This window comes from Oryzias latipes, chromosome 18, assembly GCF_053564925.1.
Source record: "Oryzias latipes strain Hd-rR chromosome 18, Olatipes_Hd-rR_3.1".
Classification (NCBI taxonomy): domain Eukaryota; kingdom Metazoa; phylum Chordata; class Actinopteri; order Beloniformes; family Adrianichthyidae; genus Oryzias; species Oryzias latipes.
The window spans coordinates 30130934-30254983 of NC_136254.1; the positions used below are offsets into that span (position 1 = coordinate 30130934).

Here is a 124050-nt window from a genome sequence, read left to right on the forward strand (position 1 = left end):
CTATAGAGCCATAATGTCCTTAAAGGTCAGATGTGCCCAACCGCGGCGTGGAGGTTGTTTTGCTTTTTTATAGTGGGATGGTTGTTATAGTTTGGAGAAGATGGCTGCCTGTGATCCGGAAGGGATGCATCCTTGCCATTTCATGTTAGCAGTATAAAAAGGCAGAATCGTTTTTTAACTAGCAAAGCATTTCTGGAATGAAGTCAGACTTTTCTGTGTTGAAAGAATAAATGAACAGGAAAGGATTTATGTCAATGCTGTTCATTTACATACATGCATTTTCCAGGATCCATTTAAGTTTTTTAAGACAATCTGTTATTTTGTAGTCAAATAAACTCTTAACCTCTTAACCCTAATATTGTGTTCGGGTCAAATGAGTTTCTGGTTACTGGTTTCAAAAATTGACCCGTTTTCAAGTTTGAAAACGGGTCAATTTTTGAAACCAGTAATTGTTGGGGGCACTCCACTTCTGTTCACCTCCCCCTGATTTGGGTTTTATTGCACATTTGCTTACCTGCTCCGGTGGGGCTTTCTGGGAATGCTTCTCCTTTCTTCACCTGTCCCTGAGGGGTTACCGGGGACCCTCTTCTTCCGTTTATCTATTACCGGTGTGGGGTGGGGGTTTCCAAGGATGCTCCTCCTCTGTCTGGTTTTAGTTTTTGCTCTCAACAAAACTCCTACCATAAAGTTCACAGAGTCATCAAGAAAAAAAAGTGCAAAAAAAATAAATAAAAAACACAACTCATATTGTGGATATAATTTGATCTTCAAATATTCTTCTTGTTCCCCAAAAATGTTTTCTTTAAAAAAAGACTTCCTCCAGTCACATCTTCACTCATCTTAAAAAATTCAAAGCTAGAGCATGTTTCCAAAAGCGAATCATTTTTGCAAGCCCCTAGGCTGTACAAAGTTTAAACCTCACACAGCGGAGTGGATTTTATCCACAAAGAGAAGAGTTCAGGTCCAGATGGCGTCCTGCCTTCCAGCAGCACAGTATCAACTCTGTACTTATTTATGCATGCAAAACTCGCTCAAGGCTCATCTTTGGTGAAGCAAACACATCTTCTCGAGATAAGAGCAAATACCCTTATGGTAATGTTTATTTACATTTTTCTCCTTAACATATTCATTGTTTTTCACCTATAACCATACAAATGTCCCACTTTTTTGTTTTAAATGTATACATGGAAACAGTGTAATACATCAAACGCAGGATATTTACTGTAAAAAAAAGTTATTCTATTTTAAACACAATTTTAATCTGTTTATTTGTGTGTCTGGTGTTTTATAAAGAAAAACAAACAAACCATAATTCATTTTTAGGTTCATAAAATGTTTGTAATTGTTGTTTATTTAATACAAAGTGTAAAAAAATGTCTTGTTTTGTCGTAAAACCACCAGATCGTTTTTTCCCCTGGAAAGATTGATGTCTTTCTTAAACTTTAGCAAAAATATTAATAATGAAATTGAAGCATTGAGGCAAAAAGTAGATTATTAGTGTAATTTGGCTCTCCATCTTTCAGAAATCTCCTCTTCTTCTCCTTCACCACTCTTCTTTTTCTTCTGTCTTTGAGAGACCAGATGTTGTTGGCAGTTTCCCCTCTGCAGACTTATTTACATGCCTGTAGTCACCAGAATGCATAAAAATTTGGCACTACTTTCTTACTCGCTGTCACAGCCTGCTTGTGTTTGCAGGTTGTGTGATTTCACATTTGAACTTGACTCATTAGATTCACAGTTTTTGCATAAAGCTGTTTTGTCATCAAGTACTAAAAGTTTTTATCTTTTTTTTTCTGTACTCTGTTGCTCTACTGTTTATACTATTTAACGAGGATGATGTGAGTCTTCATCAAAAGAAAATAAAAAGCTAAACAATATTTCATAAGCACTTTCGATGTGCACAATCAATTTTCTTCCCCATGAGTATTGTTTAAAATCACATCTTTGCCGAAAAAGAAGTTTTACATTTTGAAAATCAGTTTGTAAAGTTTCAACCAGACAAACCAGACAATATTTCACTGCAACCAACTAAACTACCCAACCAGACAACGTTTAACTGCAACCCACCAACCAGACAACATTTAACTGCAACCAACCAACCAGACACGTTTAACTGCAACCAACTAAACTACCCAACCAGACACGTTTAACTGCAACCAACTAATCTACCCAACCAGACAACATTTCACTGCAACCAACTAAACTACCCAACCAGACAACAATTAACTGCAACCAAGTAATCAACCCAACCAGACAACGATTAACTGCAACCAACTAAACTACCCAACCAGACAACGATTAACTGCAACCAACTAATCAACCCAACCAGACAACGATTAACTGCAACCAACTAATCTACCCAACCAGACAACATTTCACTGCAACCAACTAAACTACCCAACCAGACAACGTTTAACTGCAACCAACTAAACTACCCAACCAGACAACATTTAACTGCAACCAACTAATCTACCCAACCAGACAACATTTAACTGCAACCAACCAACCAGACAACATTTAACTGCAACCAACTAAACTACCCAACCAGACAACGTTTAACTGCAACCAACTAATCAACCCAACCAGACAACATTTAACTGCAACCAACCAACCAACCAGACATATTTCTCTGCAACCAACTAATCTACCCAACCAGACAACGATTAACTGCAACCAACTAATCTACCCAACCACACAACGTTTAACTGCAACCAACCAACCAGACAACATTTAACTGCAACCAACTAAACTACCCAACCAGACAACGTTTAACTGCAACCAACTAATCTACCCAACCAGACAACATTTAACTGCAACCAACTAATCTACCCAACCAGACAATATTTCACTGCAACCAACTAAACTACCCAACCAGACAACGTTTATCTGCAACCAACTACTCTACCCAACCAGACAACATTTAACTGCAACCAAGTAATCTACCCAACCAGACAACATTTCACTGCAACCAACTAAACTACCCAACCAGACAACGATTAACTGCAACCAACTAATCAACCCAACCAGACAACATTTAACTGCAACCAACCAACCAACCAGACAACATTTCTCTGCAACCAACTAATCAACCCAACCAGACAACGTTTAACTGCAACCAACTAATCTACCCAACCAGACAACATTTAACTGCAACCAACCAACCAGACAACGATTAACCGCAACCAACTAAACTACCCAACCAGACAACGATTAACTGCAACCAAACAACCAGACAACGTTTAACTGCCAACAAACAAACTAACAAACCCACCCACCAATCAACCAACCCAACCAAACACCAAACCAGAGATTGGTTTGTACAACCAACCAACCAACTAATCAGACACAGTTTCACTAAAATACTTTCTACCGTTTACCTTGAAAGCTATGTCAGTTAATAGGCTTTCAGCTACTTTTTTTTTTATTCAGTTTAACCTCTTCGGCTAGGCGTTCTTTTGAGCTTGTAGCATAGAAATTGTAGCAGCATTTCATGCGTTAAACTTTCTTTTAATGTTTAAAGACCAACTCTGATGAAAAAAGTGTTTTTAACATGTTCTTTTGGCATATTTCTGATGATGGAGGACGCATACAAATCGCTGTGAATCAGGAGCAGATAAAAAAAAAAGAAGTTTGAAAAATATTGTAATTGTACTGTAAAAAATACGGTAGGTGTACCAAAAGGTCTCTGCTCAGAGCTCTTAGCAGTGGGAGGGGAAGAGAAGTGGAGTTGCTTTGTGCCAACAATTTTGCCCACAAATCAGGGGTGAATTTCTAATGAACTCCTGCCGCTCTGCAGAAACTATGTCCTTGAAAATGACAGTTTTTTTAATTTGGGCTAAAAACGTCATAATCCTAATTAAAGACAACTGGGAACACTTTGAAAATGAATCAAAAGAGGATTGGAGTGGGGCTTTAAGCAACTAGAAATGATTTAGTTTCTTTAAAGAGCTGAAACTCCCTGAAAGAATAAAATAATGACTGTTGTCATTGTGTCTTTGTTTACTTTCGGCTGTCCCTAATGAGGCTAATTTGTTATTGTCTAACTCCAAGCAAAGGTTAAAGACTCTGCCTACAAGTGTCTCTATATCTCATGAGGTAAGAGTGCTGACTTTGCACATGAAGGTGGAGTACAGAAGAAGAAAAAAACTTAGTGCCATTACCCGCCTATGACTGCATGAGCGTAACGCATTCACACATGCAAACCCTGCACAATGACATGCAAGGACTACAAGATTTAGTGCGATGTTGATTTTTTGCTCTGCCTTTCCCTTTGCAGGACACCAACCCGTTATGACATGATGTAAAGATCATTGCTACCTAGTTTTTTATTCAAATCCCCCTAGAACAGTGAATAAGTCAGGGTTTGGCAATGACAACAAATGGTAAATGTCATATAGTAATAATAAAAATAATAATAATTGATGCTTTATTGATCCCACAATGGGGAAATTCTTGTCCGCATTTGACCCATCCCCTGGGGGAGCGATGAGTTGCAGCCTAACCGCGCCTTTGGAGGCAGTAGCTTAAAGGGTCTTGCCTAAGGGCCCTCACTGGGTGGTGTTAATTGCTCGCCACTGATATGGTAATTGACCCAGTACCATCGTTTATTCCCTTCCGCGAATCTAACCCTGGATTCCTGCGTGGTAGCCTCTCCCTTACCAACCGAGCTACCCAGCCGCTAAATACTTGTTTAGTGCTTTTTTTTTAAAAATCTTCCTCGAAAGCCCAAGGCACTTTACAGTCACAGTCCCATTCACACACTGATGGTGGCTCCGCTGTCGAACACTGGCGCCAACCCATGCCCACCAAAGGCAAGGTGGGGTTCAGTGTCTTAACCAAGGACACTTCGACACATGGCACAACAGGAGTTGACATCGTCACCTTGAAATCTCGTCTTTAACAAGGATCAGGTTGACACAGACCTTTAATTTGGTTTTATTTTAATTTTCCAATCATTCACTCACATGATGCAGTTGGCCAGTAATTTGGCATTTGAAACTCTTAAGAAAATCTTAAGCTAAGGCCAAATCCAAATTGCTTCCCTGCCCCTCTGGTTCCTCCCTTTTGCTCCAATTGTAGGGGAGTCCAAATGCGTTTGAGAGATTTTGTTTAGCTCGCTTTAAGTGGCAGGGCTGTAGACTTCAGACAGGCTCACTCCTGATTGACTCAGACCGACTAGGACCAATCACTGCTTACTGTCGATGTCTGGATCCAACATGGCGGTGTCTGTATCTTGAAAAATGTTGACTGAACTGAACCGACTTCATTTGTTTGGGGCTGGAAGCAAGCCATTTTCTATGGATGATGTCACACTCACTCAGTCCAGTGCTCCTATACAGTCAGTGGTTGTGTAATCCTTGGTGCTAATTGCTAAACTGATGCTTCACCACTCACTGGGTTGATGCCGTCAAAGCGGTTCTCGCGTACCGGGCCGGCACGATGAGCCAGTCTTTATAAAACGGCACTTGAAGAAGGTCAAAGCCGGCGAGGGTTCTCATCTAGACTCGCCATTTTCAACTGTTAAGAAGTCAGTATGGGGGGAAACGCCACAACACTCCGATAATTCCTTTGGAGGTTTAATTTACCCACAAGGTTAAGGTGGGAGGTGTAGCTGCCATGTTGAGGTAACTTAGAGGAGAGAAGATTTGGATAGGTGAAAGGATGAGATGGTGGAGTTTATAGAGGCCAGTAAATGTGTGCTGCAGTGTGGCTGCCGTCCTCCCTCTGTAGCATAAGCAAAGTCGAGATGCAGCTAAAGTTGCTGAAAACAGACTTAGATCCACCCTCTCAGGATCCTCTTAAACACGCCCCTCCCTGTTAATGCTCTTTCCCACCACTTCCCGCCCCGTCCCGGGCTTCCTCCTCCATCCTCCCTTTGTCCTGCACGGATCATAGCGGACTAATCTCAATCTGTTTCACTGCGATATCACACACCAGCTCCATAGCTGCAGCCGTGCCAGCCTGTTGGGCTGGCCGCTCTGCCAGCCAGCATGAGCGCTGGTGAACAACACATGCTTAAGGTTTAGTGGGCTTTCTGTTCGCCTGAAGCCCTGCAGCTATCAGAATGTTGCCACCATTGGGCCTCTTGTGTCTCTTTGTGAGGCAGTGCGATGTGGTTTTCTATCACTGTTATTCAAGGTTGTTTTTATGTTTTTATGACTACAATGAACTTTTCGATAGTCTGTTGGCTCACATACAGCTTATGGCCACAGGAACCAAACAAGGAACTTGTTCCTCTTTTGTTTCTATTTGTTGCGCAATTTCATAGAAATAAAAAAAAAAAAAAAAACTTTAGCTACTGTTTGGTAATTGTTTCAAAAAAAAAGAAAAAGGGACCCTACCCATTCGTCACTACCAAATCCTAGTCCCCGGTTGGTAAAATTCACCCTGGTTTATCTTCTAATGCATGTTCAATAGCTGTAAGTTTTGTATATAGAGAAAACGGACGTAAAAATGTGCATAGCTACGAGTTTTCAACGCAGAAGCATCAAGCTTACATGTACGCCCATTTACACAGACTTTTCTTTGAAAGTGGTCGCTTGAATGTGCATTACTGAGGGCGGCGTGAACGTAGCTTTAGGCGCATTGAACCAGCCAAATGAGTCGAAGATAAGACCGTCAGTCAGACTTTAACTGCGTTTACAGTAACTCCTGAACTTGCATGTAAAATTCGGTGAGGTTCACGGCTGGTGAGGCACTGATGTCATCAGTCAGATTTACAAACATATGAACTCTACAGAGAAGCTTATTCACCATTTGATTGGCAGCGGTTAAAAAAAAAACAAGCAAAGAAAATTCCTAAGTTTAGACACGTAATCGTCCATTTAGAAAAGGATGCTAAACAATATTAAAGAATAACTGGACAGCTGTCCTTGACGTGCTACTACTACTTTTTAGCCGCTGCGTCACATTCTTCGGGATCACCAGCGCCCTCTGCCTTGAGGTAGGCGTACTGCGTCGCTCTCCTAGTGTATTTGAGTCACAAACTGGCAATGTAATCAGTTGACAAGGAATAGATAAATGAAGTAATTAAAGATAAAGCGTCTTTTATCATGAAAGAAAGACTGAAACAGTCCAGCGCATGTGTCAGCTGCAGCTCAGTCAGCGTGTCACTGATGTTAGCCGCATTGGCATTTTCACGATACCTGTAACTCCCAACACATAAAAAAACAGACTGATACAGCTAGACCAAACATTACTGTAACTACACGAACTCCCAACCTTCTTAGTGAATCTTAAAAAAATTGTCCACATTAACCATGTTAGCGTATTTACAGTAACGCCCGACCTTGTTTGTAACGCATAGAAAAAACTAACTGACATTTTAACAGAGTGCTGTTTAGCTCTCAAAATCACTTCACCGTCAGGAAACACAACCAGAAACAATCCATGAGTCACTTTTACATACAAATCAGGGCTTTTAATTGTGCGGAAAATCTGGTAATCAATTCTCAAATGCTAAAGTAAAGAGAAAAGAGAGTTTTTGTTTTTGTCTAAAAGGCATTACTGGACAGTCAAACAGCCATTTTGAATGACGGGTTACAGGTCCAAGTTGATTCTCCAGTTGTCAGTCCTGAGATAAAGTTGAATTTTTACCCATAATTCACAGTCAGATTACCAGCCCTCAGACATCTTTGTTTGTTAGGATGACCTGATTTCATCAGACTGCTGAAGTCTTTGCTCTTCTCGTCATGACAGGCGGTTTAGTTCACTTCATTTCCAAACTCCTCAGTCTGCTGCGACTTCAAAACCGTTTAAAGCTGCCTGTCGTGTCTTTCTCTCCTCCTTGTCCCTGTTTTTTTCCCCTCTTCATCTCTTTCTTTCATTTCCTCTCAAGCCGAATCCCCTTCCCTGTCAGATTTCTGTCTGTGGACATAATGTCAGCGTCTCCCCGTGCCCTCCTCGCCGTTGTTCTTCTCCCATCACCTGAACCTAACCTTCCGAGTCTGCTCCACCTTTTTCCGTGCGCTGTCTCCTGGTTTTTACCCCCGGAGATCCGTCCCTGCGGTAAACCTCTGTGATTCGCCGCACACATGAATATTCATGCTGGGGTTTTTAAAGGAGACACAAAGTGACACTGTGTGCGATACTGGGCTTGTGTGTTTTACAGATGGAGGAACTGCTGCTCAGTCAGATGTTCCGTCAGCAGCCGGGGTTCAAACACAACACAGGGAAGGTCTGTTCTTTGATCTGTGGATTGTTTTACAGATTTAGCGCTCAGACGTCTCCTTCTTGGCTGTAAAGAGAGAAGCAGCGGCTGAGACCGTTTTAATTGGCTGGACACTTTGATAAGGAAACTATGGAAGCAGTAAAGATCTGGAAATGTGGCTTTTAAAGCAGCTCTGAGCATTGTAAGGGTAGCAGAGAGGTACATTTTCCTTAAAGTCCCACTACAGTCCTCTTGATCTATTATAAAAGTGTTCCTTTTTATTATGATTATGCCATTTTGACCCAAAACTTAAATAAACGGTTGTTTTCTAGGACATAGTTTCTTTGTGGTGGTTGTGGGCGTAACTGTAACTATCCCTAGAATTAAGAATTAAGAATAGAATTAGAATTAAGGGGTCAAAAACCAGAAAGTCAGCTGAGCAAACAAATTTTACTGTTACAATAGGGGGTAATGAATTTTCTGACACACAAAGTTTATATTTAAATAAACCCCTTTTGTATTTGAGGCCAAACTTTATTTATAGTAATTATGTTTGTAAAAAGGAGAGGGAAAAAATTATAAGCATTTCCTAGTTTTGTTAAATCGACTGTTTTATATTCATCAGAACAGAAATTTGTTTAATAGTATTTGATTTTGAAGTGGGTGGAACTTTTACTTTGTCCTGTGGAGCTCTCGTTGGTGGACAGGAAAATGGCGTACGTTCTTTGATCTACCACAACCAGGCCAGGGGTGCTCATTATGTAGATCGCCATCGACCGGTCGATCTTCAAGGACATGTGGGTAGATCGCAGGCCAGCAAAGATAAATAACCAAGAAAATGAAAACATATTCCTAAAAAATCTGTCAGCGTGAATTACGGGACTTGATTGACATGCAGAACGGCCAATCGAACATCCTCTGAGACATACGTCACTGCACATGCGTGTTTAAATACACTGAGCGCAAACTCTGTCTGTCATCAGAAAGTCGCTACTTGCGTAGCAAGTCTCTGGCAGAAGACCACCCCGGCCCACTGGAGTGTTTATTGAGGCCCGGATCGCCCCGCGTGCCTCCGCGGTTCCGGCCCGATGGGTCCAAACTCAATGAGGCTGCAGTGTTTTCCGTGGCACGCGCTTCTGGAGCGCTTCCCACGGAGCCAGCCGCGCTTTAAAAATGCATGAAACACGATAGTCACTGCTTTCTGTGTTTGTAATAAAACGCCTCATCTGTGACTAGAAAAGTATTTCCTCACATAGATTTGTGTACTCTTACTGTGTTTTTTAATTATCAGTACATAAATAATTTTATGTACTGATAGTTAAAAATATTATCTTTATTAAACAGTAATTTAGTCTCCAAATACTCTCTCTCTCTATCTCTCTCTATCGATCGATCGATAGAGACATTGCACCCCTGGTTTATGCAATTAATGTAATTTCAACAGATTCTGACCCGAAGAGAAAAGTAGCTTTGCACCAATATGCAAAACTTTTGGTGTTTTTGGTGCATATCAGTGCAAAGCCAGTTCTTTGTCCGACAGATTCCATTGGAATTACATTATTTTTTGAACGGTCAAAGCGGTACGGCAATTCATAGAAGGTCAACACTGGAGCTAAAGCTAGAGCGCTAAAGGGTTAATCTCTTGTTTTTGTAACATTAGTGAGGTGGGCGGAGCTTACTCCAGTCATTCAGCCCATACCATTCCAGGCTTTATCGTCATCATTCAGAATCCTTCAAGTGACGAAAGATTATCGGTGAAGTTTATGTGTCCACGAGTCAAACAGGTTTGAAAATCTGCCAACAGAGGGTGCTGTTTCTCAAATGTCAGGAACTTGTGGATTTGAAAAAGCACAAAGGCAGAGAACTGAGGCTCTAGTCTTTCTACTTCAGTGGAGGTTCTTTGAGAACAAGTTAAGTTAGTCTTGTTTATTTTTAGGAAAATGTCTTTTTGTCATTTGGCATCTCCTTTGTTTTGTCACTAGGGAACGTCTGAACTTCTGCAAACACTCAATTCCAGCAGATAAATAGTCCAAACCGTTCTTTTCTTTTTCACCGTCGTTCCAAATTCTCCATAGATCAACTGTTAGACGAAAGAGGCGAGCAGCGTTCATCTGTCAGTAAATATAGAGTTACCCACACAAGGTCTGGCGTTGGTAATGACTGCAGACGGGAGTGCAACATTTATGAGCGGAAAACAAATGGTGTCACACCTCAGTGCTGATGAAACTTCTCTGACTGAATGTCTGTGTCGCTGCTGAGGGACTGGAACGGGCGCAGAAAAGCTGCCACACTTCGTAGACGCTAGATTTCTTTGGTATTTTTCGCTAAATGGAAGTAAAAGTGAAGTTAATGAGGGCGACAACGACTGGTAACAAGTATCCAGTAATAGTTAAACAAATGACTCCGTCACGCCTCGCGTCTTTCCATTTAGCCGAGGCTGGAAGTACCTTTACTTACAATGATTGTCATTTTGTTTCCGGTCGCCTGCAGCGCGCCACGGCGATCTGTCGTCCGATCACTAATGGGTTCTGTTCGCTTTGGTCGCTTTTGTCTTTCAGTGCAGACAAGAGCGATGCTTTCCTGCACTCGCGTCATCAATTTGCGGGAAAACTGTTTGCTTGTGCCCTCAAAGATTGAAACAAATACCATCAGATTGGTTTATTTAAACTCAACCACATGGTTCTTTGTTTATGTTTGCTTTTAATCGATTAGATGATGGGATGTAATTTGATCAATTCTGTTCTGGTACGATAGTATGGATCTGTTCAGGCTGCTTCTCAATTTTGAAATATCTCGAAGCAAGAGAGGAAATTTCATTGGTTTTGTTCCAAATATTGAATCATTTCACTGACATTTTCTAGTGGTGTTGTTCCAGACTTGTTATAATTAGCCGAGGGGATTCTGAATTATAAAAATGGCAGTAAGGAAACTGCCTCAAATTACAGACCAATTTCACTACTACAACAGAATTCTGAAATAATGGAAATGCTGTTAACAATTAGACTTGATCCCTATTTAAGTGAATATCATTTATTAAATGTGTCAATACAGATTTTAGATTTTTCTTCATCTGTTATCTGATTTTATTAAGATGCCAATTTTTTCTATTGTGTTTATAACATTTTGTTAAAGTTATTTTATTGTGTTTTACTTTTGAATCTGTACAGTGTCCTTAACTGTTTTGAAAGGCGCTTTTAAATAAAAGGCACTATTATTATTATTACTTTTAGTATAACCGTTATGGAGCTGATGGAAAATGTCGCAACTGCCATTGATCAAAGATCAAGCTGTTTTTGTTGATTTACTCAAGGCGTTTGATACCATTGATAATTCCCATAAATATGAATATTATGGTCTTCAAGGTCAAATAAATCAGTGGCTGAGAAGTTACTTGGATATCTGTAACCATTAATACTGTAGATTCAAATTTAGATCAAATTTTATATGAACTGCCACAAGGCTCAGTCCTGGGACCAAAACTAAATAGATATTTTTAATCAGGGACGGTGAGATCAATAAAAAGATGTTGATATAGTTGAACGAGAATTTCATATACATATAAATATATATATATTCTTCACGTCGCTCAAACAAGCTTCTCTGAAAAATCAAAACACATAGGAAAATCATCTGCAGCGTCAGAAGAAATACAACCACCACAAAATTGCAAAGACATGCTGAAGCCATACAAGAAAATCTACATTTTAAGTTATAAACTAAGTGTCCAATGGCACCAACCTCATTCATGACTATCTTTGGAATTAAACCCAAAAAAATCCCCAAATCTTAGTTCTAATTGTACAAAAATCTAAGAATTATGTTTCCAAGACCGTCTTACCTTTTTCTCCTTTTTTCTTTGGAATTTTATGACACATTCCCAACAGAATCTGCAGAAAACCTGCTGGACTTTTGTTATTTCTCTCCTACATTTGCATTCCAGTCTCATTAGATGAGAGTTTTCTTTCTGCCAGGAAGGCGAGCCGGGTACCTCCACTTTATGATCATTTAAAATCCCCTGCAGGAGACCTCCTCACTTCCATCCCAATCTGAGACCAATATGGCCAATTAGCCGCCACCGACAGACACGAAAAGGGCGTCATTGCATATTTTTGGAAGTCCACGCTCGGAGATTTGGAGTAAGGAGAAAGCAGCAAAGAGTATCCCAAAGAGCAAAAGACAGACAGACACAGACAGTTCATAAAGCACACACAGTTGAACCCCTCGACACGCTTCCATTTGTGCTTTTATAGATGCTCCGCGCACGTTTTCTATCTTTATTGGTATTATTTATCAGTGACACCGAAGATGCACCCGAACGTGGGCTGAAATATGAAGTCATAATGCATTAGCGCCCTCAGCTATCTCCATGCAATAGCTGATGTCGGGATGACAAATCCTGAGTAAAAAGCTGCAAAGGCCGGATTTTTTTTCCCTCCACCGTGTGCAGATGCTTGAACAGCAGATAAATTGAAAGAAAGGCAAGAAACGGCATGTAAGTGACTTGGAAAAAGGCCAAGACACCACACGTCAATTTTACAAATAAAATCAACTTTAACTCAGATGGAGTGTCTCTGTGAACCACATAAACATTAGGTCACTGCTGAGCCCCCTGTTCGGCATCTGTTTACATTAAACAAGGTATATGCATGAGTCAGGATGGGTGTTCTTGACCACCGTAGACATTGGTACTGGTAGCAGTACCGGTACATTAGTACCAGTATTCTTCACTACTAGACGCAGATGTAGTCTTGAGTACGTCCGGTAGTCAAGAGTATCGTACGTAGTCGCAATAAGGGCCCAAGTCTGGGTTTCCCTGTGCCTGTCCCCAGCCTGGTTAAACTAAAGGGCTGTATCAGGAAGGGTATTTACCCTAAAGATCCCTGCCAAACCACCTATGGAAATCTGTGACCGCTAATTAATACTGTTTTTTTTTCCCCTTTACAATCCTCCAATGTTTTTTAGAATGTCTGCGTGGTTTTCCCACTGCAGCAACTACTAAAGTATCCTTTTTGTCTTCTAACATCTATAAAACAAGAAATTCCTTCTGCACAGTATCTTAGCTGTTCCTAGCACTGTTCTTTTCTGGACTGAGAGGTCTGAGGTCTTTCCAGGTATCTGTTGTAGCCACTCATCCAGCTTGGGGGTTACTGCCCAGAGTGCTCCAATTACCACAGGCACCACTGTCACCTTCATTTTCCAGGCTTTCTCCAGTTCTTCTCTTAGTCTGTGGTATTTCTCCAGTTTCTGATGTTCCTTCTTCCTGATGTTCCCATGGCTTGGTTTTGCCTCATTCACCACCATCCTATTAGTCTGGATCTGGAAGTTCCACAGGATCTTTGCACTCTCATTCTCTACCACTTCATAGGTTTTTCCCACTTGACCTTGGGGTTTTCGGGTCCATATTCTGCACACATGTGCTGGATTGTTTCAGCGCCTCTTTGCACAGCCTCCACCTTGGGTCTTGTCTGGTGTGGTAGCCCTTTCTAGATCCCATTTTGGCTCTACGGCCTAAAAAAGCGGTCTACAGTATCGATATTTCGTGCGTTCTTCCTGCGTTTCTCATACAGGTTTGACTATTTTCCCCCAGCAGACAGTCTTTATCCACCCGTAAGGGCAGTTTTGCGACTAACATTTAAGGCACCTGCTGTATCTAATAAAATGTACTATAAAATATATACTTTTTAACGTATTGGAAAACAAAAGCTACTCTGTGTTGTTCTGAGATCAGTGTGGGGTTTCTGATGAGTCCCAAATAACTTTGATAAGCAAAAGAAAACCCTTTAACCTCTTTGACCTTCAACTTAAACTGCTTGTTTGCGGCATTTTGTCGTTGCAACAAAACAACAGTGATGAGAGGAAGTCCTCCATAACTAAACTCCTTCTGTGGATGGAGCATTTCCTCAGATGTCACTGCCGTTTTGGACCGTTGTTGGCTCGCCTGGTTTGAGAGGTTGCAGGAGTGTTTGCCTCTAAAGCAACTTCCCGCGTTGACCTGAACTCGGACGGACGTGTGGACAGAACTGGGGAAACGTGATTGGTGGAAGGGTTGATCAGAACAGACGGAGAGAGGCTGGAAGGGGGAACGGTGAGCAGATAAACAGCATTAAAAAAAAAAAGCCAGGCTCTCCCTTTGGCAGTGGCAGCCCGATCAGTGTCACCCTCAGTGGCGTTTACTGATGAAAAGTGACTGGTGCAGAACCACTCACCCACAGATGGCCTTTGTTGACCAAATGTGCCCATGCTGCACTCCTCGCCGGCGTGGCCTCACGTCTGTTGTGTCTTGGTTGGCTTTTGTCTTCTCTGTTTTCCTCCTGTAGCGACTGAACGACTTCATTCTCATGCTTGGCCCCCCCTACACTCCCCGAAATCAAATTCCACGAATGTTCCGACTCTGTCCTTAAAAGCAGTAGAGTGAAAGCCGGTGGGTAACTCCCTTAATGCTTGTGGGGGATGAGGCACAAAAGGTGGGGCAGTAAAAGAGCGAAAGGGAGTGAAATGGTTTCTTTACGCAACGGCCCGGGAAACTGCGATCCGGCACTGATGGGTGTGTTTCTGCCAGCGGAGGGGGAATCCTGCAGGGTTTTCCCTCGCGTTGTCACTTTACTGGCCTGTCGGGAACAGGAAATGGATCCTCGCTGCTTTTCTTTTTTTTTTTTTTTTACATTTACCTCTGGGGGGGGAACAGCAGCTGCTGTGCAGCACTTTGCTGTTGGTGCAGTTAAAATGGATTTGTCTCTCTGATGACTCTCCGTGGATTACCATTAAACTTCCGATGAGGCTGATGTTAATACTGATAAAATCGTACTTATCATCCGCTACAAATAGCAATTTAAAAATATATATTTTTGGACAATCAAAGCATTGAAATGTTCATGTTAGATTCACAACTTTCAGCTTGTGTAAACAAAAGAACACAAAGTTCACTTCAGCAGCTAGCCACTAGGGGGCGTGTCACGAAGTTGAATAGGCAAACTTCACAATATTACTACAGCCACCTTTTTTTTTTTTTTTTTTTTTTAAAGTGGTTGAATTTCGTTAAGACCCACTCTAATGAAAATGGTGTTTTTTACACGTTCTTCTTGTATTTTTCTGATGATGAAGGACAGTTATAGAGAAAATTAAGCCTAAAACTGCATTTCTGAGTATTTTCAATATTGCTGACCCTTTTTTTGGCTCACATAATGTTAGTATGGGCGTGTCTGGTGGTGTAAGCTAGCGGGAGAGAGTGTAAACAGAGAGCTCTCATTAACAGGAAGGAAAAGAGGGGCGGGGTTACTCCACTGTAACAACTGGAAGTAAGAGGTGATTTTCTAAAGAAATCGTGCCGCTCTACATTTACTATGTCTTCGAAAACGACAAAGGATTTCGGGTTTTTGTTAAAAACAGCATAATCATCATTGAAAGACCACTGGGAACAATTTGAAAATACATCCAAAAGTAGACAAGTGGGAAAAATTGACAAAATTTGAATCCGTAGGTTCTTCGGGGTTAAAATATGTATTTTTATTTATAATTCATTAAAAGAATTTTGTAGTTTCGCCTTCTATTAGCTTCAAATTTGCAACTTTTGACAATGATTATCATCAAGTCAATCTCTCCTCTGGGTGGATTCATTTCAGTATGAATAATTGCCATCCATGTATCTTTTAAACCCACTAATGTCAGTTCTGAGTCGTTGGGTTGCTGGAGCCTAAATAATGTATATGTGCAAATTTGAAACTCACCACCTTCAATTTTAAAGGAATAATGGGGGGGAAAAAGATAATTTGGACAAAAATTACAATTAAATCCGCTTTTTTGGAGCCACTGTTATATAAAAAGAATTAGAGCAACAAGAGTTTTATTTATTTATTACAAAGTTAGAGAAGCAAAAAGTAAAATATCACCAAAATGGTATACGTGTGCAAAGATGAAATAGAAATAAAAAGATATGAGTAAAATAGTACAATAAATGTAGCTAAGAAAGAGTAAAATAAGTATTTATTCATTATTTTCCTCATCACTGTTTGCTGTAAAGTAAATGTTTGTTTTAATTGTATTTTTCTTAAATGGTCCTTTCTGTTGTGGACCTTCACCTTCAACCAGAACGTCGGAGAAGAGAAAGTTTGGAGAAGGCCTTCACGTCTTCATGTGGAGCGTCCTGCCAGCACGCGCCGGGTGGGTGTGTGCCCCCCCCCCCCCCCCCCGACTCAGAGGAGCGCTTGTGTTCACACATCTGACAGCAAGTGTGCGTGGAAGCGTCCGTGTGTGAGTGTCGATGAGGCTGCTGCGTCTCCACGCCCTTGTCAAAGCTGGCAGCCGCGCTCCGTTTGTCGCTTTAAGCCAACGCCACAGGGGAGGGGGAGGAGGAGGAGGAGGAGGAAGTGGGGAAAGTGAGGTGCCCCATCCCACTTCGGTCCGGGCCGGCTTGGACCAGCAGAGGTGATGGAACCAGAAGAAGAGGAGGGGAGTGAGGAGCAAAGAGGGGAGGGGTTAAGGGTAGTAATTTAGGAGAGAGGAGGGGACACACATGCCCACACATTGACACACGCACACACACAAATGCACCCAGACACGACTACACAAGGACACACACATGCAGACACGTACACAAATGCGCACAGACAAAAAACACAGACAGACACACATTTAGGCGCCTTCACCTTGTGGCGCGGCTTCACGCACACGTGCGCAGACTTTCTCACATGGGTGAGAGAGGCGCCCAGTTCCTCAGACCCCCCCCCCCTCCTCCCCCCAGTACCTTGGACACACTCACATCTGGACTCGGCAGAACCCGGACCGGACAGTCCGTCTCCCGCCAGCAGAGCGCCACCTCTCGTAGGGCACAGCGAGTTCCCATCACTCTGCGCTCCTCCCTCGCGTCCTCTCCATTCATTCATCCCTCCATCAACCCCCCTCCCCTCCCCTCCCCAGCTGTGAAGCGGCGTGCCGGCTGAAGGACACGGCGCTGCGCTCCGCTGTGGCGCGGCGCTCTGCTGGGAGAGAGTTGGAGAGCTCGATCAGATAGGGGGGACGGCGCTCCTCCTCTCACTCCTCTCTCCGTCTTTCTCTCCACCCCGTGCTCCCTCGTTCATGAATGTCACCTCTGTCTGTGGGAAATGCCGGATCCATCAAGCTGTCCGTCCTTCTTCGCTGTCTTCTTTCTTGAGGGTGAGAGGATGGTGACAGGATGGTGACGAGCCGCGCTCCGTCCAGCGGCGTCCCTCCATCAGCCTGTGGACCTGATGCCTCAGACCGGACAGTCCCCACTTCTTCTTCTTCTTCTTCTTCTTCTTCTTCTTCTTGTGTGACACAGCTGCAGATGGAGAGGTTTTGCTGGTGAAGGACAAAAAAGGGGAAAGGAGTCATCCCTGCACTATCACTACATCCACTTTTGGAAGGTTTTTTATGCAGACACTGTTGGTTTGGGACCTATCTTATTGTCTCCTGTTTGTGTAGTTTTTTTTTTAATTTTTTTAATGAGGCCAATGTTTCAGTTTCCTTTCAGGCTATTTGAGCTGAACCCCACTGGGGGCTGAGAGCTCAGTTGTGGATTTTCAGAGGACAGAGATGGCTCGTCGCAGTCGAAAGATGGTAAAGAATCAGAGTTTTTTCCAAGCCTGAGTCCCAAAAACAGGAAAAGCAAAGAAAAGGACAGTTAAGGGGATCAATCATTCCCAAAAGTCCCTGTAAGTCTACGCACTTTCTTTTTTGCCGTCTTTTTTCCTGCTCTTCTGAAGTCTGCCCCTCTGCACCATCACCTCAGCAAGTGCTTCGTCACCCTGGGTGAACGGGCGGAGGGGTGGCCCACGGTACCCCTCCACACCTGGGCGCCTCCGCCAAGCCGCCGAGGGCCGGTGAGGCGGCTGCAGGGTCAGCCCCGGGAAGATGGCGGCACTCGCCAGCTCCCTCATCCGCCAGCGCAGGGAGGTCAAGGACCCCCAAGCCAACCGGCAGATCGCCAGCAAGCGCAAGCCTTGCCCGAAGAGCAACAAGTCCCTGTGCCAGAAGCAAATCCTCATCTTGATATCCAAGGTTCGACTATGTGGCAGTCGAGGGAGGAAAATGGAAAAAAGACCGGGTAAGACCTCGTCTTTACGGCTTTCTTTTGGTCAGATGGCGGTGCCCAATCACCAGATTAATCCCAAACTGTAAATCTAAATCTTAATCTGAATCTGGAAAGCATTTCAGTTAATCTGAACATCCTGCACCAGCTGAGGTAGTACAGGTCTTTCGCTAGGGTTTGGGTTGTTGAAACGACTTCTGTTGGGGAACATGTCAACACATTTGGCTTTAAGACAAATGTTTCTCTTATTTTTTTCGTTGTCGCATATTTACCGTCTCAAAGAAAACCATTTGCCAAATATGGTCCATGAATTTAAAAAAATGTCATGCATAGACAACCGTGCCTGATGACCCAACATACTGCTGATGCATCTTTTGTTTGCACTATTTTTGGGCGTTTAGACATCACTTTGCCTTCCTCCAACTGGCAGAAGTTTGTACTTTATTAGCCACGTGGAAGATGTAGAAAACTCCATTTGAGACCACTTACTCCAAAATGCAGTCCATGAATCATTGATAAAAGTATTGATTATCATCCTGGGAGGGTTCTTTCTTCTCCTTCAGTCGTGCATATAAAGTAAAATAGTGCCAGGAAGGTGCGGAACGTCTTCATTGAAAGTTTCCTGAGACTTTCACCTATTCAGGTCCATTGGAAGGAATCCAGAGATTTTCCGACTTGGATCCAGATGTCCTATCTGTCTGCACTTCCATGGACGTGTAGACCTTGCATAAGTGCAACTGTGTGCTCGTTCTGTGACGGCCATTACCACAAAGTGCCAGGTTCATCATGATCATTATGGAGGGAAGCTCAGGCGTGGATGCAGCAGCTGCCACACAAGTGCTCGGTATTGTAATTGCGGCTGTAAAATATGTCGGACGGGCCGAGGTGGCGACTCCTCTTTGGGGAAAAGGCCAAGCCGGCCTTAAAACCCATTGTTTGAAGTCATTTCCCCTAATAGCGTCGCTGCTTTTCTCACTCCTATGGATTTATTATGGTAATGGTGCGGGCGGTATGGAAGCTGTGGTTACAGATGCATTACCTGCGCCGCCATTTCCCGCTGTGATTTACGGCAGACGACGTTCAGGGCGGTTGTGGAGGGCGTATGTGAGAAGCCCATGCAGGACCCTTCTGATCTGTCATTTTAGAGGGGTCTCCTGGGTTTTTAGTCAACTTTGACTTGTGGTTTGTTATTGTTTGACTTCCTGTTTTCTTGTTTTAAGCCCTGCCTCTTCAGCTCAGCAATACATTTAGCTGATTTTATAACAATTTTAATTTAAAAGTACAAATCAATGGGCTGCACGGTGGCGCAGTGGTTAGCGCTCAAGTCCTGGCTGGGGGACCTGGAACAGAACATCAACGGGGACCTTTCTGTGTGGAGTTTGCATGTTCCCCCCGTGCATACGTGGGTTTTCTCCGGGATCTCCGGCTTCCTCCCACCATCCAAAAACATGCTTCATAAGTTAATTGGCAACTCTAAATTGTCCTTAGGTGTGAGAGTGAATGGGTGTGTGTTTGTGGACATTCTGCCCTGCGACAGACTGGCGACCTGTCCAGGGCGTCCCCTGCCTTCGCCCACAAGTGGCCGGGATAGGCTCCAGCAGCCCCGTGACTCCGATAAAAGGACAAAATGGAATAGAAAATGAATGAATGAGTACAAATCAAGCAATTTGCAGATGATTGATAACAAAAAAACAAAAAACAGTTTAGCAAGATTTTTTGAATCAGATTTTGAATTGCAATAAAAAACAAACGTTGCGGGTTCATTAATCTTTTCCACCCAAATGTAAGAACAGAAAAGCAAAGACAGGCTTTAGATTTGGACTATATCCATTACCACTACAAGAGATTGGTTGTAATAAGTGAAGCTCTGTCTGTACTGTGGTAGTGGGGGTGTGAGGGGGGTGTCCTTAAGCTCCTGATCTATGGGTCGGTCTGGGGGGGGGCTCAGATTGGCGACACTGTCAGGTGTGGATCCTGAGTTGGGGCTTCACGGCTTTTGTTCCACACTCATTAACCCTTGTGCTATCCTAGGCACTTTAACATTGGGAGTTGGGTCATCTAGACCCACTAGACAGTGCTCTGAACCTTTTTTCTTCAATGATTCGTGATCTTCACTGGTGTCCATGGATTACATGAAATCTTTCCACCTTTATCCACCTTTGTCATGGTAGGGAGAACACGCCAATGTAAGGGTGGGGTCATCTAAGATAGCACAAGGGTTAAAGGTTTTAGTGAAGCCACACTCACCTGAACACATCTGCCTGAATATGTGCATCAGTGTGTACCGTTTTGTTCAGACAAGCCTATTTGTATACTTATTTGTATTTGTGTAGATATGCTGTGTAGGTGTAGGCGGTACTGTGAACAGTTATTCATTAAATTAACCCTTGAGCTTTAGCTCCAGTGTTGACGTTCTTCAAACTATCGTAACCCTTCAACCATTGCCAAATTCCATCAGACTCTCAAGCTGATGACAGCAGCTCTACGCTGAGACAGTGTCACTTTGATCCAACGTAAATCAGTGCCTCAGAATTCGTTAAAATACTGTCAATTGTGTAAACGGTTGAATAGTTACGTGGTGAACTATTTCCTGCCACCAGCGACAACTTTGGTATTAAAAGGTCAACAATCTTAACCTTCAGGCAAATTTCATTGACTATTTGTTTGGTTTTTATGACTTCCCTGTTATGAAGTCCAACTTTTTTACCAAAAGTATTCGCAGCCTGAAGTGAAAAACCTTTTTCCCATTTCTTTATTTTTTTATGACAAATAATGGTGTGTGTGTGGGGGCGGGTCTTAACTGATCTCACAATTGCTCAAATTTCTAATTTTTTAATATTTTTTTAATCAGCAGATAGATAAATCGACTGATAAACACTTAAATGTTGCTTAGCTCCACCCCATTTTTGGGTGGAGTAGCCAATATGGCTGGCCGAGGATCAATTTCATGTTTGCCATTTAGAATCCTATTATGCCACAAATGTGCTATCCAGTGTAAATATTCCCATTTCTGCCATCCATCCATCCATCCATCCATCCATCCATCCATCCATCCATCCATCCATCCATCCATCCATCCATCCATCCATCCATCCATCCATCCATCCATCCATCCAACCATGGAGAAAAAAACACAACCGACATTTATACATTACATTTTTTTGTGTGACTTTGAATGAAGTTTTTATTTTAGAAACTACTAGACTCTCCCCACAGCATCCGACTCATTCCTGAAGTTGCTCGGTCACATGTAGAAAATCTGTCTGCCACTTTCTTTAACCAACCGCTAAATTCAAACACCCAAGCTAGCAAAAGCTAACAAAAACACAATAATAAAAATAATAATAATAATAATAATAATAATAATAATAATAATAATAATAATAATTAGCAACAGGCTAACTAACGTCACGAGTAGGCTGCTAATAAAATTGCCCAAGTAGTGGATTCACATTTAGCATTATACTTAGATAAAACAAATTTTAGTGACATTTTGGCATTTATCCGTCAAACCTAAGAGTTTGCGTCCGATCTTTAGTTTTCACTTTGAGAGTGAAGGTTTAAGAGGAGATCTATATCACATTCTAATGGTTCCAACAAGTCTGGGTCTCCCTCTGCCAATTCTCAGCCTGGATTTAAATACAGGGATGTGTCAGGAAGGGCATCCCGTGTAAAAATCTCTGCCAAACTACCTGTGCGAATCAGTGAAAGCTGATTCGCTGTGGCAACGCCTGCCCGGATGTGCCGACAGGTGAACAACAAAAAGATCAACTTTACCATTAAAAGTTAATGGGAACTGGAAGCCAAAAAATTGAACACCAACTTCCGCTGTGAAAATATTGTCTGGCGTTATACTGGCCTCAAAAAGGTTGAGGACCACTGGGTAATAGGGTCATGGGGTTGCTGGATCCTATCCCATTTACCATTGGATGAATGCACAACAGTCCCCAGCCTGTCGCATATTTCTTGTCTGAACTGTTTATGAAGATAATACAAGTGTGACCAGATTCCAAAACCATCCTCCCATAAGGGGAAGGAGGTAACAAATAAGTTGTTAAAAGCCTTTTACTTTGTGTCCTTTAGTGTGGAGATGTTATACCTGCCTGCTAATGCGTCACCATAAACTGTTTAGCCCCCCTCCTTGCTGGTGAAGGCCATTTGAGGCCATTACAGGAGAGAATGAAGTGTCCAAAAAAAAAGTGCTTGTGTGTGTGTGTGTGTCCGCAAACATTTGTTGCCTCCTCGCCTTTAGGTGAGAGATGGTGGCAGTTAAAGTATTTGTGTCCCTGCTTGACCCGCATCCCTCCTTCCTTTACCTTCTCCCTCATGCCCCCCCTCCGTCCCCCACCTCCACACACAGCTCTAACCCTCGCCTAACCCATACAAATGATACCCCGCCACTACAGCCCACTCATCTTATAACAAGGTCATCTCGCCCTGCAAAACAACCGCACACAAACCCAAGTACAGATATCAAGAATTATCAACCCTTGCAGCACTTGAAATACACACACACACACACACACACACACCCACACCAACCCAGCTGATAAATCAGCCAACAAACAAACGATGAGATTTCATGATAATTTCGCTGGAGAGGAGGGGAAAGATAATTCCAGCCAGCTGTGTGTGTTTGTGTTTGATGTGCTGATATGAGCTAATGAGGATGTTAAGCCGCCTATTGGATATCAAAGCGGAAATGGCTTGTCCTCTAGAGCTGCGGCGACAGCCCTCCTCTTTTCTGTTAACAGGAGTTGCAGAAAAAAGTAAAAAAAACAACAAGACAAACATCAGAGATCTGGTCGTACGAAATCATCAGCCGCCCTCATTAATGTGTACAGATTTGTCATTAATGGACGACGGCGTTCAGAGAGCATCCAGCCGGGCCCATTTACTGGTTGGTGGGACGAGCCGCACCGGAGACGACTGCAGCCGTGGTTTGTCTCTTTATCATCCCTCCTCCTTCTTCTCAGTCCATCATCTTCCTCCTCCTAGCCTTGACTTCCCCCTCCGCTCCACAAACACTTATCTTTTCAAGGACATCTTGAGTAGAACTAACCTGTCTGGTTCCCTATTAGTGGGTGAATAATCCAACGCTTCGTGGATTCTGCTTCACGATGATGGGAAGAGCCGACATCGAAGGATCAGAAAGCGACGTAGCTGTGAACGCTTGGCCGCCACAAGCCAGTGTCTCTCATTGTCTCCTGTCTCTCTTCGCTCACTGTATTTCCCCAATTGTGTTGAATCAACAAAAAAATGACAGAAAGTCACATGCATGTTGGTAACAAACACGCCACAGATTCGCCAAAACATCTACCGTAACCTCCTAACCATGGAGACATGTAAATAACACGTTCTTTAACACATTTTATGCATTTTCCATGTATGACGTTTTGGTATTTCGTGTTTATTGTCGTAGAGTAACTTTAAGTGTTTTTTGCGTTCGTCATTCGTCGATGTAAACAGATGTCCGTTTAGGGTTTCGGCAGACAGGTCTTTCCGTGAATTTGAGTTTGAGCTGTTCAAACCTTTGGGTCTGCGTGATTTTTGCAAGATACGTACGCAAATTTGTGGCTTTCCACAACGTTCCACGTATATCCACTCTCTTACATGAGTCCGGCCTATCAGCGACCAGTGTCTAAAGTAAAGAGCACGTGTTAGACCCTGCTTTATGGGAGATCAGCCTCTATTGGAGACCGGCCACTAGTGGTATATTCACGTATGACCAATTTCCATTTGTGGAATATACATGTAGTGGCTATGTGACATAGCCTTCAGTCCTTTCAGACCTTTCACGCGATCAACATAAATCAGCTGATTCTGATGCATATGAAAGCGCCTTTTCGTATTAGCAACGTATTAGTTAACGTGAAGTGTTCCATATCGGCGCCAAAAGAATTTTCTGTCATGGTTTGGGTTTCTTTCTATTGGTTTTTGGTTTCTCTCATGTTTGAGTTCTGTTTCCTGTTTTATTTTGTAAGGTTTCCTGTTTTGTCATGCTTTTGAGTTTTACTTCCTTGGTCTCAATCTCTCCTGATCATGTTCACCTGTGTCTTGTCTGTCCTGTCTGTATATAAGTCTTGTCTCTGCCTTCCTCTTGTGCTGGTCCATTAACGTCTCTCCCCTTACCGTCTTCTGCCATGTTTTCATGTTTTACCACAGTGAGTTTTGTTTAAATTTCCCTGCTCTGCAGCGCTTTTTGTTAAATTAATAAACCCCTTGCCCTGGAACCGTGTGCCTCCGTCTCTGCATTTTGGGTCCTTCACGCTCACCAGCCCTCCCTACCTGACATTTTCTTTGTATCTGAATTTGCTAATTTGTGATGATTAACACTTCTCTACTGTAATGTGTTGCATATCACAAAGCGGCTTTTCCCAGCTTTAGAATCCGATGGATTTACGTTGATTGCGTAATCGGTTGAAGAGTTACGGTAGTCCTAAGAAGGTCAACTCTGGAGATCAACAAACTAACAACTGCATACCATGTAAATGGCATTAATCTACCAAACTTCATTCTTACTAAATTCTTGATGTCAAATGTAGGCTGGCCGTGGAGCAGCAGTAGGGCGGTCGACCCATGATCGTAAGATTGCAGGTTCGATCCCGCAGGTCCCGCCTTGCATGCCCATATGTCGAAGTGTCCTTGGGCAAGACACTAAACCCCACCTGGTTGGCAGTGGAGCCGCCACCAGTGTGTGAATGTGTGTGTGCATGGGTGTGACTGTAAAGCCTATATAGGTATACTCCATTAGAATTACAAATGATTCATACAAGCATAAAGGTGTGTTCACACCAAAACGCCTGTTGCGTGGCAGAGGCGTCTAGTTTTAATGTTAGGTTAGACGTCATCAGGTGCGATTCTCCACAGGCAGCGCATTTTGGGCGTCGCAATGTTTCCAGAGTTCAAATATTTGAACATTGGCCAAGCTTCCCGTCAGGAGAACCAACCTAGAAACTTAGCTTTGGCAGTGATGTGTTGATGATGTAATCAGTGGGTTGAGTCCAAAACCAACATGGAGGAGAATCTGATTTTTCTCCTGCTGAACTTATAGATCTCTCCAAAATAAATGAAAGTGATCTCTCAACGTCATCCGTGTCTTCCAAAACAATGATCCTGTTTGGTTTAAGGGTTCAGTTTAGTTCCTTTTTCAACGCTAGAGTTTCCAACAGGCTCCGCCCTCCTTCCTCTCCCAGTGCGGCAGATATTGTCTGTGAGATGGCGCCCAGAATAAACGATGTGGAGGTGTTAACACTTGGCCCGCGCGATCATGATCAATGCGGGCCCCTCCTAGACAATTGATTTATGGAGCCCACCGCCGTTTGTTTTGCCGCAGAGCTGTTTTGGATCAACATCAATCACCATTATCAGACAAAATGGAATATTTCTGGAGGACATGCTCTTGTGCGTGAATGAGCGGTTGAATCTTAAGTTGCCTCTGTCTGAACTGTGTGGGAGTGAAGGCTGGCTTTTTAGCTTAACGTGGGGCAGCATGGCTCTAAAGGTCATGTGACACAGCCGCTACCTACATTTTGCGCATATTGCTCAGATATAAATTGGTCATACGTGAATATACGTGGAAAAAGTGAGAAAAGTTGTGGGCTTTATATGAAATTTTCGCTTATGTATCACGAATGAAAACCATGGAAGAAGTACAAATTAACAGAAAAAAAAAGCCATATCTGGCCCAAAATGTGTGCGTCACCTACATAATTTGATATGTGTGCCGTATATATGATACCAAAGTTATACATTGGTGGTACATGTGTGAAAGTCCATTAGACATACGTGGAACAGTCGTGAAAAGCCACAAATTGGCGTATCCATCGTGCAAAAATCACACACAATTGCCTAAGGTTTGCCTAACTATTGCAGATAAACCACACAGAATATGCATAAACGGTGTAACCATCCATCAGCCAAAAATTGTATTCACATAAAAACCTGTCGACTGAAATCCTTCATGGACATCTGCGCACAGCGACGAATGATGAACACAAGAAACACGAAATACCATGTGTGTATCACGAGAGACTTGAATTTTATCCGTGGAAAATGCACAACATGTGCTTAGTGGCTGCGTGACAATGCCTCATAAAGCGCCAATGTGTGGCTATAGTGAAGCGGCCGTCAGAAGGGCTTGACATCTGCTAACTTTACTCTTGAAATGACCCCCAGCTGAAATCACGGTGCACACAAAACACGCCCTGCCATAACGCTCAACACCTTCTTGTGGTTTTTGCCGTTTTCTAGTCTGTTGGGAATTTACCATCTTGAAAAACTGTTGACGCTCAGCCCTTCGTCAATGTCACAAAACCCTCAGAGAGATCTCCTTTTAATCAATAACTCATCATTTTGATGGCAATATTAACATACTGGAGACAGTCGAGCCGCCATTTGCATTTTATGAGCAAATCAATTTCCCGTGTGGGTTAAGCATCGGCACCTCTTCGTTGACGCCAAAAGCATCCCATGGGCACGGGTCAGGGCGTGATCTCTCTCAGCTCCACCACAGTGTCCCTGACCAAAGTGGCACTGTCCCCAAAGACGGCTCATTAAATAACAGCCTCCCCTTCTGTGGGTTTCTAACCTCCGAGCTGCACCTCAAAGGCTGCATGCTTCTCTGGATCTGATTACATGTTAATACCCTTTGATCATATACACAAGGCGCCCAAGGGTGGTGTAAGATCCACTGACAGGTGCTCGGGACCGCAACAGGGCAGCATTCAGAACAAACCTCCGTCCCAGGGAGAAAAACAAGCCTTTAAATAGAACCTTTGTGCATCGGCCATGGGACTTTAAAGCTGCAACAACTTTAATGTCAGCTGTTTAAATAAAAGGAAAACACGTTATGTCAAGAATAATGTGGATGGTCCGCCCTGCAAGATTCTCCTTTGGCAATAAGTTAGTTTTTGAGTAAAAAAATAATAATTCTAATAGATGTTTCTTTAAAGATTAAATATGATGAGATGGATTTAACAGTTTTCCAAACCCATTCTGACCTTTTCCCATTTTACATCCACTTGTTAAAAAACGCAAACAGTTGTTAAGAATTGTGGGTGGGGCTAATCAGACCACTGGAGCTAAACAATCAGAAAAGACCATATGATGTCAAGAACAGGTAGAAAACAGTTATGCTGGTAAAATGTTGTTTCGTTCTGTTTTTCATCAGTTCACTTCCCAAAAATAGTGCTAGCCTTAAAAGTCGGAAGAGAGAAATGCTAACCTACCAAACTATTGCTAAAAAAAAGTACGCTAAATTTCAAGAAAGTTGATGTTTAGCTAGAAAACATTCGTACTCTTTATATCCTGTCCACTGATTCAAAGAGATTGTTTAAAGTTATACTTTGAACAAGTAATTAGGTATGTCTAGTTCTTGTTCCAAAAAGTAACCTAGTACTTTTTAATTAAAATAAATAGTCACTAACATACGTACTGTGCGTTGCTGTAAAAACGGTAGGCTAAAGTTTATGAAAAAATATATTTTTCACATTTTTTTTTGTCAAACCTAATAGAACAAGTAAAATAAACATGTACTTGTGTTAACTTAAGTATTTATTACATAGTAATTTCAATAACCTAATTTTATTTGCTTTATTAGTGAGAAAGTTGGTAATTACCTAGAAAACAATAATACTTTTCGAGTCATGTCCACCAATTCAAACGTGTTTGTGATAGTGTTTGCCTCAAAAGTCAGAAGTAAGAAATGCTAGCCTGGCAAGCTTTGGCTATGTAAGCTATGCCAATTTATAAGAAAGTGGATGTTTAGCTAGAAAAACAATCGTACTCTTGGAATCGTGTCCACTGATTCTAGCAGTTTCCGGAACCATCATTTCATAAAGTGACCAGTTATATTTCCTTTTTGATTCAAAAAGTAATTAAGTAGCTTTCTGGTCAAAGTAACTAGCTACTAGGAAAAGTCATAATTGTGTTACTGTAAGAAAAAAAGGTAAGCTACTGTTTGTCAAAATTGAGATTTTCCTATAATTTTATTTCCAAAAATGTTAAAATGGGTAGAACAACAATCTACTTGTGCGTAACCATCAACATTTACTACATAGTCATTTGCATAGCCTAATAGTGTTAGCGAAAAAAGTCAGAACCGAGAAATGCTATCCTTACAACTCTATCCTAAATAAATGACACTTATTTGTGAGAAAGTTGGTAATTGGCTAGAAAAATGTGCACTCTTAAAATCGTTTAAACTGATTCAAAGTGTTGGGAACAGTACTTTGAAAAAGTAAGTCGTTATAATTAGATACTTCGTGATCCAAAAAGTAATATAGCAACTGGATTATTTTATAGTAAAAGTAACGACTTACTAGGACAAAAAAAAATTGTATTACTGTAAAAAATAAAAAAATAAAAAAAGGCTTTGCAGTTGTAGCTTCAGTTTTTGAATTCTGCTAAACAGTTCATGCAATTAATCTAATTCCAACTGATTCTGAAGCGGAGAGAAGCAGCTTTGCAAAACTGTCATAACAATTCTAAAGTTTTTCTCCCCCAAAGAATCCATTGGATGTCAATTGTGTAAACTGAGTTACATTCTTTGAGTTACAAAGAATTTTTGTCATTAAGGTGTCGCCGGGAACAGCTCCAGGTGTTAAAGAGTTAAAAGCCACAAAATTGGGCTTTGCTTTAAATGACCTGAGCAAAAAGCAGGAGTTTCAATCAATGAGAAATAATACACACAAAACCCCCCAGCCGACTTTCCACAATAAAATACTTTTATTCGTAAAAATATAATGCTGATTTGAAAACAGAGCCCTAAAATGTCATGGCCTCGACAATAAACAAAAAAAAGAATGCTTTTGTTTTATTTTAAGGTTCAATTTTGTCACATTGTCATCGTCCAAACAGAAATCCACGTCCAAAACAGCTCTGATGCAAAAGGCAATTACTACTCTGCAGAAGACTGATTGGTCCCTGAATATCAGGCATACATTGGGACACACAGAGGGGGCCTTCCCCAAATACAGCTGACTCATTCTGTCTTCATAAAAACAACAAAGAAAGGCAGCATTTAGGATAATAGAACCATCTCCAGGGTGTTTATAGAAATGTATTGTCTTGCAGTGAAATGTGACGTTTCCACAGATCTGATCTATAATGTACTTACCCCCCCCCACCCCGAAGGCGTGATTGGTTCTTACCGAGGGGCATTTGCAGGTAATGAACAGACTCTGGCCTGGGTTCAAAAACTTTGAGGTGTTTATGGTGGTTTATAAAGAGACTGTAGCGCCCAGGAGTCTGTTTGTGGTTTGCATGTCTACCCCGTGTGCTGCTCCTGCACGCTACACCAGCACAGGCGCGTGACGTGTCCTTCACTTTAACGTGCCATCAATCTGGAAAACTGGATTGGGGCCAGCTCAACCTCCTTCAAATGCGCACCGGCACAGGAAACAGTGAAAATGTCTGGACTCTAAATGATCTGTCAGCTTCCAGCCCCAGACAGTCAGATTATTTCAGACTCGCAGCAAATTTTCCTCTTAAAAAGGTGTATTTCCTTTAAAACCCATTGTCTGAATTATCCATGATTTATACTTTGTTTCTTTTCAAACCTCGAAGCCGTGCCCCACAGCCATGGCGTACATTTTGTGCATATTGAAAATGGGTCATACGTGAATCTACGTGAAAATTTGAGATAAGTTGTGGTTCTTTATGTAAAATTTTCACAAATGAACCTCGTTACAACCACACAAGTACTAATAAACCACAACAAGATACTGGTTTTTTTTAAATTTTATTTCTTTTACTTGTCCTGTCCAACAGCTGAGCAGACAGATGAGAGCTGAAAGCCTCTTCTGTTTGACATATTTTACTGACTTTATGTCCTTCACAAGGATAGAACAACATAGAACACGAACCGCGTGTGATTATTGGGCTGTTTATATGCAATTAATTTGTGATTTGTGCTTCAATTACATAATTTCATCGTATGGGCGCCGTATTCGGTGTGTAGGTTATAAATCCGTGGAACATGCGTGAGAAGTCGGTTTGACATACCTGAAACGGTCGTGGAAAGCCACAACTTTGCGTATCCATCTCGCCAAAATTACGCACAATTGCCAAAGGTTTACACAAAAGTTGCATATAAACTATGTAAAATACGCGTAAACTGCGTAATTCTCAAGAAATTTGAACAGCTCAAAACAGTATATCCGCAAAGAAACTCTTATGGACATCTGTGCACATCGACGAACGACGGACACTAGACAACACAATTATGAGTGACGAAAGACTGTAATGTCATACATGGAAAAGGTGCAACGTGAACGTATAGTGCCTGTGTGACACGGGATTCAGAAAACCCTCCAACTGCAGCTGTCGTGGCTTCCAGCTTGTTGTTTTTTTTCATTAAGCTCTTTTTCTGGCAGCAAGCAGATGTTCCAGGCAGAAAACAGGCAAATATTCAGTGGTGTGTGTGGAGCCTGCAGAATCAACACACTCATTCCTAATTCCTCTCACACTTGGTCAAGAACCCTTTGTGTTTGTTCTGGATGCTTCCTTTATGATCCCTCCCTTTCTACTGAACTGTTCTAGAACTTCGTCATTTTAATCACAATTATTCTGTTATTTGTCAGAAAATGCCATCACATTGAAATACTACACAACAAAAGAAAAAATACTGTTGTATATATTTGGTATAAACAGCACAGTTGTTCTGTTTCAGATGTCAAAGAGGCAAAAGTATAAAACTATTTAATAACAAATACAAAATGTCATCTTTTTGAAACAAATGCCTCCATTACCCTCCCCGACTACCACATTACAAATATGCTCGTTACCCGTACATAAACCGTTATGGGGGTTGAACTGTGTAGATGTTTGGTGTTTCCGGGTCTGTGGGGCCTTATAGAGAGCTCCTTGGACCCCCTTAAGATACTACGCGATAATGGAAAATACGATTGTTGCGTTTGTGGAACCCCTGATTATCGGCTGTTTATATAGCTATTCAATAGTGATTCATGTGTCAGTTACGTACTTTTAGCGTTATATTATCATACTTATGGGTTATACAGTGGTGGTACATATGTTAAAATTCCATTCGACAAAGCCACAAATCTGCATAACCGTCTTGCAAAAATGCGTAATCTTTACGTAATAATTGCGTATAAACTATGTAAAATATATGAAAACCCCATAATTCTCATCCAACCAAAAACTTTTAACAAAACTGGATTCTTATAAAGACTCAACGGCCGAAACCCTTGACGGACATCTGCACACATCGACGAATGACAAACACAAGAAACACTTATGAATTACGTGTACCACACATGTATCACGAAAGACCAAAATTTCATGGGTGGAAAATGCGTAAAATACACATAGTGGCTGTGATCCTTAAGTGAATAGTTATCTATTTGATAAGCCAACCTCCGATTCTCTTACATGTTTTTTTAAAGCTCGATTCTTTCTTTTTTCTTAATGTTTCCATTTTTCAGACGTCTTCTACTTTAAAAGACAAAATCGGTTGTGGAACTTGGATTTCCCTTTCACCAAGGTCAAAAGACAGTTGGAATGTGACTCATGCACGACATATGTCTCCAATAATTTATGTCCGATGCATAAATGAATGAATTCATATGTTTATTCATGCCAGAAGTATTCATCCTTTCTAATAAAACCAGAAGCAGAACGCTGGAAATGAGCTGTGCTGTAATATTTCCTGCTCCATGGAAAGCGGACAGGTAATTATGGGACTAGAAGAGGATTTTCTGGAAGAAGTCGTGCATTGAGGAGACGTGGCTGAAAATTAGACGGGTCATTCCGGGTTTTACATGTTTGATCTGTGTTATTCCCTCCGTGACCCCCCCCCCCCTTTGTCCCACACCAGCTGACGTTCCGCCGCTGTGAACAAACTGTCCGTTCTCACATCGGGCAGCCGCCGACCTCTGCCAGACTTTCTTGGCTGCTGGCTTGCGAGAACATGGGCCGTGTGGCAGGACGCCATTTTAACACCCTGGCAGAGAAAGAGGGGGAGAGATGAATGATGCTTGTATCCATCAGTCTGTGTCACTTTGAGTTATTCGACCGGACATTTATAGATTATTGTTGCAATGCTGCTTTTTTCATTTAAACATTTCACTGCAAACACATAGCAAAGGGCGACTAATGACAATAAGAGGGAAAACTGGCTTTATTGTGATTTGTTGAAGAAATTCTATTTCTTTTGCTGCCAAATTTCAAAAAACAAGTTCATTTATGTGATGCAGTTTATTTCTAAATGTCAACTGTGTGCAACTATGTGATATTAAGCTGAACACTAGACAGTTTCTACATTTATTTGTCTCTTTTAAACAAAATATGTCTGCAAAAACTAACCTAAAAGACTGTTTTAAAATATTAGTACTGTGAATTATCAGTGTTTTTTTAAATTTACTTTTAATTTGAGACTTTTTGATTGGATGCAGACATCAACTGTATTCTTAAGGTCAGGAGGCTGTACTGTCAAGTGAGTTAATAATAGTAGAACATGGAAAACTTTATTCAGGTACTTCACAGCGGATACATAATAGAATGAAATGGCCTTTATCATGCAAAATCAACTTTTATGTCCTTGTAAGTGTATATAATTATAACGATGATTCTTCACGAAAAACAAGCCCAAAGTGGTATTTTGATCCATTTACGCGTTCTTTATACATAAACATTACTTTTTAAAATAAAGCGGCAGCTCCTCCCAATTCACGAAAATGCGTGGGTTCGCACATTGTGATGTCACAAAGTGAGGAACAGCCCCTTCCAAGAAGAGTCAGCCCCGCCCCATAGTAACACACCCACTATCTCCATGGAACTAAGCGGCGATCGGCTTAACAAATTCTTTTTATATGCACAAATACACATCCTTCTTTGTTGTTTATTTTCGTGGATGAAACGCAGGCACGCTTCCGAGGCCGGCTCTAGGTTGACGTCATGAAAGGACGCTGTACGACAGCATCACCTGTAGGTTAGAAATCCCTGAAACTTCCATTAGTCTTACGAATACTTCCCAGTGTACTTATCACACAGATGACAATTGTATGTTCCATTTTCATGATTTTCCTTGAGGTTGTAGTACTAATCACATCTTTACTCCATGTATAGACCGTGTCACACAGCCACAATATACAGTTTGCGCATTTTCCACGCATGAAGTTTTCGTCTTTTGTGATACTTGCGTGATCTTCACAAGTGTTTCTTTCATTTGTCGATCATCAATGTGCGTAGATATCCGTCTAGGGTTTTGGCCAACAGGTTTTTACATATATTCGGTTTTGAGCTGTTCAAAAATTTTGGTTAGTTGAGCTTTACGCAGTTTGCGCGCATTTTACGTAGTTTATACACAATTATTATGTAAATCTTATGTAATCATGCAAGATTTTTGCAAGATGCTGAATTGTGGCTTCCACCACCATTCCACTTATGTCTAATGGTCTTTTCACGCATGTTCCACTGATGTATAACTTTCATATTACATATCCGGCGCAAATATTACGTTCAAATTATGTAATTAATGCACAAATTTTGGACCAGATTTTACTTTTATGTTGATTATGTTGGTTTGTCCGTAGGTCTTCCATGGTTTTAACCTGGTTAATTTGTGATTCATCTGTGAAAAATTTCAAGTATAGAACACAAATGTTCTCACTTTTTCCACATATATTCACGTATGACCAATTTTCATCCATGCATATGTGTAAATATCAGTAGTGGTTGTGTGACTCGGCCTTAAGATACGCCCACCTCTCTCTACGACCCTCCATTGGGCCCAGACATCCCAAAACCCCCCCCATTGCGGTGCATGTGACTAAGGCCTTATGTAACATCAGACTGTTGCTTTGGTATTGTTTATGTCCAGAATTCCCCCTGGACACAACTAACTTTGTTTCAGGTTACAGAGTTTGCTCAAACGTTCCAGTGGTTGAGTTGACCCCCGTGGCATGGGGGTGTCCCGTTTTAGGAACATAGCTCCCAGGCCTTGATGATTATGTAAAGAGGTTTGGCGGAGACCTGTGATCCCACAGCCCATTGGAGATAGGAAAGACGAGCCGTTGGATCTGTTTATATCCGATGCTGTCACTTTCGCCTTTGTCAGTTTGTCATTCACCTGTTTTGTCTTTTTTTATTTAACTGGTCAACATAGGGACTTTTATATGACAATAAACCAAGAAATCAACCAAATAATTACAGGTAAGCTATATTTAAGACACTATGCAGTTTTGTTTAATTTTTATTTTACTTTGAAAACAGTTCAGTGAGTCACTTTTTGTCTAAAAGTGGTATTTCTAATCACTGTCTTATTGGAATGTATTGAAATCAACTCAATGGAAACCCAACAAACACCAAACTTAAATACGAGAAAACAAGAATTCTGTTTTATAAATTCAAGTCTTCTTTGTGGAGTAAAGTCTGAGATGCAGAAACCTATCCTATTTTCCACCAGCACCTTGATATATGGGTTGAACTTCCTCCTTGTTGTCTCTCAGACTGAAGTCCAGGGGGGAAATCTTTGAAGCAAAGAGGTAAAGATTTTATTCTGACTCTAAACTTGGTGAGTATTGACTTTTTGTCAACTCCTGTTGAACCGTAGAGGTTTGGAAAGCACTAAACCTAAATCAACTTTGACGTGAACATATATATTTAGTTTGTTGGACATTTGAATGCACAAAGTGTGTGGAAGTGGTCTCAATCATCCAGTCTTCTCGGAATTGAGTATTTCGGCTTTTGACAAAATTCCAATTCTTAAAGAAAAACACTAACTACAATTATAACACTCATAACCTTTTATTTAATTTAAACATTTTCATTTGTTTGGGTATTTTTATTTTTATTTAGTAATATTTTTGCAGTAGTGGTTCATCTTAGTAGGTTTGCAAAAACTCCAAGAGGTTTGTATTCATGCGAATAATCTCCTTAAGAATTTGTGTGGATCGGAGTTTAAACTGCAGTCTGACGGCTGCTTGAAGGCTTGAGGAAAAGATAAGCAGACATAATTAGAAGGTCATTAATAAACTTGTTGATGAGCACTTCATGCACCAGAAAAAGGCAGATCGAGGGCTCCCCCGCTCTCACATTCCATATCAGGCGGATCTGTAGGCTGTGATGAGTTATTATTATGAGATGTGTCCTGCCTGTGACACGTACACACTGTCATCTCCGCTCCATTTGCATGAAGAGGGCTTTTAGTAATGTCCTTGTATCCTCAAGCATACGTCAATGAATGCACACGCTCGCATTGTGTGTAAGGATTTATATCCAGTTCATGCATATGCATTGTGTCTTAATTGGTTAATGTCTGGTCGTGCTTCAGTCAGCCCATTTACATGGAGAGCAGTTCCTGCATTCATCTCACTCACATGAATCTCAATCACATTAAAAACCACGTGGAGTGTTTTTTGCCAAAGATGGAGGAGGTCTCCAACATGTAGCGGCTTTAATCCCAACATTGAGTGTCTCGTTGGTCTACACTAAAATAGGGCTATGACGATTTGTTGACATAATCAACACAATCGACAATAAAACTGTGTCCACAAAGACTTGTTTTTATTGATGTGTTATATTACATAAGCTTGTCAGGTTGATGCAGTAAAAACACGCCCCTTTTTTAGTGGCCCACTCTAGTCTGGTACAGGTCACTGTTTCTCTAGAAGTCAGGAAAAGTTCCCCTCCTGTGGTTGCCGTATGGAGTGGGCCCCCCCTCTTTCGGTTTTATTTGCACCTTAGACATGTAGGGCCCTTGGTAGGGGGGGTGCTTGGACATCACTGCCAGCAAGCAGCGGATGTCCTCCTAGCACCCTACCCGCCAATTTTAACCGCACCTTAGACATTTAGGGCCCCTTGGTGGGGAGGGTGAGGGGACGTCACTGTGAGTAATCAGGAGACGTCCCCTTAGTGCCCTACCCGCCAATTTTAACCGCACCCCCCTTAGTACACACACCCCTCCCCCCTCAATATATACATCCCAACATAAACACACACACATGCACACACACACTCTCTCAAACACACATACACGCACACACATTTTGCAAGGAAGGTGGGACCTAGGACCATCTGTCCCCTGCCTCTTCCCTGGTGGGGGGTACGGGCCCCTTTGCAACGGCGGCTGTGTCCCCGGGGTGCTGGCTTCCTGGGCCCGGCGGTGCTCTCTCCGCGCGGTGGGGGGGTTCACATTACATCTGAGCCGGGGGTGTTCGTGTCCCTGGGGGGTGGGTTCTGGTCCTTGCTCCTGAGTGCTGGGCCCCGCCAAATTTCCAACTGTGGCCGAGCCTGGTCGGGCCATATTTACAACACCCCTTGTGGGCCCTCTTTTTTCCCCGGGGTTCCCCCCTCCTGGGCGGGGGCGGCGGGCCCCTGCCTCGCTCCTCCCTGGACCAACCGTTGGCCGGGCGGATGGCTGCCTGGAGTGCGGAGTGGGTCTCCCTTGGGGGGTCCTGGCCCGTACCTGGGGTTGGGGCGGGGGGATGCCCGGAACTCCTGGGTGGTGGTGGGGTGCTCGTCTGGGGCTGTGGGCGTCCTTCTCCGGTGGGGCCCTGCGTTGGGTTCTCCCGGCGCGGCGGGGGGGCTGCTCTCCTGGTTGGGCTGGGGCGGCGCCCTCTTTCCCTCCGTGCCTCCCTGCTCTCTGGCTCTGGGGGCCTTGCGGCGGCCCTGCTGGCCCTGGCCTGGGTGGCGGGCTTGGTCGCCCGGGCGGCGGTTGTTCCCTGCCGGTTCCCGTGTGGTGTTGGGGGGAATCCGGCTGCCGCTGCTGGTGCGGTGGGGGTCTTGGGGTGGGGATGGCTGGGCACTCTCCCTCCTTCTTTTCACGTTCCACCATCCATTTTAGAAGAACATAAACACTCACCTGAGCACAGGTGTCAGCTCAACAGACTGAATGACTGAAATATTTCACACTAGTTGGTTTTAAGGCATAAGTATGCGTGTGAACACTATCTGTTTTGTGTACATGTCGACAGGTGGACATTTTTGCAACTAACAAGTGTGTTTATAACATTTGAGTGTGTGTGTGGACAGGCTCCGCCCTTTTTTTTTTTGTTTTTTTTTTTACATTTGAACCTTACCATAATGATTAACAACCAGTAAACTTGTTGCTTTATGCTGCTTCATGGTCTTATCCCCTTTCCCCTCCTATTATCACCCCCTACCCCCCCTCTCTCTAACGTCCCTCTTTCTTCTTCCCCTCTTTCCTTTTCCGTCCGGTCCAACACCAAAGATTTTCAGACATGTTTGAAATTAATAAAGTTTGGCCTCAATTACAAAAGGGGTTTATTCAGACATACCTTTGGTTTGTCTGAAGATTAATAACCCCTCTTGTTAAAGTAAAATATGTCCAACCCAAGAGGCCCTCAGCTCTCATCTGTCTGCCTAGCTGTTGGACAGGACAAGTTGGAAAAAAAAAAAAAAAAAAAAAAAAAAAAAAGAAGTCAGGAAAAGTTGATAAAGTTTTTAGCTTTAACCAAACTAATTTGACAGCTACTTGTTAAAATCTGAACCTCTTTGGTATAGAAGCGATTCTGTAGCATATTAAAAATGAAAAATCCATCCACCAAAATGCTTTTTCATTTTCTTCTTCAACACCACTTATTTTGTCACTTCATTAAAATGATAATGAAAATGGTATTTGACATTTCATTTCCAAAAAGTTCTCTGGTAAATGTGTAGCAAAATTCATTTAGAAATGTCTAATTTGACATTTATAATGGATTACAGTGATCCCTCGCTATATCGCATTTCATCTTTCATCGTCGAACCCCCCCCCCCCCCCCCGACAAGCAGCTGCCTTCACATAGCGGAGCGCGAAACCCCGCGACCCCAAGCTCCCGATCGCCGAAGGCGGAAGTGCTGAGAAACCATCATATGAATTTGCGTTTCCAGTGTTGTCCAGACAAAATAAAGGATGATGTCATTCCCACATATTTACATCCAAGATACTCGTTGAACGTTCAAAGTTTAAGAACCTTCACGGCTAATGTTTTAAGCACATATTAGCTTAATGCTAACCCGTCTTTCGAGTCCTACTTTCTAAACGTTCTTTTATGGAATACAGAATTTTGAAAGAAATTCTTCATACGTCAGAAGATGTCCATGAGGATTGAAAAGTTGTCCAATTAAAACAATATCATTTTCACACTATCTAAGAAAAAATAGTGATTTATTCTTGTATTGTACATTACTGTTATTCCAAATAAAACAAGTTGTTGGAGCATGTGTCTGTTAGCAGCCGGATAGCACTGACGTCATTAGCGCTGGAAATGCTAATGCTAATTCGAATTGAATAATGCGGCAATGTTCACAGGGTGGATGTTGAAATGAAAATGCAATCCCCTCTTTGCATTTTAGTTTTAATTATGACACAGAATAAGCGGTTTTTAAGTAGAAATGAAAAAGTATCTTGAAATATTGATTTTTCATATTAATTTTGAGTCATTTGATGCGTTTACATTTTGACAATGAAAAAGCATTTCTGGTTTTGACTTTTATTTTTAATTATGCTACAGAATCGCTTCCATACTTTGGGGAGGTCAACAACCGTTGTAGCGTTAGCACATTCTTGTTAACAGTACCATTAGTTGGGTGTTAATGGTTCAAATACTCTACATTTCCTTCTCCTGCGGCTCAGGAAAATCTCAGACCATTCTATTTCAAACATCAGCCACTTTACACACCCTCAGGCTTGTGTGTGTTATATATAGCTGCAGCTGAAGCATAAATGTTAGACAAATGTCAGTCAGGCGGCTGGGGAGAAATCCTAAGTCACAGACCGAGAGGTGAGATAGGAGCAGGAGGAGATCCCAGTTTGCATTTGGAATAAAAGTGCTTGCAAGCACAGAGTTGCTCTGGGAAACACTGACTGGGTGGTGGCAAAGAACAAGAGCAGTGTTTACTGCCGCGTGTGTATTCACTGTCCACGAAGAGTGATTAATCATAAGTGTGTTTCTGGGTTTGTGGTTCGTGCACCGTGTGAACTGCGGCTGTTTTATGTGCAGCTTCTCCTTCCTAACTTCTGGAATCGAAAATATTTATAAGATCTTGACCGCTATTCAAACTCAGACAAGTGAGATTAAAACCAGCGATAAAACACAGTCTGTGTTTTGTCCAGTAAATAAAAAGTAGCCGGTGTTCATTGTCAGAAACGTCGTAGTTCGCACTTACAGCTTTGGACGTTTGGACAGCTAATTTCTTCAATCCTGCAGCTACAGCACTGATTAAAATCTGTATTGTCAGCATGATCTACGGTCTAAAAGATGTCCGCTGACAATGACCATGTATTCAGGCTAATATTGCCTGAACCCATCCATCCATCTATTTTCTATATCCTAGATGGCTTTGGAAGGCTGAGGCCAATCCCAGTGAATGTGTGTGTTTGTGTGTGTGAATCTGCAACTCAGGCTGAAACTACTTGTCAATTCAACGCGGCTTTTGCTCTGATACTGTAATATATTCTAAAGTACCTCACATCGTCTAGTAAACCAGTATACAGACTATTTCTGATCTTGACAAACTACCGTCTAAATTCTGTATTTATTCCTCTAAAGGAATTGGCTTTTATATATTATTTACATACTCCTATAGTCTATAGGAGGTATAAGCATCGAACCCTTAGGCTTTGTCACACAGCTATTACATGTTGTTCATATTGCACTGATGAAAACATGAAAAAAGTGGGAAAGGTTGTGGTCTTTACGGGAAATTTGAAAAACCTCACAAAGAACATGTAAACCGGCGGTTAATTAGACTATTCACTTTGACATTCAGAGCACTGCGCAGAAATCACGTGGCGTCACATCGCTGTGGGCCCTCGCCATGCTTCGTTTTAATGAACCAGTCGGAGATCTCCGGGTCTCGCAGCAGTTCTGAGTCAGCTGCTAGCTGCCGACAGTCTTGGGTTGTTGGGTCGTCAAGTCCTGTGGAGGGTCTTAGAGAAGACCATCAAATTTAGGTTTTTGTCTTTAATTGTCTGCTCTAAGAAAAAAAGGTTAAATGAATGCGACTTGGAAGAATTTATTTATATATATATATATATATATATATATACATGTATATATATATATATATATACATGTATATATATTATTTCCCATCTGAATATATTTTCTATCTGCAATTATAGTTTTATGTGCCGTAATTGTGGTTTATCGTTCAAATCTGTGTAATTTGTATTAAGAAGATGCTAAAACTCCCACAATACAAATTCATTTACCTGCAAAATTCCACAAAAAATTGTTTTTTTCATGTGTTGATTAGACTTTGAGGTGCATAAAGATAAGTTTGCAGATTTGACTGCATCCATCATCGGCAGTGCATCAACGCTTCCGCAGTTGTTTCCAAGATAAGCGCTTTTGTTCCACTTTGAACTTGAGCGTTTAATATCCTTCTCATTTCCACATTTCTCAGCCTCTCTGCAGCCTAAAGGAGGTTTGTCCTAAACATGATTACTGAAGCTGCACTCCCACGCCAGCAGCAATTAGATAGACAGAACGACTATGGATTCCCTCAGTCGCCACCACCGCCTCGTTATCTCCTCACCTTCCCTCCGATTAAACCAAAACGAGGAGTAAAGCAACACGGGGAACCTTCTCACCTCATTGAAGCCCTCTACATCTGCCCCCCTTCCACTTTAGACCTGAACTCCATTTATGTACACGGCAGATCTCCAAGGACCTTAGAAGGTAACGATTAGTTCACTTTGGCTTTCTTGTTTCATGGCAGCAATGAACAGGCAGAGAATAAGTCATTACTGGGTCCCGTGTTTGTGTGACGCCTCAAGGTTCCACAAATAAACTCACTATAGGAACGATTAGAGAATTTTATTGTAGTCTTGAAGCCCAGGAAGATCCAGTTTGGTGACTTTGCAGTTCTCAATCTATGGAGAAAAATTAGACTCAGTCGGATTTGTGCGTGCGTTATTCTTGATTTGTGCGTAAATTAGGATTTGTGTATGCATATTCTTGCTTTGTGCGTGCGTAAATTAGATTTGTGCATAAATTTGGATTTGTGCGTGATTTGTTACTCACATAATCCAAATTTATAGCTCACTATGACTGCCAGACAAAACCCTCACCTGCACACTGTCACCTAATTTAATACTTCCTCCCATCCACCCACCTGGTAGGGTAGACTCACATTTTCTCTATACTGCCACCTGCAGCTGTGGAGTTCATCCTACCTGGAGCAAACCTCCAACTCAATCCTCAGGAGCAAAAATAAAGAAAAGAAAAAAAAGGAGAATAGATTAATCTTAACAGCCTATGTCATGCTTTTCTCAAGCCTTTCAGAGTAAACTATATCCATATATATGATAACATATTACCTTTGGTCCACTTTTCCCTGTGGGTGCCGCCCATTTCATGATGTCAACGTAAAGCCGGCCTCTGCAGTGTGTCTGTGTTTTTGCCAAAAACCGCTAGCTCCATGGTGTGTGTGCGTTAGCCTGGGGGCGGGGCTCACAGCACAGACTCGTCCTAGAAGGGATCGTCTATGTTCGTGGTTTGGGAGGGTATAGGCCCTTTGAGGTAAGCACAGATTTATTTATTATTTATTTATTTTCTTTTCCATAAAACAAAAAACACACAAAAAAATGTATCTGGGAAAATAAAACGGAACAGAAAAAATGATGTTTTTTTTCCATTTTATATGCTTAGAAAAATAATGGAAAAAAAAAATGTGTTTTAATATTGTGTATCTAAACATTATGAGCTTAATATGCATGATGGTGATATGAAGTGTTTTAGTTTGCCTAATCTGACCCTGAAGAAGCATGTACAGGTAAAACAGTAGAGGATCAACAACTGAACCCTGAGGAACTCCACATATTATGGTAAATGAATGCAGATTTTTGATTGATAATGAAAATGTTGAAAACGGTTCTGAGCCAAATGTCAATAAAACCTGACGATCCCAAACACATTTTTAGTATGTAAAAAGAATTTCAGGGTTCAGATTTTCTTTGTTGTCTTGTGTTCACATTTATTGTTCTGAGGAATGTCAAATGGAAGTTGTTAAATTGTTAAAAGTAATCAAAACCCATTTAAGAGACACAAACTAAAAGACGTGTTAAATCAGGTTAAAAGCCGCTTGTGACGGTCGTCCCTTTTTCTTTTGTTGGTTGTCTTGTAAAACTTCAAGCGAAAAAGCTCTGTAGCGTGTGCAGCAGCTGTGTCGAACTGCCACAGCTGTCAGAGAGTGTGATGATGTCTCTCGATTGGGAGGACAAACCCAATCACACAAACTATGGCAGGAAATGCTTTCATTTCCTTAATGATGTGTCGTCCTATCCAAGCTGATACTAATGCTGAGTATAATGGATTAGACTGAGGACTGTTAACTTCAGCACACACTTTGCAATGTGTGAGATCCTTACATCTCTGACATCATGACAATAGCATAGATGTCTTACGGACAGTAAGGTCAGCAAATGAATGACAGATACGCAGATGGGCAGATGTAGGTTACCGTCTCCAGGAAAGCTGGAGATAACAGGGATGCAGGGATGGACTTTACTTTTTATCTTTTTGGGATAAAGGACATTATCTCCTTTCAGTTCAATAAAACAGCATGCATAATTACAGTGTAGTTTCCTAACTGCAGGGAAACGGGGTCCCGTGCAACGATGGCACGGACAATGATGTAGAATAGAAGAGAGGAAGCAGGCAGGACTTATGTTTCATCGTTCTTTTGTCCAAACACAAACACTTGAGGCACAAAAGCAGCAGATTTGCAAGGTTTATTGTGTTGTTGTTTTTCAGTTGTTGCCTTAGTTGCAATTTTTAGACAATAAAACCCAATGATTAATGTCCTCCAAGCATCCAGAGCTGCCGGCAAGACTACAAGGAAAGTGAAGGTCTTGTGTCTTTTTGTAAAAAGTCCCACTTTGTTTTTTTTCTAACAATATGTGAACGCAGTCCATTGAAAGTTTCTGGATCTAATGGTTGTGTACAACGGGGCTCTTTCTTTCCCTGTTGTTATTACTCTAACGGTCTGTGGAGCTAACGTCACTTATACCGTATTCCAGATGGAGACTTGATTTGGATTAAAAAGTGATGGTGGACACCTAAAAAAGAAGTTCCTGTTACATAGCCCAAATCTTTTATACCACTGTGCCAGTTGGTACTCCAATTATTGACATTTACTGTTTTAAACAAACAAAAACAAAAAAACATCTAAACATCTACATTCCTCCATCGAACTCCAAAACCTACATAAACATAAACACACATGTACAGCTGCAACATACCCCACAAAACAACTGATTAAGATAATAAAAATAATAAAAAAAATTCAATTGCACCATGACCTCTAAAGTTCCGTTTTGGTGAAGATTCAGTAGGAAAAGAAACTGCTGAAAAAGTATGTCGTCCCCCTGAGATTTCTCTGTCATCAAACTGAAGCTCTGATTATAGAAAAAAGAAAAAAGAAAAACCTCACTTCAGCAAAAAATCAGAAAATCCTGCAGACTGCCCAAGGGACCCGTAAGGGGCCAGTAGTCGCACCTTACTGACCACAAAAGTGTGACATAAGGACTTGGTACAACAACCTCCCTTTATGTTATAAGCGCGTTTACCTTGCATTAGCGTTGTAACATCTTACCGCATGTATCAGTGAGCCTTTCCGGAACTGCAAGATATACCTGCGTTCCCCTTAAGATGCCCCTGGAACTATCCACTCCCGTCTATGACCCTCCACGGACTTGGACGATCCACAGCAATCACATGGGTCAACCCCGTACAGTAGGATTTGACTCTACCTTAAGAGGTTACAGTTTACAACAATGAGAAAAGGCACTGAGTTGTCCCACTCAGTAAAACTTCAGCGTTCATAGGTGATGGGTGCCAGTGAGTTCCTAAAGTCTTCTGAGGAGTACCACAGGGCTCTGTCTTTGTTCTTCTGGTATTTTTATTTTGTACAGGTCCTTGAGCAAATAATACAATGCTATGGAGTTTGGTTTAAATGTTATGCAGACGACCTGATCCTTTTGTTGCTTTTTGCACCTAGCCATTAATAAATTGAAGCCAGGCTTAAAGAGAGGTACTGAACAAACTGCAACAGGCAGAACCCACTGAAATCACAGAAGTGTGTTCTTTTTTTCGTTTTCTGTAGTTTTTCAGGTGTAATTACTAAAACTCGCCACTGCAGTTGACAAATGATCCATGCCGTTAAGGGTTTATCATCGCTGTCGTTTTGAGGGTTGGGGTCGGCTGTCTAGCAGCAAATAGCTGCTCGGTGTCCCCCATTTAAGAGCCTTTTTTACCAGATAAATAATAGCTGTTACAATTTGAATCGGGATATAATTAGAAGTAGCATTTTGAGAACCCGCGTGGCCTTTCAGCTGATTGCGGAACTGCCATTGAAAACAGAGGAATGAGGATGTCCTGTGGTGCGTTTGTATTTTTTTTCTGCACTTAGCCATTAATGAATTGAGGACAGACTAAAGGAGAGTCTCTGCATATCAGTTTAATTAAAGAGTACTGATGCATGAGATTGGTCTGGGAGCCTATGGTGTAAAGGATATGATTACACAGTGCAAAAAAACACGGTTTGCAGGTAAAAAAAAAAAAAAACAAACTAAAACACAGGAAGGTGCTAAAGCCAAAGTGTGAATGATGGCATAAAATTTACAAAGAAAAAGCTACAGTGCAACAAACTGCAGTGAAAGCAGCTGCCTGTGGGGCTGCACAGCATGCTGCTCCCATGGTACTCCTTATACTGCCACAGCATCCAGGGTGTTTCCTGTCTGGATGCTGTTTCCTCCTGACTCAGGCGGTGTGTGAATATGTGTGTGTACAGCTGTCTGCTGCTCACAGCCTAATTAGTATTGTCTCAAAGAATCTGGTTACGAGATTCAGAACAACTGCTTTAAGACACGAACACACACAGCTGTGTTCATGTCGAGAACAGAAAAGAAAAATAACGCTGAATGGTCTGTTTTTATTTGATTCAATATTTACTTTTATAGGTGCAGTTTAAGCAAGACTGAGATTGACTTTGACGTAGAAAATGTCAGTTTGCCATGTTTCCGCTTCGGTTTTATGAAAGTTTGCTTTCACAAAGCAGTCAACACATGTTTACAAAACAGAACAGAATTAGATAAAAACTGTTAAAAAGGTACGTTATGATAAGCGAGGATGAAGATGAAGACTCCATCTAGTTTACAGCCCCTCACACCCCCAACCTAAGATAAGTGGTGCCTCAAAAATGGTGAGCAATATGGCTGATAAAGTTTATTCAACCGTACAGTTTTGAACCAGGAAAACAAAGTCTCAGTGTATTTTCTCCGTAACACATACAGCCTTTTGGGACAGCATTTTTTTACACAATGATTGGAATAAAGAAATACTATTTTGAGCTTAATTTTTTTCATATATGTCCTTCAACATCAGAAAATTGCCACTAGAACTTGTTAAAAACACCAAAAGGCAATTTTCATGGGAGTTGGTCTTTATCGTCTTGAGAACTTTATCGACCTGATTTCATCTGTAAAAAGTGCTATATGAATAAATTCTTCTTATTCAAGGGATTTTTCAGTTGGCAGATTTGATAGCAAAAAATATCAAACAGAGCTTCACCCAGGGGCAGAGCTAGAACATAATATATGAGGGGTGGGAGAAGAGCAGAAGACTTGGTGGCCAAACACTAGAGGCCAATACCAACCATTATTGATTTTATTTCATTTAAAAATGTAGCTTTTTTTTGGCAGGCTTTAAGAAGCTTGTATTGATGATTTCTTAATCTTTGTCAATAATGATACTAATATTGACTCACAAAACGGGGGGGGGGGCTAAATCTTTTGCTGGTCCCACCCCCGGCTTCACCCTGACCCATTGAACTGTGTGTAATCCCTGATCGGTTATTTATTTAACAAACAAAAAAAACAGGCTTTAAAACTGTTTTTTTCCTTTAAAACAATGAAAACGATCATTTGAAACTGCATTACATCTTTAACTAACACAAATCTTCTTTACTTCTTGGCCAAACTCTGAACCATAAAATAAAGGGTCAAACATGTTTCTTTAAAAACGAAAAATAATTTGTGTAAACCCAAATCACAATAAAACATACAAGATTTGACTTTTTAATTTGAACCCAATTGAAGGAAACGTCTCCATCTCCTCCCTAATGGAAGATGCATCTATTTTTTAACGATCAATTCAATCTCCAAACTGCACCATTATTGTTCATCGTTTAATCTAAAGAGGATCCTGGTTTGCATGACAGGTGGCAGAGAAGCTCTCGAAATAGGACCTGAGGGAAAATTACGTGATAGCTTAGACTGAGTTTGGCAAAAACCGAGACATAAAAAAGGAGGAAAGAAAGACATTCTTTCCTTTTTGGTGACCTCAGTGTCTCATTAGATGGGGTTTTCTTCTCTGTCTGTGTGAGCAAATGAGAGTGAGGTGGATGTTGGAGAGGTTGATTAGCATTGTGCTCCATGTTCCACTGCTGTAGCTTCAGGAGGGAGGGAGATAAGGAAGGAGAGAGAGAGAGAGACGGTGCTGGCTCAGCAATGTGCCAGAAGAAATGAGGTGAGGAGATGTTTGCTCCACATGTGTGGAGGAAGAGAGGAAACAAGAGAAGCAATTCGATGAGCACAATTAAGTTTGACTGGTAAGAAATGTTACTTTTAAAATATCATGCAGTTTAAATCACTTGCTGCTGTCATTTAAAAGAAAGTGTCATCTGTAAAGAATTGTCTCAAACCGGGGTGTAATGCTAAATAGATACCGGGCATGTGTGTGTCCACGAACACGCTAAATGTTGGTTCTTGAACACGCTTTTAGTGTATGGTGTTCACACAGGACTGTTGGTATCCCATACTAACGAATGTGCTCACGGTTGGAAGAGGCTGCTCCACGTTTCACACGTGTCGCAGTCCTATTCCGATATAAAAAGACTTGGTGTTATAGAATTCCACAATTATTTATCTCTCCTCCATTGAAAAAATGTAAACGGTTGGTACTTCCAAAGGACACGACCCAGATGTCACTACAAAGCGAAGTCCGTGATTGGTCAAAGTTCAGCTGGTTTAACTTATAACAGGCACACAATAGTCGCGAGTTTTGTAGGTAGAGCCAGAAAACGGACATAAAAAAGTGTGTAGCCATTCGTGAACCTTGAATGTGGAAGCCTGAGATGCGCAAATACATGACTTTTCATTGAAAGTGGTTGCTCAAACGTGCGTTTCCGAGCACAACTAATTGATTAAACAATGGATCAATTTCTGTTCCTATGATCCAACCAGATCGATCTGTCTGAGGCAGGTTTTTCATCAAATCAACCTATACCATCATATAATAATATCGTAATAATTTTAGAAGCGAAAGCCCGAAATCCGCATATACCTATATTTACATAGACTTTTCAGTGGAAGTTGTTGCTCAAATGTGCATTTCCAAACCCAGTAAAGCATTTTAGAAAAAAAGTGAATCAAATCTGGTCTGGTCCTCTACCATTATTATCTATTCACTAAGTGCAAGCAGGAAATATAAAGGACTATTTATGAATCAGTGACGTGCGGTGAGGTTGATGGCTGGTGAGGCACTGACTCTTCTGGAGTCAGATTTACAATGAAAGAACTAAATATTTCACCTTTCATCCAACAGCATCTAACAGCTCCTAAAACACACACAAGAACACATTTGTCCTACAGAGAATATTTCTTTTATAGACATGGATAGAACACTCTTTTTGTGGTAAAGTTATTCATATGTACTGTAAACAAATTAGAGTATAGAGATGTGTTCAGCACACATTTCATTTTGACCCTCAGTAACTATTTGTGGTATTTTTCCAACTTCAATTTCTGGTGCTTTAATTAGTGTTATCAACTGTTGTCTGTGAAAATGATCATTAAAATAAAAGAAATGATTTTACTTACATTTTTTTCCACTTACTCCCATGTTATTTTTAAAAAACAAACATTGAAAAACATGTTTGGCCTTACTTTTTGAGTCCGTGTGCCGATCCTTCTCCACAAAAAGCTCTATGATCTGTTGGAAAAGTCTTCCTTATTTTCCTTTAGTTTAATGAGTTTCTCCCTCTCAATGGAGACGTCTCCCCTTTCTGTTCTGTTTCCACGGCACCAGTGTAGCTACAAAGCAGCTGTCAGCTCACGTCTGCCCCCTTTTCTGCGGGCCTACAGCAGCATTCTCAGCGCACGTCTCTGTTAACATTGAATCCTGCCGTCAGACATGAGGCACAGCGCTTTAGAGCCTCACCCGGAGTTTCCACTCCGTCTGTGAACACGCAACACTCAAATTCTGCGATTTTAACCTTAGAAACTGTGGAAAACGTGTTGTAACACAGATCAGTGGAAAGTAATATTTACTTAATTTACCTTTTACTATTTTATCACGATTATGACAGGTGAGGCTGTGCCTCACTTTCCTCACCTGACCGCACGTCACTGTTATGACTTTTTTTTGTTTCACAATCTTTTAGTCATCTAAACAATTATATTTTGAACACAAAGTGCTGTTCTGCGATCGCTACTGAACATGTGACGATAAAAGTGATGTTATAATTGAGTAGTAATGCTTCTTATCAACGATCACAAACCTTTTTTGCAGCAGTTAAATGTCATGCAATATTTTTCACAGACCAGTCTGTATAGTGCGGTGGATAAATACCACAAAATAAAATATATATATGTGTGTGTGTGTGTAGGGAGGGCCAAGAACCGCTCATCCGATTTAGCGTTTAAACTTCGTTCTGAAGAGTATCCTGGTGAGGAATCTGCCTCTGGTGTTGTTTTCTGCATTTTATGACCAATTTCTGCATACCTCATATGCAGTATGCACATCCATCTTTGTGAAGTTTAGATGTTGTTTTTTTTTTCATGGGTGAAACACAGACACACTGTTGAGGCTGGATCTAGGCCGACGTCATGAAATGGGTGGCATCCACAAAGAGCATAGGGCGGAGCCTTAGAGATGCAAAAATAACTCATATTTCATAAATTGTTTATTCTTTAGTGTGCCAAAAGCAACAGATTATCATATACAGTATATTAACATAGTTTACTTTGAAAGGCTTAAGAAAAGCATGGTAGTTTTAATTTAGCTGTGACATATTTTGTGTAAGCATCCATCCATCCATCCATCCATCCATCCATTTTTTCATCTCATTCTGAACCATCTTAGCAAGGATACCGAGTCTTTCCTCTCCCCGACCACTTCTTTCAGCTCTTCTGGAGGGAATCCCGAGGTAAAAACTTGGGGCCAATTATCGTCCGTCAACGTGTACCAAGGATCCCGGGGTGTCTCGGCCACCTGTAATGCTTTATGATTGCGAAAGGTCACTCCCACTTCTATTAATGCATGTCATGTAGGTGAACATAATTTATAAATCTTTTACATGATAGTAATTTCCGATATTAATTTAAATCCTTCAGGTTATTTCACCGCTCATTGTAACCTGTGCCACATCTGCTCCAAAACTCCATCACCCACTGAAAGGGGCCGTCGCTGGTCAATGATGTCACTCTTTTTTATTTCTGCCATATTTTTGTCTGATGTTCAGCTGAAGTATAAATCATTTTTAAATAAAATTTTAAAAAAGGATTTTGCGTAAGTTGATGACTATACAAATGTTTGCATAAATCCACCCTGATTTGCATTAAAACTAGTTTTTTGATGGTGTAGGGAATTAACTCAACTCTGCACAGTTAAAAGACTTTGATCATTTTATCTTGATCAATAACAGCCTAAAGAGGCTGTATTCTGCATCAGTTAAATGCTGATTTTCTGTCAATTTCATTACTTAAGTCAAATACTATAATTGCTGTTAGCATGATTAATGAAGTTGACTATGCATTCTATTCCAGTAACCATTATTTGTGGTTAATTATTTGCATAGACGACGTGATAAATTAATTTTATTACAGTTTCAAGTTTGTTCTGTGTAACTGACTTAAAAAATCATTGTAGGTGGTGTGAAACCAGATTGTTAGGATTTAAAATGCTTTTCTGATGATTGACTGAAGGTTGCAAGCATTCATGACTGTAGATACTTTAACTTATTGGTCTCCAACAATAACCAGCTGATTTCTCATAAAATTGTGTCTATGGGTATTGAAAGTTAAATATATTAAAAACCACTACAATAAATATAAGTTATAAAAGTAACAAAAATTACAGTAAACTTTGTATCTGTGGGCATTCCAGAGGCAAAGTGCATCGTGAGAGATGACCTTTTCTGTTGTTGTCCTGTATTTGCTTTATTTATAGTTCAATTAATTTGACAAAGGTGTTTTTTCTATTCTTTTTTTTACTGTTAATTTTCTTGTGTTTGTAAAGTTTGTTAATCCAAGAGTGTTTTTTAAATTAACCCCATCAGTGTTTATTTAAAATTGTTCTGAATAAGGCTAACGCTGCGGCTAATGTATAGCAGTGTCGGACTATGCTTTTTTTCTTTTTTTGCATGCTAACAAAGCTGGAAGTTAGCATAGTCACAATAACATCTGCTTTAGTTGTATTAGTCTGTTTTTTTTACGTGCTGTAAAGACGTTTGGGAGTTACAGGTAGTGTGAATACGCTAATACGGCTAACGTTTCTAAGGTGGCTAATGTGTAGCGGTGGCTACGGCTATGTCCAAATTCCAACCCTAATCCCTAACTACCCTGGATTTTAAAGCAATTCGGATAACATGCTGTTTTTTTGTTTTGTTTTTTAATGGCGAATATGACGTCATCGATTTCATGAAGTTAAAATCGAACGGAAATGAGCGTTTTGTGACAAAAATGTTGATTGTTTGTTAAAACAAATACTTTTAAATACATGTATTTCGTAAAAATATTTTTGACGCAATGCATCGTGGTCTATATTCTAGTGAGCATTGATGCACACTGGCTTTTCGCAGGGACTTCCGGGAAATTTCTAGGGCACTCAATTTTGGAATTGTAGATTTGGACAGCTCTACAAAATGGAGATAGTGCACTATGTTTTGATTAATGTTTTTAAAAACCCTCCCACTCCCTGGGAGGACAGGAGTCTCTGCAAAGCTAATGCTAAACTTCTTTATTCGGAAAAGTTGTAAACTTGAAGAATTAGACTAATTTATGACTTGGGGGCGTGTTTTAAACAGGTTCATATGTCAAAAGTATCCTCTCCAGTTGTGCTGTCATGAGTTATGGAATAATTTGCTTTAAGTGGCATCCAGAGAGCCTCTGCAGACAAGGAATTGGCTTGTATTTGCCTGTAATAGCTCTTTAGGGTATATTCTTATGTGTCTCTTTATTGGTCAGCACTTATCAGGAGGAACAGAATTATGGTCTGAACTTTAAAGGCAGAGATGGTAAGGAGGGAGGTGAGGAAGAAGATGTTGATGCAAAAAAAAAAAGAGGAAGGTTTTTCCGGAACAGGAGGATGATGAAGAGAGAAAAAGCGTGTGGGCGGAAAGTTTGGTTCCTGACCATTGACTCTCCCGTGTTACAACACAAGGGCACTTGGGGATTGATCTTTCCACTCGCCTCCCAGCCTTTTTTCTCCTTGTCCTTCTCACCTGTGCTCCTTTGTCTCCTCCTGATTCACTGGCTTGCCTTCCACCTCTACCTCAGCAAATGTTTTCAGACAGTTTATCTCCATCTGTCTCCCGTCTGACCCTCCTTAGTCGCTTCTTCCTTTGCATCCAAACTTTTATCTATCTTTTTCGTCTTCTCTTCTAATTTTGTTCAGTGTTTCCGTCCAGCCTTTTTCTTGCCTCTTTGATTTTGCGCCTTGGCGTAGGAACACACAGGGGGGTGCGACCTGGCTGCTGATCGTTAATGTAATTAACATCAGTAAAGAGGGGTCCTGGGACGAGGAAAACCTCTGCATGGCTGACTCACGCTGCCTCATCCTCCTTCGATCAGACCTCTGCGGGTTTCTGTTGATGCACAAGAACTGGAAAGAAGAGACGAAGCAAAAGGAGGGGGAGGAGGAATGAGCATCAGCTGAAAAACGCTGTCAAACAATCAGCAGGACCTGAACCCTAGAGTGACAAAACTTTTTCTAAAAGAAAAACCAACAAGCTAATGGCGTACGAATTTAGTGAATAAGGTTCTTGTCTTTCCACACTTATCTAAGAAAGGGACATTCCATATTAATAAACGTTAAAATCAGATGTAAACCTGCCAGAATTTAGCCATGGGCTGAAGCCTAAAGCTGCATTCACACCAAATGCTATTCGTGTGGTAGTGGCGTCTGCTTTCAATGCTAAGTCAATGTAAAGACGCAATCTGAGGTACATTGGCGCGATTTGAGCGTAGGATGTGGCACGTTGGTCTGGCAGCTGCACGACTTGGGCACCACGGCCCCCCAGAGTTAAAAAAAATCTTACATTTTGCAAGGATGACGTATTGCATCAACAAATTAGTGATCACTTTAGACAAGTGACCCGTTCAGTGACGCGATCATTGGGTGGACACCGAATCCGACACAAGGGAGAAGCTAATCGTTCTCATCCTGAACTTTATATTTTTCTTATTTTCATCAAGACAGTATTAAGAATATCCTATAATTTTAATCCTATTTTGTTTTTTCTTTACTTCCTCGAACTACTCCGGGATAGTAAGTTGTCAAACTGGGCCAAAGAGAAATAGAAGTACCGGTGAAAGCGATCGTTTTCAGATGTGGCTCCTGCAGCAGGAGGGAACCTCACCATACTGGTGGAATCTCTGAATGATCTTATGACCCAGACGTGGAGATGTGATTACTGACGCTTTTGTAGAGCTCTTCAAAATAGATAAACCTGATCTCGCCACATCATCTGTGTCTTCCATGAAATTTCTAGTCAATGCTGCATCTATTGATCAGGCCAAGAACATCTGGCGGTAGCTCATCCCACATGCATGTGCCGCGTCAAGCTTATTAAAGTCCCATTAGCTCTCACACACCTAGGTGTGTGACATTTGTTCTCCGCATTTGACCCATCCCTTGGGGGAGGAGTGAGCTGCAGACACAGCCGCGTTCGGGGACCATTTGGTGGTTTAACCCCCCCAATCCAACCCCTAAATGCTGAGTATCAAGCAGGGATGCATTAGGTCCCATTTTTAGAGTCTTTGGTATAACTCGGCCTTGGTTTGAACTCATGACCTTCCAGCCACAGGGTGGACACTCTACCACAAGGCCAATGAGCTTATGAACATATCTATTAAAAAAAGGCAGCTAATTCACCGCACGTCAAATTGGAGGCTGCTGACGTGCATTTGACGCTCAAATCGGCGACCTTGAGTGCCCAGAAAGGCGCCTTATAAATAAAATGTATTATTATTATTATTATAAATCGCATTCGGTGTGAATGCAGCTTTAGTCACAACTGCTCTTACAGGTAGATACATTCTGTCTGTGGGGTAGCTGCTTTTCATATCGGCTTTGCAACGATATACAACTCATTACCAACGTAGTGTTGCGTGACAGAATCAGCAAATTAATTGCAAAATACTTTCTACTATAAAGTGTAGTGTATCAGTTTGAGAATCTTCTGCAGTTATGTTTATTGCGTCAACGACTGAAGAGCTTTCGTAAAAGTCCACTGTTAAAGGCTAAAAACATGTTTTTGTATCTGTTTGAATTCCCCAAACTTCTAACTGAGTCAACTCTTCTCTTGCGTGTTACGTCTGGTCTTCTGCACTGTGTTCTTCTCACTGTTTCTCATATTCACAATAACTGCTGATCTTCATTGGAAATCTACGCTACTTTTCCACGATTTTCTCCAAATCCCAGCATCTACTTTTTACACTTAGCATCTATGTTGACACGATAAGCTGCGCTATAGCTGTACATCCCCCCTTCTGCATTTTTAAGAGATTTTTTTTTGGTCTTTTTAATTACAGTGTAATACAGGAGTCTAGTAAATTTTCACCAGCCGGGCCTTAAATCACTTTGATCGGTATTGATTCAGCTAAAAGCTAAAGCTGGACTGTATCCAAAGAGAGAGGCAGATTGAATGGAAAAGAGGGCGAGGCCGTTTATTCTGAAAGGATCCCGCCTCTTTTTATACCGCCACCCTATGAGCAATGAGGCTGCCGGCGTTCCAGAGATGATTGATGGTCCTTGTAAATATGGCTATTACCATATAGGCTCTCCCCGCCCTTCTCCTCATTATTCACTGACAGTTGGGGCCACCATGAGTCCCTATTTTCATGCAGTTTAGGAGTGCAGCTGTTATGAGTGCTGCAAGAATGTGGAAGCTAGCGCTGCTTCTTCTTTTTCTTCTTCATGCGTCCAAATCTGTTTCAACTTTTTAAGGAAAACTGGAAAGCCAGAAAGTACAGATCAGTCAACACAAAAACATATTAAAGATTACAACGTAAAACAAAAATAACCCGGCCTGTACAAAACAGGCCGGGTTATTTTGGAAAGAAAGCATCAAAGTATTTTTCAAAAACATTCATTTCAGTGTGTTATCTCTAAATATGCCATTGTATCAATAGCTAGACTGATCTGAATAATCTTGAACACAAAAATAATCAAACATTTTGATAAAAACAGACTTCACCATACCCCCCATGTAGATGATCAAATTTCTTCAGTGTGTTGTAGAGCAGTCGTAAACATTTAGATATCTTTTATAGCTGTTTTGTCAAACACTGACACAAACCGAGACTCACTGAGATCACGTGAACACAAACGGCGTCACTCATAACACTCGACATAACCCCGTCGAGCGTTTCCGACACGCATTTATAACAAAATACAACCCGGAGTTGGTGTTGACATGCCGCGTTATATAATATCGCCGGACTGCATAAATGCGTGTGAGGCCCATGCAACTGATTAAACATACCTTGCATTCCATTTCCATTTTCCATAAAAAAACAAAACAAAAAACACTTCGAAAAACAAAAGTAATTTCCACGAGTTGGTTGGATGATGATGTTTGTCCATCATTTCAACCAGAACTTATTAGATATGAAGTGAAAATGTATATCATCCAATCAGTCGTGTCCTATACTTTTCGAGTTTCTTTTTTTGTTTTTTATTTTAATTTTGTTTTGTTGTTTCTGGAATTTTGTTGTAATTTCTAAAAAGTATTGTCATTTTTTTAAGAGTTGTTTTGCTTATTTAGTTGTTGTTGTGATCATTACTATGTTTTTTCAAATGTTGATGCGATTTGCTCTTCGGGGCCATCATAAAAAAGTCGTTCAGTACCCATCGCACTCATTTCGGGACAGGATATGATATCGCATTTGCTGTAGTTGCGATGTGAGGGGGAAAAGGAGAAATATTAGCAGCTGTGAAATGCACATGTCCGTGGATTACTGTCCCGGGGCTTTGAGGCAAGTGGTGAGAAAGACGATATTAGATTCAGTGGGGAGTAACAAGCTTATTAACTGCGAATGGGAGAAGAGAGGAGTTTCTCAAACCAGTGTGCCGAAGCATTGCATGTTAAATAGCAGCAGCAGAGCAGGAATTCGCCCACAGTGCTATATTTGATAAAAGACAATTATGCTAGAGTGACCTTTGCCAACTCGAAGGAAGCAGTAAGACTTTAGAGGCTGATTTGTAGGCAGCGTCCGCAAACAAAGTCCAACAAAAGAGATAAAAGAAGCTGAACATACCCTAAGTTGAATGATGCACACAGAGCCAGCAGCTCAAAGAAAGACTTCTCTCTTTTACCACATGGATGTAAATCACTGCTGCTCCGCTGCTCAGCCCTGGAGGAGTAATTACTTGAAAAATTCTACTGTGCCTTTGTTTCCTCCTGTCACCCAGCACAAAGAACAATCTGTCAGCCGGCTGACTTGAGTTACAGGAGTTGTCTTAGGTACAATATAACTATTCAATTCCACTTGGCAGCGCTGAAATTGGATGGGAAACGTTACTTTGCGAAGGGAATGTTTTCGTTTGATGAGAGGGTTTGTTGCTTTTAGTCATTCTTTAAAAGTCTAATAAGCTTGTCTCGCCCCTGTAGGGTAGTTTTCTTTGTAAGTCAGCGTCAGCGATCCTATGTCGTTCCTGTGTCTATTTAGAATAGAAAGTTAATGGGGATGGAGTCCTACTTTGCCACTCAGAGGGAAAAAGCTAGGTAGGTACTGCCTGCAAGTTTGACAGCCTACAACATCCTGTATTGGCTACTTCCGATACCTCCACTGTGGGAATCCCTAGGCATTCCCAGGCCAGCAAAGAGGCATAATCTCTCTGGCATGTTGTGCATCTCCACCCATTGGAGCACCCCTCAAGTGAGGTAAAAAACCTAAAGCCTTGTTTCCACTGAGTGTTATGATGTGGCTCAGAATGGTCCAAAGAATTCAGGTGAGCGTTTCCACTTAAAAGTTGGACCATCACGGCGCATGCGGGGTGTAGACCGATTTTGCACCTTTGCGCCATGGTTGTGCGACTACAGCAAAGGCGAAGCTATCATAAACAACAATGGAAGGCATGGAACGTTTGTATTTTCAGTGCCGAACAGACCTCCCTGTTTGTTGCAGTCGCCTTTTCCTGATGCACTTCAGCTGAAAGACAAATACTGAAATTTTGGAAATGTTGGCTCTGGTTGGCACTTGTAAAAACCGTCCGCCAAGACTCTGTGTCGTAGAATTCCAGCCGGGAACAAACTGCAATTATTAATTTTTCCTCCATTTTCAAACAGTTGGTACTTTGTGAATTAAAAGGCATCTACAGATTGCTATCAAATCATCTTCTGCAAATAGTGGAGAGGAAATATTGTCACTTTCCACATGTGCAATGAAATTGAAAGACTGGTGATCCAGAAACAAAACAGTGTATAGAAGAGGGCCAAAATTCACCAGGGATGGATTTTCAGACAAAAAAAGTACTTTAATTTAGTTTTAATGTAATAATTCAATAAAAATAAAATTCCCATCCTTTTTCATTTTACATTACGTGAATTTTGTCTTTTACACCAAACAAATATTTTTTTAAATGTTAAATGAGTGTATTGGTAGTGGTACCCCGCCCTAATTCAGTACTATCTTTATTAGATCCCGTATCCGTCTTTTTAAAAGTAGTTTCTGTTTAGGTTTTTTGTTCAAGATCCAGAGATCGAGTGGTTTGGTTTGTTTTAAATGTGCTGAAAAGCAGGTTCAATACCAACCCAGTCGCAAATGAAATCATGCTCCCTGTTCGCCATCAATAAACATCAGAGTATTTAGGCCACATCAGCAGGTTTTGTCCTTCGTCATGGATTCCCTTTTGAGCGCTGTGATGCATGAATCTGCTGAGCCTCTCCCCCAGTCTGGTTTCCAACTTTTAATCCCGTCAAACGTTTCTCCTGCGACCGTAATTCATCAGTGCAGTTGCACATCTGTGCTTCCCAGAGTGTGGCAGCGGCGACGGCGGCAGCACTGACACTCACTGAACAGAGAACATTCATGGAGGAAGTCCCTGCAAACAGATGGAAGTATAATCTGCTTAGAGGGGTCTTACAGAGGAGAAAAAATAGTTGTCTGCACTAGTTTAATGAAACGGTAAAATCAAATGTGTCACAATGAGGGAGACACCTACTCTTTAGAGTCTCCGCCCCTTTTCTCCTGCTCTGAGTGACTGTCGGCTAAACGTTGATGTTTAACAGTTTTTCTTCTAAAAGACCACAACAAAATGTAGAAATGAGAGAAAACCCAGAATTGTCACTGAAAGTCATTTAGGGTGTATTCAGGCTGGCAAAACCGTTTGTACTCGACCGGGTCCACTTAATTTGGTCTGGATCGCGTCTGTATTCAGATTGCCATCAAGCGGCCTTTCCTGATTCAAACCAAAGCTAGTAAACAAAACCGCGTGACTAAAAAATCTCTTCACTCATTGGTCAGGAATTACAAGGACGGAGCAAAGCAACTACAGACATTTAAAGTTTATATTTTGCTGACCAATTTTAACGCCTGTATCAACGTTAGGCACAACACTTTTTACTGCTGCCTTGATCCGGTGGAGGCATGCTTCAGTTTCTTATCATTGTGGTTTAAGAGAATTCTGTTAAGGAAACTATTAGGTAGCTTTTTGTTCTCTTTGTAAACACAACAGTCATTGCTTTATTTCTGTCCGCGGCTCTTCTGTTGCTAGGTTCTGGGGGGGTGGGGTTGACGATGACTGACATGGATCTTGGTGAAGCGTCTCTGCCAACATGCGTTTCAAAGTCTGACAACACGAGGGGTGAAAGGATGATATCTACGGCCAGTTGGTATAAAGTAGGGGAGTGTATTTGCAAGAGTCTGGCGATACGATACGTATCCCGATACGCGCCCCGCGATACGATACGAATCCCGATATTTTACCGAAACATATTTTATTTGTTTATTTTTTTTAATATGACTTTGAAAAAACGACCTGAATTTCAATGTCTTCCACTGTAATAAAATGGTCAAACTCAGTTCATTTAATGATCACGATGTTAAGCACTGCAACTGTATCTCATATATAAGTTGCGTTTACCAAAGAAAATTCATGGTGCTTTTATTTTGGTAAGTTAAAATATAGAAAGGGAAAAGTCAACATTGTCAGATTTCCACAACAAAATATTTTTCAGTATAAGAAAAAAACAAATGAATGTGCCTCAACCAATAAGTTTCTACTGGGGAAGTAAAATGCTGTTTATTTTTAACATTGCTTAATGTAGCTTCTCCAGTGCTTTTAAACGATTCAGGAGCCTGAATGATGCTTCAAAAATAAAGGGGGGGAGGGGGGACTGATTCTTTCCAGAAACAATAACGTGTGATGATGAGGCAGCATGACAGAATGAAGGAAAGTTGCTTTAATGTGACAAAGATACTTTGTTTACATATCAGTCTGCTCTGCTGCAACTTTCCAGCCACGCTTCTCACACGCGGAAGTAAACTAGTAACGCTCCTCGCCACGATGTCTGGCTTTTTTTCAGAGCGTTGTACACATCTCTCTGATCGATTAGGTTGCTGAGCTAGAATCTGTTGCTGGGAGGTTCTGCAGAACTTTGGCCCGCTTTGCTGATAGCATTTCAGCCGATGCTAAGCGCAATTAGCCTATTAGCAGCTGCCGTGCGTCATTGTCTATCTTATTTATCTGAGCCGCTAAAAAGCACAGCAATCCATGTTTTTATGTTACTGGCAGCAACATGGCACAGAGTTTATGTTTGGTATCCATCCCAAGTAAAAACTAAGTATTTCATGTCTCATAACAACAAGACAAGCTGCCTCTAGCTGCAGTCTTCCTGTTGTCTTGTGCAGAGTAGAGCTGCTCAAAGAGGCTCAGTGTGCTCTGCTGCCAACTAGCGGTCGGAGGGTGAAGTGGACAACAAGAGTCTAAAGAGTACTAAAGAACGCTCAGAAGTAATCAAATAAATATCGTCCTGACAGCATTTTGAATCGATACAAGTATCGGCAAATGAACTGTTGCGATTTTTTGCCGAATCGATTTTTTTTTACACCCCTAGTATAAAGCAGCTGAAGGACTCAATGTCAAGTCATTGGTCAAAATTCCTTAAAAGGGAAATGCACCCCACCCCCCTTCTTTAAGGTCACTCCATACCTGATATTGCAGTAAATGTCTGCAAGTTCACAGGCTAAACTGTCATCATCTATTCCTAAAGTCTGTTGTCAGATCACTGAATGCATCCTGATGTGATCTGAGCTGGAAATTTCAAAATAAAGTTATTATTGATAGAATGGGAAGTTTTGTTGATGGCATCTCCCAGAAGAATCCTTCTATAAAGATGAATGATTTTACATGTTGTTAGGGGTAAAATTCAAAATAAATTCTTCAATTATTTACTTATCTTTTACATTCTTCCTTCTTTGTGTTGCTGGTGTGTTGGTACCAAACAGCAGTAATCATGTCCCCCGTTTGGGTCGCAGTAGGACCGATCTGTATAGAGAGGGAAACTCTGTAAAGGTCGGTGTGTGATTCTCCAGGCTGGATGATTACATCCAGCCTGTGTGCAGCTGCAGATGTGTTCAGCTGCACATGGCCTCCTGGTGTGCGGTCCCTGGCTTAATTTGAGATTAACACTCAGGATGTCAAACTGCACATTTGACCTTTTGTGTCTGGCCAGCCGGCGATGGAGGGACGAGCTTGAAGCCTCTAGTAATTACAGGGACTTGGTCTCGCTGAGGTGGCTATTAAGAGCTGCAGATTATGGACCAAGACCGGGATTAATGCACAGTTTGACGCAATTTATAATAGAATCTTTGAGGTAGCTTCAGAAACGTTTTTATTTTTATTTTCAAAGCATAAGAATCCTCTAGGAATTAGCAGCTTGGTCCAATTTTCCAAACAGGAAATACCCACTGGCTCCATAAAGCTAGAATCCAATAGACTCTGACAAAGATGGGGGTATGTCCTTCGAAACATGTCAGGTATGTGAAAACACAACCGATGTCTGATAATATAAGAACCAGCCTTCCATAAAGAAATAAACGAGTCAGTCATTCTATTTGTCAGAACATCTACTCTTTCTCTGCAACGTTTGTGAGCATCATCCTGACAATTGTTTCATATTTTTTTGTAGTGCAAATTGTTCAAGTTATAAACTGACCAATCAGATGCCTCAAAAAAAAAGGGGGTGGAGCCTGCCGGCCCCTACGTACACTTTCAAAAGGTTCGATAGATTTGGTGTAGGCCACCTTCAGGTGGTAGGGGCGTGGACTTTGAACAAGCTCACTCCCGACTAGTGAGAGTGGTTGCCATAGGAATGACGATTCAGAGGGAAATAAATCCTTTTTAAGTGCAGTGAAACATTTTGGTCTGTTTATCTATTGCAGCTCATTTCAGAAGCTGAATCATATTTTAACCTACTGTCACATTTTTGAAAAAGGTTTTTCGATTTTTCTCTTCCAAGATCCATGTCTCGTGGAATTTCTCTTTCGTCCTTCATCGATGTGCACAGATGTCCATCGAGGGTTTCGGCCAACCAGTCTTCACGTGATTTCGGTTTTGAGCCGTACAAAATTTTTGGTTGGTTGAGAATTACGCAGTTTACGGATATTTTACACAGGTTATATGTCATTTTTGCAGAATTCTTGCGTTATTATTGCAGGATGCGTACGCAAATTTGTGCCTTTTCAGCCATGTATGTCTAACAGACTTTTCACTCATGCACAACCGATGTATAATTTTCATAACACGTATACGGCAGACGTATCACGTTAAAATGACATAATTGATGCACAAATGACGAATGCTTTAGATATGAACAGCGCTACAATGCCGATTGGCATATTGTGTCACAAGATTATAAATTGGCTGACCTTTCACCCCTCCAGCAGTCAATACTGAGTGAGGGTCTTCTGCTGTCCAGCACCACGCAGAAGGCCGAGTACGGCGGGCGCTGATGCGACTCTGGACGCACAGCAGGCCTTTGTCGTGGATTTCGGTTACCCCGACTGGCGCCCAGCAGCCGACTTAGAACTCCTGCAGAACAGGAGAATCAGCCTGTTTCATTAAAACAGAGCATTGCGACGTCCCACAACGGGCGCTGACCATGGTGCTGACGCCACATGATTTCTGCTCAATCCTCTTGAATGTCAAGGGGAAAAAACATTCACAAAGCGAGGGCTTTAGTGTTCTTTATTCGTACTTATGCTGTGGTTTTAACGTGGTTCATCTGTGAAAATTTCACGTCAAAACCGAAACTTTAATCCCTTTTTCCATGTAAATTCTCATACTACTAATTTTCCCACATGCGATACGCACAAAATGTACGTAGCGGCTGTGGGACACGGCCTTCACGCTCAGTCGTATTTTCAGTCAAATTTCCTATTTTTAAAGGTAAAAACTTAGACTCATAAAATCGGTCTATGAAAGACTCTTTGAGTTGGATTGCTTCAAAACAAGAATTTAGGACAACAATGCCAGACTTCCTCTTCTCCCACAATCCCTCCTTCTGTCAGTGAGGCTAACTGCCAGCTGCCCCCACAATCCTCTGGGCTCATCTATATTTGATGCCTCTCATTAAAGGTTGATCATGGAAACGCTTCGGCTTACTGATTCCCCGCTCCCCAGCAGCACTTTTGGAGTAACAGAGTCATCTCTGCCATGCTTAAACAGCTTTGAGGAGTTAAGCTACGGTAAACAAGGGTGGATGAACATGGCAGTGCATCACTGGGGCGCTGGTGGGTGAAGGGGTTTCCGTGTAAACGAGGAGCAGAAAATCTGAGTGAGCTCAAACCAAGAAAGCAGGTTATGAAGATATTTCAACAAATCTGTGGAGGGAAATTCTTGGGAATTTGGAATTTCTGCTTTTATTTTGAAAAAATTTCATTTGAGTTTCCTGATCAGCACCTCAGTAGATGTTATGTTTACTGTTTGAGTTCCATATTTCAAGAGGTAACTAAGCAAGAAGAGCGTATTCACTCTCACAGGACTTTAATGACTTGTCCCTGAAAGGCACATAAAAAAACTTGAATCATTACCAAATGCTTTTCCCACGGCCACTTTGCTCAGATTCTGATACTTTTTTATTCCACCTCAGTGCTGTGCTGAAGCGACCCAATCTGCAAAGTCGTCAAGGTTTTCTCTGACTCTGATGGTGATAATATAGTCCGATCAGAGGTGGAGGAGGGCGCCACGAAGCCCCAGTCCAACGTATTTTTACTGTGGTTCCTTTGTGACTGCAAATAACAGTCCCCAATATTACAAAATAAATAAATAAAAATCAGTCAATTCTCTTTTCCTGAAACCAAAAATTTACACTTAAACCTGATTGCAGCAAGATTAATGATGTAGGATTGTTCTCCCCTTTACTATGACAGCTATACTTAAGTTTACAGAGAAAAACACAAAATGCTGATTTACATTTTTTTAAACGAGTCCCACTCTGTGTATGCATGCTGTTGCATGTGTGAATGGACGGTTTTTGGTAACAACATTTTTGCTGCTGGATTTAAGGCCAATGCAACAACAAGAACTGTAATTCCTCTAATGGCCACTAGAGGCAAAGGGAGCAATTCCCCCTTGACTATGGTGCATTACTTTGCATCGTTACCTGTTTATTAGTATTAGAGTGACCCCTCCCCCCCTGGTGTTCCAAACAGGAAGTGTGTGCTGGATTCAAGAAGCCAACATTCCATAGACTTTGATATATATAAACATCATAGTATATATTAGGGCTGTACGATATGAGAAACATTGCATCGACGATATAACTTGCGATACATGAATAAGTAGTAAAACAACCAAATAAATAATTTCCATTTGACTGCAACAGTTTAATTTAAATAAAAGTCGACATAACTTAAATTATACTCCAAACGACCCTCGTCTACATAGGAGGCGAACATCTAATATAAAAGGAGTCCATCCGATTGGTCAAATACACTAAGGGATTTATTTGATTCGTGAAACACTTTTAGCTGCCATAAGATTGTTTTAAAACATCTAAGGTAGCCATCTATTACAATGTTCACCAACTTTTGCGATATCCGTATTGCACAGCTTGATGTGGCGATAACGATAAATTTTGCGCAGACCTAGTATATAACATAACTAACATGTAGTGGTGTCTAACATGGTTGGGACATATCGCAGTCACAGTTGCTGTTGTTCACCTTTAGCCACATCCCGATAGCGGCCGCCACGGCTGTTATACTGGATGCCCTAACCCTGCATAACCCTGACTGGCACAGTGAGACCCCGTGGCTACATAGTTAGACAGTAGTGGGTTCAAAGTCCCACCCCTTCCACTGAAAACGGCTCGGGAGAATCTGTCAATCAAACGTTCGGGGTGGGGGCCAGCGGACACCACATGCTTTTACTGAGGCATCTGATTGGTCAGTTTATAATAAATTAATAATAAAATACTTGTTAATTTAATTATTTATTTATCCCACAATGGGGAAATGGCTCTCCGCATTTGACCCTTCCCCTGGGGGATGAGCTGCAGCCAAACCGCGCTCAGGAGGCAGTAACGTTAAGGGTCTTGCCCAAGGGCCCTCAGTGGGTGATGCCATTGATTATTTATTGATTATGGTATTTGCCCCATTGTTCATTCCCCTACGGGAATCAAACCCTGGTTTCCTGTGTGGTAACCTTTCACCTTATTAACCCAGCCGCATAACTTGAAACACATACAATGAAGACTTTTTTTTTTTTTTTTAAGTAGGATAAGCAAGAAGATGTTATAAAAAAAAAAGTAGCAGACCAAAAATAGTTATTCTGACCAATAGAATGACAGAGTAACAGCTGTTTGTTTCTCCAGAGAAGTCTATGGGATAATACAGTCACTGAGTCTGACTGACAGCCTTATCTCTGACTCTTTTGTCTCACCTTATTTGTCCTGTAGTTTGGTGTACCTTATATATAACAAAAGTTCAAAAAGAGACCATTCATTGACGATGGGCCTCATCATCCGGATGATGGTCTTAAGATGAATTATCATCGCTATTGTAAAGTTGAATAAATAAACGATTAAATGAAATGCTCAAAAATGAACTACTGATGATTACTTACTGATTTTACTAATTCCTCACAGTTTTCCCGCCCTTCATTAAGTTTTTAAGCTTCTTCAACCACAAGAGCTGTTAGACTGGAACTTCTAGTGCTAAACTCTAAGACCCAGAATCTCCAGGTTCCAGCCAAAGATTTATCTGGTTAAAGTCCAGCTGGTGGTCCAGCCAATTTAATTAACTCCCCAGATTCCCCTCACCAATCTCAGTCTCTGCAAACTGCAATCTCCTGAAGAAGATACATTAAATAATCCTCCTGAAAGCTACTGTTTTATTTAACACCCCCCCATGACAGCAGGTTTCTGTAACGGCCTGAGCTCCAACACAGCCCTACATGTGTTTCTGCAGTCTTCAGCGGCTCCCAGATTGACAGGCGGCGGCTAAAGGCGCCCACATACACGAGCCTGGTTTGAAATCGGAGGTAAAAAAAAAGAACAGTGTTTGAAAAATGTTTCCTCTTTCAGCTGATGCTGAGGTTCTATCAATCTGGCTGAAGGCCACAAGCTCTCCCGCACTCCGAGTAAATGTTAAGGGCGGCCTCTTGTTTAGTCTGCGCTCATGGGTGGATGTGCATGAAGTGTGTGTGCTCCCACGCTAACCGGCGCGTGGACTTTGTGTTTGCTCCGCAGAGCCCCAGCTGAAGGGCATTGTCACGCGCCTCTACTGCAGACACGGCTTCTACCTCCAGATGCTGCCGGATGGCACCATGGAAGGCACAAAGGACGAAAGCAGCTCCTTCTGTAAGTGCAAAAGAGCCACACTCTCTGCAGCCGTCAATGTTGTGGCTGAGGGGAAGCCACTTTCATTATTCTTCTGCACTTAAGCCTTGTGCTATCTAAGATGACCCCACCCTTACATTGACGTGTTCTTCCTTCCATGACAAAGGTGGATAAAGGTGGAAAGATTTCATGTAATCCATGGACACCAGTGAAGATCACAAATCATTGAAGAAAAAAAGTTTAGAGCACTGTCTAGTGGGTCTAGATGACCCAACTCCCAATGGTAAAGTGCCTAGGATAGCACAAGGGTTAAATACAGACTTTCTGGACTTACCCAGAGCTCTGAGAACACAGTAAACATCAGCCAAATGAAAGTTGTTTTTGCTTTTCTGTAGTTTCAGTTCGATTCATGATGTTCTTGCCATGTTTTCATTAGTTTACTCACTATTAGTTCTGTACAATCCTGGCCAAAAACGTTTTTTATTGTATAGATAGATTTTTATTAAAGTAACATTTACTTTCCTCTATGGTTTTATCAAAAAAAAAGTACAATTTGTTCAGAACAACCCAAGGAAAATGGTTAAAATAATTTGATACGGCTTGGTTTACTAACTTAATGGTCAACAGACAGAACTGTTTTTAATAAGTTCTTAGGCTACGGTCACATATCCCAAAATGCCACCAAGAAAAAGGTTATTTGAAATAACTGAGTTGCACAAATAATCGTCTGAGTATCCGAGTCAAGCAAACTCAGATCCTGCTTGCTTGTTCAGCTGCTTCCTCTCTACACATCATCATCATCATCATCATCATTACCTCTCTGCAATGGGTCATCTCCTGCAGTGTGATTACTGACTTGAAATAAAGGCGTCCCAGAGGCCCAGGACTCCCTCCAACCCTACCAAAGAGATCAATAATATTTTACAGGATAGCCCTGATGTGGCAACACAGCAATTTTTTTTTTCTGTCCAAACATCACTTTGGATGGAAAACAAGAAGTTTGCAGTTTTTGGATTCACAGTGTTGGATGACGAAAAGGGTCAACGGGGCACATTATTACTCTGAGCTGTGGTTCCCCCGGTGGAAATTATATTTCAGCATTTTTTGATTTTATTTTTTTGGACTATGAACCTGCTGAATACACATCTATATTAATTTAAGCTTATTATTGTTGTTGTTGGTTGCCTTGGAGATTTCTGTTTACTTAAATGACGAGATGTGATGCTACGAGCTACAGTAACTCTTCAATCGTTTCTACAATTAACGTACTTCCAACGGACTCTGACACCGGCTTTGCGCCAATATGCAAAACTTCACTCCAGTAAACCGCAAAAACTGCTCTTGTCCTCCTCAGAATCCGTTGGATTTATGTTAATTGCGTAAACAGTTAAGGAGTCACGCTAGTTAAATTACGTCAACACCAGAACTGAAGCTCCAGGGTTTACCGGGTTTTGGAGGCCTGACACATAGTAGTGAAAATAGGTACTACATTTGGATTTCAAATACCAGACTTATGCTTAGAGGGCATAAATGATGGATGGATGGATGATTGGCATCCATCCATCCATCCTTCCTTATAATCTATTCGTCCTGCATTTATTGAACCTCTATAATAAAATTAAATCCAAATAAACTCTATAATTAAATACTTTTGTTTTGCACTGGAATACTTTTTATTTCTTCTTATAGAACAGAAAAATTCTAAATACATTTTCGCCCAAATTACTGTGAATGAGCAGAAGTAAAATGACGAGAAATTCTGTCTGGAAAAGAGAAACTGTTGTAAACAGGAAATCTGGGTTCATATTACATGTTACACATCATTCACAGATAAATGCTCACTGTAAACATCCAAATGTAAATCATGTGAACAGGAAGATAACAATAATAGTTCGCTTATTCAGAAGTAAACGCTACAGTTTAAGATGGACTTTGGCCAATAGTGGAACCGATTATCAAAATAATTGTCCATTTTATAAGAACCAAATCTTGCATGGTTGCATGTTAGCCATGAGAAAATCCAAAATTTGATATATATACAATACACATGTAGAAGTATTCTGTAGGTGCCCCTCCAGTTTTTGAGCTTTTAAATGTATTATAATGTTTATTTCTCACAAAAAGAAATTGATCCATTCATGCATTTCTGAATATTCCTCTAAAAAGCTTCTCTCTACGCACCAGCTCCTCCCAAAAATAATGAGCGAGTTCTCACATTGTGATGTCACAAAGTGAAATAGCCCCTCCCAGGAAGAGTTTTGCGTTGCCAGCGGCGCCCCCAGGCTAACACACACGCCCACTTTCTCCATAGAGCTAGCGGTGAGCGTAAAAAACACTTTTATTTTTTATGAAAAATTTGCAATCTTTGCACAAGTTTGGATGCTGTTTGTTTTCGTGGACGAAACCCAGTCGAGGCCTGCTCTTGGTTTACCTTAGTAAATGGGCGGCACCCACACGGAGCTAAAGGCGGGGCCTCAGAGGTTGAATCGTCTTACTTCCGGGTTGGAAAAGAACTCAGCATAACAACTAAAAAAATGTGTTCTTTACTGTGTCAAAGGTAAGATATTATCATATACATGGATATTGTACTATAAATGGCTTCAAAATAGCATGATATAGGCCCCTTTAACCCTTGTGCTATCTTAGATGACCCCACCCTTCCATTGACGTGTTCTCCCTACCATGACAAAGGTGGATAAAGGTGGAAAGATTTCATGTAATCCATGGATACCAGTGAAGATCACAAATCATTGAAAAAAAAAGGTTCAGAGCACTGTCTAGTGGGTCTAGATGACCCAACTCCCAATGGTAAAGTGCCTAGGATACCACAAGGGTTACAGACTACATTTTTTGCACAAACAGCCCATACTGTTGAGACTGGGGCAAACAGACATGGAATGTTTTTGTAATAATTGAGTTTACATATGGCCGCTATTTTTCGATTTTTCTTGTGGCTTTTTAACAGGCTTTTCTGAAGGAGGGAATCCTAAGGTGCATCCATGCCAAATATGGTGCCTGGACCACAATAAATGATTTGAAATAAGAAACCTAACCAGCTTTAATCACAATCAAGAATTCGTACACACAGTTTTAAGAAAGTGCTGGGTAATCATACAATTAATTTCATGCCATGGGCCAGACTTTGGACATGTGTTTCCCGTTTTTATTTTAAAGTGTTCGTTCCAATGTCATGTGAGATGACAGATAAGTACAAATAAGCAACTGGACTTTTACTGGAGTCCTGCATGAAATGAGCCTTTACTGCTTTAAGATTCAGTTCTGCTAGTGATTCGTAGCAGTTGTCAAGTCTGTTTTGAGAGGAAAAGCCCAGCAGCGTAGGTATTAACTTGTGCGATAGAGAGCTGTTATAAAGCAGCAGTTATAAATCCTTCAGTCCCAGCTGTTTGGGAAACAACACCTCCAGAATGGCCCACGGTAGCTGATCAGACCTGCTCTCACCTCTCCCTCTTATGCAACGGCCCACCCACGCCGAGGCGGAACATCCTGCTGAACTTTAAACATTTCTCATTTCCAACCTGAAATATTCATGACACAACACCGAAGGGGAAAATTTGAAGGCTGGTTTTTCAGACCCGAGTGTAATGGCTGTTGTGTAACAGCGCCTCTCATTTGGCGGCGCATTAAACATCAGATGTCATCCAGCAAAGTGTTTGCGTGGGTCTGACTTACAGTTTATTTGATCACAGCTGTAATTCTGTCAATTGTGGCGTGGAGCTCTGGAGGCAGAGCCCGCCGAGGCTTTGACAGGTAAGTCAGAAATTGTTGGCTTCCTGTCTGAGTCAGCCGTTCAAGTGGGAGTTACTGAGTGAGTGAGGCATCATGGAAGCCATTATCAATCAAAAGCACAATCGTCTATCTGGGAAAGCACAGAACTTTTAAATGGATGATCCTGCCATGAGCAGAAAGTGTACACACTCTGAAGGTAGCTGGTTTGTAACTGCTCCCAGCAGCCGCTTACTGATGCTGGAAACTATGTACGCTGCAATCATGAAATGATCAAATTTGACCAAGGACAAAAGCTTTGAAGGTGGCAGAAAAGCAAATCAAACCGCCATGATGAGAGAACGCCAAATGTTGGATTTCTTCCGTTTGTCCTCTTTGTGGAACCCGTCTTGCTTATCGATTATGTAAGGGTTAATGGCTGACGAAGTGTGCATTATTACTTTTTAACGCACGCCGTGGAAGCCTAAACCATCCGACGTGAAGTGCGTTAAAAAGTAATAACGCACACTTCTAAGGCCATTAACCCGCTTATACCATAGACATTAACAAAAGCAATACATATCAACCCGTTTTTTAGTCCTTAATTCTTGTTTTTTTCCCGATTTGGATTGCTTTTCTCACAAAAAGCCGACTATGTGTTACTGAGTGAGTCTGCGTTGCGCAGCACTACCGCTGCAGTCAAGATTCGGCGATATATATATGCTGATCGTCCCGATGGGTTGAATAGCATCAGTTCAGAGAGAAAGTTCTCCTCTTACCGCTTGTTTTTGTTCAAATGATGAAGCAAAAGGTTGTTTTAAAGAAGCCGGCGCAGTGATACAAAACATCTAAGCTAGCTGACCGGAACTTATTTTTTCACTGTGCGGCTATCAGGTTTTAATGCACACCCAGCAGCCAATCAGAATCGAGTATTCACCCGGACCATGGTATAATGGCTGATGACACTCTTGCGTTGGCATGATGTCAAACTCCTTATGTAGCATATGCGAACAATGCGACCCAACGCTTAAGACTGCAAACTCTACCAATCGAAGAAACCGTTCGTTAGACCATGACCATTGCTTTTCGTGGAATGAGGTCAAAGTCTAAGGTTAGTCTATAGCAGAGGCAAAAGAATGTATCCTAATGGGGTGTGTGATTGTGTTGTTTATGGCTTCCTTTTTTGCCTAGCTGCCAGTGCAAATTATATGGCTCACAACAATCTAAAAAAAGGTATTTTTATCCCTTTCTCACAGCTTTTTCTTTGTAGTTTTAAACATCAAAGCTTCAAAAATGTACTCATTTTGGAAATTTTAACATGAGGTACTCTGTGTTAATGCTATTTGACATACAGCACCGTAATCCAGCTGTAGCAGGCTTAAACAATAAAAGTCTTTGTGCTTTTTTCTTTATCAATTTGTTTTAAGTTAAAACATAGACATTTGGCCACTTAGTTTGTATAAATTATTCTCTTTATTTGTGTAAGAGTAGTAGGAAAGAGTAGTTGAAGCGAGACTAAGAGCAGAAGTGAACATTTATAAACAGCAGTATGGTTTCATGCCAAGAAAGAACACCACAGCAATATTTGCAAAGAGGAGGTGGATGCAGTGAACGAAGACATGAAAGTAGCTGGTGTTAAGAGTAGAGGATGCAGAAGACAGGGTTTGTTCCTATTCATGTAAAGATCAACTTTTAGGCTGAATTTGAATTACTTTCCTAACCCTACAGCTTTTCCGTATCCCTACATTTATCACTCCAGGCGGAGGGGAATGGAAATTTGGACGTTCCTACCGCTCGATGATGTCATCAATAGCCACTGGTCATCTACTTTAGCACATTACTGCTAAAGCTCAGAAAATACACAACGTCAGTTTTATAACTTGATCAACTTTTATGCTTTAGAGAACACCTACACAAAGAGATATGGTTTCTCCTCCTCGCACATGGATCAGTCTAGCAGCGAAGGGAAAGCCAACCCTAAGTCACTACGGCTACGCCTTATAAAAAACACTTTTGGATACAGCTACAGCTTCAAATGCCCCTACAATTAAAGCAATAGGGAGGAGCCAGATGGGCAGGGCAGCAATTCGGATTCAGCCTTAGTCTGGTTTTAAATGTCTTCATCTCTGAGGGTAGATCTGTCTCTAATCTTTACATTTTTTTTAAAAATGTTTCCGTTATTTTACGTCTGCGGTTGAAATCATTGACTAAATATGACAACTGGTCAACAGTTCCAAACAGGAAGTCGTCACTGGCTTCAAGAAGCCGAAATCCCCAAAACTTCTATAGAGAAATAAACAGCTGTTACTGTTGGTCAGAATAACCATTTTTGATCTGAAAACCTGTTTTTTTTTTAACATTTTCTTGCTAATCCTAATTGTTTTCATGATATATTTTTCTGCAGCGCAAATTAATCAAAGTGTATACTGACCAATCAGATGCCCTTAACTCTTGTGCTATCTTAGATGACCCCACCCTTACATTGCCGTGTTCTCCCTACCATGACAAAAGTGGATAAAGATGGAAAGATTTCATGTAATCCATGGACACCAGTGAAGATCACAAATCATTGAAGAAAAAAGGTTCAGAGCACTGTCTAGTGGGTCTACATGACCCAACTACCAAAGCTAAAGTGCCTAGGATAGCACATGGGTTAATAAAAGTATGTGGGCTCATATCCAACATTTGAAAAGTTTGATTGGTGAGATTCAGTGTGTTTCAAGTGGTAGACGTGTGGCCTTCCAATAAGCTCACTCCTGATTGCCAAGAGTGGTTGCCATAGGAACCTTAAATCACTGACAACGTCTCGCTCCGACATGGAGCATTGTGAAAAAAAAGGGCGACTCCATTTGGTTGAAGTAAACCACGTTCTATGGGTGACGTCACACTCCCTCGCTGTGTGTCAGCGGTTGATATAATAGAATAGAATAAAACTTTATTGATCCCACCAGGGGGAAATTGCCTTGTGACCATAGCTTTATCAAAAATAATAGATCATAAATAACACAGAAAGTACAAGCAATCATTGATAATGCTCTATCTAGTCTCATGATGACAGGGGTTTGATTGAATCCTGTCCCACAACAACATCACTGGGCGTGTTCCAACAACAATCAGGGTTGGTGATGTCATATCCTGCCGAAAAAGCGGAGCCACTCATAAAGCTAAAGGAAAAGCTAGCTTTAAATGAGCCAAATAGAAACTTTAACACAAAATCTATCAGCCACCTGCAGTGGGCTGGAGATCACCTCACACACATTTAAGAGTTGTTTCACTCTGACGAGAAGGCAAAAAAGTGCAGCATCATCTAATGAATAATTAAGGGGCTAACAGTGCGGTTTTGAGAGTCTGACCTGGTGCAGTGGAGGAGCAGGGTTCTCCCGTCCCCTCCACTCTAGAGGAAACATCTTTGCTGCAGCCCTGAGGTATCTGGACTGAAATCCATTTGGAGGGCAGAGCAAAAAAGAACAAAAATTTAGGATAAAAAAAAAAATCCAAACAAAAGTAGGAACAGCTGCCCTGAGGGGGATGTAATAAAGCAAAGTGGGATGGTAGAAGCCTTGCTTTGGTTTTATCTCTTTTTCATGAACCCCCTCAGGGCTTCAATAACTAGGTGATGGTTGTCACAAGACTGGAAGTGACTTAACGTTGAAACAAAAAGTTTAAAAAAAAAAAGAGCATCTGTGAAGAAGAGAAGGAGGCCACGCTGGAGGAAAGTAAGCCAGACGGACAGACAGAGGAGAGCTGGGGGGTGAGCAGCTGGCATACAGCTGATGGCTCCTCAATCACTGCGTTTCCCCCCTTCGGTGGGAGGTCAGGAGGGTAGCCTCCCCCTTCCTTTACGCTGCCCTTTCCCTCCTCTGTGCTACACTGCTCCTGGCAGCCGGTTACGCAATGATGCCGGAGGAGAGATGAGGGAGAAGAGGACGGGTTTCACGTTTATATGTGATCAGGAGCTCCTCCTGTTGTAGATTAGTCACAACCGCCCTTATGGGTGGGTGCGGTAGGGAGAGGGCTGAAAAAAGAAAAAAAGGGCAAACCTGTACGGGGGGGGTGCGCATGAAATATCAAGGTCGTAGACTGTTTGGTGAGCCCATAGCGCCAAAATGTTCATGCACATTTTTCTACGGGCATGCTGTTGGCGAAAGGTTGTAGCGAACTATTAACCCTTGTGCTATCTTAGATGACCCCACCCTTACATTGACGTGTTCTCCCTACCATGACAAAGGTGGATAAAGGTGGAAGGATTTCATGTAATCCATGGACACCAGTGAGGTTCACAAATCATTGAAGAAAAAAGGTTCAGCGCATGGTCTAGTGGGTCTAGATGACCCCATTCCCAATGTTAAAATGCCTAGGATAGCACAAGGGTTAAACAACACGTAAGGAAACGTAAGGGTGAAGTAGGTGAGACGCAGGTGTGTCGTACGGATTTTTCCTTTTTTTTTACAGCCCCTCCAAATCCTGTGTGCATTGTGTAAGATACGTATTAGCGCCGCTCAAGTGATAAGTGCACTCTTATTGCGTGCAACCTGACTGTTAGGAAACTAGACAGAGTGTATCCTACAGGGTACCCACGTCCTACATGTACGGACGTAGCATTCAACTGCAGTCAGTAAGTCTAAAGTGTGGGGTAAGGACACCGTACCATAGCATAACCCATACATCAAGAGTATTTTGCTAAGGAGAGATCTTAGGAATGTCAATCAAAATGTTTTTATACAAACATGTAATGAAATAATCCATGGTCTTTTGGTGGTTAGGTTCTGGGCAGATGACGTTTTTATCCTGCTGGGATAAGCTAGGACCTTAAATGGATGAACCGTGGAGCCCAGACGCTGATGGTGATTGAGACCAGTCCATGATTTATTTGATTGGTCCAGGTGGAAAATAGGGCGCAAGGGAGCCGGCAAAACTGGCCGGAATGTAGAGAAATAAACATCCATGAATTAGCTGTTGGCTAAAAGTGAAGGCATAAATGAGGAGTGGCGTGTAGAATGAGTCACTAGTTCAGCCAAATTAACGGGTTTCAACAGCTGCTCTGCCATAATTGGCCCATTTTCCTGTGGACCTAAAACCAAAAAAGGGGACAGTTCATGGATCCATATTTATAATGGAAACACTCCAAATACCCTACCGTACCACAGGGACAGAGCCATGGGGGGGGGGCAAAATGTTTTGCCCCACACTTTTTGAGTCAATATTAGTATCAATAAAGTACTGTGTGGAGGTATGGGGAACCAATTATAAAACATCATTACATTCACTGTTAATTCTTCAAAGGGCGATACGAATCATACATAACGTGGGTTATCTGGATCATACGCATGCATTATTTTTACAATCAAAATTATTGAAACTTACAGATCTGGTGGAGCTGCGCACAGCATTAATCATGTTCAAAGCCACATACAGCTTACTACCAGCAAATATACAAAAATTATTCATGAAAAGAGAGGGAGAGTACAGTTTGAGAAGAAAACAAAATTTTTACATACACAAAGCACGCACAAATAGAAGATGTTTCAGTGTTTCTATTTGTGGAGCAAAACTGTGGAACAGTATAGAAGATGAAATAAAGCAATGTCCCAACATAAAACTCTTTAAAATAAGATATAAAAATATGATTTTAAAACGATATTCAAATATATCGGATGGATATTAGTTGTATATATGTATGTAAGTATACATACAATAGGGGGTGAATTTATATAAGTTTATACTTTTTCTCACTCCTTTTCGAATATGTATAATTGTTTAATTGTTTGTAGTATTTGTGTTCATATATGGAAGAAAAAAGAAAAAGAAAAAAATTCTGTTTGTGTTTATAACGGTTCTTGAGCGTGAACGTTTTCTTTATATTCTCTTTTTTTATTTATGTCTGTTCTTTCTTTTTGTTTTGTTTTGTTTTTTTAACATATATTCGAAATAAACTTGTTTCCATTCCATTCCATTCCAATGTTGACAAAGATTGCGACATAATCAACACAAGCTTCTGTAAGAATGACCAAAATAACTAAATCTACATTTTTAAATGAAATTAAAAATTAAGAATAATAAAACTTTTAGCAATATGTATTTGGGATTTGTAATGGCCTTCCACTCTGGCGTTTTGACATCTTCCCAAATTCTTCTGCCCCCCTACCAGCCCCCATATCAAATGTTCTAGCTCCGCCCCTGACCGTCCCATACCGCTTAGTGGAAACGAGGCTTGTTCCATTTATTTAACTAGAAAAAGAACTTTTTAGATCCAGATCTGTTGAGGGCGTCAGAGAGAGCTCGAATACTCCAAAAAGAAACAGTTTCATGACAATCGGTTAGACTTTCGACATCTTAGGAACAATTGTTCTTCTTTGCTGCTTCAAAACAAGTGTTTTTTTTTTCATTAGCTTTTCTTCAGCTGTGGTTAAAAACAACTAACAACTGTCCCGACAGCTTTGAAAACAGATGATAGCAACTTTAGCCTGTCTGCATAAAAGCAAAAAAAAGAATGTAAACACTAAAAGCAGAAAGTTCTGAAACATCAACAGAAGCTTGAAGATTAGAAACCCTGAAGGATTCGGGATCACAGACGAAAACTACAGAGTAAAAAGACAGAACAGACTGCAGCGGGAAAAAGGAGATGAATGGATAAAAAAAAAACAACCTGGTTTCACATGAAAGCGAGTGACAGCGAGCAGCAAGGGAGCCCAAACGGGACACGCAAGGAAAAAAACAAGAAAGAGGAGGAGAAAGCCACAAAGTTCACAAGAAGGAATGAAAGGACGCTGGGAAAAAGAGGAAGGGGAGAACAAATGGAAGACAAAAAGCCTGGAGGGGAAAGGTTGAAGTTAAAGAACAAACTCTGACGCCGGCTGTCATCAAGCTGCAGGGAAATCAGGCGTGAAGCTCTGCAAGAAGTCATTTAATCCACTGGAGCCTCCAAACCTCATTTTCCCACAATGCAAATGACGGCGAGAAGCTGTTTCATTTCCCACTAATGCAAACTTTATTAGGACTTTGTTTAAGTGATCACAAAGCTTTAGGCGGACCGCTAAAAAGGCCAATTGAAATAATCACAGCTATTCGTAATCAAGACGTAAGGTAACTGTCAACTATTTATATGAAATATTGGCCGAGTGGAAATGAGATGCAGCGCCATAATTGAATGGTTTCAACTGTGGGAACCCTCAAAGAATTAAAACCCACAGTTTAAGTTTTACTCCATTTACCCCCCCACTTTCAGCACGTTTAATCCTTTTTGGGAATAAAGCAAAACCAAGAAAGAAGCCAGTTTAATACACATTTGCGATCAATTTAACCCGTGTGCTATTCTATGACCCCTCCCTTGATGTGCTTGCTACCTTTGAAGTGTTTGGACCGGGACGAGCTCCGGCTCCGCGAGCGGCCCATCTTCACCAGCTAAACCGGTTCTGCGCTCAGGTTCGGGGGAATAACACGTCATTGTCATAGAATAGCACAAAGGTTAAAAAATTTGACAGTTATAATGCTAGTATTTTCTTTTTCCCTGGTTTTGAACTCACAACCTTCCGTTCACAGGGCGGACACTCTACCACAAGGCCACTTAGCCGGTTCAAAGCACACCTCAGAACTAAATGAAAGTTTGACAGTTTGGGCACTAAAGAGGCACATTAACAGGATGTGTTCATGCTGAATTTTTGCCTAATTTTCACACGTTTCCAAAGAAAGGTCAACATAATTTCTAAGTAAAGACTTGTTTTTAGACTGTTTTCCTCCAGCTTCTCTGAAACTGAAGTGAGAGGCAGCCCTTGAGAGGACGTATATAAATCACTACACTAAGTGTGTGTTTGTTTGAGTGTGCCAAGGGATCTTCAAGTAATAAAAAAATACTAATAAAAAGTGTTTTTAAAAGACTGCCAATTTATCAAGGAATGTCTAACTCAGAAAAATCCAGCCCACCGTTTCATCTCAGAGCCTGCTTCTGTTACTGCAGGAAAGGTTCACATCAAACAACAATTTAAAGACCCGCTCCAGTAAAAATAGTTTAAAGTAGTTTTTGACATGTTTTTGTGGAGTTTGTCTCATTATGGAGGAAATATATAACCAAAACTACGCTTAAAATTGCATTTCTGAGTATTGTTTTATTACTTTTATTTTATTTTAATCGTTGTGAATATTTGTGACGTGGGAAATTCGGCGGGCTCCGCCCCATTCGGATGCATCCACGTGTCCATGTCCACGATCCATGAAGGTCTTTGTTTCCCTCGTCTGAGCTGACATGTGGCTCAATACTGGGTAGGTGCTGTAAGCTAGCAGGAGAGCATGTAAACAGAGAGCTCTCAGGAACAGGGAGAAGAAAGGGGAGGGGTTACTCCGTACCAACAGTCCCGCCCACAACTCAGAGGGGAATTTCTAATGAACTCCTGCCCCTCTGCAGAAACTATGTCCAAGAAAACAGCAGTTTTTTTAGGGGATTTTGGCAACAACAAAAAAAACGGCATAGTCATGATTAGAAGACCACTGGGAACGGTTTGAGAATAGATCAAAAGATGAAAGGTGTGGGACTTTAAAGTTTTAAGAGTTCAAGATAATTTCAGTCGAGATTGGAAGTGGATCTGGATCGAGTTCATGACGGTTTCTTCATCAGAGCTTCATTAGGACGGAGCACAGCAAGCCGGAGGTTCTGTATAAACTCTGTGATTTCCCATGGATCCCTGTAATCCCGTCTCAATCCACTAGAGACCCGCTGTGCCGTTGGATGTAGCAGCGCAGACCTGCAGCTCAACTCTTTCTTTCTCCTTCAGGGCGCCAATCCTCCTCCACTCCTTCGCCTTGTCTCCAATTTGTCCTTGGTTATTTATTTTCCAGGTGATCTCGATCCAACAAATTGACTCATTGGATTGATTTGGCAACGCCCCCACCTTTGTTTTCACCCCCTCTTTGCTCAGCCTCCCTCCTTTCTTGATTGATCTAAGGGTCTTAACAGTTTCAGAGGATCGGAGGGGACGTTAGGAAAAGAAGGACAAGTAACTGGATGTCTTTATTATACCAGCGGACAGTTATTTGAACCGTGTGATGAGCAAACTGCTTCTTTATGAAAGATGAAAGAGGATAACCCCCCTCCTTGTAAAGCAGAAAATAAATGGATTGAGAGGAGAGATAAAGGGAAAACAAAGGACTGTGGGACAAGAGCGGGACGTGGGAGGAAAGTGAGTGTTCACTAAGCTTCGCCACTGTGGTCCAAATTTCCATTCTCAGCTCGTCACTTACATTGATAAGATTTACATTTTGCTCCAGACGTATCGGAGGAAGGATTTTTCCTTCTTCCTCTTTCATGGTGCTTTCAGGTCTGCGATGGAGCTGGGTTTTGCCATTGTTCATGTGTTGGTGTTTTTCTGATCTCCAGCTTTTTTTGACTGTAAGGTCATACTTTGCTTGGATTGCTATAAGGTCTCGCTTGTGTTGGACTGTAGTTTGTGTGCGGGTTAACGCCAGAACAGGTGTCCATTATCAGAAATTAACGGACGACAAGAAAGCCTGACCCGTCCAACGCGACAGCTGCTTTGATTAATGATATTGGATGCCTTGTCAGGCATCATCCCACTCATACCATGAGTGATCTATGAAAGAAATATCTATTTAATCCATTTTAGTACTTTAATTTTGTTTTGGGTGAATTCAGACTTAAAATTTGTTCCAGATTGTCAGGGAAAAATGAACCAGAGCAAACCAAATGTGTCCAAGCGTTAGGTTTTTACACAATTTTTCTAGTTTTTTTTTTCCCATCAGTGTGTTATTATACTAGTGTAAGACTACATTAAACCGTTGTGGTAGTCGTTGACTGAACGCAGCTCTGTGAGCTCAGGCCTTGAAGAAGGCATGGAGCAGAGACTACATTGTGGGAGTGGTTGTTCCAGCTCCAATCGTCATCCTGGCCGTGCCCTTTAGTGACACTTTGTTCATTTGAGAAACCAACTCTTCAAGATGCAGGAATCGATGGAGTAAATAAGAGAAAGGCTGGGATGCAGACAGATGAGAAAGGCTGCATGTGCACTTTCCTTTACAGCTGTGTTTGTGTCCCACACGCATCACTCTCTACAGATAGATTTGAGGTGTTATGATAGAAATGATGGACAACAGCTGGTAATAACTGTGAAAATGCAAACATTTCTTTATTGAGGAATCTGATTGGTCACTTTATAACTTGAATAACTTTCATTGCAGAAAATCTACATGCAAAAAACATGTGGGAAAAAAGGTAACAGATCAATAATGGTTATTCTGACAAGTAGAATGACTGCGTAAAAGCTGTTTATTTCTCAGTCTATTGGGTTTCTGCTTCTTGGAGTCAGCAGGTACTTCCTGTTTGGAACACCAGGGGGGAGGAGTCACTCAAATTTTCATATACTGTCAATGGTAATGGGTTGTTTTGTTAAAAATTACTAAGTCTGGTTGAAAGCAATTTGAACACCCATCGGTCCGAACATGGACAGTTCCTACTGTCAGTTTATCAAGGACACCGTCCTCTTCTATTTATCGTCCTGTCAGGTTCCATGAGACACATGTGTTGTGACTTCCTGTCAATCTATTCTGTCATCCTCAAAATAGTCCGCTTCACTTTGAGCTCTTCCCCAGAAGCACAAATACTTAGCTTCCTCTTCTTCCTATCCAAGGGGTACAGACTAAGGCTCAAGGGATGGGAACTCCATGCCTCAAGGGTCACACTCCTGCATGTTTTCCAACATCCCCTGCTCTGGCATTCTCTAATTGGCCGGACACACCTGAACCATGCAATCCGGCATGAGTAGGGCTTGGATATCTGGAAATCTCGCAGACACACCGACCCATCCCTGGACAACAGGAAACCTACCGTAGGAAAGAGCTGGTGTGAGAAACTGTTTCACATGAAGAAGAATGTCTCTTAACACCTCTCATTTCGTTGTCTTTCAGTACAGTTCAACTTGATTCCTGTGGGTCTGCGGATAGTGGCCATCCAGAGCACCAAGACAGGACTCTACGTCGCCATGAACAGTGAGGGCTACCTCTACACTTCGGTACGCTCAACACATACTTCACCCAATGCTGTACTGGGGCCAAAACATGGCTATTGCCTAGTTCTGATAGGATTATGGTGGAACAATAATGGAAGAATCTTAAAGGTTCCTGCGGTTTGCTCTAGTTTGTGAAAGTCGCATGTAGCAACACCTGAGATGATAGACCCATCAACATATAACAAAAACCGGTTCATTCTTTAAACCTATGAGGTTATTTATTCATCCGATACTTAATATCTTTCAACAGCCAGGCCCGCTTAGCTGTTTCTCACATCAGTTGGCTGTGAACACAATACTGTGGTCTGCAGTGAGGCTGAGCCACAACCACACATTTGAGACGAAATGATCAGAGGGCACTCCAGGCTTGGAAAAAAACTGCTTTCCCTCTTTTGGCACACAGCAAAGTGAGTGAGACCTTGTATGAAGTGCAGAGAGGCGCTCTCTTCAGAGTCCATTCAGCGCTGCTCATGTGAATGGAGGGGAAGGCTGAGAGGAAGAGGAGAGGGCTCTGTCGGGGTGTGAGTTAAGCTTTACTGTTCATCAACTTCGTTATTAAAGATGACGCTGGCCTCCAGCCCTGCCTGATTTGATTGGTTATCACTGAAGCTACTAGCTGGTTTGCTTACATTTAGATCACAAAGCCAACAGACAGGGTAAAGACACGATGGGAGTTTGGAAATGGGCAACTCCAGGCCTCGAGGGCCGGTGTGTCTGCATGATGTCCAGATATCCAGATCTTACTCATTACTGATTACCTGGTTCAGGTGTGTTCAGCCAATTAGAACATGCCAGAGCAGGGTTTGTGGGAAAACATGCAGGAATGCGGCCCTCAGAGTTTCCCATCCTTGTGAGTCCAGATGTCGTTTTTGCTGTTGTATGATTTTAACATCAGTTTAAGAGCTAGTGTGTGAGGCTATTTCAACATCAAAGGTGGATTTGGGCAAACTGAAAGTACTTTACATGATTAAGATCTCCCTTTTGACTGTCAAACTGTTTTACCCACAGACACCATGTTTTCAGAAGTCACATTTCTATATTTTTTGGACCCAAATGACTTAAAATCCTTGAATTGTGTGCATCTTCTAGGTAATTTCTGGCTTTGTTTACTGACCTGGAACTGGTTTTCAGTGGTAAACCATGCTGAATAATCTGACCGGATGCTTTAGTACGACTTTGACAAACTAAAAAGGTGTACATTTGGTCGGCTTGTTGGTGCACTATGGGTACTGTAGTCAAGAGCCTGGCATAATGATACTTACTATACTTCAACGTAACGAATTGAAAAAGTGAGGGTATTGTTTTGTACTTGATGTGTTGGAATGTGAAGTTTTTGTCAACAAAGCTTGACTCATCGGTTGTCTTGAACTCTCTGCAAAGGCTGATTTTTGCAGATAAAAGAGACAAACATCAGGAAGAATACAGTTTACAAGAAAAACTTCCCTGCTATACCTCTGACCAGCCACCTGCCTCTTGAATTCTCTAAGTATTTTGGGGAACTGTAGCCAAACCACTATATTCTACTATACTGTTGGGTCAAAACGTGCTAAATCAGGGATCTTGATTGTGCTTTTGCCATATAGTGTTCACACCGAACTGTCGCTACCAGATATTACTGTATGTACTCACAGCTGGAAGAGTCTTGTCTTGGTGCGAAATGTCAAAGTAGTAGAAATCTGGTGAATCTGGCTCCAGGCTTTTTCTTTAACAGCTCTATTCCGATGTATGAAAGACTAAGTGTCATATAATTCTGGCCGGGCACAAACAGCAACTGTTGATTTCTCCTTCACTGTCAATTTTCAAATAGTTGAGACTTCCTCCTATTAAAAAGGACGTAACCTACAAGTCACTACAAAACTGAGTCCCTGATTGGTTAACTTCAACCGGTCTAACTTTTAAAGTGTGTTCAACGGCCGCATGTTTTGTATGTAGAGCCCCAGAACTTGTGACACGTGAACACGAGAGTTTTGAAAGCAGAAGCCCGAAACGAGCAATTATGTGCCTTTAAATGGACTTTTCGTTGAAAGTGGTCACTTGGACGTGTGTTGCATAGGCCAGTGGAAACACAGCATCAAACATAGAGGCTAAATGTGCAAGCCCGTCATACCAGCAGTGGTCTTACAGTACAGAGAAATGTAATGTGGTCATGACTGCTACAAGCGGCTGAAATGAGCTTCCTCTGTGGGGTGGCTGGGCTCTCCCTCAGAGATAGGTTGAGAAGCTCGGTCATCCAGGGAGATTTTGGAGATGCCCCCCTGCTCCTCCACATCGAGAGGAGCCAATTGAGGTGCCTTTGGCATCTGATGCCTCCTGGACGCCTCCCTGGGGAGGTGTTTTGGGCATGTCCCACTGGGCGGAGGCTCCGAAGAAGATCCAGGACATGCTAGAGAGACTAAGTCTCTTGATTGGCCCGGAAACACCTCAGAGTCCCTCCAGAGGAACAGACTGCTGCCCCCGCAACCAAAAAGTTGGATGAGTGGCACAAAATGGATGGATGGATGGATGGATGGATGGGTTTGCGCAAAGTTGGCTTAAATGATAAAACAGGAGTTTAGGATAGTTCTTGGGTCTCTTGGTTGTTTAATGTAGTTTTCAGTATGATCCAGCTCGACGGTCTTTGAACATTGCCCCTAAAGAGTAACCGGGGCTTGTAATAGGCGGGGCTCTGATGTGGCACTGCTTTGATGTTTTGACTGGAATTTCCTTAGAGGGTTCTTACTAAACAGATCCACAAAACATATAAAACAAGACCAAAAAAATGTTCTGACATACTTTATAAAATCAGCAGAAGCATTATTGAGTTTCTGTAGCTTTACTCAGCATACTACCAATCGTAGAAACTTTCCTCATTCAAGTTGCTTTCTTTTCCTTTCATCATTAACCTTTTGGTTCTTTTGTCTGCCTACCTGAGTTTCTCCCTGACTGCTAGGTATTTGAACCTAAATTGTTTATTTCAGCAGCTTTTCTTTTGAAAGATTCTGTTTGTTTGTTTTTATGTAGGGGCTGAGTTTTAGGTCCGTGGTGATCCGATCTGACTTTGGCAGTGCTGTTTTAGCACTCTCTGCAAGCCAAACTGTTCCAGTTCAGCTAGTTTGTATTTGGGTCCCTTCATGCTAGCCTCCGCAGTGAAACCATACCTGCACATGTGCAGAGTCCTCGCCGGCTCCGGCGTTCTCCTGATGAAAGGGAAGGTGACCCATTTATTAAGGGAAATAAACGCAGGGAATGACAGGATGGAAAGGGGGAAAAAACACACTAAAGGAAAATCCCACAGAGAGGAGAACAGAGGGGGGAGATGGGGAGGACGTCTCACCTCCATCACCTGCTCTGTCATTTGCAAAGCGGAGCAGTTGGGTCAGTTAATAAAGCTGTGAAATAAGTACTTTCTACAATGTAGAGCAGCAGTAAACTAAAGGTAAAAGTCTTTTTTTTGTTTGCTGTAATAAATAATCAAGAAGCCTGACAGATCCAACTTTTCCTGCTTTTAAACTCTTTAAACTTTTACTCTAGGAACAGATTTGAAAGTTTTCCATTGATTAAGTTATTTTTAAGCTGATCAGAAAGACTAAAACAAGAAATTTTCAGAAAAAACAGCTTTAGCCGCGAGCACCCGTCCTGGGGGGGTTTGACCCATATGGGTACTAGGGGTTTTTGGCTTGTCTGGGTCCATGAAGGATTGTAGTGAGGAGTGGTCACATTTAAGGTCTGTTTTGCAGTTCCCTTAAGGCTTCAAAATCAACTTTTATGAGCTTTAAAGTGTATTATAATGTTAATTCCTCAAAAAACACAACCCCAAAGTGGTATTTTGATCCATTCCACCTCAGAGTATTCCTCTAAAACCCTGTTCTCTGATCACCAGCCCCTCCCAATCCACGAAAACGAGTGGGTTCTGACATTGTGATGTCACAAAGTGAGGAACAGCCCCTTCCAGGAGGACACTGTGCTGTCAGCTCCACCCCCCAGGCTAACACACACACACCCACTTTCTCCGTGGAGCTAGCGGTGATGTGCGAAAACTCTTTCATTTTCTGTGCCCAATATTCAGATCCATCAATGCAAAATTTAGTTTGATTTCGTGGAGGAAACGCAGACGTGCTGCCAAAGCCGACTCTAGGTTGACATCAAGAAATGGGTGGCACCCACACGTAGCGAAAGTCAGTGCCTTAATAATCAAGTCGTCTTACTTCCGGGTAGGAAAATGAATTGTGATAATAACTCATATTTCATAAAAAATGTTTCCCTTACTTTGCCAAAGGTCATATATTATTACATATATGGACATAGTAATTAAAAATAGCATATTATAGGCCCTTTAAGGGACGTCATGAAAATAGAACGTACCATTGTCGTTTATGTGGTAAGTATCTCATGAAGTATTTGTTGTGGGATTGTAAATTATAAACACTTAAGACATACACGCAATGCTGTCGCACATGCCACACACTGTCTGATGTGGTTTATATGGTGTGAGTACTGGCCCCCCACCTGACCACGTGCAAAGGCTAAATGCACAGGATGTACAGGTGATGTGAACTGCCCATAGGATTGTATCAATCTTTGATCGCCATCATCAGATCGTTGTTTTCATTCTATAATACTGGATTAAGTTTTCTACAAGGGTTTGAACTTTGGGAGTTTATACAAGAGAGAAAGTGTGAAAATGTTCATGTTTGTCTGAGAAAAGTGTAGAAAGTGTGTAGTGGAGAGTTTTACAGCCTTAAAACATCTATTGTAAAAATATAGTTTGTGGATTTTTGGAACGGCGGAACTCCCGCGATAAAAGAGGAACCACTGTGCTCCCTTTTGGCTCTGCTCTGTTGTGTCTAGAAACATTCAATAACCTTTACCTGATGTTCTCCCTGTTCGTTTTATTGTGTAGCTTCTTTAGAAAAAAAGGAAAGAAAAGTGGTGTTGGCTTTTTCGGAACCTCTTTTGGAGGAGAAATCCAGAGTCGCGGTGGCTGTAGCTGAGTTGCAGTGCATTAATCTTTCATGGACCTGTGTGGCTCACAAACCTCCCCCTCTGCGGCACAAGCAGATAATTACAACACTTATTTTAAGGAATCCAAAACAAAATACCTCCTCCGGGCGGATTATTTGCCAGCAGTGACGCAGAAAACCGATTAAAGTAGTTTTCTGGTCTGGCTGTCGTCGTCCCCCGTCATTTATCTTTATTTATCCTTCTCATTTGAAGCTCATTTGTTGTTACTTTCCACTGAATCTTCCTGGTTCTTCTCATTCTTTATTCTGCCTCCCTCTGCTGCCACAACTCATTTCACCCATTAGCATCCATGGGATTAGATTTAGTCACCTAATCTAATTTAATGATGACACCCTAAATGCACTCAGACATTTCTGTTGACCTCAGTCTATCTTGCAAACTCATTAAACAGCCTGGAACTGAAAGTTTAGGGTTTTTTTGTTTATTTTTTAGAGCCTGATCATTTATTCTGTACGTACCAAATCCCTCCATGATCGTGACCTCATGAGAGATCTGAAGGAGAAGGTCATGGATTAGAGAAGGGGTCCCCAACGCCGCTGACAGAAAAAAAAAATACAAATGCTAACTTAGATTATTTCCGTTTTGTCTCTGTTTCTGTTAACGGTAGAAATCAATCAGGTTTCATGTGAAAATAATATCAGGTGAATCTTTTTGCCCTGAAACAATCTGAGACTGGGTTGAGTTCTCACTGTTTTAATGGGATTCTATGAAAAATAAAACTGTAATGCTGCTTGTATTGTTTTTTTGCACAAGTCAAAAAACAACTTTCACGAATCAACAACTTTGTTTGATTGAATCTTCATCAAATGTAAATATATATATATATATATATATATATATATATATATATATATATATATATATATATATATATATATATATGTGTTTGCAGATTTTTTAACCAAATTTCTTGTAGTAGCATTTTAATTTGAAAAACATATTTTTCAGGATCTGGACGCTTAAAAATATTAAACACCGGTCCATGAAAAAACATCGTCTGCAGCCTGCAAAAGGTTGGAGGTCACTGGCTTAGTGATTCTGTATCAAGGTGTACAGTTGAAGGGCGCGCGGTAGAGCAGTGGTCCCCAATCCCCAAGCCTGGGTCGCGGGTCGCTTGGCACCGGACATCAAACGGAAAAAGACCCTGCATACTTTATGGTTTGGTTTTGTCTACTACCAGATTCTGAATAAAGTTTTTTTTTTTTTTTTACTATAATACCGACCTGTTAGCATAAGTCATGGTCAGTTAAAATAAAATCAGGCGCCAACTTTGGTCTTCCAGAGCGATCCGTGACGCTGCAGTGTGACATCGGACCGATCCGTGGGCTAAAGACGGCAGGACAAACTGCACAGCAGGACAAACGGGTGCATCTTCGGAGGGTTCTTTCACTTTTCTGGCTTCAGCTTTGGTTCATTATTCTGGGCTAAAAGCCCCTCCGGAAATCAGTGCTCTTAAGTGGGGAAGGAGGAAGTGACAAAGTCATTATGGTCTGATTGGCCGTCTGAAGGTTAGCCGTTAGCGCGGCTTCAGTTTTAGCAGCTGCTGCAGCAGGTAAGCAGCAGGAGGCTGATTTTCTGCCGTTTAGCTCGGTCTGCGGTGCCGTTTTGACGTCACTCAGCCGCGGGGGTTTCCGGATGGATGTTTGTGAGCGTGGACATCAGAACAACTAAGTTCTTGAACTTGAGGCATCGCTCAGTCAGAACTTTTGACAAACGCAAAGAGGGGAAATCGGATTTGATTACTTTAATTTGTTCCCATAATCTGGAATATTCACGTCCGGTTGCCTCCTTTGAGTCACAACCTTCAGCATGAAAAGCATATTTACAGTCTTACTGTTCTGCTTCCTGTCAGCGAACTGAATTTACTATTAAACACAAATAATCCAAACACCAAATGCACTGTCCAGATTCAAATGTATTGAAACTTTAGTTGTTTAACCAGTAAAAGTGTGCATTAATTAACGTTTGTTTTTATTATTATCTCACTTTTTCTACGCACGATTTATGTCCATGCATTAAGCAGAAAAATGTACGTAGTGGCTACGGGACACGGCCTTAAAGCTTGAGAAATTAAAGAAATGACAGAAGACCTCCTAGGAGGTAAGTCATTAGCAATTTAGCGCATTAAGTAAAATCCAATTTGTTTAAATTATTGATTATAAAATACATTTCTATAACGTTTATAGGTGGTTTCAGCTTTTAAATACTCATCAAAACATTTGGATCCTTGACATTGATGGTTCAAAAGTGGACAAGTGAAAACGTTATTTGACAGACGTTTTACCCAATAGGTAAAGATTTAAAAATAAAGATAAATACAACTACTGCCGAGGGGAGGGGCCCATGTTTTTGTTGGACTGGGGCCCCCGAACTGCTAAGTCCACGGGTCAGTTGGCGCATCTTTTAGTGGACTCTCCATGCCTTATGCCATCTATAATGTACAGGGAACATCCACACACAGGAAGCTCAACTTACAGTTGCTCCTTCCACCACAATAAACACCATCAATAATGAATGAAGTACAATAAAAAATACCCCTGGCAACACTTTGATTTTTATTTAGAGAGCGTTCAGAGCCAGACAGACACACTGGAGGAGGAATTCTGTAAACATTTCTGTCCTGAGAAGGGATCTGTCTCTTTTTAGTGCTGATTTACCAGCTCCAGCTAAGACAATATCACCTACAGGGGGAGATTTGTTTTTGTACCAAAAAGTAATCTTGGTTTAAATTCGGGGATCTGAGGTGCAGAAGAGAAAGAAGGGACGTTGACGTGGACCGGATGTCCTTTTTGCCCCTATGAGGCGTTGGATTCTGGCAGATTGAGTGATGATTGAGAGGAGAAGGAGTGAATCACGGCTAAGCAGCACCTTTCCACTGTCGCCATGACGGCAGCTTGAAGGAACCGTTTGACAGCGGTTGACGTCAACAAGTTTGAAAAGAAAGCAAAGCCACACGGTACTTCTCCAACTGCTTTAGATTGAAGAGGGGGGCGGTATTTTCACGGGCACCATAGAGGCGAGAGGTGGAAAGATCAGAGGAAACAACGGCAGAGAAGGATGGCCTGACAGGACGACACTCCAGCTGAACATTATGTGTCCTCTGGGTCCGGCAGCCGCCACCGCCATGCCCATCGTTCTTCCCCCTCCCACATCCTCCCCTCCTGCCGTCTGTCCAACTTGTACAGCTTTGACTCGCCTTTCAATCTGTCTTGTTCCCTGTCTGGTCATTTGTGTCCCTTGGCATCTCCCGTTAACTGTCGTTATTTTTTCCTCTTTTCTGCTCCGTGACAACTTGCTCTTTTTCTTCAATTCGAAAATAATACCCCTGCCTTCCTTTTTTTTTTTTGACGTTGTCCTGGTTCTGTTCTCTTCCTCTGTGTTCCCCAATTCCATCATGACATATGGAGTCGGCCTCCTCCTCCTCAAATCTTTCACGTCATCTGCCAACGCCTCCCTCGTGCATCAGTATTCCTCCCTGTGCTTCAGTGTGGTCTGCAGGCAGAAACACGCCATACGGATGAAGTAACGCGATTGGCTGAGCTGAAAATCCACCGTCTGCAAACGTAGAGTAGAACATCTTTGCAGAAAAAGTCTTTGTTCAAAATCTGTAACCTTGGTGGTACCGGAGCATTGAAGGGACAAGAATTTGGTCAGACGTTTTGAACCTTAAAGGCCCTCTGTGACGAAAATGGTGTTTTTCTGCCATTTCTCCGATTACTGAAAATGACGTTCTTTAAAAAAAAAAAAAAAATTGGGAAATTAAGATGAACTTTGATATCAAGATCAGTGCAAGGTGCATCTAAAAGCTTTGATTATTTTGTTTTTTCCAAACGGATGGACAGTGTGCCTTATAAGGCTAATATAGGCACTAATTCTGCTGCAAACAAGGTAGTGTATTTTTGTGATTAAGCTAACGCAGCTAACATGTAGTGGTGTTGTGCAGATCACACACAGGCCTGTTGATTGAATGTAATGTCACCTGGCAAACTAAACATCACAAGTGTCTGAGATTGATGTCAGTGATCCAAAGAGCCCTGAGACACAATATTATCCACGAGTTCAACCGAAAAACCACAAATTTGACCTTTCTGACTGTTACGTCTTGCTGCTGCTGCATCCCCTGTCTTTCTGCTCACCTGGCAGGTGTGGCCAATGATATTGATCAGCACCTGCCAGGTATTTCAGTCAGAGGAGGCCTCAACCAGGAGGCAGGTATGCAGAGCCGAGCCGAGCCGAGCCGAGCCGAGCAGGAGGCTGAGGAGCATTTCGGAATCAGAATCAAAATCAGAATCAGAGATACTTTATTGATCCCACACGTGAGAAATTTGTTTGTTACCATAGCAACTGACAGCAGAGGGAAAAAAAGACTTATAATTAAGTAAAAAAAAAAAGCAAGAACAAGAAAATGTAGCATAAATACAGACATCAAGGTATTATAATTTAAAAAGCTATTTACAGAACAGTGCAAGTAAAAAGATGTGCAAAAGAAATGTTCAAAATAGAAAACAACTAAATAAAGAGATAATAAAAAAATGTGCAAAGGTTATCTTTTGCATAGTGAGTTGTTGTATAGGGTTATTGTATTGGGTAGGAAGGATTTCTGGTACGGGCAGTTTTGGAGCGGAGATGTCTGAGCCTCCTGGAGAAGGAGCTCTGCTGTTTGTTCAGAAGAGGGTGGAGAGGACGGTCTGGGTTGTCCACGATGGATAAGATCTTGTTCAGTGACCTCCTCTCTATCACTGCTTCAAAGGTTTCCTGTTTGCAGCCAATGACAGAAGCCGCCTTCCTGATCAGCTTGTTCGGTCTGTTGGTGTCACTGACTGCAATGCTGCTTCCCCAGCAGACCACAGAGGAGAACAAGGTGCTGGCCACCACAGACTGCTAGAAGATGTCCAGCATCTAGCTGCACACGTTTAAGGACCTCAGCTTCCTTAGGAAGTAGAGTCTGCTGCAGGCCTTCTTGTACACAGCAGTGCTGTGGCTCCTCTAGCTCAGTCTGCTGTCAATAGTCACACCCAGATATTTATACTCCTCGACCGCTTCTACATCCTTGCCCAGGATGCAATTTGGGTTTTGAGTTGGAGCTGTGCTGGTTGGTTTGTTTCTCTTTGTATCTCCTCGGTCCTCAGAAGTTGTATACTGTTGGGTTTTGTTATTTTAGTTTGGGATTGGGCCTTGGTAGCTTTGTGTATTTCTTTTCATTTGTTAGATTTTGTCAGGCAGCCTTAGCAGGGAGCTGCTGACTCCAACGGTCAGCGTGGCTGGGTCAGGTCCCTGACTAATTTTATGTTTGGCCAAGGCTCCAATCCCTGTTTTGTCTTTTTGTTGGGACCAGCACAGTAATGATTTATTTTTGTTTTACAGGACACAGGTTCTGTCTTTCACTTTACAAAACTGTGTTCCTAAACTTCTTAGCGTCCATTTTTCATATGTTGTGGCCCCTTTGTGATTTCCCTTAGACCAGGGGTGTCAAACTCATTTCCACCGAGGGACACATCAGCATAGTGTCTGTCCTCAAAGGGCCAGATGTAACTTATACATGTAACTAAATGTAATGAAAAATAAATGTAACTACTCCTTAATGTTAAATAACTCATTATTTATTTATTATAACTTTTTAAAGTGACAATTACAGTTCCATAGAAAACACACGTTTGCTTGTTACTTTAGCATAAATCCTTCCTGTCGGGGCCGTAACACTGACACTTAAATGAAATCTTCGTCATAATTTGGAACTAATTAAGAAAATACAACAGTTTTGTTTTAAATCATTCCGGCATTATTTTCACAAGATTGTTTAAACTTCCAGTGATTAACACCTAAAATAGAGCATGTGAGCAGTTCGTAATTATCTGGCCCTGATCCAAGTTTCTGAACCAGGAGATCTACGGGGGGGGGAGCAGAAACTGCAGAAACGGTGCCGGGGATGAGCCGGCTCATGTGGGAGTAGCTCAGCAGAGGTTAATGGAGGGGGGGAAACTCCTTGTCACAGCTCCATTGTCTGAGGCGACTGGGACCTGCTTACCTGCAGGCACCACCTGAAAATTGCTTTCTGATAAAAATAGTGCTCAGGCGCGGACCTGGCCCACTTTATTAGCTGTGTGCTGTGGACGAGCCTCCGGGGTGGAGGGACGGCGGTGGGAAGGCTCGTGGTTATGCTATCTGAGCCACGTGCGCGGTGGAAAAAATAAGAGCGATTCTCCGAAGCACGCACTCCCCTCGTGCGATTTTACCACCCTCCACATCCAACACACATGTGCAGCCAGGTACAAACAATCTGACAGTGGCAGGAAGACGTATTTGGGCCGGACTCCCCGCTCTGGCTAAACTTTCTGCTGCTAACAGTGGAAAGTTGGACAAAGAAAAACATTACTGGAATGACTTTGTGGATTCAAGGCGATGAGGAATGAGCGAAGCCCTACTTTTCAACATGAGAAGCTGAGAATCAAAAAAAACAAATGTGACCTCTGCTTTTAGAAACGTGAAATACAAAAGAAATGTTGCCGTTATGAAGCAAACGTCTTTCAATCTTAATCTTGAAACACAAACATTGATGTGTTTAATTATCCACTCAAAATCTATATTTCATCTATTTATACTCTTTTATAATTGGTCAGCTAGACATACTAAAATCATAAGGCATTAAAATTATGATGGATGGAGATTAAAGCCCTTGCCAGAACTGCCCTTATCCCTTGTGCTATCTTATGGGGTCCAGATGACCCCACCCTTACATTGACGTGTTATCCCTACCATGACAAAGGTGGATAAAGGATAAAGATCACAAATCATTGAAGAAAAAAGGTTCAGTGCACTCTCAACATTAACGTGCCTTGGGAGTGAGGTCATCTGGAGATCTCAGCGTCTTGTGGGGTCCAGATAACCCCACTCCCAATGTTAACGAGCCTTGGATAGCACAAGTGTTATAAGTAGATACGACAATCTGAAGGTTAAAAAAAGTTTAAACCTGTACGGGGCGTGCAAGTGGAACGCATGAAGTCTAAAAGTCGTAGACCGCTGTTGAATCTGTAGAGCTAAAATGTTAGTTCACTTTTTTTTCTAGGGGCGAGCAGCAGGTCGAAGCGGACACTTGTACAACATGCAAGGCTTAAGGGTGTGTCACGCAGCCACGACTTACATTTTGTGCATTGTCCCAGTGTGAAATTTCGGTCTTCCGTGATACATGCAAGTGTTTCTTATGTTCGTCATTTGTCGATCTGCGCAGATGTCCATAGTTGCTTTGGGACATGTCCTTAAGTAAAGGTGAAGTAAGTGAGACGCAGGTATGTTGTACAGATTCTTTTTTTTTTACCACCTGTGCCTTCGTCACACAATGAAACACGTTGATTTGCGGACAGTCATTATGACGAGAGAAAGCGCCAAACCAGCACCAACATCTTCCTCTAAAATTTTCTCTTAAACAACATTAAAAGACTTATATATACCTTGTACCAAAAGCCAAGCGAGGGAAAAAAAAAGCTGCTGGATGACACTCATTGTTGTTGAAGGTCATGCAGCAAAGCTGCACAATCGGTTTACACCCTGCATGTGCCATGACAGTCCAACTTTGAGTGAAAACCCCTTGCCTGAATAGTCTATGGCAGTGGTGCTCAAATCCAGGTCTTGAGGGCCGGTGTCCTACATGTTTTTCAACACACCTACCATTGAACACTACTTATTGGTTAAACACACCTGATCCAGGTAATCAGCAGCAGATAAGCCAGGGTTTCAGGAAAACTAGCAGTAGGCTGGTCCTCGAGGCCTGGATTTGGACACCCCTGGTTTAAACCCTTGGAAACCGGACCGGACAGTACCACTCAGTGTAAATGAGGCTATATATCCATGTACTTCTTTTTACTTCCTCGTCTGAGCTGTCATCTGGCTCATAAGTGTACGGCTGGATACCACTGATAGTGCTCACCATTTTTGTTGCACCGCTAATGTTAGCTTGGGGGTATGAGGGGCTGTATGGTAGCGGGAGAGAGTGTAAAAAGATGGATAATGGGAAGTGGGGGTAGGCTCTTTTGTTCAGCGTATTTATGGTTTTCCAGCAGCGTTGTCATGCTTGGATAAGTCCCCACGCCCCATGTCTGAACTCTGCCGAAACTCGTTGGTCACATGACCGCAGGGCTCATCCATCTTTTCGCAGTGACTGGTGTGTCTGTTTGCCAGTTTACCCTCAACTCTAAATCCCTTCCAGTTCAGGCTTTTCTCCTTGTCTCCGCCTGTTTTCTGCTCCATTCGTGTTCTCCTCTGGGATCTCCTCTGAAGATGGATGGAGGTACCAGTGATTAAAGCGGGGATGCCTCTTCTCACATGATCAACCCCAGAGGTAACGAAAGAAAAAGGGGAGCTGCTGTGCTGTGACTGGAATTGGATATAGGACATCGGAGGATGAAGACAGGTTTTGGCGCCCGTACAAAGACGCTGCGGCTTTATTGTGAGCCAGCACAAAGGCTTTGTGGTGTAGAACAGGTCAAGGGAGGATGCAGGCTTGAGAAGCAGAATTTATGGGATGACAAACATAACTGCGTTTAAAAGCTTCAGGAACAGAAGGTTTTCTCTGTAAATCTCATCCTGCAAGTGGACTTTTCTTTACAAGTTTCATGCAGTGTTCCTGCCTGAAGTCACAAAACCAGTTAATTGGGATGGATGGTCTTTGGTGATAAAGTGAGCTACCACATCCATCATTTCACGGCGTTCTGTAGCAGGTCCTCTCTGTGAGGAGGTGTGAGGGGAGGTGAGGAAGTAAGGTGGTGGTGGTGGGGGGGTGACCTCTTCAAGTTATTCAGTTCACTTGGTATTCCTGCAGAGCTGCATTGAGGAGTAGGTCACAAGACTCGAGCGACGAAGCTTGTGTTTGAGGAGATTGCAGGAAATATCTGCAGCTTTGAAGGAGCAGCAGAATAAAAGGTGGTTTTTCTATGAACCACGGTAAAAATCTGATCATCTGGCTCAGGGGCTCTGTTTTTGTAACCCCTATGGGTAGACATTGACAAACCTCTACGGGGCACACGGGATGTCCGGATGAAATATCAAGGTCATAGACCGCTAGGTGAGACCACAGAGCATAAATGTTTACACACATTTGATTCTACGGCCATGCTGCAAGCGACGGGTTGTAGTGAACCCGTCGACTCTCTTAGACGATTCTCAGGGGTGAAGTTAAGGTAAAATAATTGTCCCGACTTCCCCCCCAAAACCCTTTGGACTGCATTCATGATAATTACAGCCCATATCTAGCGTCATTGGTTGTGCCTGATGCATTACAGATGACTAGAGTGTAGCATAAGGGCACCGTACAACAGCATCACCAGTACTTTATGAGTTTGTGCAACTTTCATTAGCCTTACGAATACTTACGATACACTTACCACATGCTCAGAAACCCTAAGCAACCCTATGGTTCAACCCTAATTGTCAGTAGCACCTCAATCGCCTCAAGGATTAATCCTGTTTGTTAACGATTATCATTCTTTCATACTTGGACTTTAATTTGGTCGTTTGAAACCTCTCCTTTTTCCAAACGTTTCAGAGTTTTTGTGTTCTGCTGTCGTTGCAGATCCATAAACACATTGGCTTAGAAATCCTGAGGTTAATAAACATCTGCCCATGTGCTGATACCACAAACTGACATAACCGTCTAGTTTTTTTTAGCCTCCATTAAACTCTCACCTAAAACAAGAGTGGAAAGGATTAGATTTTGGAGCTATTTGTATGTCTTAATGGTGCCTAATGGTGGAGTGTCCAACCTGAGAGTGGAAGAATGTTGGTTCAATTCTATGGTTGGGTCATACCAAAGACCAAAGACAGAGAGCCAATGCCTCCCTGCTTGACACTCAGCATGTTGGTGTTGAATTGGAGGATGCAGATGCAAAGAACATCCAGGTGTGACGACAGATGGCACTTTCACTTTAGTAATTTGGCTTTTCGGCTGTACTGGGGAACCCATGCGCATTATTTGGTGAGAGCACACACACATAACTTGTAAGGGTGGTTGTGGTGCAGAGATACAGCAGTTGCCTTCAGATCAGAGGATTTCAGTTTTAGTTCCCATCCTGCCAACCCGTGCGTAAAGTGATCCATCCTGGGCCGGAAATTGCCCATGGTGGTTAGAGGTTGGAACCAGTGTAAGACAGCCAAGCCCCCACTAGTGTGACTTATAGACAGTGACTATAAAGTGCTTTGAGTCTTAAAGTAAGGTAGGAAAGTATCATACAGGTATACTGTGTTTACCTTTTTACCATTTATGTTTAAAAATATGGACAATAATTGTCTGATATTCCAATTTGATCTGTATGCCATGTACCTTCTTGAAGTTCTTAATAACCCTAATTTTTTATGATATTTTTTCTGTAGTGTAGGTTATTCAAGTTGTAAACTGGCCAATCAGGTGCCTCAATAAAGTGGATGGAGGCTGCTGGCCCCTACATCCAACATTCAAAACGAAAATCGACAGATTTTCTATATCTCACTTTCTAGTGATCAGGAGTGAGCTTCCAACTAGCTCACTCCTGATTGGTAAAAGTGCCCTAGAAACTACGTCAGACTCCTACCAATCACTGCTTACTGATGATTTGGCTCCAACAAGACGGCATCTGTATCGCGAACTGCAAGAATGTGAGAGTGGAAACATTTTGGTGGAATATCTGCTGTAATCCGCCCGTAATCCAAAGAAAACACATCGAAGAAAAAGTCACAAAGCTGCAAACGAGCAGCAAAGATGGGTTGGGGCTCTGGTTCTTCCAAACTTATCTGCCGTTCTGCCCTAATGCTGCACCTGACAGGTGGCAAAGTGGCAATTAGTCAATCAGTCAATAGTGCCTTTCCACAGAACGACCTGAAACGTTCACGCCTCCAGCTCCTTCGCTCTGACCTTCCTCACCCGCCCATCAAATCGGGATTCTCTTTTTCCACGCATCAGCACTTTTCCTTACCCGTCTTTGACTCCCCCCACCCCCCGGCGCCCTGCCTGCCTTGTCATGCAGACGCTTCCATCCTTGTGGTGAGGCAGCGCAGACGCACGTGGCCTTGAGGAGGAAAAGGATGGAGGAAAATGTGAAGGCCAGAGGGAAACGGGGAGCACGGAGATAAAGAGAGGATCACCAAAAACTGACAGGAAGACAAAAGACTAATAGAGAGGAAGAGATGAAAAAGGAGGCGTGTGCAGGACAGAAAGGTTATCTCTGACTGTGTTTGGAAAAATCCCCAAACGCACAGCGAGGGTCTGACTGTCAAGGTGAGAGTCAGAGGACACCCCCGTCCCTTTCAGCCGGCCCCCTCTCCAGCTGCTCCCTCAATTCTTACAAATGTGTGTGCCTGTTGTTCACTCCAGTTTATGTGTATCTGTGTGTTTCAGCTGACATTTGGATCCTGGGGCCCAGTCAGATGTATAAAGAGATCTGTTTGGTGTGCAGATGTGTGTCTAAAGTGTAGATGTGTGGTTGGTGTGTGGATGTGAGATTGGTGTATAGATATTGGTGTGTTTTGTGTGTCAATATGTATGTTTGATGTGTGGTTGGTGTTCAATATGGGGTTGGTGAATAGATGTGATTGGTGTGTAGATGTGTGGTTGGTGTGTAAATGTGCCTTAGGTGTGTTGATATGTGTTTTGTGTGTTGATGTGTGTGTTTGGTTTGTAAATTTGTATGTTTGGTGTGTAGATGTGTTTGGTTGTAGTGTAGATGTGTGGAGGTTTTTAGATGTGTGTGGTTGGTAGGTAGATAAGTGTTTGGTGTGTAATGGTGTATAAAAATGTGTGGTTGGTGTGTAGAGATGTATAGATATGTGTGGTTGGTGTGTAGTAGTGTATAGATGTGTGTGGTTGGTGTTGGTGTGTAATGGTGTATAGAAATGTGTGGTTACTGTATAGAGTGGTTAGTGTATAGAGTTGGTGTGTAGAGGTGTATAGAGGTGTGGTTGGTGTGTACAGGTGTATAAATGCGTGTGGTTGGTGTTGGTGTGTAATGGTGTATAGAAATGTGTGGTTAGTGTATAGAGGTGTAGTTGGTGTGTACAGGTGTATGGAGGTGTGGTTGGTGTGTAGATAAGTGTTTGGTGTGTAATGGTGTATAGAAATGTGTGGGTGGTGTATAGAAATGTGTGATTGGTGTGTAGATAATTGGTTGGTGTGTAATGGTGTATAGAAATGTGTGGTTGGTGTGTAGATAAGTGTTTGGTGTGTAATGGTGTATAGAAATGTGTGGTTGGTGTGTAGATAAGTGTTTGGTGTGTAATGGTGTATAGAAATGTGTGGTTTGTGTGTAGATAATTGGTTGGTGTGTAATGGTGTATAGAAATGTGTGGTTGGTGTGTAGATAAGTGTTTGGTTTGTTATGGTGTATAGAAATGTGTGGTTGGTGTATAGGGGTGTGGTTGGTGTGTAGAGGTGTATAGAGGTGTGTGGTTGGTGTGTACAGGTGTATAAATGTGTGTGGTTGGTGTGTTGTGGTGTATAGAAATGTGTGGTTGGTATATAGAGGTGTGGCAGTAGACATCCACACCTCTATCCAATCTTTGACCCCCTGAAATATTTGTCAGATGTTAGTTGGCTGATTTTGTGACTCCCTAAATGTAAATTGGCTGTATTACTTTGACTACAGAGGTTGTTCCTTGTTAAATGCTGTGCATTCCCAAGAAGGGGCACTTCACGATTTGACAAAAAAACAGACCAAATTAAAGTCAAAAATCTCCATAGGTTTTTTTTGTAAAGTGGAACAAACCTCTTGGATGATTTGCAGCCATGTTTCCTTGGCAGTTTGGACAGCATGCATGAATGAATGTGCATCATTCACTGAGCTGGTCTGGTTAGAAAGAAGCATCGCCGTTCCGTTCAACCGTTAGCGTCAGTGCTAACAATAAAGCTCAGTTTCTTCAGAAAGCAGCTATTAATTCACCATGAAACCAATGTTTATTTTTACGACCCAGCTGTTCCCTTTAACTTTTGTCCCTGCAGGATATTTTTTTATGACAAGTTGTCTTTTATTGGATTGTGCGGCGAAGACAACGGAGGGGCGATAACCAGGGCTAGCGATGTGAGCTGACAGGATGTGGATGGGGGGGTTCGAAGTGGCCCCAATGACCCGACATGATGGATCTCAAATCTGTGAAAGCTGAGAGCAGTTTACCAGAACCTTCTTTCCTGCCATTTTTTTTGCATTTGTTTTCATATCAAATTTAGGGTGGCGCCTTCAAAATAAGGCTCATAATTGGGGGGTCAGAGGGGGCCACTGAAAATGTTAAGAGGGGTTTCTTCTTGTAACTGTAGACCCCCAGCTGGAATTGTGCTCTAAAATTCATTTTTCAAAAATCTCTAAACATTGTCTACACATCTTGGGTTGTTTACACTGTTTTAACTGTTTTGCAAATTAAAAGCGCAACGAAAACCCCAATAGACCTGTTCATCAAAGAAATGATTTGCTTTCTTCAGCAATACTTTTAAAAATTTTTTAAAAACCTGAAGATAAAAATAGCCAGACGGAGCTGCATTTCCAGAAGAAAATGCAGGGTTGACTGCTATATGGATGAATGAAAATGAAACTTAACGGGTAAAAATTGGCACTAAAAAAAACTTAAGAAAGAAACAAAGTTGACCATAAATAAAGTGAAAACAGCAAAATAACAAAACAGATATGTTTGTGAAAAATACAAGTGTATCAAACCAGCGAGCTTCAACACCACAGAAAGAAGTAAAGATTCTCAAGGATTCCCATATGTATTTCAATAGAGGCAAAAATCCTGGAATATCTTAAAAAGTTCAGGGATTTGAAGGACCAAAAGTCATAGCTAGAAAAAGCTGAACTGAATAGTTGAATGGTTAAAATAGCTGAAAAATTGTAGGAGTTAAGTGTCATAAAATAGCAAGGAAACTTTAATAAAGAATGACAGTTAAAGAGAAAAGCAATGGGTTGAATGCTTTCTATCATTCAACCAATAAGACGGTCACAGAGGCCACTTAGCTGAATTGAAAGGTATTTCACACAAGTTAGAAAAGACCATAAAGTGAAAATGTTCATGGACAAAGGTTGAATAAGTGAAAAATGTATACGCCTTAAACACGTTTGAGTGTTCACTACAGCCTTTCGCCCACATCATGCCCGGAACGAAAACATTTGCATGAAGATCTTTTCTCTACGGGTTCACTGAGCGGTCTAGGACCCAGACATGTCATGTCGTGTATCCAGACGGTCCATATCTGCCATATCTGACAATGCATAGCCAACTCTCTACGACCCTCGACGAGCCCGGGCAACCCAAAAACTCCCAGCATTCATACCGATCAACCCCGCATGTGACCAAAGGCCTTGTCACACAGCTACTACGTACATTTTCTACATATGTAATTTCATTTTTTTGTGATACATGCATGATATACGTAATTTATAAGTGTTTCTTGTCATTGTCCATGTGCGCAGATGTCTGTCGAGGGTTTTCGGCCGCCAGGTATTTACGTGAATTTAGTTTAGAGCTAATCAAATTTTTTTTATCACACAGTTTCTGTGTATTTTTTGTACTTTAATTGCAATTTTTACGTAAACGTGCGTGATCATTGCGAGGTGCGTACGCAAATCTGTGGCTTTCAACGACCATTCCACGTTCGTCTAACAGACTTTAATATCGCATACACGACGCACGTCACGTTAAAACTATACAATTGATGCACGAATAACTAATAAATTGCATATAAACAGTGTTTTAAATAATCACACACGTTCTATGTTGAATTACGTGTTCTTTGCGTGGTTTAGTTGTTCTTCTTCTACCCTAGAGACCACAACTTTCTACGTATATTCGGGTATTACCAATTTTCATCCGTGCACAAAATGTATGTAGTTTCTGTGTGATACAGCCTTAAAGCCTAACTTCTAGTCAGTGCAGCTGAGGCAACATTTTTGAAATGAAAAGGCTAAGCCATTTATTTTCAATACTATAGTTAAATAAATCCAAAAATTGGCTTGGTAAAAACCGCTGCTCTCCGACTCGTTTCTCCTCTGCAGGATGCAGCAAAATCCTCCAGAATTGGAGGTGCCATGCTCTAAACGTTTATGTACTGTGGCCCCCTCCATAACTGCTCTGGCATCTCTTCAATGGGGCCTCATTAATGTAAAAGTCACCCATGTGTGAATGACAAAGCAATTACTCCAACTGCTTAATGAGGCCGGCTCTATGTCTTATTAGACGCTTGAAAATGACTTTATTATGTGACACAACTGAACACATAGATTCGCCCGATTGCTTTTATTTTGAAGAGCAGAGTTTATTTAAAAGCTTTTAAGGCAAATACAGAATACAGTGAGGAAATCTTTTTGGGAGTTATGTTAGAGCTTTAATTTGAAGGTGAGTGTTTCCTCCTCCAATGGAATTGATGAGATCAAACGCTGAGATGTGTAGCTTTGTGCTCCGTGGATCTTACTAGAGAAAGTTCAGGAAAAAGCTGTCCGTGATGCTAAGTAACTACTGGGCATTTGACCCGCGTTCACAAAAAACACACTTTATCTATTGGTGTTCACACTGGAAAGGCAGGGAGGGGCTTCTTTTTCTACAGTTTACTAGCATGTGTCCGCCCCCTACAGTTGTAAGAGGCTTGGTGCGAAAGGTTGAAGTGGTGCAAAGCCCGCAATTTGGCGACTAAACGGTTCTGTTCATTTCTTGGGTCCTTGGAAAGGCGGGTATGGATTATGTCCAGAGAGTGACCTCGGTTTCTCTTTATTTCAAAATAAAAAACACAGAGGTCGCCAGGATCATCGCCATGTTTGGGTTCACCAGATAAACCAGCTACACAGTTTGGTGAGTTTTACCGAATGCCCCAGGAGCTGCGCCTGGATGACTACCAAATCTAAGTCCCTGGATCTGGGACTTGGTCAAAGTTCAACCTGGTTTAGCTGGTGATGCTTGTTCAACAGCCACGCCTTTTGTACGTAGTGCCCAAAAATGGTTGTAAAAGCTTGCAAAGGTTTGGAATACAAAAGCCTAAAATGCACGATCACGTTTACGCAGACTTTTCGTTGGAAGAGCCCGCTTGAATGCACTTTCGCAGCCATATTCTGCTACATCAAAGACTTGGTGTCATAGAATTCCCGCCGGGCACAAACTCCAATTATTATTTTCTCCTCCGTGATCAATTTTTAAACCGTTGGTACTTTCTTTGGATCACTACCAAATCGGAGTCCCTGATAGGTCAAAGTTCAACCTGGTTTAGCTGGCAACACCTGTTTAACAGACCACGCGTTTTGTCCAAAAAACGAAAGGAGCACTAAGAGGCATTGCTTGAACCCACCTTGGTTCGGTAGTGTAGGAAGTGTGTAGCTCAATGCTACGTCCACACCCAGGATGTGATGCACGTTCACGTTCTGTGTGCTTTTGCTATGCATACAGTGTTCAGGCTGGATTGTCACTACCCGATATAAGAGCATGTAATCACAGTTGGAAGAGGCTTGGTTTGAAAAGTCAAGCTCTGAAAATCTCGAGAATTTTTCCACAAACTCTTTTTTCACACCTCTTCCGATAGATGAATTACTTGGTTTCATATATTTCCATCCAGGCCCAAAAAGGAACTATTAAATTTGAAGTTCATGTAGAATCAAACCCACAGCAGGAAGTGGCGGTGAACACAGCGGGTTGGTGGAAACGCTCCCGCCTCAGCGTCCCCGTGTTCTCCTCTTTATGTATCATAACGCTTCTCTTTCTCCTCTGGCTTCATCTCCTCGCTGCTCCGTCTATCCGCTCTGCCAGAGGGAGTGAATAATGAGGAGGAGAGCCGGTCCATTCGTCACCGCTGGTGTTGTGTGTGTGTGTGTGTGTGAGTGAGTGAGTGAGTAAGTGTGTGTGTGTGTGGTGAGAGCGCGCGTCCATATGCGTGTCATGTGGCGCCGGCCCGCCTCCCCCTGATGTCAGAGGGATCTGTCATGTCTCTGTCACAACAGCAGACGCGCATGAATGACCTGAACGCACTAAAACTCACAAAAACGGCTGCACACACACACATAAACGCATATGCAAAATTATGCACGCATGCAGATACCCACATGTTAACTTGCAGATGCACATGCATGCAGAGACAAACATACAAGCACGCATGCACACATAAACGCATACATGCACGCACACCTAAATGCATACATGCACACACACATAAATGCATACACAAACATATGCATACACACACTTTTTCATGCACAGGCATGCAGATAACGCAAATCCTTATAAGCACATGCACACACATGCACGCTCACAAATGCATGGACAAATACATGTGCGCACGCACTTGTGCATACATAAGTGCGCAAATATGCACACACATGTGTGCGCATGTGCTCGCACATGCACACATTCGCCAAAAAAAAAAGATGGATACACACTCACCTGTGCATACAGGGGCACATAAAGGTATACAACACGAAGACACACGCATGCATGCACGCACATACACTTGCACACACACACACATGCAAATAAGCACTCTTCTCTGTGCACACCCCCCTAAACACATACTTTTGAAAAACATGTACACACATACCCATGCACATGTATACACAGGCACATCAAAGCACGCACAAACACATGTGTGCACACATGCATGGACAAAAGCGTGTGTACATATGTTCCTGGACACAGGCACACACACAACCTACACACACACACAAACACACAGTATGTGTATAACACATGCACATCCTTCCTGTCTGAGCTGCATAAAGTCCATGACTCATCATTCTGATTAGTCAGATTTTTATTACTTCTGTTTTCAAGTCTCTTTAACAGCAATAGTGTACTTTAAAGTCTTTTTTTTAAAGTCTAGTTTAACCTGGTTTGATATTAATCATTCTTTACTAATATTTTACTTTTATTTTTTACATTTTCTAGTCTATACTTTATTTGTTTTTCCTCATTTAGTAGTTTATTTTTTATTTTTCTGTGATTATTTTTCCTTTTTTTATTGTAATTTTTGTATAATTATTTTTTAAAACATTAGAGTTTCTTGTTCCCAACGTCTTTCATTTTCTTTCACAGATTTGTCACATAGAATTTCACAAAAAAGTCATTAAAACGTTGTTATTTTTGTCATCAATTTTTTTTTTACAGCTGTCAAATACTTTTTGCAAATCTGCCTGACACAATAAGTTTAATCATTTATCATTCCTTTATTCAGTCTAAAGTTTGACACAAGAAACATCTGGATTTTGTCTTCAACATATATTTGAATTTTTTATCTTGAGTAAAACTAATTCTTTCTTTCATTCATGCATTCATTCGTTCATCTTCTTAGCTGTTTTGTCCTTTTTGGGGTCACGGACAATTTAGAGTAACCAGGTAACCTGAGAAGCATGTTTTTGGATGGTGGGAGGAAGCCGGAGTCCCCGGAGAAAACCCACGTATGCACGGGGAGAACAAACTCCACACAGAAAACTAATGCTAAAACTAGGTCTTTAAAAACTAAAAAGAGGAAAGGATTGTCACAACAGATCACTTTAGTGCAGCGTCTGAACAGACATGAGCTCCAGTCATGCATTCAAGTTTAGGAGCGCCCCCCGCTGGACGCAACGGGAAGAGCAGCCGTGATGCTGAGCGTCGTTTTCCAGGAGACGAGAGGATGCAGCTGCCAGCTTTCCAGCTTCATTTAGTGCTTTGGGTAAACAGGTGGAGGACCTTTCCGTAGCTTTTGACAGGGTAAAAGATCACGGTAATGCGTGCAGACGGATGTGCGTCCGTCCCGTGTGTGTGTGTGTTTGCACTGAGACTGCTTACACATCTGTCAGCCCATGAACCAGCATTGCTGTTGGCCTACTGAGACAGCTGTATCTCAATCACTTTTCAAACCTTTCAACAGATCCTGGAAATAACTGGTGAATGGGTCGTTATGCATGCAACCAAGTGTGCAAACATTGCACAAGGCTCTCTGTTTTCCTCCAGTCAGTGAGGCTTTGCTGAGTAAAGCAAAGTCCGATTGCATTAAATATTAAAAGCGCGTTTAGCCGAGGGAATTCAGAGAGCTTGTTTCCCCAAAACCGATTTAGTTTGTGTAACAAATCCACAACCTCCGTTTATTTTTCCGCCACTCTTTCAGTAGACGAGGTGATGGGATGAGCGCAGAGCTGGCTGTTAAACCTCATCTTTAATTACCTCAAGTTTGAGTGGACTGGACGTCTTGATGGTGATGAAATACTATTAAGTGACACCAACCTGCAGATTCATGGGGTGTATTAGAAGTGTCATATTGGCTCAAAGACTCCTTGTACTTTGCCTGATCACTCAAAGAGATGCCTTTAAAACATAAAAGAGTACATTCTTTTATGTGTGTGGCCATTGAACATCAGCTGGCTTCAACAACAACACGTGTACGTGCAAAAAAAGTAAAAGGTGTTAGCAGATTTATGGCGGAAAAACACACTGCTCAACTTGTTTTCAAAAGTTAGCAATTCCCCTTGGACTTTCAAATGCTGTTGCCAACTTGGCAACTTATTTACTTAAAAGTGACTAGCGACAAATCTGGCAACTTTTCCTGCTGTTCCTGATGATTTTACTAATGTTTAAATCATTGACTGTATAAGAACTGGACTGAGTGACTCTTGCTACAAACAGGAAGTACCTGCTGACTCCAAGAAGCTGAAATCCCATAGACCTCTACTAAGAAATAAACTTTTTATTGGAAGTTATTGATGTTGTAAACTGACCAATCAGACGGCTCAATAAAAGTAGGTGGAGCCTGCTGACCTCGATACCTAACATTCGAAACGTTTGACCAATTTCATGTGGTTCACCTTCAAGCGGTATGGGAGTGGAATTCCAACAAGCTCACTCCTGATTGGTGAGAGCGGTTGCCATAGAAACGATGACTCAGAACAGGTTGGACCAATCTCTGCCTAATGACGACGTCTGGCTCCAACATGGCAGCGTACGTATCACGAAAATCAACTAAATCGACTTCATTTCGTTGAAGCCAGAAGTAAGTCATTTTCCATGGATGATGTCACACTCACTCAGTCCAGTTTTTATATACAGTCAATGAATTAAGGGAAAGATCTACACCCCGCCAAAGTAAAAGTGCAAATGTATCACGAATGGGCAACGTCATGGCAGATCCCGCCCATTTTAAGGTGTGGGATTTTAAGATGATGTTCATGTTCTCTTTCCATGTCACTTGCAAACGGTCACTCGAACACGGTAACTTACCTTGTCCATTGTGTTCCTTTGTGTGCGACTTGTTGGATTTAGTCTAGTAAATCTTTGACCGTGAGTAAAGCTACTGTGATACTATCATGGACTCAAAGTGGGTGGAGCCAATGCTGCAAGTCCTGATATGTTTAGGGGCAGCTGTGGTGCAGCAGTGGAGCAGTCAACCTATGATTGGAAGATCGCAGGTTCAGTTCCTGCCTTGCCTGTCCTTGTTTCGAAGTACCATTGGGCAAGAGTGAACACCACATTGCTCTCGTTGGTTATGGGATAAACTTGTTTGTTTATCAGCTTAGAACTGCAGGGAGAACTCATTTCCATTTTTTCCATTCTCCTATCTGGAGGCCTCTGATGGTCCGCCATGGTTCTCTCCATAAATTTACAGCGTGACTTTTTAATTCCTTATCAGCATAGTCTCCATCTGCATTAATAGTCTCATTAATCCATTAAATTAGTCTCAAACTGCAGTTTTATGATGGTGGCCTCATTTGAAGGCAGTAATAGCGATGGTTTTACATCATACAAAAGCGTTAAAGAAAATCTATGAAAGTCGTGTAAACGTGTTGAATAAGAATCAAATGTTCACCACTCTCTACTCGCTTTAGAGGTCAAAAGAATTCAAAAATCCGTTCAAAAGGCGTCAATATGTGAAGGTAAATATTTATTTTCTCTTCTCTTTCAGACAGAATTTTTTAAATAAAGTGTCTTCCTCTGGTCAGATTAAATGTTTTTGTAGCCTTGAGGTGTTCTCACAGGTTTTTATGGTTCCAGAAACTTCTGCTGCAAACAAAGCTGGTTATAGTGAAGAAAAAAGTGCGGCTGAGCAGCACTAACTTGATTTTAGAGTCAGAAATCTTCCTTTATCTGCTATTTAACTAGAGATTTGATAAAGCATTGATCCACAGCACCTATACCTAACGATGGCCCTCTGATTACATCCTAAAGAGACTGCAGACCTTTGAATTTCCGTCTGTGATTACACAACAAGGATAATAGGTTGTAAGAAAAATGAATGGCAGCTTAATTGAATGGGCATGTAGTTAAAGAATAGATTAGCTAGTTTGTGGGTGATATAATGGGGATGATATGAAGGAAATGAGAAAGACACAGAAGTCCGGGATGAAGAGGAGTGAGGAAGGCAGCAGAGAAAAAGGCCTTATTCAGGAGATTTTTGGCTCACCCGTCACATCAAGGCTCCAAATCAATCCTGCAAATTGGTTTGTTCCCGACAAGGTTAGCAAATGACGGAGGAAAGGAGGGAAGGAAATGAAGAGGAGAGGTGGAGTATGACACCGAGGAGGAGTGCGGTGGTGAAGGATGTCATGCTGTTGGTGTCTGTGCACGGAAAAGGCCAACAGCATGATCACTTAACTGTGAAGGGGGTGACAGATCCAGGCTGATGGTTGTTTGTTACCAATTTATCTGAGCTGCTTGAGTTTTTTTCTTTACTGGAGACCAGTTCCTGGTCTATTCTCTGTCTCGCTGATTAATGCACATGTCATTGTGGTTGTATTTATCTTGTCTTCCAGCAGCTGTTACAGTATTTTGAATGTGTCTTTTTCCTTCCTGCCCTCTTGCAGTTGCATTTAGAAAACAAATGTTTTTTGTCTAAACAGATCCTACGATTTTGTGTTTGTCCATCACTTTTTTATGCAATTGCACTTACTTATGCATCCTTTTTGTCTCGTGACAGCTGTTCCAGTACTTTGAATGTGTCTTTTTTCTTCCCAGTTTGTTGGGTTCACAAAACAAATATTTTTTTGTCATAACAGATCCTTGGTATTTAAGTTTGTCCATCTTTTCCTGCCATCACAGTTACTTACGCATCCTTTTTGTCTTGAAACAGATGTTCCACTGTTTTGAATTTCTGTTTCCTGCATGGTTAGGTCTTGTTGCCTTTACAAAGTAAATATTTTTTTGTCTTCACAGATCCTTGGAATTTTATTTAAACCATCTTTTTTCTGTTGTTGCAGTCTTGTAACAGATGTTCCAGTGGTTTTATCACTATTTGCTTTTTGTTATCTCACGGATACAATGATTATTTTATTCTTTTTGCTCTATCACAGATCCTACAAGGATTTTGAGTTTCCTCCTGTTCTTTTGTGGTTAAAGTTTCTAACGCACACAAGTCTTTGTCAGTCTCTCATTCTGCAAGTTGTTCCACTTAAAAAGTTGAGTTTGGTATTTAATCTTCATCATAAATAGACTGTTACTGTGTTAGACAGAATTTACAAAAGAAACCCAGGAAAATCACATTGTTTGATTTAAAATAAAATAGTTTTGTATAATGGAGCATAAAATAGGAAATCTGTCCCTCCCATACCTGTTACTTCTTCTTTTAGAAGATCTTCTCTCCTCCACTCATCACCTGTATCCACGTCACCTGCTTGAACTGGTTATTTGTATGAAGAGACCTGTCCACACCCTTAAACAGTCAAACTGCAACCCTTCCACCATGAACATAGCCAAAGAGCGGTCAAAGGACACCAGGGACAAGATTGTAGGAACAAGACTGGGATGAACCGATCAAAAATAAGCAACTAGGTTGGAGAGAAGTGATCAACTGTTGGAGCAGTAATTAGAAAATGGCAGAAATGTAAGTCAACTGACAATCTCCACCTGCAGTTCCATGAAAGATTTCACCTGGTGGGGTACAAATCTACTTCAGAAACATCCCGGAACTGTGCAAGGGAAATGTCAACAGTAAGAAAAGTTTCCATAGTAACACATGACATCATCACAGATTCAAATGATGCAGAGCTCCAAAGGTCCCCCTGTCTAAGCCAGCACATTACGATATTAGTCCAAAGTTCTCCAGAGACCATCTGGATGATCCAGACGAGGATTGGGAGAAGGTTCTGTGGTCAGATGAGACCAAACTGGAACATGTCGTGTTTTAAGGGGGAAGAAAACCAAACCAGCTGTAAAGCATGGGAGTGGAAACATCATTGTTTGAATACAGGAGGATTCATCTGTAAGGGAAGGGTGAGTAGGGCCATATGTGGTGATTTTTTTGACAAAAACCTCCTTCCATCAGTGAGAACACTTTGGATGAAACATGGCTGGGTGTTCCAGCAGGACAATGTTCCTAAACACATCACCATGGCAACAAAGGAGTGGCTACGTAAAAAGCATTCCATGCTTCTGGAGTGGTCTAGACAGTCTCTGAACCTCAAATCCAAAAGAGAAACAGTGGAGGGAGAATAACGTTTGTACTTTGCAGCAACAGCCCAAAACTTTACAGATCTTGAGAAGAACAGAATGGAAGAATGTTTTTTTTGCATATTGCGCCATCATACAAATAAATTATTTAACCCATGTGCAAACCAATGCATTTTAACATTGGGAGTTGGGTCATCTAGACCCACTAGACAGTGCTCAGAACCTTTTTTCTTCAATGATTTGTGATGTTCACTGGTGTCCATGGATTACATGAAATCTTTCCACTTTTATCCACCTTTGTCATGGTAGGAAGAACGCGTCAATGTACGGGTGGGGTCATCTAAGATAGCACAAGGGTTAAAAAAAATCAAACAATGTGATTCCCTGGATTCTTTGTCACATTCTGTCTCTCACAGTTGAAGTGTGTCTGATGAACATTAAAGACTAAACTAATCTTTTTAGATGGAACAACTTGCAGAAACAGCGACAAATACGTTCTTTCTTCGCTGTTTCTCCTTTGTCCCACAACAGATGTTTGACAATTTGATCTGCTTCGTGGTGTCTTTCGGTTGCAATAAAGTACCTGTATTCTCTGCCTTTAACTGATGTTACAGGGCATTTTTGGTCCCTCCTCTTTGTCTTGTTGGTGTTACTAACCTGTGTTTTTGTCCTACGACAGATGTTCCTGTATTTGTTTTTTTTCTTCAGTATCTTCTTTCTCTTCTTAGACTCTAACAGGTCACGGACGATGGTCAGAGTTAAAGGGAAAGTTTTCCTCTCCATTGTTTCCCAGTGTTGCTCAGTATGGGGATTGCCAAAAATCAATTGGTAACTTTTAGAGGCTGTTATTGTATAAATAACACATTTTCTCTTTATTGGAATAATCTGGACAGAATGCGATAACATCAATCAGAATAAATAAAGTTTGATGTGGATGTTTTGGTTAGAAACTGGTGATTTGTGGGAAAAAAAGGGAATGTTTGTTGATGTTTAGATGTTCCAGTACGCTCACATGACATCTGCAGCTAGTCCTGTTCTCAATTAGATCAAATCCCTTACACACTCACCTGACTTTTTGTGCCTGTGTCTTGCAGGAACACTTCACACCAGAGTGTAAGTTTAAGGAGGGCGTGTTCGAAAACTACTACGTCACGTACTCGTCCATCCTGTACAGACAGACCCAGTCGGGGCGGGCCTGGTATATTGGCATCAACCGGGATGGGCAAGTCATGAAGGGGAACCGGGTCAAAAAGACCAAGGGTGCTGCTCACTTCCTGCCCAAACTTATTGAAGGTACTGCAGTCAAACAGCAGCGTAAATCGGTTTAATGTTTAAAAACCTTTTTTTTTTAAAGAAAATTAGTTTCTCAAAAAGGTGTAAGGTTCTATACGTGTGGAGAGTTAAAGCAAAAAGCAGCAGGTTAAGGTTAAACAATGACGAATGCAACAGAAAGTCAACCTGTACATTTAGTTTTTGCAGTCTGCAAACTCATGCTCGGCTTTGTGGCTCTCTGATTGAAAAAAACATTAAAAGGTTTTAGTTTTAAAAAGTAACTGTAAATTAAAAAGTAAAAGACGTGTCAGACAGCCATGTACATTTTATGCATATTGCACGGATGAAAACTGCTTGTGAACATACGTGGAAAAAGTTGCAGTCTTTACATGAAAGTTGTATCAAGAATGAGGCACGTTCAAACCACAGACGAAGTTCGGATAAACCACACAAAGAGTACGTAAAGCAATGTAGAACATGAATACGCCAATTGTGTGTGAATTGTGCTTGATAATTGCACTGTTTATGTGCATATTAGTGATCTGTGCGTCACATACGTCATTTTAGCGTGATATGTGCACCCTATACGCACATAAAAGTTAGACGTCTGTCATTCATGTGCGAAAAATCCGTTAGAGATACGTGGACATTTGTGGAATGGTTGTAGAGAGCCACACACGGCTCTGTAAAATGTACGTAATAACTGTGTATAACCCTTGTGCTATCCTAGGCACTTTGACATTGGGAGTTGGGTCATCTAGAATCACTAGACAGTGCTCTGAACCTTTTTTCTTCAATGATTTGTGATCTTCACTGGTGTCCATGGATTACATGAAATCTTTCCACCTTTATCCACCTTTGTCATGGTAGGGAGAACACGTCAGTGCAAGGGTGGGGTCATCTAAGATAGCACAAGGGTTAAACTGCATAAAATACGCGTAAACTGTGTAATTCTCAAACGACCACAAATTTTGAACAGCTCTAACCCCTGTGCCACCTGCTGGGGTCCAGATGACCCCACCCTTACATTGACGTGTTATCCCCATCATGACAAAGGTGGATAAAGGTGGAGAGGATTTCATGTAATCCATGGACACCAGTGAAGATCACAAATCAATGAAGAAAGAAGGTTCAGTGCAGTGTTTAGTGGGGTCCAGATGACTCTACTCCCAACGTTAACGTGCCTCCAAGGCACGATGGGAGTGGGGTCATCTTGACCCTACAAGACAGGTATCGGCTTGCTCAGCGCACTGTCTTGTGGGGTCCAGATAACCCCACTCCCAACGTTAACGTTGGGAGTGGGGTTATCACAAGGGCTAAACTGAATTCACATAAATTCACGGGTCCCTCAGCTGACATCTGCACACATCAATGAACGTAAAAACACATAAATTACGTATATCATGCATGTATCACGAAAGACCGAAATTAAATCAGTGGAAAATGCGCAAAATGAACGTAGCGGCTGTGTGAATTGGCCTTAAGTAGTAAGCTTGAATGAAATTCCCCTTTTGTCTCTCTTCCACCCCTCAGTGGCCATGTACAGGGAGCCCTCTCTGCACGACGTCGCTGAGCAGAGTCCGCCCAGGAAAACGCCCAAGACCTCCAGTGATTCACCAGTGCTTCACGATGACAAGAAAGACCCTCAGTCCAAAACCAAAACCTCCTCTTCCTAGCGCTTTGAGACTGGACGGAGAGGAGCAGCAGATGACGTGGGACGATTGCCACCAATGGACACCTGATGGATGGTGTCGGGGGGGGGGGAGCTCCAACCCCAACCTGCTGCTTAAAACACAAACAAGTTGGAGAGAAGTAGCAGGTCCAGGAGGCGGAGCAGGCAAAAGGGGGTGGGGTTTTGATCTTTTACAGACCCCGCCCACGCCAGCCCTTCATCCTCTCGAGCCTCTGCGGTTTGCAGATCCTGGGGTGTAAAAGCAATAACTCCATGATGAGGTGAAGAGTGGCCGAGCACTGAAAAAGCATGCCACCACAGCCTGATTCACCGGCCCTCCGGTGACTTTCTTTGAATTAACCAAATATCCCATGAAGGTCTTTCTGGTTTTACCACAACTGGTGCAGAGAGGAGACTCGTCCTTCTGCAGCACATTGTTCTCCAATGGGTCGGGTTTTTTTTGTTTGTTTTTTTCCTTGAGGGGTTTTATGCTAATGTTAGCCATGAGAATGCGAGGCTGTCGCACAAACCCTTGCAGGTTTCAGTTCTGCAGCCATCTGCTCCGTCCACAGCTTGTGTCAGCAGTTTTTTCTGCGATGGCCTGAATCCCCATCAGCTCGTCTGTGTGTGTGTGTGTGTTTGTTTGTTTGTTTGTGTGAGGTTCCCTTCGTATACTCACCTTTGCCACGATTTGATTAGTTTGTGACATGGACTCAATTTTCCACTCTGCAGCACAAGGAAACCCCTCCCGTCCCCTTGGCGCTGGTAAACGAGCAGCCAAGAGCTCCCCAGGCGCACCTCCAAACCCCCCGAGCTGACATTTGCAGGCTTACGCCTACTGTCCGCACACACGCCATTACGTTGCAACAGACTTTGACATGCAATAACCACACTTTTCTGTGGCACTCGGATACGGCGGACAATGACAGGTCGTGAGCAGTCGCGCTTTCTTTCCCGGTGGCCGATCATGCATTGCACAAACCCTCGAGGGCCAGCTCGCCATCTGCAGACACTCCTCCAGTCACCTCAGTACAGATTGTTGCTCCCACCAATAAATCACCAGAATACCACCTTAAAACGAAAAGCTGTGAGCCCAGAGATCAAAACTTCGTAGATCTATATTTGCTGTAATTTAAAGCTTGAACAGAGCCTTGGGGCGTGTAGGTGCCCGGATTCCTGGTCCAATTTGCAAAACAACAGTAGGTGTGTTAAAAGGCCATGCATCAACGTGTCACGACAGAACATCCAGTTGGAAAAACATTTTGAAAAGTTCAGAAATTCTTGACTTTATTTTTCACAGAGCTCATTTAGTGATCGCTGCTGCACTGTGCGTCCTATGCTCCTGGTAGAAGCTGCATTAATGCATTTGTTTCCTCCACTGTGATGTCTCCGTGGTTATGTGAGGTGTCTACACCCTGCTTTACGGTAAGAAGGTTGTGATGTATGTATGTGGCGGATGAAACCTGACCTGTGATGTGTTTTAAAAACTGCTTAAGGCCGTTTCACATAGCCACTATGTACATGTTGCGCATTTTTCATTTTTTCTTGCGTTTTTCCTTCGGCGATGTGCGCAGATTTCAGTCGAGGGTTTCGGCCGATGGGTCTTTACTTGAATTTGAATTTGAGCCAATCAAAATGTCTGGTCAGTTGTGAATTACGCAGTAATTACATAGTTTATACAGGATTGTGTGTGATTTTTGTGAGATGCATACACAATTTTCCACATATGTTCAATGTTCCAAATATGTTTAACGAACTTTTCACGCATGTACCACCAATGTATAACTTTTACCTCGCGCATACGGCACAGATATTACGTCAATATTACGGAATTGACGCTTGAATCACTCATCATTTTTATAGAAACAGTGCAATAATCACGCACGGTTCATGTTCTACGTTGATTTTTCGTGTTCCTACGTCTTCCAAGTTTTAATGTGGTACATTTCTGATACATCAGTGAACCTTTCACGTAAAGACCACCGCTTTTCTCACTTTTTCCACATATATTCATGTATGACCAATTTTCATCCGTGCAATATGCGCAAATGTATGTAGTGGCTGTGTGACACGGCATCAAGAAGAGGAGTCAAGGTTCATGTTAGTAGAAGAGACGGGAACAGAAAAAACCACCCAGAGCAGGCGTGGATCACCGAATCCCAATCGTCCAATAGAAACCCATTCAAATCAGTCAGACTGGTCCCACTGATGGTGACGTGGAGCGTCCTGGGAGCAGCTCTCCCTGTGTTCAGGCTTTTTCCTGTGATTCTTCACTCTAAACTATGCAAAGCTTCAATGTGTGTTCTGAATCAAAATATAGGACTAGCAGCTTTGAACCTGCAGGGGGGTTACTTATCATACCACCCTGAAAACATGAAGTCACACCATACCTGAAAATTTTTACTTATTTTCCTGTTTATTCTAATGGTTTTTGTCAGAGATGCTGCCACACTTGGTGGAATCCAGGTTGAAAGTTTAAGTCCCATCGGTTGTTACCATAGACTGTAAATGAGAATTGGACCGAGTCAGTGTGAACTGTAGAAAAGGGCTCCAACCAACTGTCCAACCACTTAAGTTGAGACTTTTTCGGCAATACGGACATCGTCTGTAAGATGGCATTGGTCCAACATTTCTATGGCAACCAATCTCGATAATCACTTCAAAGCAGGCTTGACAAAAATCAAGTAAACATTTCTAATGTTTGACAATCGACCACCTACTTTTATTGAGGCATCTGATAGGTCAGTTTATATTGAATATAAATGAATATAGTTTATTTTTGAATAATTGTGCTACAGAAAAATTTGGATTATGAAGATCTTTTTAAAAAGGGCAGAGCAAGAAGGAGTAACAGCTGTTTATTTCTCCATAGAAGTCTATGGGATTTTGGCTTCTTGGAACCAGCAGGCACTTCCTGTTTGGAACTCCAGGGGGGAGGAGACGCTTAGTCCAGTTATCATATACAGTCAATGGTTGTTACGCAACTGGGTGTACAAAATGTCTTTATATTTGACCCATCTCCTGGGGGAGCTGTGAGTCACAGCTCTGCTCGGGAAACCCTCCAACCCTTTTTGCTCCTCTTCATTGGAGGCATTGCATCCCATTCTTAGTGTCAACCGTAGATTCGAACCAGGACAAACACTCTACTCCCAGGCCACTACACATTTAAGCGTCAGTGAACTGGTGTTTCAGTAAGAGAAATGACACATTTGGTTGTTTGACCCCTCCAATATAAGCTTTGAGTCCTAGTCTTTGGCGTGTCCCAACCATTGGTCTGAGTTTCCGTTTCCCAGTTTTATGGCAGACTCTTTTCCACTAGCCCACTGAGCGAGTTAATTGTTTAAAGGAGGAGATCAGAAAGCGGAGAAGCATATAGAATAAAAAGGGCTTATTTGGACAGGATTTTTTTTTTTGCATTAAAGAGAAAAGGACGAAGGAAGGGATAATCTGCCCAATTCTCAAAGTAAAACGTCACCCTCACACGTGGGACGTTCTCGTTTTCTACAGTTGTGGTTGCCTCAAAACTCGCCCAATGGGACTTTCAGCAGCGCAGAACATTTAAAAATATGATACGATTACCGCTTTTCTGGGTTCTTCGTGCTAAGCTGACCTGGAAAATGAGATGAAAGTAAAAAATGTCTCACATTTTAGTAAAAAACTGCGATTTTCTCAACAACAAGAGTCCTCAGTCAATGCTTCCATTGGTGAAACCGTCTTTCACAGCGAACTTACAGCAGGCACGTTTGTGTATGGTGAGTCGTTTTTGCTCAGGGATAGAGATGAGACAACGGCAGATAGAAAAGTCAAAGAGGAAAAACGAGATGACGCTGTGTTCCATCGGAACATTGTCCTGGTTATAGTCATCTGATTGTTGTAAATAATAACAGCTGATAACCCGATCAGGACTGAGGCCAGAAGAAATCTACTTCCTCCCTGAGGCAGCAGAAGGCGCCCAAAGAAAAGAGGGAGGTAGAATGAGAAGGAAAATGAACAGTCAAAGCAAAGGCGGGGCTTTAATGTTTCCTTATTTTGCTGCACGCTCAATCGAACTCAGCGTCCAACATACAAGACCTTAATTAAAGCGTCAAATAGACCCTCGGCTCTGTGTGTTTGACCGGCCGGCCTCCGTGGAGATCCAGAAAAGTGTTTAACCACCATTTGCAAAAGTAATTACTCAAATGTTTTAATTAAAAGCGGCTGCCAGAAGGAGGACTTGGACCAAACACCGTTCGCTGGGACGATGGGAGGAATTCAGCAAACATGACTCATACTCTCATGAAATTTAAGGGCTGGGAAATCGATGTTGCAATACATGTTTTTCAAAAAGTATCTGTTGTGATTGCTGCTTTTTTTAACCAGTTTTAACCAGGTTCTGAGGAACACGGGGAGCGTTAAGGGCTAAAGCTTGGGTGAATGTATAGAAACAAAGAGAAGGGTTACCTCCTACTTTCCCTGTTTAAATTTAAACAACCCCTGTTTTAAATTATCCCAGGTTTTGCGTTGCGTTTCAGGACAAAACAATAATTGACTTGTATAGTCATTGCATTGCAGCCTTTAACTCAGTTTATAGCCGCAGTTTTATGAAAGCAGGCCTTTTAGGAGGAATTTAGTCTTGCGTCAGATATTTTATAAAAGGATATTTATTAAGTCTTAGTCACATGAATCCCTACGGGGGGTTTGACCCGTCTCTGCAGGTTTTTGGGTTGTCCGGGCCTGTAAAGGGTCATAGAGAGGAGCGGGTGCATCTTAGCGGGAGTGCCTTGCAGTTCCCTATTGGCTCGTGTGGCCTTAAAATGGAACGTACCATTGTTGTACGATTGGTAGGTGTATTGTGAAGTATTCATAAGGCTAGTGTCAAGTTGCACGCACTTATGATGTACAGGTGATGCAGTCGTACACCACACTCTAGTCATTAGTAAGGTATTACTACGCCATTAATGCTGCATGAACTTTGTGTGCACGTGATAGTGCACGTAGGACACCCACACAAACTATGCTCTGACTGTCTAATTTCCTCATTAATTGGGTGAACAACGCTAACCGAATGAATTACGTATATCACACATGTATCCTGAAAAACGGACATTTCATACGTGGAAAATGTCGGAAATGTACGAAGTGGCTGTGTGACACGGCCTTACGGCTGCTCGCCACTGGTCCGTCCGCGGTGCGTTCTCCGTTAGAATAGAACCTCCGCACCACAACGCAAGCTTTACTCAGGAGTTCTGTTTTCAGTCCGCTGACCTGTCAATTTAGCGGCAGAAAGTCATGGAACTGAAAACAGGTCCAGGTTTCCAAAATACAAGCTTTATATTTCATATTAACTGTGACGTGTCCATGCGATAACGCAGATAAAACCACCATGGACGACAATAGTTTAAAGGTGGAGGTTCAAAAACAGCATTATGTGCGACACAAAACAAGGACGGTTAGGTTAGGAATGAAAGGGCAAGGGGGTTTGATTGTTTAGGTACTGGAGAAGCAAAACAAACTACTTGACACGGGCGCGACAGGACAAACCACTCCTCCAGGATCCATGGGAGAGGGGGGACGGATCGAAGACGCAACAGAGTCAGTGTCAATCAATTGACGGTCTTGAGACAGACTCCCCACGCAACGGAGACGCCCCGCAGACGGACCAGGGGATATTTGGAGTAAAGGCAGCGGTAGGCATGGATTCAGGGTTAGGTGCAATCCATTAAGGACTTAGTTTTTATTTTCAAATCTGCAGGATTTTGCAGACTTTTTATGGAGTTCATTTATTTTTACAACAAGTTTTTGCAAAGTTCTTTAGCAAACAACAGTTTGCGATCAGAGTAATTATAAAATCTTGTTATTTTTTGGGGCCGTTAAAAGTTTTACATTTGAAATTTGCGTCAGGGATTTGACATATAGGGTCAAACAGGTGTAGAATTGCTGAAACTGTCTGTGGGTTGTTGTTTTTTTTCTTTTTCTTTTCATTGTTTGTTTTCATGTTTACGGAAGTTGCAAATGAGCTTTTCCAGTTCCGGCAGGTCTGCTCTCCAGACTCCAGCCTTCACTTCAAATAGTTCTGCTCTTATTACCGTTTATCTAGAGCGTCTTTCTGGCCTCCATTGTTTGTTGCGGCTGAATCTCAACTTATGCATGCCTACAGATCGGACCCTGGCCGTTAAACGCCAGCCCCTCTGGAGAGTTCGGCCCCGCAGTGTCTTGGCGGGGAGAACGGCGGGAGTAGATATCGAAGGGAAGTAAATGATGTGTATCTGATTCCACTGCACTCTGAATGCACACCTGTCTCCCCGGGGACTCCCTTCACTCTGGTTTTTCTGAAGTCAGGGCCCTCCCTGCTTACTGAGCGAGTTACAGCTGCAGCGAGGGGAAGGGGTCACACAGGGTTGTGAAGGACTCGCAGAGAGACGAGGTGGATTAGCGCCGTTTGTCACATGACTCGGTGTAGCTAACTCGTACCTTCACCGGCTCTCTTTGAAGTTCCTCTGTGATCTTTTATTTTATTTTTGAAACTTTCCATTAGTCTCAACGTTTGTGCAGACATCCCATTGATCAGCTCTGGTCCTCGTCTGTAAATGTTTTGTCTCTGTGACTGAACATCTGTGTGTGTCTGTTGTGTGTAATCGAGAAAAGGCAGAACTTAACAAAACACAAAAAAAGAAATTTGAGGATTAATCAGAGGGCGAATCGATGAGCGATGAGCGAATAAACTTCATTAACAAGTTGCGTTGTCGGGGGGGGGGGAAGAGGAGGCTTTTATTTTTCCAACTCTGTGCCCTTTTGGTGGTAAGCCGGCTGTTTAGGCGTTACTTTGAGGTGGAGTCCCTCAACCCACATCTGCAATGCAGCAGAAAACACACACACAAAAGAGAGGACGGAGGAAATGAAGCTCACGTTCGGAAGATCGAGGACTTCCCCCAGACAGACTCATTCATCTCTTTAAATGCGTTCAAGCCGCTAAGACTGTGTTTCTAAAGATCACTTTCTTTCTTTCAGCCAGCACAGACTGGGCTTAGGCCTTTTTTTCTTAGAAGATTTGATGTGATTGTAATGAAAGGATTTGAGACAATGGGATCCTCTGTTTGGGCTCTACATTTTGGTTAGTAGACGCAGAACTAAAGACCCGATCAAAAATAGTGTTTTTAACATGATCTTGTCGAGTTTTTTTTCATGATTGACAGATATTAAGAAAATTTAGACAAAATTTGTATTTCTGAGTATTTCTTTATTCCAATTAATGTAAATCGAGAGCAGACAAAAAAAAAAGCAGTTTTAAAACGATCGTATTTGTGACGTAGGATCTCCCTGCTCTGCTCCCTTCTGATGCATCCACTTGTAGACCAATTCATTTTACTCATCTGAGCTCAAAACTGTACGGTTGGTTAGCTCCAATATTAGTCGCCACTTTTGATGCACTGCTAATGTTAGATTGTAGGGATTATGGGAGGTGGGGGAGGAGCTTACTCTGCTCCAACAGTCCCGCCCACTACCCGGAGGAGAATTTCTAATAAACTACTGCCGCTTTGCAGGAACTAAGTCCTAAAAAAAAGACATTTAAAATAAAAAAAATTGGCTAAAACTGCATAATCGTAACTGAGAGACCACTGGGAAGGCTTTTAAAAATAGATCAAAAGATGATCGGAGTTCTTTCACACGAGCAAGGCTTGGACCTGTTTGGTTCAAATGGTAAAGGGACTGGTTCTGGGTTAATTGGTGCCTCTAAATTGTCCCAAGGCAACCTGTCCAAGTTGTATCCCATCTTCAACTAATTGGAGCTGGGATAGGCTCCAGCAACCCTGTGACCTTAAAGGTCACAGGGATTCATGGATGGATGGCGTAGAGTAATGCTAAAAATCAGTTCTGTCTTTTTTTGGGTTGGGTGCATTTACTGCTTGGAAATGCCATGCGTCTTTTGGTGGCGGTGCCATAAACCAACAAAATAGGAAACGACCTGAGAATTCTCCAGATTTTCATCTCTTCTTTAAATCCATTATGTTTTCAAAAACAATTTGGTTTCTGCAAGCCTTCCATTTGCTGAGCAGTTTTCTGGAGTTTTCACACCTTTCTAAATAGAGTGGCCCGATCAGGGAATAGAATTCTGGTGTGGACCAAACAGCTCAGTGTGAACGTGCCCATAATCTCAGTTCCAGATCCAAAAGAAATGGCATCTTTTGACCTTCAAGTCCTCCTCTGAGTTTCATTTGGCCCAAAGGCAGTACATGGACTGCTCCCTCAAACATGCTTGTGTGTGTGTGTGTGTGTGTGTTTATCTTTGATTGACAGATCTTTATTGAATCCATTTTTTACCTTTTATTTTTGCTTAAATGCATGAACCAACTGCGAGTCTTCCAGAAAGGTCTGAAGGTGATCCTTGTTTAGTCTTCCAAAATGCAATAAGAGTTCCTCCTGTCTTCCATGTATCAAAGCCACAATGAGACTATTTTTGTATTTTACTGAGGCAAGAACTATATCTATATATCCCTCTATATAAACATATACATGCAAATGTGAGTTTAGGGTAAATTGCCTCCCTCTGCTGCCAGCAAGGTGGAGCAACACCACCGTCTGCCATCCAACCTGGAGAAAAGAGAGATCCCATTGCAAAGACTGAACTGGAACCTGCAGACTGGAGTTGGTGAGTAAGCGGATCGCAGATGAGAAGGACAGCAAGCATGCATGCGCCAAGCATTTACTGGACACTTTGGAAGAAACAATACGCAATATTTACTCTTTGACTCCTATGTTTCCCTCCTCCCTGACAACTCTTACTATCCCAAACTCTTGTCTCTGCATTTGCAATATGATCTGTATTTATTTCTATGATAACTTACACAAAGACAAGAGAGACATATTATTGAGTATAATTGAATAAAATAAACTAATATATTTGTATGATTGTAAAGCTGGTGTCTGGAGACTTTTCTTATTGGTGGGGTTTTTATCTTTGAGATACTGCAACATGTTCTGTGACATACGACAACGACATACTTCACACATTTCACCTATCGCAGGGTTTTTTTGGAATGCAACTCCAGCAATAACCAAGAGATCACTGTAAACAAACGTAAAAGCAATGCAAAAGCCATACAGGAAGCGGGAACGAGTGGTTTTACAGTTGGTGTCACAATTATTTATCATTAGTAATCGTTGGTAATTAAAGATTGGAAATTGATAAATTCGTTGATTATTTCTTCAATAGTTGTTTGTGTTGATGTCAGGAATTGACAATAAAAAGTATGCTATCTCCAGTAGCAAGTGAGAACAGAAGAAAAAGCTGCACTAGATTAACAAAACACTGAAAGTAACCCTTGTGCTATCCTAGGCACTTCAACGTTGGGAGTTGGGTCATCTAGACCCACTAGACAGTGCTCTGAACCTTTTTTCTTCAATGATTTGTGATCTTCACTGGTGTCCATGGATTACATGAAATCTTTCCACCTTTATCCACCTTTGTCATGGTAGGGAGGACATGTCAATGTTAGGGTGGGGTCATAGGATAGCACAAGGGTTAAGACGCGCTACCCGACTTCACCGCCCCCCATTACCCCTTTTTCAGCCCTCACTGGCTGACACCCTGATCAGAGCTGTACATGACGAATTCATTAAATAAAAACAAGTTTTCCTCAATATGGCTGCTTTTCTGTTGGTTTTATCTCCATAGCAACCATTTTTATTTTTTGGTTGCCTGGGGCTGACGCAAATGTCTATGTAATGTTTAGAAGAATTGGAAAAAGTACATTTTTTGGATTTCCTGAACCGAGGTCTTTTTGCTAACACCACCCACATTTTCTAATATGTTCACTTTGTTTGTCATATCGGTTCATTTCAGCTTGAGCCAACGATTCATGTCTTCAATTTTTACAATTTTCCGTTAAAATAACGTGCGAGCAACACGTAAACGCGACTTTTGAAAGCTCGCCTCACTGTCAAAAATCTACAACTTTCAAATCCAAGATTGTTTCCCAAGTAGCTTCCCAGTGATGCTCGAGGAGTTGGAAGGTAAAAATCCCCCGGAGGAGTTTAAATTGTAGAAGGTACTAAAGGGGATCTTTTTTTACTTTTTTATTCAAGATGTCAGCCTCAAGGTCAAAGGTCAACGAAACTCGTGTTTATACACTTAACTGCGAGACTTGTTTATGAAACTTTGTGATCATTGCTCGAACAAAGGAAAATTCCTTTTAGGTGTCTGTAAAGTTTGGTGAGTTTCTGAGCATGTGGCACAGATTCTGCTTTATGGTCCAAATTTTAAAGCGTTTCACACTGTTTGTCCATATATACTTTCCTTTAAAACGTACTTTTACCCCAAAATAAATATCGGAATCTCGTTACATTTTAAGTGGATTTTTTTTTTTTTTGCTTTTTACAAGTATAAGGATAAAAATATAATTTTACATGTGTTTCAATAGTAAAAGTAAAGAGTAAAAAATGTCCCCAAAAATCCTCATTAACAGTTAAGGTGTTACATAAGCAAAGTCCTTTTAAAATGCAGCGAGCTAAGGTAAATAAAAGTTATTGAAAAAAAAATCACAGTTGAACAATAACATCAAACAATTTGGTATGAACTCATCACTTTGGTACATTAAAAAATCCAAAAGGACAGAACAACAAAAAGGTAAAAACAAGCACTTGAACTTCTTCAATTGTGAAACAAAGTCGTAAATTTAAAGTCTTTGCCAACAGTTTCTAGACATAAGCGCTCCACCGCCCAGCCTCCAACCCCTGGTGGGATGATTGTCTTTGAAGGCGCCTGCTAGCAGTTAATGGTTAGCTTCTACAGTAATTAAATTGGCAGCAGGCCACACAACTGTGTCAGCGGGCCGTAAATTAAGGTGGTACGGATCGGCGACAAATATGTGTGAGAGCGGGGAGATGAAGGGATAAAGACAAATAGAGAAATTTATCTGCAGCCGTCTTCAGTTTTTGTAGCTGTTTATGAAGGGGGTTTGATCAAGTTAAGAGAAAACCAACAAATACAGCTTCTTTCCTTTAAAGTTGTTTGCGGTTTTTACTGTCGCCATCTAGCTAAAAAAAATGCGTTTCTCAACAAAATAAAGTCTCTGTGAGTATTTTTCAGTTGTTTTGTAGCAGCTGCCATTTTAAGGTGAATAAAGAAAATGAGGAAAAGTCCCAAAAATGAATCAAATAAAACCTTGAGGCAAAAAAAGGAGGAATGTCTAAAAAATGTCTCAAACTCTTGTGAAGGACGATGGATGGAAAATGAGAACAAGAAAATATGGCGTAAGACATGAGAGGAATGGATTGAGAAGATGATGAAAGTAATAAAAAAAAGTCCCTGAAAGCAAAGCTAAATGAAATGCCAAGAAGGGAGGAAAGAAAGATGAAAAATGACCTAATAGAGAATAGAGAATTTGATTTGATTTGATTTGATTTGATTTGAAATGGTTTATTTCAAGCAAATTAAGTAGAAATAATACACAACAGCAATATAATCATCAGTTATACATTCATACAGTAACTAATCAAACTTAGGATAATTAGACATATTAATAAATATTGCTTGAAAGGGAGTGGGAGGAAGCGAACTTATATAATCCCACCCCGATTATACTGTAACCATTTTATTACATGATTTATCAATATCCGGTTCCCAGTTTTTATCAGACAGAATTAAAAATCATAAGATATCGATAAAGCACATGACAAAGATGAATTACTTAAGTATTACGTCAAAAATAACTATTTTAGAAATCAACATGGCAAATGCAGATCAGTCATCTGAAATATATGCAGCTTATGTTACTTATAAAAGCCATTCATATGAATAAAACATAATACTATATTATTAAAGCAGACAACACTACTTCAGGAATTTTCATAGCAAAAATTTCATCAAGTATCAAAAGTTAAAAACATGTGCAAAATTATGCTACATTAGGAAAGATTTTTGAATCAATTTATCAAGTTTTGGAGAAAGTGTCGTAATATCATTAAAAGTCAATCAATTTAACAATTTTCAATAAGTGATTAATCATTTGTTTTACTTTTTTTTAAATATTTTTTTGTATTTTTTTGTATTTTTTTATAATAAAGAAATGCTGTGGGGGAAAAGTAAAAAGGGTCCATAACTGTCGATTGTCCAAGGTTGGTATTTCTTCTTTTACTGATAACAGCTGATCTCCTGGGTTCAAAACAGAGTTTATAGTTCTCTTCGATGTTATGTCTGCAGACATTAGATTCAGGTCCATATCCTTCTTCAGCTGATATCAGCGACGGTGAAAGTTGAGGTCAAGTTGACCTCAAGTCAGAATGACTTGAGAAAGAGGAAGACTGGGTTAGAAACATAAAGAAAAGGTTTTCCTTGAGATAAAGACTTGGAGAACTTTCATCTGTTTAAGGTGGACCAAATGAAAACATGAGGAAAAGAGGAATAGGTGGTTTGGTCTAAAAAGGAGAAAACTTATAACTCTTCTGTTCCCATCCCATAACTCGGCCTTTATCAACTTTTCTTTCCTCAATGTACCTTTAAGAAGTGAAATCATGGGAAGCTCCTAGCAGCTTCTTCTACTGGACACCTTTAGCCCCTTGATGATTTTCTTCTCACACAGAATTTCCTCTGGAACGTTACGTTGAATTGCATTGTGTTGCGTTGCATTGTGTTGCATTGCGTTGCATGAGGAGTCAGTCTCATCCCTCCTCCCCCCACGGTGGTCCCAGGGGAGTATTTTTTTCCTGCCACCACCGTGGCTGTGTCCGAATTACCGCCCTAACCACTATATAGTGCACTATATAGTGCGGTCGCCATTTTGTAGTGCTGTCCGAATCTACAGTTCAAAAATCATGTGCACTAGAA

General features: G+C 41.6%; 1 protein-coding gene and 1 long non-coding RNA gene across 3 annotated transcripts; one reads left to right on the forward strand and one right to left on the reverse strand.

Annotated features, from left to right (window-relative positions):
- Window positions 1-12750: 12750 nt before the first annotated feature.
- On the reverse strand, window positions 12751-17363 carry LOC144987241 (uncharacterized). Its single transcript, XR_013651112.1, has 2 exons — window positions 17233-17363; window positions 12751-17121 (listed from the first exon to the last, which is right to left on the reverse strand). It is a non-coding gene; the product is annotated as an uncharacterized LOC144987241 (long non-coding RNA).
- Window positions 17091-120141, forward strand: fgf11a (fibroblast growth factor 11a). 2 transcript variants are annotated; one of them, XM_020711519.3, is made up of 6 exons: window positions 17091-17817; window positions 17895-18209; window positions 65148-65258; window positions 79872-79975; window positions 109399-109597; window positions 111110-120141. In XM_020711519.3, the coding sequence occupies exons 2-6, from the start codon at window positions 18017-18019 to the stop codon at window positions 111250-111252; spliced, it is 750 nt and encodes a 249-aa protein (XP_020567178.1). In that variant the 5' UTR covers window positions 17091-17817; window positions 17895-18016; the 3' UTR covers window positions 111253-120141. The 2 variants fall into 2 exon arrangements, with proteins under 2 accessions (XP_020567178.1, XP_078792518.1); XM_078936392.1 differs by lacking the exons at window positions 17091-17817; window positions 17895-18209; window positions 65148-65258; window positions 79872-79975 and adding an exon at window positions 107287-108127.
- The last annotated feature ends 3909 nt before the right edge of the window (window positions 120142-124050 follow it).

Bases quoted from the DNA above. Each gene is read 5' to 3' on its own strand.
- fgf11a (XM_020711519.3), top strand. From the start codon at position 18,017: ATGGCGGCACTCGCCAGCTCCCTCATCCGCCAGCGCAGGGAGGTCAAG. The intron at 65,259-79,871 runs GTAAGTGCAAAA...GTTGTCTTTCAG, and splicing joins GGACGAAAGCAGCTCCTTCT to TACAGTTCAACTTGATTCCT. The intron at 79,976-109,398 runs GTACGCTCAACA...TGTGTCTTGCAG, and splicing joins AGGGCTACCTCTACACTTCG to GAACACTTCACACCAGAGTG.